The 129111-nt window shown below is 38.2% G+C and overlaps 1 protein-coding gene and 1 pseudogene across 1 annotated transcript; one reads left to right on the top strand and one right to left on the bottom strand.

The window, feature by feature from the left end:
- The first annotated feature begins 12572 nt into the window (after positions 1-12572).
- On the top strand, positions 12573-94235 carry LOC120635682. The gene is made up of 27 exons (XM_039906780.1): positions 12573-12720; positions 34965-35056; positions 37322-37378; positions 38718-38864; positions 40191-40272; positions 43168-43289; positions 47390-47562; positions 57935-58041; positions 59640-59820; positions 63012-63214; positions 64021-64100; positions 65755-65867; positions 67654-67811; positions 68499-68592; positions 69023-69129; positions 71775-71912; positions 74335-74438; positions 76145-76370; positions 78287-78372; positions 79374-79471; positions 81911-82049; positions 87379-87568; positions 88555-88681; positions 90975-91132; positions 92237-92323; positions 93221-93329; positions 94045-94235. The coding sequence occupies exons 2-27, from the start codon at positions 34993-34995 to the stop codon at positions 94180-94182; spliced, it is 3288 nt and encodes a 1095-aa protein (XP_039762714.1). The 5' UTR covers positions 12573-12720; positions 34965-34992; the 3' UTR covers positions 94183-94235.
- A 9394-nt stretch (positions 94236-103629) lies between these two features.
- On the bottom strand, positions 103630-128234 carry LOC120635577 (annotated as a pseudogene).
- Between the last annotated feature and the right edge of the window lie 877 nt (positions 128235-129111).

The following is a 129111-nucleotide window of genomic DNA, read 5'->3' as shown; positions in this document are numbered from 1 at the left end:
AGTACGGCTTTCGTCGAAATAGATCGACGGGGGATCTTTTAGTGTATGCCACTCACATCTGGGGCGAGGCCATTGACAAACATGGTGAAGCGCTAGCCGTTTCCCTTGACGTGTCAAAGGCTTTTGACCGGGTCTGGCATGAAGGCCTTTTAAATAGGTTACCTAGCTACGGGATACCCACTAGTCTCATCAACTGGATATCTGATTTCCTGAGTGGTCGATCTTTTCGAGTTGTCTTAGATGGCTCCTCGTCAGATCAAATGGCAATCAATGCCGGTGTCCCTCAGGGGTCTGTTCTCTCCGCTACACTTTTTCTGCTTCACATTAATGATCTGTTGAAACCCGGTATCTTTGGGTACGCAGATGATAGCACTGTAACGGAGAGATATATGCCCGGTCCCCGTGCTAGTGGTGCTGAAATTTTAGGACACAGAGAGGCTTTGGTGGAACGCATTAATCTGACCTTAAATGAGGTGTCGGATTGGGGAGACGCCAATTTGGTCAAATTTAATGCTACCAAAACGCAAGCGTGTTTATTTACTACCAAACGGAGTCCATTTCCCCTGACTCCGACTTTCCGAGGTATATCTTTGCCTATTACCGACAGTCTAGAGCTTCTAGGTGTCAATATTTCATCCAACCTCAACTTTGGACAATACATCGAATCCAGGGCAAAAACAGCTGGCAAGAAACTTGGCATCCTCAATAAGGTCAAGCGGTACTTCACGCCTGAACAGCTTCTTACCTTGTACCAAGCTCAAGTTCGATCGTGCATGGAGTACTGTTCCCATTTATGGGATGGCTCTGCCAAGTATCAGCTTGATGCCCTGGATTCGGTTGATCGCCGTGCTAGAAGGCTCATCGGTGACCTAGCCAATAAAAAACTTAAGAGTTTGGAACATCGTCGCAAGGTTGCCTGCCTTTCGGTATTCTATAGGATATATTTCGGAGAGCGTGCTCAAGAACTATTTGATCTAGTTCCCCCCTCGCCTTTTTACCATCGAACCGCGAGGCACCGGAAGGATCTGCATCCCTACGTGGTCGATATACCGCGGACGCGTACGAAGCGCTTCGCATCTTCGTTTCTAATTCGCACCGCTAGGATCTGGAATGCTCTTCCAGCTTCCATTTTCCCCAGTTCTTACAACATTAGTACCTTCAAATCAAGAGTGAATAGGCATCTTCTAGGCAAGCGCGCTCCACCTTAGGCTGCATCATCGCTTACCATCAGGTGTGATTGCAGTCAAGCGCTCGTCTATAAATATAAAAAAAAAAAAAAAAAAAAATCAACTGTCCAAATATTTTGACCAAAATTAAATTTACTGTTCCGCGTAAAAATGCGCGCCTCGGTAACTTCAAACCGTTCGTTGGCAAGTTGTATAGAACTAATTTAGGCGCTCACAGTATCCTGGCTAGGATTTGCCGAGAGCACAACAAGCTATTCCAAGCTACTCGTGCCGACATCCACTCATGTTCTCTTCAGCAATACAAAACAATTCTGCAACAATATATTAGTACAGCTAGTAGATAATTGCCTCGTACATTTCTGTTTTGTTTTAATTTAAGTTATGTTTTTGTTTCCTGTTTTTAACTTCATTACAACAATAATATTATTGTAAACTTGCGAACCCGCACTTGTGTGTTTGTTTTTTTCAAATACGCATGCCGGTTTGCCAGTAATTGGGTTTACACTACAACTTTATGTTTCTCAATTTTGTAGTTCCTAAGCTTGTTTCAGTGTATAATCTGTTGGTGAACTTAATAAATAAATAAATAAAAAATAAATATATAAAATTTGAACTTATTGAGAGACATCTCAAAAGATTTCATTCGTTAATCTATATATATATAAATGAATCCCTATATCACTTGGTCACGCATCACACGTGAACGGCTGGACCGATTTCACTTTTTTTTTTTGTTGTCTTTGTTATTGTCAGGAGAAGGTTCTTATGACAGAAAAAAATTAAAAACTTGCGCGGAAAATTAGAAAAAATTTGGAAAATCCAAAAGTGCACGCCTCATAATCTCATTTTTTTCACAATAAAATTGAATTTTTTTTAACTGAAACTTTCAATGCTCATTACAAATTTTTTTTTTCATATTAATTATTATTCGTTTTTTGTAAACAAGACACGGGAATGTCATAATGATTGCACATTGAAAGTTACAATTAATATTAGCTAGAATAATTACATGGAAATTTAACGACAGTGAATTGAACGCTCATATTAACTAAGAAATTATGTCGTGTGTTACTTTAGATAATTAAAAAAAAATTATTCCGATACGATCATTTTTTCGACCAATTTTGATGCCACATACACCCGTCCATACACGGACGTCCAGAAAAGATGGTTTAATGTTATTATTTACTATGTTAAACAAAGGCGTTGAGGCGTGCAATTTAAGAATTTCTTATTTAAGAAAACTTAACAACCGTATAATATTATTTTTAATCTAACTTTAGCTTCGGACAATATAAACTTTTTTAATGTAACATTATGACATTTGACTGTAATTGACAGAATGCGTGCTGCAAATATCATAAGAGGATGTAAAAAAAACTGAATATCGTATAAAACACATGCTTCGATCGAAGTTATTTTATTCATAGAAAATACATGTAAAATAATTATCTTATTTAATATGGAGTTTTTCTTTTCTATTTCTTCTTCACAAATAACATCAAGTCGCAAGGCATTTGGGACAACAATCGAATGTATGCGTACCATCCTACTTAAAAATGCGAAAGTTTGTATGGATGGATGTATTTATGTATGTATATATCAACTATAATAATGACAAATTTCTAACTCAGTATACATCGTAAAATAATAGTAGGTCCGTAGCTAGGATGCGATGTTTATTATGTTAGCATCAGATCTATTCTATTTTGACGGCCGATTGGCGCAGAGGGCAGCGACCCTGCTTTCTGAGCCGAGGCCGTGGGTTCGATTCCCACTACTGGGCAATGTTTGTGTGATGAACATGAATGTTTTTCAGTGTCTGGATGTTTATCTATATGTTATAAGTATTTATGTATATTATTCATATAATTATTCATCAGTCATCTTAGTACCCATAACACAAGTAACGCTTACTTTGGGGCTAGATGGCGATGTGTGTATTGTCGTAGTATATATTTTTTTTTTATTCTTGTTTCTCGATTGAATCATACGCGGACGAAGTCGCGAGGGTCCGCTAGTTTGTTATAATATAATATACGATTGCCCTTGAATGAATTAGCAATTTTATATAGCCTAGTAAACTGCACGACGAGGTTATTTTTGCTTATAATATTTATATTGTTACAGTCTATGTATGTATGTGAGTACCTTTTCTATGAAAAGACCGATTTGCTTTCAAATCTTTCATATCTCCGCAATGCGCAGTTATAAATTATTTTACGAATTCCTTTTTAATCAACTGAGTGGTCGGAATGCAATCAAGGGAAGACCGCGTATGACTCGTGCAAATATATACTGCGAATAGCAAATCGTTATTACTTACGTTTAGGAAATCAAAGTCAAAAGAGTATACAAATATGCCTTTAGACCTCGTTGGTCTAGGCCTGTATGCCCACCGAGGAGTGCCACGAGTGCGGCTGCGCTGTGGACACGGCGCAACATACGCTTGCCGATTGCCCGAGCTGGGCGGTGCAGCGGGCCGCACTCGTGGCGGTAGTGGGACAAGACCTCTCCCTGCCGGCTGTGGTCAGGGCCATGGCCGACAGTGAGACGTCTTGGGATGCGATAGTCTCGTTCTGCGAAGACGCGATGACGCAGAAGGAGGCAGCGGAGCGGCTGAGAGAGGATGCCGTGGACTCCCAGCCGATCCGCCGCAGGAGAGTCGGGCGCAGGCGGCTTGCACAAGACCGCCGCCTGCCCCCATAAGGAGGACCTCCGGGCGATAGATGCGGGGACATTTACCGCCCGTGGGAGATAGGTCCTCGTGCTGGAAGGCGCACTCTGTGTTCTAAGTGCGCCTTTGGCGAATGAGGGGGCACGAAATGCCCCCGGAGAAGGGTCCGCCGTAGCGGACGCCGCTGGCTGGGTCGCGGTCGTGTGCGAAAGCGTTCCCGGTAACCCAGTCACCAGGCGAAGTGTTTGAACACCGTGGGGTTTAGTCGGTAAGAGTCCGACATAACCATTGCACCTCCCCGGGTGTGTTGGTATCCATGAGGATTCCCCACGTAATAAAAAAAAAAAAAAAAAAAAAAGGCCTGTATGCCCTAATATCGAATTCGGTTTTTATTTACACGTCGTGTCGCATGTAAAAGTAAAAATGTAAAGAGCAAAAGCTCTTAGTGATGCAATGAACAAAATACTTATCTACTTAACTTTAAATGCTATAATGTATTTGTGACTATAGCGATTCATTTTAGTTTATAAATGATTTATATTCATAAATAACGTTACCTGTTGCAAGAGGTTGATCGCACACTGTCCCAAAAAATTATGTTCTTTTATTTTTATTATTATTCCACTACAGGTTGGACCTTGACTGCAATCACCTGGTGGAAAGTTATGATGCAGTCTAAAATTGTAGTGGGCTAACCTGTTAGCAACCTGTTACCTGTTGACATCGCACCGGAACACTAAATCGCTTAGCGACAAGTCTTTGACCTTTGTCGGTAGGATGGTAACTTTATTATGAAAATTAAGCTTAACTTGCTATACTCCGCGAACAGCAGGAGTCCCTCCATATTTAAAATCTGTACGGTGTAATTTATAATTTCTTCAATCCGTATACTCCACACCAAACAGATCCCTGGCAATGTACCCTCTACGCACGTTTCGCTCCGAAACCGGAGCATCCTCAGGAGATGTTGATTTTACAATGAATAATTGTTAAGCCAGTCAAGAAATCTAAATACATTCAACAACATTAATCAAAATAAAATAAGATTAAAAGAAAACAATTATAAATAAAATAAATAATAAATAAATAAATATACTACGACAATACACACATCGCCACTTAGCCCCAAAGTAAGCGTAGCTTGTGTTATCAGCATATTTATCAGTCATCTTAGTACCCATAAGGGTACTAAGATGACTAAAGATGATAAATATTTTTATAAATTATATATACATAAATACTTAGAAAATACATATAAACACCCAGACACTGAAAAACACTTATGCTCATCACACAAACATTTTCCAGTTGTAGGAAATAGGAATCGAACCCACGGCCTTGGACTCAGAAAGCAGGGTCGCTGCCCACTGCGCCAGTCGGCCGTCAAAAGGGATACATGCAATGTGCTATAACTTGTCACAATATGTTATACTTTTACTGTTTGAGTGAATAACTATGTTTTAAAAGATATATGGGTCACAGTCTCACAGATGAGGATAATAAAAAAAAAGATAAAGGAACCCGAGGACATTAAAAAAAACGCTTTTCTCAAGAGAATAAAAGCAAATGTGTATTACAGAGTCACTAGAACATTGCGTTGGAAATCAAAATGCAGGGCTTCAACATTAAAAGCGAAGCCTTAAGAGCGCGTCTCTATTTTATCTTTTATGAAGTGGAAACCGCGTCGAGCGTTTTCAGTAGGGAAAAATCTTATGGATTTATGAAAATTTAGCAAACTCCGCGAAAAGCAGGAGAATCTGTATCGTGTTATAATTTCTTCAATCTTTATACTCCACACCGAACAGATTTTCGGCAATGTCCTCAAGTTTTTTTTTAATTTTTAAGCTATTGCGTGTGGAGACCGAATCCAGAAATTCAAATGTTGTTTTTTTGGGTTTTGTTATTAATTACTTTGTCAACCACATCTTGCTCAGTAAAATAAATTCTTTAATAAATAATAATAATAATAAAATCTTTTATTTGGGATAAAAACAACACATAGCAATTAACATATAAGGTACGAGTTACACAAATAAAAAATAAAAAAATAAAGTTATCATAAACAAATTAAACTTTTTAAAAATAAAAGAAAGGATCTTAAAATTAGGTTACAAAATAAATATGCTAAAAACAAACAAATATAGTTCCCTGTTGGCAGTGACATATCTGTGGTGTTGTTCCTCCCAAACAGAGTATCGCCTCAGCGTTATGCAGCGCTGATTTTCAGGCGACCTCTCTCGACATCCCGGACCGGTCAAGAACTGCTATTTTGGTGGCAAGTGTATGCACTCTGTGTCTACTAAATAATTTGGTTAACTTATTTGTCACTATGCAAAGCGTTACTAAGGCTTGCTCCAAGACATCAGACTTCCCAATTCCTCTTGTCGTCTCCTTTTTGCTTATTCAGCAATATCTTTTTAAGTTTGGACTTAAAGGAAAATACTGAAGTCAGGTTTTGTACCGGTGGGGGGATTATGTTCCATATCTTGGAAGAAGCAAGCCTAAAACTGCCACGGAAAGCGGCAGTCCTATGTATCATATGTGCAGCAAGATGCATGACCGAAGGAAACCTGTCATGAATAGGAAAACTAAATATTCGCCAGACCGCTTCAGAGCTACTGATGTAACGTCCCGCCTGATACTTCGTCACCTCATTAAACTTCTGAACGGTAAACGATGCTTCGTCATATCCTTTATTTACATACTTACAGATGTATTTTATGGATTTTACAGAGTTAAAACTCTGAACATTAATACGAGTCCCAAAGGTATGGGATAGAACGGCACTATCCATCGGTTGTCGATTTCAATTCCGTAAAGTTTGAAAGTTTTTTCTCTCCTGTTTGAGTTTCTTTTAAAAATATCTTGGGGTATTTTTTTGTACACCATACAGAGTAAATTCCAATTGAAAGATCCACATGGACCGTGAACCATGGTTGTCTTGATAACTTGATAAAAGTCTGGATTTATATGTGGATCAGGTAACTCGGCGCAAATAATTTGGTTTAGACTCTGGTCTCATTTTCTCTTCTAACCATAATAAAATATGAACATGAGGGAGTCCACGTTTTTGCCATTCTATGGTGGTGACTGCGACTGCGACAGCACCTGCAACTGCGACTGCGACAGCAACAGAGACCGCGAGCGCGACCGCGACAGCGACAGCGACTGCGACTGCGACTGCGAGAGCGACAGCAACACCGACAGCGACAGCGACAGCGACAGTGACTGCGAACGCGACAGCGACAGCGACAGCGACAGCGACAGCGACAGCGACAGCGACCGCGACCGCGACCGCGACCGCGACCGCGACAGCAACTGCAACTGCGACTGCGACAGCGTCAGCGACCATGACCGCGACTGCGACAGCGACGATGATAGCGACCGCTACCGCGACCGCGACCGCGCATGCATTCGATAGTTGCCCCATATGCCTTGCGACTTGCTGTTATCCGTGAGGAGTCCTTGATCTCCGACAATATTTATCAGATCTTCATTAAAATTAGACATTACATGCTAGGTAGTACCCACTGTCAAATAAAAAAAGAATTATTAAAAGCGGTGCAAATTTAACGGAGCTATGAAGTAAAATTGATAAAACATTTCATCCCATATTGTTAATCGGGATAAAAGTAGCCTGTATGTTGACCCGGGATATCAGCTTTTTTATTTTTCATTTTTAAATTTTTCATTTATGTTCCGCTCCTATAGGACGTAGCGTGATGTTATTATAGCATAAAGCCACAGAATTAAGAACATCCAGAAACCGTGCTCACGACTAATATTGAAGCATCAAAAACGGAGTGGTTTTTGGACTTTCAAAGTCAAAGTCAAATCAAAAATTATCTTTATTTAAGTAAATAATAAATAAATATACTACGACAATACACACACCGCCATCTAGTCCCAAAGTAAGCGTTGCTTGTGTTATGGGTACTAAGATAACTGATGAATATTTTTCTAAATAATATATTTATATATATTATTTAGAAAAATACTTAAAATATACATATAAACACCCAGACACTGGAAAACATTCATGTTCATCACACAAACATTTGCCAGTTGTGGGAATCGAACCCACGGCCTTCGACTCAGAAAGCAGGGTCGCTGCCCACTGCGCCAATCGACCGTCAAAGTAGAACCATAGATGGCACTTTTGATGCGTACATTACATGAGTAACGACATTCGTCAACTTGAGTGCAGTGTAGTAGCAGTGTTTCTCGAACAGGCAGTTGAAATAAAAATATTTTACCTCTAATGTTCTAAACTTTGACCATACAATGATAAAAAAAACGTGTAAGCCGTCACGGGACGGTTAGCCTGGCAGATGTGAAACATCGAATTTTTTTTCTGTACGTTACCTATTACAGACAAATAAAAAACAATACAACCAAATGGATAACCACTACTTTTTGTAAGTCGGTTAATAAGGACGGTTTTATAACAACATTCATTTTATGCATTTTATGAAATACAAAAACTCAACCATACAGCGTGGCGATGCGTCGCCACGGCCTGTGTCGCCACGCCAAAAATCAGGTTTACCCTGCGCTATAGATATTTCACCTCAAAACATCTGCCATATGCTTGGTCTGTTCGCTTCTTCGAGCCCTAGGGTTCAAACTATTCCTGGCAGAGCCCCATTCCGAGGCTCGCCGACAAGCCCGCGTTACGCTGTTAAAATCATTAGGGTTAATCGCGCTACACACAATCCGAAAAAAAAAAAAAAAAGGCCTGTGTCGCCACGCCAAAAATCAGGTTTACCCTGCGCTATAGATATTTCACCTCAAAACATCTGCCATATGCTTGGTCTGTTCGCTTCTTCGAGCCCTAGGGTTCAAACTATTCCTGGCAGAGCCCCATTCCGAGGCTCGCCAACAAGCCCGCGTTACGCTGTTAAAATCATTAGGGTTAATCGCGCTACACACAATCCGAAAAAAAAAAAAAAGGCCTGTGTCGCCACGCCAAAAATCAGGTTTACCCTGCGTTATAGATATTTCACATCAAAACATCTGCCATATGCTTGGTCTGTCAATTATTACTAGAAAAACAGCAATTGTGGGCTTATATATGCTACGGAACCCTTCGAAGCGCTCTATATTTTTACCTCAGCCAAAAAGAGCAAAACAATAGCAGTTATGACAAAGCCTGCTTATTCGAAGTTCCGACCTATCCTCGTATCCAGCAAAGTAGACGACATACCAACAACCAGTGAGATGGTATTGCTTCTAGAGACGGAAAAAATGACCACAGGTTTTGAATAGAATAGAACTATTACAAAATAGGACATAATAGAACAGAACAGAATAGAATAGATTAAGAAACAAGAACAAAAATTATTCTTTATAAACATCTCCTGAGGATGCTCCGGAGCGAAACGTGCGTAGAGGGTCATTACCAAAGAATTATTTGGTGTGGAGTTTAAGGATTGAAGAAATTATAAATTACACCGTACAGATTCTCCTGCTTTTCGCATGTATAGCAAATTAAGCTTAATTTTCATAATATATCGTGGATTTCCGCAGAGTAATACCTGCTGCTATCCAATACTATGACAATACACACATCGCCATCTAGTGTTTTGGGTACTAAGATAACTGATGAATAATTTTATGGATAATATACCTATTTAAATATCTCTAATATATATAGATAAACACCCAGACACTGAAAAAAATTCATGTTCATCACACAAACATTGCCCAGAAGTGGGAATCGAACCCACGGTCTTGGGCTCAGAAAGCAAGGTGGCTCCCCACTGCGCCAATCGGCCGTCAAATATAAATGTATGGTAGAGAATAAGATAGAATACATTACATATTTTGTTTAAATACATTGATATATCAAGTTCTTCTAAAGTTTGTGTTATAGTAATTTATAAAGTTGAGTAAATAACCAAACTTTTGATAACTATGTCCAATGTCTTCGAACAACTCATATGCCAGTTATGATTTATGACTCCGAAACCTGGTCGCTAACGACGGGTTTTACAAGAAGGCACGGGGTCTCTGCGGGCGATGGAGAGAGCTATTCTCGGTTATCTTTACATGATCAAATCAGTAAGTTAAGTAATTAAAATAAAACTTGCTTCAACGGTAAAGGAAAACATCGGTTGTTCAAAACAATGTTTTTCAGTGTCTGGGTGTTAATATGTATATTCTAAGTATGTATGTATATTATTCATAAAAATATTCATCAGTCATCTTAGTACCTATACCACAAGCTACGCTTACTTTGGGGCTAGATGGCGATGTGTGTATTGTCGTTGTATATTTATTTATTTAAAATATTTTATTGTTTGAGTAAAAGCAACCACGAAAAATTTAAAAGTATATCTGTGGTCCATAAGAAACTTCACATCTTTTACTAAGCTCATTTTGATACTAAGCTTTAAAAACACGATGATGTTCTTTAAGCTCCAGCTTCATACATATTTTGTATTACAAAAAAACACAAACCCAAAAACAAACAAAAGTGAAGTTTTAGAACTCAAATTAAACCAAGGCTAAGTCCTTTCTGCAGCTTACGTAATTTATTTTCAAATTAAATATATTTATTTGCATGTAATCTTGTTAATATTTAGGTATATTGTATTTTTTAGTAGTTATCATTAATTGTATTTGATCTAAACCACATTATAAGATCATTTCCTCAAGCCCTGGGGATGTTATCCTTTTTTTACATCATATATTAATGTTTGTAATCACAACTTCTGGTACGTAAATAATAAATAAATAAACGAATGCTTCTAATGAAATAGAGTATTTATTTTAGCCTGCACCTATATTTATTTATTTATTTATTTATTTATTTATTTATTAGCTTTTCAAGGGAAACAAACAGTATAACTACACATAAAAGTAATGCCGTATTTTTGTATCACATAGACCAATGAAGTTTCCACAACTTATACTTACTTATATAACTATATATTTATTATTTAATATATTTGTGCCAAAATAAAATGTCCTTTGCGTCAGATGTACTCGATATGAAACGGTGGGCTGCAAAAATATTAGGGTTGCGTCTCTAGAGGTTGAAGATACTCACTGTGACAACATATTATCGCCGCACTGTCCGTGTGCCGGTACACAGCATCCCTACATTCTAAGCAAGCCCCTACTGCTCCAGTTACTGGAGGGGTAGAGAAAACTACTGCGAACAATTTTCCGTGCGGCCCCTACCACAGACACCAAAACATTTTTTTCCAAGCATGCTTCGAAATTTGAGCATTATTTTGACAACCTTCTTCGAGCAAAACCGAAATTGTCGTACTGAGTTGTTGTGGTCGGCATAAGTTGGACGAAAATCCATATCAGTTGTGGTTTGACGGCCAAAACCAGCCAGTAAAGACAGCCAGAAATCTGTCGTTTTTCAAAAATGGAACGATCTTTTGCCATGGCAACTGAGGAGGTAACTTATTAAAGGTTTAATTTAAATTTCGAAGTGCCTTGCAAATAGAATGCTGTTTAATGAAAAAAAAAACTTTTTCTTTGATCATATATTTAGGTATTTGACAAAATGAGTCCAGGTCAAGACATGTTTTGAAAAGTACAATACAAACTCTGGACACAACCAGGCATTGATGAACCTACGTATGTAAATGTGTGCCTCTTAATTTGGATGCTTTAATTACCTGGTAGTAAGAAATTTTTTTTTTTTAGTTTTTTCCCGTATAAAAAAGGCAAAGGATAGGAATATTAACGCACAGCCATAGTAAATAATTATGTAGTTTGAGTTTGTAGTGGACCACTACAAACTCAAACTAGGTACATAATTATTATACACATTTATATACTACAATAAATCATTGTTCCTAGTAGAGCACTTATCTTAAGTAGGTGTAATTTATAGGCACTTATAAAAAACTGTAAAATCTTTCAGTTTGTAGTGACACCACGCACCGGTTCGGAAGGCAGATCTACCGAGGAGAAGCACCAAGAAACTCAGCAGTTTCTCATATTAACATTTCACAATTCAGTGGTCAGTACCTTTTGGTAAGTTGGTATACTCTTAGAGAAATAAATGTGGCTGCTATCAAACAACCTTGTCTATGCTTTAAAACCCTGCTTTCCATGATGAAGGACGCCTGTGCAAACTTCCAAAGTTTATTAACGTTCCGTGGCTGAGCAGAGGTCTTCTCACTTATACGAGATACGGTTTTAGAGCATAAAATGCAGATTGATAGGTTTGATAGCGTTAACCAACGCTTTAGAATAGAATAGAATTTTATTGTTTAATTTTTACACATAGAAAGGCAGTTGACAAGGCCCAGAGCATACAATTATATTATTAAAAAATAATACAAAAAAAAAAGTTATGCTTTTTTAATTTAAGCAATTTACCTCTATTTGGTTTAAATTGTTACTTATAATTATTATTGTTTACCTTGAATTTAATAATTTAAATTTAATTTTTTAACCTGTGCCATTATTGTCTGTGTCGGTGTCCTTATTCAACTAAAAAAAAAAACATTATCATAACGGTGAAGGAAAACATAGTGAGGATATTCTAAAACAAATAGTAATGCCTTGAAACCCTGATTACGAGAGGGTTCAACACACCCACATATAAATAATCATCCCTCTCACTCGCCGCGCTACCCATCTCTTTCTCACCCCCTAACTACCATATAGCCGTTTCACCCGCACTGTTCTCGTGAAATCGATCGTCCAGACACATTTCCCTGTCTACCATCGTGCGAAGTAAACGCGAATATTTTCTCGAATAACGCGCAATTTACGTGTTTAATACGACGTGTTTACAGAAATTGGTGTTCTAATAACTTCATTCATACAAAAAAAAGTGTTACCCGAGAGTGTGTGGTGATTTTTTTGTGTGTTTCTGATAAGGTGAGTTATTTTATTTTTTTAACTATACAGATAACAATAAATAAAGCGAATGGTTGCGTTAAAATAATCAACAAAACATGAAAATAAATCAATATTCTTAACTCTGAATAGAGCCAAATCATTATTTGGTCAAATCTTCGCATACAAATCGATTAATTCTGTGCAAAGCTACAGGCTACGTTAGGTCATTTCTTAAGAAAAACAAAACAAGTTATCCCGTCAAATCACGAGATATTTGATTACTTTAAAGGGTTTCTATTGTCATACTTGTTTAAATTATGCTTAGAATTGCACTAGTAACTAAATCAAAGAGGATATAAACACTACGATAAAGGTACAATATATTTTACCCTTACAAGAGATGAGAGTGCCAATTATGATTTGCTGAAATATTCGCATAAAGAATCGATTATTTTCGAGCAAAGCCACAGATAAGTAACAACGTTGTTAGTTACTAAGAAAACATAAAACAAGGTTTACTTTTATGTCGCGTGGTACAGAAGGTTTTGTTTATTTTATAGTGCTTATCCTAATATTTGTATATGCACTAACAATTGTATTAAATCAAAGAATATACAAACACTACCATATAGAAAAAGTAACCGACAATATGTTTTAACATTAAGAGAGATTTACCCTTTAGAGTGCCAATAATAATTTGTCCAAATATACGCATTTTATTCATTTCGTGCAAAGCCACAGATAAGTGACAGCGTTTTTAGTTTCTTAAAAAAATAAAACATTTTTTTCTAAATTTCATGTTTTACATACAAATCCTTAATGTTATAAGAATTACAATAAAGCAAAGAGCATATAAACACCACGAAACAGATAAAAGCAGCCCACATTTTTTACGCTTACAAGAGTGCCTAATTTGCTTAAATCATCGCATGAAAATCGATTAATTACGTGGCAAAGATAAACACTTATGCCCGTTTTCAGTAACGACTATAGATATCGCCTTAATAATAAGGCATTCGATTTAGACAATGCCTAGGTTTAGTGAAAACGGGCATTACTTAGTTATATACAAGTAAAGTATTACGAAAGGTTTTGTGTGTTATATTGTTATAGTGTTTATGTTATCCTAATTGTATATAAGCACTAGAATTGTACTTGTGAATCAAAGAGTATACAAACACTTCGATATAGAAAAACCAGCCAAGTACGAGTCGGACCTGCGCTTAAAGGGTTCCGTATCATCATTAACGGCAAAAAAATAATGGCTGTTAAATTGGAGCCCTCCTTCAAATATTTATTTTATTATGTTTCTTAGGATTTGTTATTATAGCGTCAACAGAATTACTCCATGTGTGAAAATTTCAGCTGTTTAACTATTGCGGTTCATGAGATACAGCTTGGTGACAGTCGGACAGACAAGCGGAGTCTTAGTAATACGATCCCGTTTTCATCATCATCATCATATTAACCCATTTTCCGACCCACTACAGGGCACGGGTCTCCTCCCACAATGAGAAGGGGTTAAGGCCGTAGCCCACCACGCTAGCCCAGTGCGGATTTGTGGACTCCAAACACCTTTGAGAACTTTATGGAGAACTCTCAGGCATGCAGGTTTCCTCACGATGTTTTCCTTCACCGTTGAAGCAAGTAATTTTTTTACTCAAAATGCACATAACTAAAAGCGTGCCGGGATTTGAACTCGGCCCCTCAAAACTGAAGTCGAGCTCCTAACCACTGTGCTATAACAGCTTTTCGTTCTTGCGCCTCAAAACCGGACCTTTTGGTAACCCTAAAAATAATTTTCGTTCCAAATTTAATTTAAGAGTTAATTTTGATTCCTAATCAAATTTATTTATTCTTAAAAATATTGGTTTTATAAATATAACCTAAAATAAACGAAATAAAATCTAAAACGTCCGCAGCGAGGCACAGTTCCTAAGATACTGGCAGCTTTGCATTGGCATTTTGATTGGTGGCAAGAAATAAGATGGTAGAGCGATCAAAACTGTTAGGAATAAGGCAGTTATATTTACCACAACCTTATGTATGCACAGGATATGCAGATAAAATAAAATGAATAAAATCTATACTTATAATAAAACTGTAACTGAAAGATTTCTGTACATTTAATATATTTTGAATTTTTTTACCGCGGGATGCTTTATAATCGATACTGAGTCCAAAACAGATTTTTACTTTTGTCTGTTTGTCTGTCTGTCTGTCTGTCCGGGCATCACGTGAAAACTACTGAACGGATTCAAATAAAATTTGGTATAGTGGTAGTTGATATTCCGGGTCAACATATAGGTTACTTTTTATCCCGATAAACAATAAGTTTCCTCCGGGAAATAAGATGAAAACTTTTATCAATTTCACTTAATATCTCTGTTAAATTTGCACCGACTTTAATCATTCTTTTTTTATTTGAAAGTGTATACTATCAAGCGTGTATGGTATTATTTTAATGAGGATCTGGTAAATTTTGTCGGAGATAAAGAACGTAACTCTTCACAAATAACTGTCAGTCGCAAGGCGTATGGGACATCGATCGAATGCATGCGTTCCATCCTAATTCCTACTATATTAACTAAATATGTATAATATTTTATTGAATATTAATTTGAATAAATAATAAATAATCACCCACACACATGCACGCACACACACACAAACTACACACACACACACACACACGCATGCTCGCACACACACATAAACACACACACTTTTGTACGTATTAAATACGGGCACAGCACATATGGGAAGACACTGACCCCCAAGACACGGGATATCCTAGTTTGGGGGTCCAGGGTAATTTTAGAAAAAACATTGTACTTCTAAGCAAATAAAAACTTTTTATTATTATTATTATTATTATTATTATAAATGCGAAAGTTTGTGGGGATGCATGTATGGATTGATGTATATATGTACTTACTAACTCAGTATAGCACGTAAAATAATAGTAAGTAGTAAAATAATAGCTAGGCACCATGATTATGATGTTAGCATCAGATCTATTCTAGCTTTTCGATGGACTAATACGCGGGGGCCGCTGGTCTCTAATAAGAGTTTTAAAAAACTTAAGGATAGGTATTCTCAGAGTTATGAAAAGCCTACCCTTAAATATTTATAGCTCGTACGGGGGATTTTCTTCGTTTTATATCATCTGCATATCCTTTGGCATAACCTCTATGCACGCCACTGCTTAATCGGTGTCTACGCGACATCTTACCGGAACGTTAAATAATAATGAAAGAAAGAAAGATAATACATTTATTCATTTATTCATGTCATGTGTTACAAATCTTATAATAATACAAACTGTTGCCCGCAACTTCGTCTGCGTTTGATTTTGTTTTTTGATGTGGCATTAAATTTAGTTGTAGATCTAAAAAAAAATTAAGTATTTAGTATCGCTAAACCTTAAATGAGGTTTGCTGCTGTCCGCTGAGGAGTTCTGTCCTCTATCTCCAACCACAATTTGGGCAAAATTAAACACATATTATAACCTCTATAGTACAAAAATAATTATTTAAATCGGTTATAATTTGTCGGAGTTATGGTGTAAAATCGTCAAACTATCATCCCGTCTCCTAAAGGAACCGAGCTTAATGTCGGGATAAAAAGTATCCTATATTGCTTCTAACACTTCCAAGAATATGTGTACAAAGTTACATGAGGATCGGTTAAGTAGTTTTTGCGAGAAAGCGTAACAAACAAACTTACATTGACATTTATAATATTAAGTAGGGATAGGGATAGTAACATAGTAACAACATAGTAACAATGTCTGTGTGTAACACCAGACAGAAAGGGTGTACAGCTCAGCATTTGCTATGCATTTTAGGTACATGCATGCCGCTGATTTTCAGCTAAGACCCAAGTGACAAAAGTGAAATCGCATAGCGGCATGTTTTTGTCGGTAGGGTAGCAACTAGCCAGAGATATTTCAGAAATTATAAATTCCCAAAAATGAATTTTCAATTCCCGGCAGGGAGAACTTGGGAATTTATAATTTTAAAATTGTCTCTGGTCTGGTTCCGTACCGACAAAGACGTGCCGCTAAGCGATTTAGTGTTCCGGTGCGATGTCGCGTAGAAACCGATTAGGGTATGACTACCATACTCCCTAACAGGTTAGCCCGCTACCATCTTAGACTGCATCACCAGTTACCATCAGGTGACATTGCAGTTAGCCCTACTTGTAGTGAAAAAGAAACAAAAATTAAAAAAAAAAAAACCTAGTTAGAATGAATGAAAGTAATAGTACTTTATTATTTTCTCATATACACCGCGCGTAGCCGGGGCGGATAGCTAGTGTATTGTAGAAAAGATAATATGCTGTCAAATTATTCTAATAAAATAAATTTGTAGACAATACACACATCGCCATCTAGCCCCAAAGTTCGAGCAGCTTGTGTTATGGGTACTAAGATGACTGACGAATATTTTTATGAATAATATACAGAAAATCTCATAATATATATATATATAAAGTAATACTAATCCTCGTAATTTTAAGAAAAAACGGAAATCACGTATGATCATTTTTATACACAACACGGTAAACTGGCAATAATGTTCTGTAGTTAACGTACCTAGATTTAATACTCTGTTAGCATATATTACAAACCTGGGTGGTTTTCTGATGCTAGCTATAAGTATTTTTTTGTAAATAGATAAATAAATAAAAACACCCAGACACTGAAAAAGATTTATGTTCATCAGACAAACATTTTCCAGTCGTGAATCGAACACACGACCTTGGACTCAGAAAACAGGGTCGCTGCCCAATGCGCCAATCAGCCGTCTATATTATAAAACGTTTACTACTTTTCTTGCTAGAATCTGCATTTTCAGAGTCCGAACACTCGACCTTGAGGTTTCCAAGTAGCTTTTGTTTCGCCGCTTGATAATATACCGCTTGATATACCTTTTTTGCAAAATTCCCTTTATCTTACAACCTACCAATGATTATTATAGTCGTAAAAAAGTAATAGGCCCGTTTTCACATTTGTCATCGCGACGTAACTAGTTATGGAACCATAAGACTCGGTACTCGATACACACGATAAATCAATTCAAGTTTGTATCAGTACTTGTTTGATATGATGTAAAGTGTTCGTTCGTTCAAAGTATTCCTTTAAATAAGTAAATAATGTACTTAAGTATATAATGTAATTAAGTATATAATGTACTTAAGTACATAACGTATTTAAGTAAATAATTTACTTAAGTAAATAATGTATTTAAGTAAATAATGTTCTTAAGTAAATAATGTACTTAAGAATATAATGAATTGAAGTATATAATGTACTTAAGTAAATAATGTATTTAAGTAAATAATGTACTTAAGTACATAATGTATTTAAGTCAATAATGTACTTAGTAAATAATGTACTTAAGTACATAACGTATTTAAGTAAATAATGTTCTTAAGTAAATAATGTACTTAAGAATATAATGAACTGAAGTATATAATGAATTGAAGTATATAATGTACTAAAGTAAATAATGTATTTAAGTAAATAATGTACTTAAGTACATAATGTATTTAAGTCAATAATGCACTTAAGTAAATAATGTACTTAAGTATATAATGTATTTAAGTATATAAAGTAAATAAGTAAATAATGTACTTAAGTAAATAATGGACTAAAGTAAATAATGGACTTAAGTAAATAATGTATTTAAGTAAATAATGTACTTAAGTATATAATGTATTTAAGTATATAATGTACTTAAGTAAATAATGTACTTAAGTATATAATGTATTTAAGTATATAATGTACTTGAGTATATAATGTACTTAAGTAAATAATGTAATACGTATATAATGTACTAATGTATTTAAGTATATAATGTACTTAAGCATATAATGAACTTAAGTAAATAATGTACTTAAGTATATAATGTATTTAAGTATATAAAGTAAATAAGTAAATAATGTACTTAAGTAAATAATGGACTAAAGTAAATAATGTACTTAAGTAAATAATGGACTTAAGTAAATAATGTATTTAAGTAAATAATGTACTTAAGTATATAATGTATTTAAGTATATAATGTACTTAAGTAAATAATGTACTTAAGTATATAATCTACTTAAGTATATAATGTACTTAAGTAAATAATGGACTTAAGTAAATAATATTCTTACGTAAATAATATTCTTACGTAAATAATGTAATAATGTATTTAAGTATATAAAGTAAATAATGTACTTAAGTATATGATGTATTTAAGTATATTATATACTTAAGTAAATAATGTACTTAAGTATAGAATGTACTTAAGTATATAATGTACTTAAGTAAATAATGTACTTAAGTAAATAATGTATTTAAGTATATAATGTACTTAAGTACATAACGTACTTAAGTAAATAATTTACTTCAGTATATAATGTATTTAAGTATATAATGTACTTAAGTATATAAGTATTTAAGTATATAATGTACTTAAGTACATAACGTATTTAAGTAAATAATGTACTAAAGTAAATAATGTACTTAAGTATATAATGTACTTAAGTAAATAATGTACTTAAGTATATAATGTACTAATGTATTTAAGTATATAATGTACTTAAGCATATAATGAACTTAAGTAAATAATGTACTTAAGTATATAATGTATTTAAGTATATAAAGTAAATAAGTAAATAATGTACTTAAGTAAATAATGGACTAAAGTAAATAATGTACTTAAGTAAATAATGGACTTAAGTAAATAATGTATTTAAGTAAATAATGTACTTAAGTATATAATGTATTTAAGTATATAATGTACTTAAGTAAATAATGTACTTAAGTATATAATGTACTTAAGTATATAATGTACTTAAGTAAATAATGGACTTAAGTAAATAATATTCTTACGTAAATAATGTAATAATGTATTTAAGTAAATAATATACTTAAGTATATAATGTACTTAATTAAATAATGTACTTAAGTAAATAATGTTATAAAGTAAATAACGTATTTAAGTAAATAATTTACTTCAGTATATAATGTATTTAAGTATATAATGTACTTAAGTATATAAGTATTTAAGTATATAATGTACTTAAGTACATAACGTATTTAAGTAAATAATGTACTTAAGTAAATAATGTTATAAAGTAAATAATGTACTTAAGTAAATAAGGTTTTTAAGTAAATAATGTACTTAAGTGAATAATGTACTTAAGTAAATAATGTACTTAAGTATATAATGTATTTGAGTATATAATGTACTTAAGTATATAATGTACTTAAGTAAATAATGTACTTAAGTTTATAATGTATTTAAGTAAATAATGTACTAAAGTAAATAATGTATTTAAGTAAATAATGTACTTAAGTAAATAATGTATTTAAGTATATAATGTACTTAAGTACATAACGTATTTAAGTAAATAATGTACTTAAGTAAATAATGAATTTAAGTAAATAATGTTATAAAGTAAATATTGTACTTAAGTAAATAAGGTTTTTAAGTAAATAATGTACTTAAGTGAATAATATTCTTACGTAAATAATGTAATAATGTATTTAAGTAAATAATATACTTAAGTATATAATGTACTTAATTAAATAATGTACTTAAGTAAATAATGTTATAAAGTAAATAACGTATTTAAGTAAATAATTTACTTCAGTATATAATTTACTTCAGTATATAATGTATTTAAGTATATAATGTACTTAAGTATATAAGTATTTAAGTATATAATGTACTTAAGTACATAACGTATTTAAGTAAATAATGTACTTAAGTAAATAATGTTATAAAGTAAATAATGTACTTAAGTAAATAAGGTTTTTAAGTAAATAATGTACTTAAGTGAATAATGTACTTAAGTAAATAATGTACTTAAGTATATAATGTATTTGAGTATATAATGTACTTAAGTATATAATGTACTTAAGTAAATAATGTACTTAAGTTTATAATGTATTTAAGTAAATAATGTACTAAAGTAAATAATGTATTTAAGTAAATAATGTACTTAAGTAAATAATGTATTTAAGTATATAATGTACTTAAGTAAATAATGTACTTAAGTATATAATGTACTTAAGTATATAATGTACTTAAGTAAATAATGGACTTAAGTAAATAATATTCTTACGTAAATAATGTAATAATGTATTTAAGTAAATAATGTACTTAAGTATATAATGTACTTAATTTAATTATGTACTTAATTAAATAATGTTATAAAGTAAATAACGTATTTAAGTAAATAATTTACTTCAGTATATAATGTATTTAAGTATATAATGTACTTAAGTATATAAGTATTTAAGTATATAATGTACTTAAGTACATAACGTATTTAAGTAAATAATGTACTTAAGTAAATAATGAATTTAAGTAAATAATGTTATAAAGTAAATAATGTACTTAAGTAAATAAGGTTTTTAAGTAAATAATGTACTTAAGTGAATAATGTACTTAAGTATATAATGTATTTGAGTATATAATGTACTTAAGTATATAATGTACTTAAGTAAATAATGTACTTAAGTTTATAATGTATTTAAGTAAATAATGTACTAAAGTAAATAATGTATTTAAGTAAATAATGTACTTAAGTAAATAATGTATTTAAGTATATAATGTACTTAAGTACATAACGTATTTAAGTAAATAATGTACTTTAGTATATAATGTATTTAAGATTCTGCACGTACCCTTAACTAAAACTAAGAATAGATTTAATTACTTTATAATCCGTGTCTCTCGCCTTCTTAATTCTGTTTACAATGACCCCGAAATTGACTTATTTTATGGTAATATGAATAGTGTACGTCGCAACTTAGTAGATAAACTGTTGCATGCTAGGTAAACTTAACACTTTGTTTTAGTTTGCTGCGTTTTTGCTGGGTTCTATCAGGTACCCTTGTTTATATAAGACTTATCTGTGGAAACCTGTTATTAGTTTTAAGTCAATCAATCTGTTAACTAGTTAGTATCTACAACTGTTGGTTTTCCAATTAAAGAAAAAATAAATAAAATAAAATAATGTTCTTAAGTATATAAGTATTTAAGAATATAATGTACTTAAGTATATAATGTACTTAAGTAAATAATGGACTAAAGTAAATAATGTACGTAAGTAAATAATGTATTTAAGTAAATAATGGACTGAAGTAAATAATGTACTTAAGCATATAATGAACTTAAGTAAATAATGTACTTAAGTATATAATATACTAAAGTAATTATTGTACTTAAGTATATAATGTATTTAAGTATATAAGTAAATAAGTAAATTATTGTACTTGAGTAAATAATGTTATAAAGTAAATAATGTACTTAAGTGAATAATCTACTTAAGTTAATAATGTACTTAAGTATTTAAGTATATAATGTACTTTAGTTTATAAGGTACTTAAGTAAATATTGGACTAAAGTAAATAATGTACGTAAGTAAATAATGTACTTAAGTATATAATGTACAAATGTATTTAAGTATATAATGTATTTAAGTACATAACGTATTTAAGTTAATAATGTTCTTAAGTAAATAATGTACTTAAGTTTATAATGTACCTAAGTATATAATGGACTTAAGTAAATAATGTACTTAAGTAAATAACGTACTTAAGTTTATAATGTATTTAAGTATATAATGTACTTAAGTATATAATGTATTTTAGTATATAATGTACTTAAGTAAATAATGTACTTAAGTATATAATGTACTTAAGTAAATAATGTAACTAAGTAAATAATGTATTTAAGTATATAATGTACTTAGGTAAATAATGTATTTAAGTACATAATGTACTTAAGTTTATAATGTACTTAAGTATATAATGTACTTAAGTAAATAATGTACTTAAGTAAATAATGTACTTAAGTTTATAATGTATTTAAGTATATAATGTAATTAAGTAAATAATGTATTTTAGTATATAATGTATTTAAGTATATAATATACTTAAGTATATAATGTACATAAGTATATAATGTACTTAAGTATATAATGTATTTAAGTATATAATGTAGTTAAGTAAATAATGTACTTAAGTAAATAATGTACTTGAGTAAATAATGTTATAAAGTAAATAATGTACTTAAGTTAATAAGGTTTTTAAGTAAATAACGTACTTAAGTGAATAATCTACTTAAGTTAATAATGTACTTAAGTATATAATGTATTTGAGTATATAATGTACTTAAGTATATAACGTACTTAAGTAAATAATGTACTTAAGTATATAATGTACTTAAGTACATAACGTATTTAAGTAAATAATGTACTTAAGTATATAATGTACTTAAGTATATAATGCACTTAAGTATATAATGTACTTAAGTATATAATGTATTTAAGTATATAATGTACTTAAGTAAATAATGTAATTAAGTAAATTATGTATTTAAGTATATAATGTACTTAAGTAAATAATGTATTTAAGTACATAATGTATTAAAGTATATAAGGAAACAAGTAAATAATGTACTTAAGTATATAATGTAATTAAAGTAAATTTGTAAATTTTAGTAGTGGGTGGGTATTGTGATATAACGGGTGCATTTTCGATACAAGTCAGTCAACTCAGATTAACGTCGAACCGAGCCGAGGTCTGAGCCCTCGCAGGAGGCACGGATGTCGTCGAGCCCTAGGGCTCTTCTCATGGCGAGCTCTCCCGCTCGCCCCACTCCCCCGGTGACGTCGTAGCAACCCATCAGGTGGTTCTGGGCAAGTGTCCATCCAAAAATCGAAAATCGATACACGTCAGTCCTACATGGACTCCAACGATGCAGTGCTAAGATACCTCCTGGTGTCTTGGTCGTTTATCACTTAAAAATAACATAAGAAGGTAAATAATAATAATACTAGCGTATTAACTAGCGTACCCAGCCCGCTTCGCCGGGCTAGATATAGCTTTATTTTATTTAAAAAATAAACTTACATCATTAAATTTTTAACTTAAGTCTCAAAATATATAAAATCATTTATTTAGTGGGTAAATAATTAAACATTTGATTAATAAGCAATGTTCATGACATGGAATTGGTGGGTATTTTGATATATATAGAAAGAAAGAAAGAAAAACTTTATTTGGATATACACACACTAGAATTAAAATACAACTTAATAGTCTACACAACAATTATAGGAACGGTGTGATCCCAAAATGGGATCTCTTCACTTAGCATGTTTGCAGTGCCTGTTAAGACACAGCGCTGATCTTCCGTGAAGCCAGACGTGACGTTTGGACGGTAGGCACTGTCAGAGCGACGCTTAAAAACTATGTATAATATATAATTAAAAAATAAGAAGTGTAATAATAAATAAAAAATAATATAAAAGATTTGTATACATATATAATATTTTGTTACGATCGAACCGATAAAAAAAAATAAAAATTAGAATAATAAAAAATAAAAATAAAAATAATAAACACACTTAGGTACCCTTGTTCAAATGTTTTGTTGTTGGATAAGATATTCTCTTAATTTCTTTTTAAAAGAGAGTTTAGACATGCTAATATCTCTTAATGGCGGAGGTAGGTCGTTCCAACATTTAGTAGCCGCGAATTTAAAACTACCACGAAAAGCAGCCTTAAAATGTCGCGGCATATATATACGACTGCATTATCGATATACTCCAGGGCCCCGATTTCTGACGTCATCCGGACGTGGATCCTTACCACGGTCACGGGGGCGATCGGACTAAACAATGATTAGTCCAAAAGTCCACCAACAGTCAGATTAACGTCGAACCGAGCCGAGGTCCGAGTCCTCGCAGGAGGCACCCTCGGGTCGACGTCTCCCACTTCCCCCCGATGTCGTCGAGCCCTGGGGCTCTTCTCATGGCGAGCTTTCGCGCTCGCCCCACTCCCCCGGTGACGCCGTAGCAACCCCTCAGGTGGTTAGCGGCAAGTGTCCTTCCGAAAAAAAAAATGAAAAAAGATGAAATTGATATACTCCAGTCCTACATGGACAGTGGACTGGAGCGATGTAAAGATAACTCCCGGTGTCGTAGTTGTTTATCATAAACTTTGATCTTATTGAGAGACATCTCAGAGATTTCATTTTGGAAATCTATATATATATAATGAAAATGGTCTTCGTTTGAGGCTCAATCACGCCTAAACCACTGATCGTATCGACATGAAACTACCACCATTCGATGCGAAATTTTTCCTAGATGGTTTATGGCTATCTATTTATTGAATTCCAACATTCCTTCATTTTTTTATTGCTGTTTTACTTTTATGAACATTTATCCCGCTAATAAAAACAAAAGATAAGCATTTTCTCTTGATTCTTTTGTTTTCATGGATTTCAACAGAGTGTATTAAACGGATTATGGTTTTTTACATTCAGCTAAGAATCTACTCACGGTAGTGGAGAACGGCTGGACCAATTGGGCTTTTTTTTTATCTTCAGAATTGTCAGGGGAAAGTTTTGTATGTAAGAAAGTTTTAAAAAAGCCCGATAAAAAGTTAAAAATTTCGATGATAATCGAAGAATTCCCATCTATATAGTCACTCACCACGAAATCTCGGGAACCATAAGACTTAGAAACGTGAAACTTGGTAGGAATATTACTTTTGCTATGTAGAGGTCAGCTATAAATAGATTTTAAGAAATTCATTCCCCAAAGGGGATTGCGGGGGCGTTAACAATGAACAATTCCCGTTTTTAAACTATAGCTTCAAATTTAGTAGGAATCTTCTGTAAGAGGTGTAGAAATAGGCTATGAACGAATTTTACGATAGCTCACCCCACAGGGGGTTGCGGGGGTGGGTATTATATATTTTTAATTTTCCAGCTAAAGCTCCTACAAGCTCCAAATTTTGTAGGAATTTTCTATAAGTGATGTAAAAATGATTTATGAACAAATTTTACGATATCCCACCCCAAAGAAGATTGCGGGGGCGTTAACAATGAAAATTTTCAATTTCCAAGCGATAGCTCCTATAGACTCCAAATTTAGTGAGAGTGTTCTATATGTAATACAAAAATGATCTTCGAGCGGATTTTACAATGAATCACCTCCAATAAGGTTCGCGGGGGTGGGTGTTAACAATAAAAAATTTCAATTTCGAAATATAGCTTCTAAAAATTCTAAATATGGTAGGAATCTTTTATTATTCACATAAAGAACATTTCAAAATGGATTTCAATAAAATCTACTTCCGACAGGAATTGCGGGGGTGGGTGTTAAAATCTAAAATTTTTATTTCTAACCTGTACTTCTACAGACTCCAAATTTGGTGGGGATCTTCGTGTATGTAGGGATATTCGTGTATTTCCTTACAACAATCGTCTTTTTGGCAGCGGAGAAAATGTCATTGAGAGGTTTCAAAAACTTAACTTTACATGTAGCTATCCAATCAACGGACTAAGAATTTTACATTCATTTTACTTTTGCAGACTACATAACCGACGAATTCTTTTATTGCGGGATCGCGGAAATGTAACAGATTAAAATGAATGCATTTTCCAAGCACATGAGATGTGGAAAAGAAATTTAGTTACTTATTCCAATAGAATTCATAAAAAACATGCACAATTAATTTTCTATAAAAAATTGATGTCACGGAGAAAATTTTAGTTAACAGAAAATTCGTCGCACTTGAACCTAGACAGATTTCAACTTCACATATGAGACTTGCAATGACTTTAACTTAAACTTTCAATGCTCATTTCAATTTTTTTTCTTAATGTCAATTATTATTAATTTTTGGAAGAAAGGCACGGAAATGTTATAATGATTGCACATTGAAAGTTACAATGAATATTAGTCAGAAAAATCACCTGGATGAAAGATACAGGCTAAATCGATGGAATTTGGAATATGAGTAAGTCTAAACAATATCGATGCTCACAGTTCTATCCGCGGGGCCTATTTATGTTCATACAAAAATAAAAAAAAAGGAGAATAATAAAAATATGAAAAAAATAAATAAAAATGAAACATAAAATGTAATTTATTTCCTTTTTCAATTCGCCCAGCGAAGCGGGCTGGAAACGGCTAGTTCGTTATAAAATAATATACAATTGCCCTTGAATTAATAAACACTTTTATATAGCCTAGTAAACTGCACAACAAGTTTATTTTTGCTCCCAATATTTATATTGTTACAGTACATTTTCTTTTTAAATTTTGTTGTATAACCAACCACATCACATCATCACATCACATTATTTATTTATATTTTTTTTATTTATTAATAATATAAATGTCAATGTGAGTTTGTTTGTTACGCTTTCACGCAAAAACTACTCAACCGATCCTCATGAAACTTTGTACACATATTCTTGGAAGTGTTAGAAGTAATATAGGAAACTTTTTATCCCGACATTAAGCTCGTTTCCTTTGGGAGAGGGGATGAAAGTGTTTGACGATTTTACACCATATCTCCGACAAATAATAACCGATTTAAATAATATTTTTTTTACTATAGAGGTTATAATATGTGTCTAATTTTGCCCAAACTGTGGTTGGAGATAGAGGACAGAACTCCTTAGCGGACAGCAGCGAACCCCTCATTTAAGGTTTAGCGATACTGAATACTTTAATTTTTTTTAGTACTACAACTAAATTGAATGCCACATCAAAAAACTAAATCAAACGCTGACAAAGTCGCGGGCAACAGCTAGTAATATATAACTAACGGGGGATAAGTAAATATTCCTCTTCAATATGACGTCCTGAGTCCTGCCCATTTACATAGCAGCCGTGTTGATACAAATCAACATGTACTAAGTATTTCACATCTTCCTGGCGGCGAGGTCCTGAAACGTTTTCCGTTCGAAAATTGACAATATCCGGTTGAACTGAGGGATTGATATTGCAATTACTGAACGAGAAGAGTTTTAGGTTCGTTCTGAAATCTCTCGATATAGTTGACTTTTAAATATAATTTGCTATATTTCGCGAAAAGCAGGAGAATCTGTATGGTGTAATTTATAATGTTGACTGTTGTTGATGTTGGACTTCACAATGAACAATTATTCATTGTTAAGTCAACATCTCCTGAGGATGCTCCGGTTTCGGAGCGGAACGTGCGTAGGGGGTACATTGCCGAAGATCTGTAGGGTGTGGAGTATAAGGATTGAAGAAATTGTAAATTACACCATACAATTTCTCCTGCTTTTCGAGAATAGCAAATTAGGCTTAATTATCATAGTATGTTATGGATTTCCGCAAAGTAACGCCTGCTTCCATCCGACTTTTAAATTATTTTTAGTACTTAAATAAAATTCAAAGTCAAAAACGCCTTTATTCAAGTAGGCCCATAGATGGCACTTATGATGCGTACATTATATAAGAATTACAGGGTAGTGAGATGATGCAGATAACCGTATTCGTAAACTTAAAACTAAAGTTACGAGTGTTCCAAACGCGTCCTGGTCTAAGAAGAAGCCCACAACAAACTTAGCAGAGTGTTTTTTTGTTATCACCATCTCACATGCAGTGGCGTGCACAGGGTCTTCGGCCAGGGTATGCATAAAGCAGATATATAGCGTTAAATAGAAATATTTCCCTCCAATACGAGCTATATAAAATAATTTGGGTACGCAGTGCTTTTGTGCATGTATGAAATGCACGCCACTGCTCACATGGTCATTGTAAATTATTAGAAGAGCAACCTGGTTAGAGCAATAATCATCGTTTTAACCTATTACCGGCCCACTACAGGGCACGGGTCTCCTCCCACAATGAGAAGGGTGTAGGCCGTAGTCCACCACGCTGGCTATGTATGTATTGGTGGGCTTCAAACGACTCTGAGGGCACTATGGAGAACTCTCAGGCATGTAGGTTTCCTCACGATGTTTTACAAAATGTACTCAATAACAAATTGACAATTTAATAAATAAATATACTACGACAATACACACATCGCCATCTAGTCCCAAAGCAAGCGTAGCTTGTGTTATGGGTACAAAGATAACTGACGAATAAATTTATAAATAATATACCTACATAAATACTTATAACATATAGATGAACACCCAGTAACTAACAACATTCATGTCCATCACACAAACATTGTCCAGTTGTGGGAATCGAACCCACGGCCTTGGACTCAGAAAGCAGGGTCGCTCTGCCAATCGGCCGTCAAATAACAATCACAATCATGGAAATCTCATAACAGTGTCATTATTAATATGCAGTCGGAACAAAACGGTAGAAGAAAGAAGTCTAAATAAATATGGCTAAAAATAATATAACCTGAATTAACCGACCCTAATTCACTTCCATAGATACAGAAAGATAGATAAAAAAAACAAAAAGTTCTCACCAGCCTATCTCCTCTTCACATAAAGCTAAAAACGCACTCCAATGTACGTAAGTGCTCATACTCTTTAGTCTATGCCTTTTTATAAAAGAGCAAGCAAAGAAAACATGCGTTCATCTGGAAATAGGGGTGTCACACTGTGACCCCTATTCACATTTATTACTGTGCGTTATCGTAGAGGCGTTTGGAACCCTCGTAGCTTTATTGTTAAGATGCCTGTCTTATGCAAGCTGTCCCTCGGGACTTTGTCCTCATTAAACTTATAAGTTCTAAATAAATAGCAGAAGAAACTCATATAAGGAGTTTCTTCCGCTATTTTACTTAGCATCATCATATCGACCCATTACTGGCCATTCAAATTCAAATTCAAAATTCATTTATTTCAAGTAGAGCTAGTTTATAAGCACTTTAGAAACGTCAAGTCAGTCTGTTTGTAGTGACTTTACCTCCGGTTCGGAATGTAGATTCCACTGAGAAGAGCCGGCTAGAAACTCAGCGGATTAGTGGAGTTCACACGACTTTGAGAATATGATGGAGAACTCTCAAGCATGTTGGTTTCCTTACGATGTTTTCCTTTACCGTTGAAGCTATTAAGATATAATGGATAGAAGCAGGCGTTATATATAATCTGTATGGTGCAATTTATAATTTATTCAATCCTTAGATTCTCCTACCTTTCGCGGAGTATTATCGCATTTTTGATTCATTCATTTTGGATTTTGATTTAGCTTAATTTTCATAATATATCATGGAATTCCGAAAAGTTAAGCCTGCTTCTATCCAATATATTTTAACACGCACATATATTTTTCTTAAGTTGAAAATTTACGGTCTTTCATAAATAAAATTTCATCCCCAGTATAACCTCCTACATCATCATCAAACAATATCAATTCTAGTATTATAATATAACACGCAAAACCTTTTGTAATATTCGTTTCATTTTCTTAGGTACTGTATATGTAATGCCCGTTTTCACTAAACATAACTCGTTTTATTTTCTTAGCTAATATCTAAGTAATGCCCGTTTTCACTAAACCAATGCTTGAAATTTAGGTGATGCCTACCATTAGACAAAAATCTTCACCAACTCTTAGGTAATAACCATTGGTGAACAGTTTATATACGCTTAGACATCTCTACTATATGATTCAGAGTTCTAAACAGCTCCTGTGTGACGAAGGACTGTTGCCACTGCCTCATGCATGACTCAAGGAAAGAGCATAGGGTTACATCGACCCAAGGGCGGATCCAGCTTTGGCGCCAGGAGGGGGTCACATTGTCGTAGTCAAGTCGAGAACTTATAATTTAATTTTGATGACAATAGATGGAAGTAAAAATTAGGTATTTAATTAATGTACCTAAGTACTGTACTTAAAATTTTTTATTCTTTATCGTACACTTGAAAAACTTAACCTAAATAACTTGCACATATACACGTACAAAGACGTAAAGGTAGAAAGAGCTATTTAAGTTCTTTAACTATGTTATGATATGATGAAGTTTAGTCGTTCCGATGCCGATTGAGGTTAAGTCTAGCTAGACGTTACGTAGTCGAGAGAATTAAAATTTTCGTTGCGTTCATTCTCACGTTTGCCACCATACAAAGTTATTATATTATATTAAATTAATAAAGTATTGAAGGTTTGTAGTTAAATAAAATCTGTATGGTGACGAAATATATAAATAAAATCATTATGTTCAATTAGTGGTCCACCTAAGTCCTGGAACCAGCTCAGGGGGGGCGGGGGGTCATGACCCCCATGCCCCCCCCCCCTGGATCCGCCGTTGCATCGACCTTATACAACCGAATGACTTCCATGAGCCACGAATGAGGCACCGAATCACAGGCCTTCTTGTAATCAATCCAAGCAGCCGTGAGGTTTTGTCTGTTTCGCCGAACCTGCTGGCAAATAGCAGTATCAATGATGAGGAGTTCCTTTGTACCACGAGACCTTACATTCATATTATTAGCCAAAATATTATTTGCATTGATATGCATCGTTATTTTTGATGTCAAAATGGATGTAAGTAGCTTATAGATGGTGGGTAAGCATGTAATCGGTCGGTAGTTTTTAGGGTCCGTGTTATTTTATACTAGCTGTTGCCCGCGACTTCGTCTGCGTCTGATTTTGTTTTTGATGTGACATTAAATTTAGTTGTAGTTTGTAAAAAGCTGAGACAAAACGTCAATAATACTTATTTATACAATACTGCTTTAAGCGATGGTAGTAAGTTGCAGTGCGGTCAGTGTTTGACGTCAAAACAAACTATTAAGTTTTATAATATAACATGGTGTAGATACACAATCTACACTGTTGCCACTCAACACATGAGTGTTGAGTACGCAGTCAAAGGTGAGTGCTAAGAGTGCGAGGTCTCGGCTCCCCACGCGGAGGTGCGAACGCGGTAAAGCATAATAACGTCATAACGTATTACACGCGCGGGGTCTTTGATCTTTTCAACTTAATGTGTGCTGAGAAGAAGGAAGAAGACGTAGTATATTTAATATAACTGGTATTTTTATGTGCATTTTAAAATATTTTAAAATTAATGTACGTGGTTTTATTACCTAACTTGTGCAATATTTTTTAATTAGCATTTAGATACCAATATAAAACGTTACATAAGGTATAGTAGTTTTGATAATGCGGTTAGGAATATTCCCAATAAAATCTTTTTCTTCTTTTGTTAAAACGTAAGGCCGGCCACCCGTTCTCATTCGTAAATTTCATTATCTTGCCTACGCGTTGTCTTTTTTTGTGGGAATGTCGTAAAAAGTTTGTAAATGAAATGGGGCTTATATTTCATCTAGACATTATTAATGAATCAATGAATAAACTTGATTGTCCACCTCAAAAAAAAAATAACAGAAAATAAGAATAAATAGATCAAGTAAGATAAAGGCCATAGTTTTGCGTCCTTATCCCATAGCGATCTCTTCCAGGCAACCAAAGTCTTAAAAGTACATAGATATATATTATAATATTAACGAGACAGAGTTATCTTTGAACAAATTGGATTACTTCGATGTACTGTTTATTTCTCATATAAAAAATGTTATAATTTTATTACTGTTTTAACCTACACTTGGAGGAATTATCGATATTTATAAATTTGGAGAGCATACAAAAATTTCGGAACTGACATGATTTAAAACTGGCCAATTAAGCTACGGCTCTCCTACTGTCTATGCCGAAATTAGTATATGCCTTTTACACCAGTCTTATAGCGACTGTAGCGCCATCTAGTAGGAAACATTGCAGTGTCGATCTACTCATCGACATCGACGCTAGGATTATTGGAGGTTAGGTACTCCTTAAGAATCGATTTTCATATATAAGGCGCCCGGTATGAGAAAAATGTGAGGATTAAAATCTACTGATGAATGACCTCGTTACGTCTTCGCTTTGCGACGTTGCATGCCCGGCAACTGTGATGCGCAAACATGCAACGTCGCTTTCGTTTAATCAATTTAATTTAGTTAGTATTGCGCAAAAAAATGATTGAAAACATTTTTTATCACAGAGAAAAAACATTGTGTAGAAACAAATGCTTAGACTCACCACGCTGCTGTGAATTTGAGAGCGTAGGGAATAATTAGTATTATATCGTATTATTGAAACTTACAAACAAACATAACGACGGAATACTTATTTAGTGTTTTGTTACTTAATAGGTGCATACATTATATTTCCCTTATACATTGTATATATACTGAACCGATGCTTTCAGTTGAAGTGTGAAAAAACACTCTATAAAGGTGTCGTATTTTGACATTATTCCACCGTTACTTAAAAGCACCATAAACTCGTCACCTTTATTATATTAGTAAAAGTATATGTGTCTCTAATTTCTGCCACTCAACATGCGTGTTGAGTGCGCAGTCAAAGGTGAGTGAGTCTAAGAGTGCGAGGTCTCGGCACCCCGCGTGGTGGCGCGAACGTGGTAAAGCATAATGACGTCATTACATATTACACGCCACGCTGGGCCTTTGATCTTTTTAATTTAAAGGGCTGCGTTGGTAAAGCAAAACATTTTTTCCGATGTGGAATAAATAAGAAAATTTTCTTTAAGCATATTAATATGATTATTTTATTTCATTTAAATAATTTAAACATTAGAAGTGAGAATAAACTTACAGTGCAATATACTAGGATACCTAAAATTCATAATTCGTTTAAAGGAAATTGCATACAATTCTAAAATAAACTACCCATTGACACCTTGGAGATGTGTCATAAAAAGTTCAAAGTTTGTATTAAACGTTAGATTATAGAAAAGTCCTATTATAGTATGAAGGACCTAGTAATCGATAAAAAAGCTTGGGTGTGAATTATTGCTCTAACCATGTTGCTCTTCTAATAATTTTAAATGACAATGTGAGATGGTGATAACAAAAAAAAACACACGGCTTAGTTTGTTGTGCTGTTCTTCTTAGACCAGGACGCGCTCGGAACCCTCGTAGCTTTAGTTTTTAGTTTAGGAATATGGTTATCGCCATCATCTCACTACCGCGTAATTCTCATGTAATGTACGCATCAAAAGTGCCACCTTTGGGCCTATTTGAGTAAAGATTCTTTTTTCATACTTCTTAAATCATTAGATAAATACAATATTTTAGCGATTATTTGTTTAATGCAAATTATATATGGATCTAAGTAACAAAATTAAAAACTTTGTTTTAAATAAACTTATGTGGATGGGACTTTAGATTCGTCTAACTTTTGAACACGGTTTGACAACCCTACGTGATTACGCGTTTTTTTTTTTACCAACTGACTAAAAGGTTTTGGGTTCGAAGCCCTTTGCAGTCTAGACAGCGAAGTAACGGAGTCCACGGACAGTATGTTTTTTTATTCTACTACAAGTTAGTCCTTGACCGCAATCTCACCTGTAGGTAAGTGATAATGGTGTCTGGGATGGTAACGGCCTAACCTGCTAGGAGTGTGGTCTTTAAAGTAAACAAATACCCCTAGTTTTTTTTTTTAAGTTATACTTCTTTGGAATCGTTGTGATTTCAAACTCGATGAAACGAAAAAATAAGTCCATAGAGACACAAACACTCAAATGAATAGGATTCAGCCGGCGAGGGAATGAGATAGAAAAATTACACATTTTGTTTCCTATTTAAGTTACATAAAGAAACAAACACATAAATGTATAGGACAGAGTGAGATAGAAAACATATACATTTTTTCATGTCACGGCCGATTGGCGCAGTTTGCAGCACCCTGCTCTCTGAGTACATGGCCGTGGGTTCGATTCCCACAACTGGAAAATGTTTGTGTGATGAGTATGAATGTGTGGGTGTTTATGTATATATTCTAAGTATTTATGTATATTATTCTTAAACATATTCATCAGTCATCTTAGTACCCATAACACAAGCTACGCTTACTTTGGGGCTAGGTGGCGATGTGTGTAGTATATTTATTTACTATTTTTTTACTTATTCTTGTTACCATGGAAACGAAATAATAAACATTACATTTATCCTAATATTTAGATACTCTACATCCACCTCAATCTCTCGTAGGCTACTTTTAAGAAGTTACACTTACGCCGTGTGTGAATAAATTGCACAGGATTTTTTTTTTTTTTAATTGTTAATAATCATTTATTTCAAGAAGGCCTAAATATAATTCCAATTAGAAAACACATACTCTAGTAGGTTTCTACACGACATCGTACCGGTGAATATTTATATGAATAATATACATAAATACTTATAATATACAGATAAACACCCTGACACTGAAAAACATTCATGTTCATCACACAAGCATGTTCCAGTTGTGGGCCATGGACTCAGAAAGCATGGTCGCTACCCACTGCGCCAGTCGGCCGTCAAAAGATGGCATGAAATGGAAAAAAATCGACTTCTTTGTTAGACATACAACAATTCTAGGTTAGGCAGTGCTTTTGTGCTTGTTTGAAGTGCACGCCACTGCTTGTAGTGGGTCGGCAATGGGTTGATACGATGATGATGATATATCACCCTTCCTCTTGTCCACAGAGTGCAGTCGGCATGCCGTGGTCGTGAGATGGACGGTATTCAGATGGAGCCCGTCGGCAAATATAAAGCCGACCGTAACGGATCCGCCAAGGGTAAGGCATTCGTCCAGAAATCAGTTCTCTTACTATCATCGCTTAAAGCCGTTTTATTTTGATAATGTTTCTGAATCGTCAACCTTCATTTTAGGTCAAGGTTTTCTTTTATTTCATCTAGTTCCCCCTCGCCTTTTTACCATCGTACCGCTGGGCACCGTAAGGATCTGCATCCCTACGTGGTCGAAATACCGCGGACGCGTACGAAGCGCTGCGCATCTTCGTTTCTGATCCGCACCGCTAGGATCTGGAATGTTCCAGCTTCCATTTTCCCCAGTGCCTACAATATGAGTGCCTTCAAATCAAGAGTGAATAGGCATCTTCTAGGCAAGCGCGCTCCACCTTAGGCTACATCGCTCACCATCTATACTCGTCTATAAACATAAAAAAACAAATATATATTTAACTACAAGTTAGCCATGACAGCTGTAGCGGTATAACCCATTAGGTTAGGCTCGGTTCTAATATATAAACCAGCCGTGATTAGGGCCATAGTAGGAAGTGACAGGTCGTGGGAAGCAGTGGTCGCCTTCTGTAAGGATGTAATGGTGCAGAATGAGTTGGCTGAGCGGTTGAGAGAGAACGACGGAGACTCTAATTCGCTCCGCCGCAGAAGCCGCACAACCGACGTCTGCCCCCTTGAGAAGGACCTCCGGGTGATAGATACGGGGATTCTGTCGCTCGGAGTTAAGTCCTCGAGTTGAAAGGATACCCCGTTTTCCTGGTGTGCCTTCGACGGTGTTTATTGGTAACCGATGTTTTACAGAGGAGTGCCTGCCTCGGTAGGCACCGCTAGCTGGGTTGCGGTTCTGTGTGTAAGTGTTCCCATGACCCAGTCACCAGGCGATGGGGTTTTGTCGGTAAGAGTCCGGCATAATCATTGTGTAGTGATATCCATGAGGATTTCCCCACGAGAAAATAAAATGGGTTATAATATATAACCTGCAAGGTTTAAGCAGTGGTCTCCTTCTGTGAGGATGTGATGATGCAGAAGGAGTTGGCCGAGCAGTTGAGACTGTAATCCGCTCCGCCGCAGAAGAATCGAGCGTAGACAGCTGGCGCACAACCGACGTCGAATCTGACTTCTATTTTGAAGATACGTTGAATAACCACAAAAATATTAGTTTTAAATCTATAGAAGAGGAATTTATTGTCCACCAATCCGCACTGGGCCAGAGTGTCCACCACTCTACGGCCTTAGCCCCTTCTCATTGTGGGAGGAAATCCGTGCTCTGTAGTGGGCCGGTAATGAGTTGATGTGATGATATATGCCGTGGCAGATCAGACAGTTGTCCCCCCTCATCTACCACGGGTGTCGTACGAGGCGACTTAGGGGAATATAACGTAGAGCGGACAGCAACTAGTGCGATCACCAAACCCGTCTGCACACCGTGGTACGGTGGTGGTGACGGGCAAACCCTCCCGCAAGAGATGCCTTTGTTTGTTTGTTTGAAGTCTTTATCGCACACACACATTTAATATAGAAGAAAATTAGAGAATAAAATAGAGCGTGCAAAGGCGGTCTTATCACTAAAGCGATCACTTCCAGACAACTTTTAACGTTAGGAAAAAACGAAGGAGCGGGTAGGTGCAGTGCATATATACAAAATAATTATAATAAACTACTTACTCATAAATTCTAACTTACCTTTTGGACTGTTATAGGTATGACATAGAAGCAGGCGTTACTTTTCGGAAACCCATGATATATTATGAAAATTAAGCTTAATTAATTGTAGTATTACTATGTATATAATTAGCATAATTTGGGTATTGCACTATCCCGTTTTCTGTATTATGTTTCTTCAACCAAAGGTTGAAGGAAAGGAGATAAGAGGAGATCGCTTCAAGAGATAAGGCCGCCTTTGTGCAAATGTATATTATTTTTTATTGTTAACCTGGCTTTCTATTTGTATGTGCAATAAAGACTTTTTCTTCTTCTTAATTTGCTACACTCCGCGAACAGCAGAAGAATCTGTATGGTTTGATGGTTGAAATTTCTTCAATCCTTATACTCCACACCAAACAGATCTTCGGCAATGTACCCTCTACATGTTGACTTTCCAATAAATAATCATAATCAACATCTCCTGAGGATGCTCCGGTTTTGGAGCGAAACGTGCGTAGATACATATTCTCCTGCTTTTCGCGGAGTATAGCAAATTAAGCTTAATTTTCATAACTGGGTTAGGCTATTGATGAGATATAGGTTTTGACCTCGAGTTTGATGGGAAAAGTGCTTTAATTCTAACCGTTTTCTTACAGCGGCCGCGTGGCGCAACATGGTAGACCAGGATCTGGATGACGTAGCATTTTTGGCAGGTAAGACACTTGACCAATCTGGCCCATTCTTCTATAATTCTGGCCCTTTTAACCATTGGGGAGGTCAGTGGCGTGCATATAGGGTATGCACAGGGTATGCAGGTGATAAAAAATGAAGAAAATCTACTGCACTAGTTTATATAAAACTTAAGGATAGAGTAAGAGTAAGTATTAATAGCTCGTACTGGAGGATTACTTGATCTTATATCATCTGCATACACTGTGTATACTCTCTATGCACGCCATATGGTGGGAGAGGGAGGTGCTATAGGAAGATGACGCGATGACATCGTCCTGGGGTCCGAAACCCGGCCTTGCGAATGCTGTACCGCGGGACATTTGTGGTGACGATAACGTATGCTGCGGAATGCTGTCTATCCTCACCCACGGCCCAGAGGTCTTCTCTTTTCTTGTAACGAAGGCGTATCCCTCGCTCGCAGGCGTTCTGCCTGCTTATTCGTGCTGTAAGATCGACGAGGCACGCCAGTCCGTGCCAAGTAAGCCCTTGACTGCAATCCCACCTGGTAAGTGATGATACAGTCTAAGATGGTAGCGGGCTAACTTGTTAGGAAGTGACACCGCACCGGAACACTAAATCTCTTAGCGGCACGTATTGGTCGGTAGGGTGGTAACAAGCCACAGCTAAGGCCTCCCACCACACCAGACCAGAGAAAATTCAGAAATAAATTCCCAAATTCTCAGCGCTCACCGTTACGCCAGGGAGGTCGTCAAACAAATTTGAGCAGGCACGTGCGAGAAATCGGGGCAGAGATTATTGATCTCTGCCCCGATGTGTGGATGTGGCAGGAGCGGTTGTTCTTAGATGTCTGAGGTGAGGAGTTGATGGCATTATTTCCCGTACGTATCCGGTAGACTCAGAGCCACTTGGGTCGTACAAGACCATGGGACAATCGCCTGTATGGAATGTCGTTATGTAAGGTCCAGAGTGCGAATGCGGGTATGAGTGTGTAGAGAGGCACCACTTACAATGGTCTCCAAGGACGTACGCGTACGAAGACACAGGGCTTGTCACCCTGCTAAAGGTTGTTCTGTTTATACGCGATGGTTAGCCATCGACTTGACAGGTGAGTAGTCTACTTGTACCGTCAATTGTGTCTATACAGTAAAAAACCCAGCTAAGTTTCTTGTGGGCATCTTCTTAGACCAGAGTACGTTTGAAACTTCCGTAGCTTCAGTTTTAAGTTTACTTATGTACTTGTTATCGCCATCACCTCACTACCTCACTTCCTCACGCATGAGCTATGGGTCTATTTGACTAAAGAAAGATTTGACTTTACAAATAAGTATCAAATCCCATTAGACACGTTGTGTTCTTCAGACACAGACAAGGCCCGCGAGGCGCGAGAGCTCGGCGACGCGCCAGTCGCGGTGTGTTCGCAGCGACGCGCGATCTGTCTCGCTGTTCTGGTCCTCGCTGCGATGTTTTCAACCGCGCTGCTGATTGTGTACGCTACCCCACAACCGGGTGAGTATCTAGAATATGTTAAATAAGCTTCAAAGGTTACTATTAGGTGATAGACGACGCGACTGTCGCGGTTTTTGGTACGACATGGTGGTAGTATGTTAACAAAGTAATGCGATATGAATCGCCGCCCTTTATTACACCGCGATGTTTTCGACCGCGCAGCTCATTGTCTACGCTACCCCACAACCTGGTTGGTGTCCAAACCATATACTAGTTCCATTGGATCCCACTAAACGACTTACTTTGCGATATGCATCGCCGCGTTTCATTATTCTGCGATGCTTATATCTGCAAGATATGTACGCTACTCCATAATTAGTCTTAACTCTTAAACTAGCTCCATTGGTTAAGACTATTGCGACAACGCGACTGACGCGGTCGGTATGTTAACAAACTTGTGCAGTATGCATCGCTGCGCTTTAATATACTGCTATGCTTCAATCTACTTAATAGCCACTATCAAGTTAGTATCTTAAGGCACTAAAAGACTGACAACAACGCGACTGTTGCGGTTGGTATTAATAAAGTTATGGGCTTTATACTGCGATGACTTCTGAGTATTCAATGCGTGTTGATATCAAATTAAATGAGTTTATTCGCTGAACATGACCTTTCGTAGGGTCTTATTATAACTAGCTGACCCGTGCGACTTCGTTGCACCAATAACCGATTACCGGAAAACACAAATAAAATGACCTCGCCCCCGAAACCCCATGTATACTAAATTTCATGAAAATCGTTGGAGCCGATTCCGAGATTCCAATTATATATATATCTTAATATATATAAATCTCTTGTCACGATGTTTGTCCGCGATGGACTCCTAATCTACTTAACCGATTTTAAATTATATTGGCACACCGTGAGCAGTCTGTTCCAACTTAAGAGATAGGATAGTTTAGATTTTTAATTATAGTCGCAATTTTATTTTATTGCAAATTATTTTTCTATAATTAATTGACAGTCACATGTTATATATATATAATACTACTATACTAATTTAAGGCTTAGCGATATTGAATGCTTTAAAAACAAAATCAAACGCAGACGAAGTCGCGGGCAACAGCTAGTATATATATATATATATATACAAGAATTGCTCGTTTAAAGATATAATATAAGATTCCTTCACATTCTACTATTAAGCATGCGAAATTTAAAGTCCACCAAAAGAAAAATCATTATGTTAAAAGTTTATATGAGAAAATGTCACGATGGAGTCATTGGAAGCGTCAGTCCTCGGCCATTGAAATGGAATACCAAAGAATCAAGCAAATCGGCCTTGAATTATCTGTACCACTAATGAAGATGTGTTTCTTTGTTCAGAATGCCCTTGCGCTGCCGAAGCTGACCTTTTGCCCGGTCAACCTCCTACAGGTTCGGAAGAGAACGCTACGGCGTCTAACAAGTGAGTATCATCATCGTCATCAACCCAATGCCGGCCCACTACAGGGTACGGGTAACCTCTCAAAATGAGAAAGGCCGTTGTCCTTCACGTTGGCCAAGTACGGATTGGTAGACTAAGATTTTATGAAAATTAAGCTTAATTTGCCATACTTCGCGGAGAGCAGGAGAATCTGTATGGTGTAATTTATAATTTCTTCAATCCTTATACTCCACACCAAACAGATCTTCGGCAATGTACCATCTACGCACGTTTCGCTCCGAAACCGGAACTCAACAATTATTAACAATAAACTTTTATTTCCTAACAATTATACATTATAAAGTCAACATCTCCTGAGGATGCTGCGGTTCCGGAGCGAAACGTGCTTAATTTTCACTTAATTTTCACAATATATTTTGTGTAACTCGTAACTTATATGTTAATTGCTAAGTGTTGTTTTTATCCCAAATAAAAGATTTTATTTTATTATTATTATTATTATATCATGGATTTCGGCAAAGTAACGCGTGATTCTATCCAATATTTACACTGCCTTGCGAGTTTAGGCATGCAGGTTTCCTCACGATGTTTCATTCCTAGAAATATCCGAAAAAACCGCGTCCTCCATGCACGAAGCCTCCCGCCCTTTTTCTAATGTTTTTTTTTATTGGCGCAGTTTGCAGCGACCCTGCTTTCTGAGTCCAAGGCCGTGGATTCGAATCCCACAACTGGAAAATGTTTGTGTGATGAGCATGAATGTTTTTCAGTGTCTGGGTGTTTATATCTATATATATATATAATGAAAATGGTCTTCGTTTGAGGCTCAATCACGCCTAAACCACTGATCGTATCGACATGAAACTACCACCATTCGATGCGAAATTTTTCCTAGATGGTTTATGGCTATCTATTTTTTGAATTCCAACATTCCTTCATTTTTTTATTGCTGTTTTACTTTTATGAACATTTATCCCGCTAATAAAAACAAAAGATAAGCATTTTCTCTTGGTTCTTTTGTTTTCATGGATTTCAACAGAGTGTATTAAACGGATTATGGTTTTTTACATTTAGCTGAGAATCTACTCACGGTAGTGGAGAACGGCTGGACCAATTGGGCTTTTTTTTATCTTCAGAATTGTCAGGAGAAAGTTTTGTATGTAAGAAAATTTTAAAAAAGCCCGATAAAAAGTTAAAAATTTCGATGATAATCGAAGAATTCCCATCACCACGAAATCTCGGGAACCATAAGACTTAGAAATGTGAAACTTGGTAGGAATATTACTTTTGCTATGTAAAGGTCAGCTATGAATAGATTTTAAGAAATTCATTCCCCAAAGGGGATTGCGGGGGCGTTAACAATGAACAATTCCCGTTTTTAAACTATAGTTCCTATAGACTTCAAATTTGGTAGGAATCTTCTGTAAGAGGTGTAGAAATAGGCTATGAACGAATTTTACGATAGCTCACCCCACAGGGGGTTGCGGGGGTGGGTATTAACAATTAATATTTTTAATTTTCCAGCTAAAGCTCCTACAAGCTCCAAATTTTGTAGGAATTTTCTATAAGTGATGTAAAAATGATTTATGAACAAATTTTACGATATCCCACCCCAAAGAAGATTGCGGGGGCGTTAACAATGAAAATTTTCAATTTCCAAGCGATAGCTCCTATAGACTCCAAATTTAGTGAGAGTGTTCTATATGTAATATAAAAATGATCTTCGAGCAGATTTTACAATGAATCACCTCCAATAAGGTTCGCGGGGGTGGGTGTTAACAATAAAAAATTTCAATTTCGAAATATAGCTTCTAAAAATTCTAAATATGGTAGGAATCTTTTATTATTCACATAAAGAACATCTCAAAATGGATTTCAATAAAGTCTACTTCCGACAGGAATTGCGGTGGTGGGTGTTAAAATCTAAAATTTTTATTTCTAACCTGTAACTTCTACAGACTCCAAATTTGGTGGGGATCTTCGTGTATGTAGGGATATTCGTGTATTTCCTTACAACAATCGTCTTTTTGGCAGCGGAGAAAAAGTCATTGAGAGGTTTCAAAAACTTAACTTTACATGTAGCTATCCAATCAACGGACTAAGAATTTTACATTCATTTTACTTTTGCAGACTACATAACCGACGAATTCTTTTATTGCGGGATCGCGGAAATGTAACAGATTAAAATGAATGCATTTTCCAAGCACATGAGATGTGGAAAAGAAATTTAGTTACTTATTCCAATAGAATTCATAAAAAACATGCACAATTAATTTTCTATAAAAATTGATGTCACGGAGAAAATTTTAGTTAACAGAAAATTCGTCGCACTTGAACCTAGACAGATTTCAACTTCACATATGAGACTTGCAATGACTTTAACTTAAACTTTCAATGCTCATTTCAAATTTTTTTCTTCATGTCAATTATTATTATATTTTGGAAGAAAGGCACGGAAATGTTATAATGATTGCACATTGAAAGTTACAATGAATATTAGTGAGAAAAATCACCTGGATGAAAGATACAGGCTAAATCGATGGAATTTGGAATTTGAGTAAGTCTAAACAATATCGATGCTTGCAGTTCTATCCGCGGGGCCTATTTATGTTCATACAAAAATAAAAAAAAGGAGAATAATAAAATTATGAAAAAAATAAATAAAAATTAAACATAAAATGTAATTTATTTCCTTTTTCAATTCGCCCAGCGAAGCGGGCTGGAAACGGCTAGTGTATCTATATTCTAAGTATTAATGTATGTTATTCATAAAAATATTCATCAGTCATCTTAGTTACCCATAACACAAGCTCCGCTTACTTTGGGGCTAGATGGCGATGTGTGTATTGCCGTAGTATATTTATTTATTTAGTGATATATTATTTATATGCTTATTCTTATTCTGTCCGAAATTACCAGAGAGCGTATAGCAAGCAACGGAATGGTGTTTCCGTGGCGTGGGGCAAGGCTGCCGACCTTCCTGATTCCAAAGCACTATAGTCTGTGGCTGCACCCAAACTTGACTACTGGCGAGCTTAGAGGTAAGTATTTATGAAATAAGAATGTATTTTAACTCCTTTGCGACTTCGCGCGAAATAAATGAATTTTGAATTTGTAATTTTTAATGTGAAACTTTTTTTCGTCTCAGACGTTTTCGACTGTGTGTTGCATGTCGCGTGACGGTCGGCCGCGGAGTAGGGATAAAGTGACAGGTGCTTGTCAGAGCAGCCAATACGGCGGCGCCTATAGTTCGCATCAGCTGACCGTGTAGTGTATAAACTATCACTCATTTGTGCCAGTGCTCCATGAAATATTGGTTACATTTATAAATTGTGATACTCATGAAGATGGAAATAATAATAGAATGATTGAAAATAATTGAAAAAAGGGTCAAAATGACTTAACGTTTATAAAATATTGTTTTCAGTTTTCTAACATGTGTATATCATCTAAGACAAAGTCAAATATTTCCTTATGCAAATATGCACACAGATGGCACTTTTGATAACTTGTAAGGAGCGGAAAAGACATAGTTAGTCTTTCTGTTGAACGCACTGTAGAACTATCTTGTGTGGAGCTGGAGCGATTTATAATAGTGTGTGTATATCGTCCCCCCTCAGGTGATTTTAGCCTTTTTGAGGATGTAATGGAAGATGTGCTTAAGCGATTGTCTGTATCCACAAAAAAAGCAATAGTATGCGGGGATTTTAATGTTGATATTTTACTTAGTAATGCAACTACGACTCGGTTGCTAAACTTATTTCAATGTTTTAATTTAAATTATGCTTTTAGTGAACCTACTAGAATCACAGCAACCTCAGCATCATGTTTAGATAATATTTTTCTCAACTGTGATATCTTAGGTAAATCGATAATAACCAACTTAAGATCAGATCATTGTGGCCAACAAATTACTGTTTTGAATAATGTAAACAAAGATGAACATATCGTCAAGTGTAGGCTGATAACTAAGAGCAAATTGACGCGATTCAAAGGTGAAATATCATCCAAAATTCCTGCCCTTGTCTTTAAGAACGGTCATCCTGACAGCATTTATGGTACGCTCTTTAATATTATAGAAAATGAATTTAACAAAATATTCAATTTCAAACATATAGATTTCAATAAAAAAATAAAGTTTAGCGATTGGGCAACTATTGGCATATACAAAAGTAGAGATAATTTGTATGAGCTCTATAGTGAAAAACAATATAACCATACTCCAGCTTTCCTACAACACGTAAAAATGTACTCTAAAACGTTTAAGAACGTTTGCTTTCATGCTAAGTCGCTATACTTTAAGGATCAAATCATAAAATCGGATAACAAAGTACAAACATCCTGGAAAATTGTTAATAATGAAACTGGGAAAGCTAAATCTCGCAACGTAAACTTTGAATTAATTATTAATGATAATAAAGTTACCGCTGACAGTGAGGTTGCAAGTACCTTTGAAAACTTTTTTCAGCGTTAATGAGTGCAACGTTTTATTTAATTTTAAACATATATCTGCATATGATATAATAAAGAATTTTAAGTTGTTGAAACAGAAAAAAACCGGTGATTTATGGGGTATGTCTGTAATGGTAATATCTAACATTATAGACGTTATTGCCCCTTACTTAGCCATACTTTTTAATGAATGTTTTGATAGAGGTACTTTTCCAAATTTAATGAAACATAGTAAACTATACCTCTATTTAAATCTGGCAATAAAAACGACATTAACAATTACAGACCCATTTCAATCTTACCAGCTCTTAGTAAGGTCTTTGAAAAAATTATATTAAATCAACTTTTGAATCACTTCAATGTAAATAACTTACTACATCCGGAGCAGTACGGTTTTACTAAAGGTCGTAGCACCACGGATGCAGGCGCTAAACTTTTAAAACATGTGTACGATGCCTGGGAACGTTCGCAGAATGCCATTGGTGTTTTTTGTGATCTATCCAAAGCATTCGATTGTGTTGATCATAAAACCTTGCTTCTTAAACTAGCCCATTATGGTATCAAAAATGTTGCACTAAATTTGGTTGCCTCTTATCTCAGTGACAGAACCCAAAGGGTTTGCATAAAAAACATTAAGTCGCAGGGGTCAGCTACGTCAATGGGTGTCCCACAGGGTTCAATCTTGGGTCCCTTTCTATTTTTGGTGTATATAAATGATCTACCACACCATGTCAGTGAAACCTGTGACATTGTACTGTTTGCAGATGATACATCTCTAATTTTTAAAACTTATAGAGGTAGAGACAACTCTGACGATGTAAGCCGTGCTATGTCGCATGTGTCGCACTGGTTTACTGTCAATAATTTACTTTTAAATGCAAAAAAAACTAAGTGTGTGGAATTTATTTTACCAAATGTAAAGAAAGTTAATAAAAATATTGGAGAAATAAATGGAGATAAATGGAGTTATAAATGGAGAATCACTAAAAATGGAAGATTCCACAGTTTTTCTGGGCATGACCTTGGATTGTAAGCTTCACTGGGGTACCCATATAGATACACCAGCAGGTAAACTAAGCTCGGCTGCCTACGCCGTCAGGAAAATTAGGCAGATTACTGACGTAGAAACAGCAAGACTAGTTTACTTCGCGTACTTTCATAGTGTGATGTCTTACGGGATCTTATTATGGGGCAAAGCTGCTGATATTGAAACTATAATCATATTGCAGAAAAGAGCTGTACGGTCAATATATAAACTTAAATCACGTGAATCCCTCCGTGAAAAATTTAAAGAAATTGGTATACTTACGGTAGCCTCAGAATACATTTATAACAATATAGTATTTGTAAGACAACATATTAGTCTTTATAAACAAAAAGTGGATATAAACAGTCGACTTACAAGAAATGGTAATAAATTAGTGACATCTGCATATCGTCTGCGAAAGGTGCAGAAGTCATTTGTGGCATTGAGTATACGCTTTTATAATATGATTCCTAAGGTAATTTTGGACCTACCAATGCATAAGTTTAAAGAATGTGTTAAAACACATTTATTACAGCGAGGTTATTATACAATTGATGAGTTTCTTAATGACAAGGTTGCTTGGAAGCATCCGGCTCCGCTTTCATCTCTCACAAGATAGAAAAATGAATGTTAAAATATAAAATGTAAATTTTTGATGTTGGAAAAGAGCAACTGCTGAGTTTCTTGCCGGCTTCTTCTCGGTAGAATCTGCCTTCCGAACCGGTGGTAGAGTCACTACACACGGACAGACTTGACGTTTCAAAAGTGCTTGTATTAGGCCTACTTGAAATAAATGAATTTTGAATTTTGAATTTTGAATTTTGATGCGTACATTACATGTAAAATATGACATAGAAGTGAGTTGATGGCGATAACTAAGTTCGTCTACTTATAAATAAAGCTACGAGGGTTCCAAACGCGCCCTGGTCTAAGAAGAAGCCCGCGACAAACTTAGCCGGTTGTTATTGTTTATTGTTATCACCATCTCACATTGTCATTTTAAACTATTAAAGAAGCAACCTGGTTAGAGCAATTATTTAATCTAAATAATTGTTAAGTGTATGTCGTACTCTAAGATACAGAGTTCAATAAAAATTTAAGTTGGAGACCTAGTTTACCTTTACCTTTCCCACATCATTCTGTTAGGATTTAAATTGAACTAGCGTTATAGTTTCCACTTGTTTGTTATTTTTTTTTAATTTAATCTTATTTTTGAACGAGACGATCGGTTGTCATTCTCCGATTGGTTAACGCCGGTAGACGCATAACGGCGCGAACCAATCAAATTGATTGGATCCTACCTGGACGGCTGTGTGCTTTGGCGGGAGATTGGGGTTTTTCTTCTTGGCAGGTAGGATCGTTCTTTTTAGGGTCAGAGTTTACACCAATAAGTTCATATTGTCATAGTTTATAAAGTGAATTAATAAAATTATATTTGTATGGTATGATTATTTGCATCTTTTCGGGGTTTCATCGCTATCCTACTACAGTTCTTATAACTCTTAATGGAATATTATTCCGAAATTTTTTAGTTAAATGTCTTTAATCTGAAACTTTCACTTTTATCACAATATCCACATAAAACCACAGAATCCTATTTTACCATTGATTTATGGCGCGGTCAAATTCTTCGGTGCGCTGTCACGATGTTTTCTCCTTCAGGTGAGGTCTCAATAGACTTCAAAGTGGACCGTGACACCATCTTCGTGGTGCTCAATGTGCGGGACATGAACGTCACCGAGCGCGCTCTGTTCAAGACGGGGGGGTCTCTGGGACCCAAGGTCGTGAAGACCTTGGACTACCTACCAGCGGACCAGACTTACATTGAGTTTAAGGTAACATGTGCATTCTATAATTAAACTTGATTTGCTATATCTACTCCGCGAAAAGCAGGAGAATCTGTGTGGTGTAATTTAAAATTTCTTTAATCCTTGTACTCCACACCGAACGGATCTACGGCAATGTAACCTCTACGCACGTTTCGCTCCTAAACCGGAGCATCCTCAGGAGATGTGTCTTAACAATGAATAGTTGTTGTGTTGACTTGACAATTATTCATTGTTAAGTCGATGGTCCTTTGTTCCGGAGGAATGAGCCTCCACTCCTCCGCCAGTCTCATACCTGGACGGTGCTTGTTTCCGGAGGAATGAGCCTCCACTCCTCATCCAGTCTCATACCTGGATGGTCCATGGTTCCAAAGGTATAAGCCTCCACTCTTCCACCAGTCTCATACCTGGACGCTCCATAGTTTCGGAGGAATGAGCCTTCACTCTTCCGCCAGTCTTATACCTGGACGGTCCTTGCTTCCGGAGGAATGAGCCTCCACTCCTCCGCCAGTCTCATACCTGGACGGTCCTTGCTTCCGGAGGAATGAGCCTCCACTCCTCCGCCAGTCTCATACCTGGACGGTCCTTGCTTCTGGAGGAATGAGCCTCTACTCCTCCGCCAGTCTCATACCTGGACGCTCCATGGTTCCGGAGGAATGAGCCTTCACTCTTCCGCCAGTCTTATCCCTGGACGGTCCTTGCTTCCGGAAGAATGAGCCTCCACTCCTCAGCCAGTCTCATACCTGGACGGTCCTTGCTTCCGGAGGAATGAGCCTCCACTCCTCCGCCAGTCTCATACCTGGACGCTCCATGGTTCCGGAGGAATGAGCCTTCACTCTTCCGCCAGTCTTATCCCTGGACGGTCCTTGCTTCCGGAGGAATGAGCCTCCACTCCTCAGCCAGTCTCATACCTGGACGGTCCTTGCTTCCGGAGGAATGAGCCTCCACTCCTCCGCCAGTCTCATACCTGGACGCTCCATGGTTCCGGAGGAATGAGCCTTCACTCTTCCGCCAGTCTTATACCCGGACGGTCCTTGCTTCCGGAGGAATGAGCCTCCATTCCTCGGCCAGTCTCATACCTGGACGATCCATGGTTCCCGAGATATAAGCCTCCACTCCTCCGCCAGTCTCATACCTGGCCGTGCTTGTTTCCGGAGGAATGAGCCTCCACTCCTCACCCAGTCTCATACCTGGATGGTCCATGGTTCCAAAGGTATAAGCCTCCACTCTGCCACCAGTCTCATACTTAGACGCTCCATGGTTCCGGAGGAATGAGCCTTCACTCTTCCACCAGTCTCATACCTGGACGCTCCAAGGTTCCGGAGGAATGAGCCTTCACTCTTCCGCCAGTCTTATACCTGGACGGTCCTTGCTTCCGGAGGAATGAGCCTCCACTCCTCCGCCAGTCTCATACCTGGACGCTCCATGGTTCCGGAGGAATGAGCCTTCACTCTTCCGCCAGTCTTATACCTGGACGGTCCTTGATTCCGGAGGAATGAGCCTCCACTCCTCAGCCAGTCTCATACCTGGACGGTCCTTGCTTCCGGAGGAATGAGCCTCCACTCCTCATCCAGTCTCATACCTGGATGGTCCATGGTTCCAAAGGTATAAGCCTCCACTCTTCCACCAGTCTCATACCTGGACGCTCCATGGTTCCGGAGGAATGAGCCTTCACTCTTCCGCCAGTCTTATACCTGGACGATCCTTGCTTCCGGAGGAATGAGCCTCCACTCCTCCGCCAGTCTCATACCTGGACGGTCCTTGCTTCCGGAGGAATGAGCCTCTACTCCTCCGCCAGTCTCATACCTGGACGCTCCATGGTTCCGGAGGAATGAGCCTTCACTCTTCCGCCAGTCTTATCCCTGGACGGTCCCTGCTTCCGGAGGAATGAGCCTCCACTCCTCAGCCAGTCTCATACCTGGACGGTCCTTTCTTCCGGAGGAATGAGCCTCCACTCCTCCGCCAGTCTCACACCTGGACGCTCCATGGTTCCAGAGGAATGAGCCTTCACTCTTCCGCCAGTCTTATACCTGGACGGTCCTTGCTTCCGGAGGAATGAGCCTCCATTCCTCGGCCAGTCTCATACCTGGACGATCCATGGTTCCCCAGATATAAGCCTCCACTCCTCCGCCAGTCTCATACCTGGCCGTGCTTGTTTCCGGAGGAATGAGCCTCCACTCCTCATCCAGTCTCATACCTGGATGGTCCATGGTTCCAAAGGTATAAGCCTCCACTCTTCCACCAGTCTCATACTTAGACGCTCCACGGTTTCGGAGGAATGAGCCTTCACTCTTCCACCAGTCTCATACCTGGACGCTCCAAGGTTCCGGAGGAATGAGCCTTCACTCTTCCGCCAGTCTTATACCTGGACGGTCCTTGCTTCCGGAGGAATGAGCCTCCACTCCTCCGCCAGTCTCATACCTGGACGCTCCATGGTTCCGGAGGAATGAGCCTTCACTCTTCCGCCAGTCTTATACCTGGACGGTCCTTGCTTCCGGAGGAATGAGCCTCAACTCCTCATCCAGTCTCATACCTGGATGGTCCATGGTTCCAAAGGTATAAGCCTCCACTCTTCCACCAGTCTCATACCTGGACGCTCCATGGTTCCGGAGGAATGAGCCTTCACTCTTCCGCCAGTCTTATACCTGGACGATCCTTGCTTCCGGAGGAATGAGCCTCCACTCCTCCGCCATTCTCATACCTGGACGGTCCTTGCTTCCGGAGGAATGAGCCTCTACTCCTCCGCCAGTCTCATACCTGGACGCTCCATGGTTCCGGAGGAATGAGCCTTCACTCTTCCGCCAGTCTTATCCCTCCACTCCTCGGCCAGTCTCATACCTGGACGATCCATGGTTCCCGAGATATAAGCCTCCACTCCTCCGCCAGTCTCATACCTGGCCGGTGCTTGTTTCCGGAGGAATGAGCCTCCACTCCTCATCCAGTCTCATACCTGGATGGTCCATGGTTCCAAAGATATAAGCCTCCACTCTTCCACCAGTCTCATACCTAGACGCTCCATGGTTCCGGAGGAATGAGCCTTCACTCTTCCGCCAGTCTTATACCTGGATGGTCCTTGCTTCCGGAGGAATGAGCCTCCACTCCTCCGCCAGTCTTATCCCTGGACGGTCCTTGCTTCCGGAGGAATGAGCCTCCACTCCTCAGCCAGTCTCATACCTGGACGCTCCATGGTTCCGGAGGAATGAGCCTCCACTCCTCCGCCAGTCTCATACCTGGCCGGTGCTTGTTTCCGGAGGAATGAGCCTCCACTCCTCATCCAGTCTCATACTTGGATGGTCCATGGTTCCAAAGGTATAAGCCTCCACTCTTCCACCAGTCTCATACCTGGACGCTCCATGGTTTCGGAGGAATGAGCCTCCACTCCTCCGCCAGTCTCATACCTGGACGCTCCATGGTTCCGGAGGAATGAGCCTTCACTCTTCCGCCAGTCTTATACCTGGACGGTCCTTGCTTCCGGAGGAATGAGCCTCTACTCCTCAGCCAGTCTCATACCTGGACGGTCCTTGCTTCCGGAGCAATGAGCCTCAACTCCTCATCCAGTCTCATACCTGGATGGTCCATGGTTCCAAAGGTATAAGCCTCCACTCTTCCACCAGTCTCATACCTGGACGCTCCATGGTTCCGGAGGAATGAGCCTTCACTCTTCCGCCAGTCTTATACCTGGACGATCCTTGCTTCTGGAGGAATGAGCCTCCACTCCTCCGCCATTCTCATACCTGGACGGTCCTTGCTTCCGGAGGAATGAGCCTCTACTCCTCCGCCAGTCTCATACCTGGACGCTCCATGGTTCCGGAGGTATGAGCCTTCACTCTTCCGCCAGTCTTATCCCTCCACTCCTCGGCCAGTCTCATACCTGGACGATCCATGGTTCCCGAGATATAAGCCTCCACTCCTCCGCCAGTCTCATACCTGGCCGGTGCTTGTTTCCGGAGGAATGAGCCTCCACTCCTCATCCAGTCTCATACCTGGATGGTCCATGGTTCCAAAGATATAAGCCTCCACTCTTCCACCAGTCTCATACCTAGACGCTCCATGGTTCCGGAGGAATGAGCCTTCACTCTTCCGCCAGTCTTATACCTGGATGGTCCTTGCTTCCGGAGGAATGAGCCTCCACTCCTCCGCCAGTCTTATCCCTGGACGGTCCTTGCTTCCGGAGGAATGAGCCTCCACTCCTCAGCCAGTCTCATACCTGGACGCTCCATGGTTCCGGAGGAATGAGCCTCCACTCCTCCGCCAGTCTCATACCTGGCCGGTGCTTGTTTCCGGAAGAATGAGCCTCCACTCCTCATCCAGTCTCATACTTGGATGTTCCATGGTTCCAAAGGTATAAGCCTCCACTCTTCCACCAGTCTCATACCTGGACGCTCCATGGTTTCGGAGGAATGAGCCTTCACTCTTCCACCAGTCTCATACCTGGACGCTCCATGGTTCCGGAGGAATGAGCCTTCACTCTTCCGCCAGTCTTATACCTGGACGGTCCTTGCTTCCGGAGGAATGAGCCTCCACTCCTCCGCCAGTCTCATACCTGGATGGTCCATGGTTCCAAAGGTATAAGCCTCCACTCTTCCACCAGTCTCATACCTAGACGCTCCATGGTTCCGGAGGAATGAGCCTTCACTCTTCCGCCAGTCTTATACCTGGATGGTCCTTGCTTCCGGAGGAATGAGCCTCCACTCCTCCGCCAGTCTTATCCTTGGACGGTCCTTGCTTCCGGAGGAATGAGCCTCCACTCCTCGGCCAGTCTCATACCTGGACGATCCATGGTTCCCGAGATATAAGCCTCCACTCCTCCGCCAGTCTCATACCTGGCCGGTGCTTGTTTCCGGAGGAATGAGCCTCCACTCCTCATCCAGTCTCATACCTGGATGGTCCATGGTTCCAAAGGTATAAGCCTCCACTCTTCCACCAGTCTCATACCTAGACGCTCCATGGTTCCGGAGGAATGAGCCTTCACTCTTCCGCCAGTCTTATACCTGGATGGTCCTTGCTTCCGGAGAAATGAGCCTCCACTCCTCCGCCAGTCTTATCCCTGGACGGTCCTTGCTTCCGGAGGAATGAGCCTCCACTCCTCAGCCAGTCTCATACCTGGACGGTCCTTGCTTCCGGAGGAATGAGCCTCCACTCCTCCGCCAGTCTCATACCTGGACGCTCCATGGTTCCGGAGGAATGAGCCTTCACTCTTCCGCCAGTCTTATACCTGGACGGTCCTTGCTTCCGGAGGAATGAGCCTCCACTCCTCGGACAGTCTCATACCTGGACGATCCATGGTTCCCGAGATATAAGCCTCCACTCCTCCGCCAGTCTCATACCTGGCCGGTGCTTGTTTCCGGAGGAATGAGCCTCCACTCCTCATCCAGTCTCATACCTGGATGGTCCATGGTTCCAAAGGTATAAGCCTCCACTCTTCCACCGGTCTCATACCTGGACGCTCCATGGTTTCGGAGGAATGAGCCTTCACTCTTCCACCAGTCTCATACCTGGACGCTCCATGGTTCCGGAGGAATGAGCCTTCACTCTTCCGCCAGTCTTATACCTGGACGGTCCTTGCTTCCGGAGGAATGAGCCTCCACTCCTCCGCCAGTCTCATACCTGGACGATCCATGGTTCCCGAGATATAAGCCTTCACTCTTCCGCCAGTCTTATCCCTGGACGGTCCTTGCTTCCGGAGGAATGAGCCTCCACTCCTCGGCCAGTCTCATACCTGGACGATCCATGGTTCCCGAGATATAAGCCTCCACTCCTCCGCCAGTCTCATACCTGGCCGGTGCTTGTTTCCGGAGGAATGAGCCTCCACTCCTCATCCAGTCTCATACCTGGATGGTCCATGGTTCCAAAGGTTTAAGCCTCCACTCTTCCACCAGTCTCATACCTGGACGCTCCATGGTTCCGGAGGAATGAGCCTTCACTCTTCCGCCAGTCTTATACCTGGACGGTCCTTGCTTCCGGAGGAATGAGCCTGCACTCATCCGCCAGTCTTATACCTGGACGGTCCTTGCTTCCGGAGGAATGAGCCTCCACTCCTCCGCCAGTCTCATACCTGGACGCTCCATGGTTCCGGAGGAATGAGCCTTCACTCTTCCGCCAGTCTTATACCTGGACGGTCCTTGCTTCCGGAGGAATGAGCCTCCACTCCTCGGACAGTCTCATACCTGGACGATCCATGGTTCCCGAGATATAAGCCTCCACTCCTCCGCCAGTCTCATACCTGGCCGGTGCTTGTTTCCGGAGGAATGAGCCTCCACTCCTCATCCAGTCTCATACCTGGATGGTCCATGGTTCCAAAAGTATAAACCTCCACTCTTCCACCAGTCTCATACCTGGACGCTCCATGGTTCCGGAGGAATGAGCCTTCACTCTTCCGCTAGTCTTATACCTGGACGGTCCTTGCTTACGGAGGAATGAGCCTGCACTCATCCGCCAGTCTTATACCTGGACGGTCCTTGCTTCCGGAGGAATGAGCCTCCACTCCTCCGCCAGTCTCATACCTGGACGCTCCATGGTTGCGGAGGAATGAGCCTTCACTCTTCCGCCAGTCTTATACCTGGACAGTCCTTGCTTCCGGAGGAATGAGCCTTCACTCCTCCGCCAGTCTCATACCTAGACAGTCCTTGCTTCCGGAGGAATGAGCCTCCACTCCTCCGCCAGTCTCATACCTGGACGCTCCATGGTTCCGGAGGAATGAGCCATCACTCTTCCGCCAGTCTTATACCTGGACGGTCCTTGCTTCCGGAGGAATGAGCCTCCACTCCTCGGCCAGTCTCATACCTGGACGATCCATGGTTCCCGAGATATAAGCCTCCACTCCTCCGCCAGTCTCATACCTGGCCGGTGCTTGTTTCCGGAGGAATGAGCCTCCACTCCTCCGCCAGTCTCATACCTGGCCGGTGCTTGTTTCCGGAGGAATGAGCCTCCACTCCTCATCCAGTCTCATACCTGGATGGTCCATGGTTCCAAAGGTATAAGCCTCCACTCCTCAGCCAGTCTCATACTTGGACGGTCCTTGCTTCCGGAGGAATGAGCCTCCACTCCTCCGCCAGTCTCATACCTGGACGCTCCATAGTTCCGGAGGTATGAGCCTCCACTCCTCATCCAGTCTCATACCTGGATGGTCCATGGTTCCAAAGGTATAAGCCTCCACTCTTCCACCAGTCTCATACCTGGACGCTCCATGGTTCCGGAGGAATGAGCCTTCACTCTTCCGCCAGTCTTATACCTGGACGGTCCTTGCTTCCGGAGGATAGAGCCTGCACTCATCCGCCAGTCTTATACCTGGACGGTCCTTGCTTCCGGAGGAATGAGCCTCCACTCCTCGGACAGTCTCATACCTGGACGATCCATGGTTCCCGAGATATAAGCCTCCACTCCTCCGCCAGTCTCATACCTGGCCGGTGCTTGTTTCCGGAGGAATGAGCCTCCACTCCTCATCCAGTCTCATACCTGGATGGTCCATGGTTCCAAAGGTATAAGCCTCCACTCTTCCACCGGTCTCATACCTGGACGCTCCATGGTTTCGGAGGAATGAGCCTTCACTCTTCCACCAGTTTCATACCTGGACGCTCCATGGTTCCGGAGGAATGAGCCTTCACTCTTCCGCCAGTCTTATACCTGGACGGTCCTTGCTTCCGGAGGAATGAGCCTCCACTCCTCCGCCAGTCTCATACCTGGACGCTCCATGGTTGCGGAGGAATGAGCCTTCACTCTTCCGCCAGTCTTATACCTGGACAGTCCTTGCTTCCGGAGGAATGAGCCTTCACTCCTCCGCCAGTCTCATACCTAGACAGTCCTTGCTTCCGGAGGAATGAGCCTCCACTCCTCCGCCAGTCTCATACCTGGACGCTCCATGGTTCCCGAGATATAAGCCTCCACTCCTCCGCCAGTCTCATACCTGGCCGGTGCTTGTTTCCGGAGGAATGAGCCTCCACTCCTCCGCCAGTCTCATACCTGGATGGTCCATGGTTCCAAAGGTATAAGCCTCCACTCCTCAGCCAGTCTCATACTTGGACGGTCCTTGCTTCCGGAGGAATGAGCCTCCACTCCTCCGCCAGTCTCATACCTGGACGCTCCATAGTTCCGGAGGAATGAGCCTCCACTCCTCATCCAGTCGCATACCTGGATGGTCCATGGTTCCAAAGGTATAAGCCTCCACTCTTCCACCAGTCTCATACCTGGACGCTCCATGGTTCCGGAGGAATGAGCCTTCACTCTTCCGCCAGTCTTATACCTGGACGGTCCTTGCTTCCGGAGGAATGAGCCTGCACTCATCCGCCAGTCTTATACCTGGACGGTCCTTGCTTCCGGAGGAATGAGCCTTCACTCCTCCGCCAGTCTTATACCTGGACGGTCCTTGCTTCCGGAGGAATGAGCCTCCACTCCTCCGCCAGTCTCATACCTGGCCGGTGCTTGTTTCCGGAGGAATGAGCCTCCACTCCTCCGCCAGTCTCATACCTGGATGGTCCATGGTTCCAAAGGTATAAGCCTCCACTCCTCAGCCAGTCTCATACTTGGACGGTCCTTGCTTCCGGAGGAATGAGCCTCCACTCCTCCGCCAGTCTCATACCTGGACGCTCCATAGTTCCGGAGGAATGAGCCTCCACTCCTCATCCAGTCTCATACCTGGATGGTCCATGGTTCCAAAGGTATAAGCCTCCACTCTTCCACCAGTCTCATACCTGGACGCTCCATGGTTCCGGAGGAATGAGCCTTCACTCTTCCGCCAGTCTTATACCTGGACGGTCCTTGCTTCCGGAGGAATGAGCCTGCACTCATCCGCCAGTCTTATACCTGGACGGTCCTTGCTTCCGGAGGAATGAGCCTCCACTCCTCCGCCAGTCTCATACCTGGACGCTCCATGGTTCCGGAGAAATGAGCCTTCACTCTCCCGCCAGTCTTATACCTGGACAGTCCTTGCTTCCGGAGGAATGAGCCTCCACTCCTCCGCCAGTCTCATACCTGGACGGTCCTTGCTTCCGGAGGAATGAGCCTCCACTCTTCCGCCAGTCTTATACCTGGACGGTCCTTGCTTCCGGAGGAATGAGTCTCCACTCCTCGGCCAGTCTCATACCTGGACGGTCCATGGCTCCAGATGTATGAGCCTCCACTCCTCCGCCAGTCTCATACTTGGACGGTCCATGGCTCCGGAGGAATGAGCCTTCACTCTCCTGCCAGTCTTATACCTGGACAGTCCTTGCTTCCGGAGGAATGAGCCTCCACTCCTCCGCCAGTCTCATACCTGGACGGTCCTTGCTTCCGGAGGAATGAGCCTCCACTCCTCCGCCAGTCTCATACTTGGACGGTCCATGGCTCCGGAGGAATGAGCCTTCACTCTCCCGCCAGTCTTATACCTGGACAGTCCTTGCTTCCGGAGGAATGAGCCTCCACTCCTCCGCCAGTCTCATACCTGGACGGTCCTTGCTTCCGGAGGAATGAGCCTCCACTCCTCCGCCAGTCTCATACCTGGACGCTCCATGGTTCCGGAGAAATGAGCCTTCACTCTCCCGCCAGTCTTATACCTGGACAGTCCTTGCTTCCGGAGGAATGAGCCTCCACTCCTCCGCCAGTCTCATACCTGGACGGTCCTTGCTTCCGGAGGAATGAGCCTCCACTCTTCCGCCAGTCTTATACCTGGACGGTCCTTGCTTTCGGAGGAATGAGTCTCCACTCCTCGGCCAGTCTCATACCTGGACGGTCCATGGCTCCAGATGTATGAGCCTCCACTCCTCCGCCAGTCTCATACTTGGACGGTCCATGGCTCCGGAGGAATGAGCCTTCACTCTCCCGCCAGTCTTATACCTGGACAGTCCTTGATTCCGGAGGAATGAGCCTCCACTCCTCCGCCAGTCTCATACCTGGACGGTCCTTGCTTTCGGAGGAATGAGCCTCCACTCCTCCGCCAGTCTCATACTTGGACGGTCCATGGCTCCGGAGGAATGAGCCTTCACTCTCCCGCCAGTCTTATACCTGGACAGTCCTTGCTTCCGGAGGAATGAGCCTCCACTCCTCCGCCAGTCTCATACCTGGACGGTCCTTGCTTCCGGAGGAATGAGCCTCCACTCCTCCGCCAGTCTCATACCTGGACGCTCCATGGTTCCGGAGGAATGAGCCTTCACTCTTCCGCCAGTCTTATACCTGGACGGTCCTTCCTTCCGAAGGAATGAGCCTCCACTCCTCGGCCAGTCTCATACCTCGACGGTCCATGGCTCCAGATGTATGAGCCTCCACTCCTCCGCCAGTCTCATACTTGGACGGTCCATGGCTCCGGATGTATGAGCCTCCACTCCTCCGCCAGTCTCATACCTGGACTGGTCCTCATTGAAGGAATTTATTATTTTGTAAGAACGCTACTCACCCGATGAAACGTTTCCAGGAGAAGTTACGTCGCAAGTATAACTACACCCTCAGTCTGCGCTTCATCACGAAGTTGGACCGGAGCGACAAACAGAGAGGCTTCTTCTTAGCCGGCACGCATCGACAGTGAGTTATTTTTTTTTATTTTGTTTACAATTGTATGGAATATTTGTTGGAAATTAAAGTGAAACTGTGAAGTAAGAAAGAATGCACGCGCCACTAACCTGGCGATGCAGGATTCTCCTATTTGGGGTAGGTACCCGCTCCTGGCTACATACGTCTCATCGGCGTTTTTACGTAAGTTGGCAGTGATTGGCTTCTTCTCGGTAGAATCTGCCTTCCGAACCGGTGGTAGAGTCACTACACACGGACAGACTTGACGTTTCAAAAGTGCTTGTATTAGGCCTACTTGAAATAAATGAATTTTGAATTTTGAATTTTGAATTTTTGATAATACAAGATAGAGGATGATTTGAAAATGTAGAAAAGAGGGCTTTTCGTGCAATATATAAAACTAGCTGACTCACGAAACTTCGTCTGCACCGAATCTACGAACATTTGATATCTTTAGAAAATATCGTTATGTTTCAGCCAATTTACAGAAATCCAAAGTAAAATACAAAAACCATCCATCCATACTTTCATCCATCCATACTCAAAAACTTTCGCATTTATAATGTCAGTAGGATGGTACGCATGCATTCGATCGTTGTACCATATGCCTTGCGACTTGCTAGTATCTGTGAAGAGTCCTTTATCTCCGACAATATTCAATAGATCTTCAATAAAATTAGATAAAACATGCTTGTTAGTATACACTTTCAAATAAAAAAGAATTATAAAAATCGGTTATAATTTAAGGGAGCCAAAATTAAATAAAAATCTGTTTTCGACTCAGTATCGATTATAAAGCATCCCCCGATCAAAATTTTCAAAATATATTAAATTAGAGAACTCTTTTAGTTACAGTTTTATTATAAGTAAGATGAGCCGAACAGAGTCTTTAAAAGATAAATTTAAAGAAGCCAAAATTATGACGGTGTATACATACATATTTGAAATTAAATTTATGTTAACAAAATTTTAAAAGAAAGTGGACTGTAACAATATTAATATGAGAAGTAAAAATAAACTTGTAGTGCAGTTTACTAGTATGCATACAATTAGTTATTCATTTAAGGGTAATCTTCTATATCTATACTTATAATAAAACTGTAACTGGAAGATTTCTGTACATTTAATATATTACCTTAATATTTAATTTTATTTGTTGTACCACCTAGTTATTTCTTATAACATTTTCTTGTATGCCTTTGGTTGCCTGGAAGAGATCGCTATTTAGCGATAAGGCCGCCAAATTGTACGTTCTACCTTATTGTGCTGTTGTATTTGTATCTCTGTAAATTTTCTCTGTGGTGTACAATAAAAGTGTATTCATTCATACAATCATTCATACCTTATATACTTAACGTGCGGCTTCCGTAGGCAAGCACATTATTCACACTTATTGAAATAAATTAAACTAGACTTATAACCTGTACCTAAACGACGATCTTACATAATACTTATGCGGTAGCTACATAGTTTTTAAGTAAAAACAAGTTTTGATTTTACAGTACGTGTGGACATAAAATTATATATGAGCAATGGAATCGGTAAACTGCAGCGTATTCCGGTCGCTTGTTCTAAATTATACATAAAATAAATAGATTAAACATTTCCAGCCGCTGCGCAGTGTCCCGTTTCTGGCTCACGCACGCCAGGTCGGCGTTTCCGTGCTTGGATGAACCGCATCTGCGAGCCACCTTCAAGCTGACGGTCGTGAGGGACAGGTTCCACGTGTCCCTCACCAATATGCCCATCGTGGCTACCGAGGAAGCTGGCTTCTACTTGGGGCATAGACTGGTATGTCAGATATTATGAAAATTAAGCTTAATTTGCTATACACTTTTGATGCGCACAAGAATTACACGGTAGTGAGATGATGGCGATAACCATATTCGTAAACTTAAAACTAAATCTACGAGGGTTCCAAACGCGTCCTGGTCTAAGAAGAAGCCCACAACAAACTTAGCCGGGTGTTTTTTTTTTCATCATCATCACCATCTCACAATGTCATTTTAAATTATTAGAAGAGCAACCTGGTTAGAGCAATAATTTACACCCAAGCTTTTTTATCGATTACGTAGTCCTTTATACTATAATAGGACTTTTCTATAAGCTTACGTACAGAATTAACAAGTGATCTATTTGACCGTTTTCTATTCACGTCGACTTTCTGCGCACACAAAATAAGCAATTCATTTAAAGGAAATTGTGTACAATTTTACAATAAATTACCGGTTGATATCTTGGGGATGTCACTAAAGTTCAAAGTTTGTATTAAGTGAAAGCTTATAGAAAAGTCCTATTATAGTATAAAGGATTACGTAAACGATAAAAAAGCTTGGGTGTAAACAATTGCTCTAACCAGGTTGCTTCTTAAATATTTTCTAATGACAATGTGAGATGGTGATAACAAAAAGAACACCCGGCTAATTTTGTTGTGGGCTTCTTCTTAGACCAGGGCACGATTTGAACCCTCGTAGCTTTAGTTTTAAGTGTACGGTGTAGTTATCGCCATCACTACTCACTGCTATGTACACATTTTGTATATAATAACGCATCAAAAGTGCCATCTATGTGCCTATTTGAATAAAGAAATATTTGACTTTGACTTTGACTTTGGCAATGGTTTGATATGATGATGATCAAGAGAGAACATTAGAAAGAACCTTTACCCATGCATCATGCGAATTCTATCGCGTAGATAGTTACTCATTAAGTCTAGAGCTACACCCTGAATTCCATAGTCCGAGCCGATGTCAGAGTCCTCGCAGGAGGCACCCTCGGGTCGACGTCTCCCACCTTCCCCCGATGTCGTCGAGCCCTGGGGCTCTTCTCATGGCGAGCTCTCGCGCCCAACTCCCCCGGTGAAGCCGTACCAACCCCTCAGGTGGTTATCGGCAAATGTCCTTCCGAAAAATGAACTAAATCGAATCGAATTTTTCACTAAACGATTATTCATTGTAAAGTCAACATCTCCCGAGGATGCAAGTTTCATTGCCGGTACATTGCCGAAGATCTGTTTGCTGTTAATGGAATTGGGGCTATTCTTACCAAGTCGCGCATCATTAGGCTTCCATAGAGTACAGCTTTATGTGTGTGTGTGCTCGTCCGGGGAAAAACTTCCGCCATGCTTATTTCTGGCGGTCTGAAGGGCGTGGTTGCCGGTATGATAACAGGCTTAACACTTCAGTTGCGTGCATTCCATACACACACAAATGCACTGCCTACCCAAAAAAAATTTATATGAGTCGCTTATGAGGAGGGTTTTTCAATTTCAAGCCATATTCCCTGCTTTATGCCTATCCCGGTCAGAAATTCTCTGCACGCCAATTGTAACGAATCTACCCTACTTCACTAAATAAATAATATTTTTAAAGCGCACCTAATTCCGAGAGAAAATCGCACCTCATAATTTCATTTCGTAACCAAATTCGATCAAACCTGGCTCAATAATTAAGTTTGGAGACGTACTAAAACATGGCATTATAAAATAAATACATTTTATAATAATAATAATAATAAAAATTTATTTCAGGCATAGCCCATATACTGTGCACTTAACAGTTTTTAAAAATAACATAAAAAGAAGCACTAATTAAATTAACAATAATAATAATAATAATAATAAAAATAATTAAAATTAATAAAATACTAATAATTAAACACGAAATAAATATTAAAATAAATAAATATAATGTTAGTAACAAAAAAAAACCACTATCCTATGTTAGACAAACTTATATCCTAAACTATACCGGCCCAACATTTTAACAGTTTAATTTTTCATATATGCTTTAGGCCCGCCTCGCCCTGTCACTACTATAAGGGGCGATGCGGGCGATTGTGTCTATATGAAATGTAGTGCGGATGAAGTATAAGAAGGCAAGATAAAATATGTACTACTGATAATTTGAACTTTTAAAGAAGTGGAATATGGAAATTACGATTTAGGAATAAATCGTTTTTCTCTTTACGCGGTGCTGTGAACGGAGTGTTATTTGAAATAATGCAACGGAGCGATACTTTTATAACTGAGTTAGAGTACTGCATCGCACAGTGATGAATGAATGAATGAATGAATACACTTTTATTGTACACCAAAGAAAAAAAAGTAGTTACAAAGATATAAATACATATCAAGAGAGTACAATTTGGTGGCCTTATCGCTACATAGCGATTTCTTCCAGGCAACCAATGGCGTAAAAGGAAAAAACATAAAACTGAACTCCTCCTAAACGGCTGGAGCGATTTGAATGAATTTTTTGGTATGCGTTTGGGTGGCACCCTGGATGGTTTAGATTCACAAATCGGCCCCACAGATGGCGCTGGGGTCCGCTTGTATAAATATATAACATATAACATCCTCAATTTGTATGAAATACATAAATAATTCAAATGACACACTTAAAATGATTCGCTTCAGCGATGTTCGGCTGAAAGAGACAAATAATGATCCTTCACTAGTTTCTTGAAGGTCCCAATCGATTGTGCCTCACGGATATCTAACGGCAAGGCGTTCCATATTTTAATAGCCTGCACCGTAAATGATCCGTTGAACAAGGAGGATTTGTGACCAGGCACCTTCAAGATTAACTTCCTCGTAAAACGAAGTTCGTCTGGGAGTCCTACAAATTGAAACCTCTCTTTCAGGTGCTATGACTTGATGCAATTACATTGTAAACCGTCTATGATTCCATAACGTGGTGAACAAAATATGATTCTAATCTGTTGTTTTATGTTAGGCTGGGTTTTAGACCTGTGGCATACTAGTCCCTGCAGTGAGCCTCGCCCTGCCTTGACGTCTAACGTGCAGATACCCAAAGTAGGAACCAGTTGGTTTAGTTACACAATGCTCAGTTTGACGGACACAGGGCGGCATGTTGCGTGACGTGTACCTTGCATGCCCTGCGAAGTTTTTCATGGTTTTCCATTTACCGCCTGAACTTGCCAAGTGATAGAAGCTTGGCTGAAGCTAAAAGCTCTTCCAGCTCCAAGACGAGTTCGCCGTGTCACCGCCCATGGCGCCACACATGATGGCGCTGGCGGTCTGCAGACTGCAGAGGAGGGCCGTGCCCCCCCTCCCCTCCCCCCACAACGCCTCGGAGCCGACCGAGTCACCAGACGACCTCCCATTGCCGCCGCCTGAAGTCAGCCTGTACAGTGACCAGCAGGTTATACTGGATGAGTCCGGGTAAGTGTAAATTGTATCATGCCTCAGACCGAGGCATGCAGTGGCTTGCACTCCATACATGCACAAAAGCACTGCATACCCTAATATTGGTATATAACTCGTATAGGATGAGAATTTATGCCGTTTTATGCAATTTTCCTGGTGTATGCATACCCTGGTAAGAAACCCAGTGCACGCCACTGGAGGCATGCGTATTGGATATTGGATAGAAGCAGGCGTACGAAAGGTGACGAAATCCGTAATATATTATGAAAATTGAGCTTAATTTGCTATACTCCGCGAACAGCAGGAGAATCTGTATGGTGTAATTTATTATTTCTTCAATCCTTATACTCCACACCAAACAGATCTTCGGCAATGCACCCTCTGAATCTGAAAATAATGCGAGGCATGCGTGCCTCAGAGCGAGGCATGTATGCTAATTTGTTTGTCCGCAAGGTGCAGACGCTTAAAACTTACTTGCAAATTAAGGCGTGAGTGCCCCGTATATGCTTCACAAGGTTCAACATAATGTAAACAACCGATACGCATTGATACTTGTGAAGCGCTTTCCATCAGATGATGTTGCGGTGAAGACCTAACTTGTAGAATAAATCAAATGAGTCTAACAGAGTATTGTGAAGAATCCTTTACTAACTCACACTCAAGACATATATTATATAAACATGTTATATTGTAAAACAGTCCGTATGTATGCCATGCCTCAGTCGAGGCATGCTTGCCTCAGGTCGAGGCATGTGTCCCATAAATTAAGATTATATTTTCAACCTTACAGTTAATGTCACTCAACTATTGCATTGTTCCAGGCCGTTGCTGGAATGGGTCCAGAAGACAATCCAGTTGTTCGGCTACGAGCTGAATACGTCGTATCCTTTGCCTAAATTCGGTAAGTGACATATATTATGCAATATAGTCTGTGCACAAGCTAGAAGAGTTCTTTCTCTGTCACACCATCGCTTACAAAAGACAAGGATGGAAAACTGCATTAAACAAGATAGAAATTAAAAAAAACCGGTGTCAAAAATACCAACGGAAAAGTTTTTTTTTTTTTTAATCTTTTGTTTTAAATTTAGCTTCCATTAAACTCAAAACTAAAACTACGAGGGTTCCGAACGCGACCTGGTCTAAGAAGAAGCCCAAAACAAACTTAGCCGGGTGTTTACCTTATCACATTGTTATTTAAAATTATTAGAAGAGCAACATGGTTAGAGCAATAATTTACACCCAATCGATTACGTAGTCCTTTATACTATAATAGGACTTTTCTATAAGCTTACGTTTAATACAAACTTTGAACTTTTTAAGAGACATATCCAAGATGTCAATTGGTAGTTTATTGTAGAATTATAGCAATTTCCTTTAAACGAATTATGAATTTTATGTAACCTAGTATATTGCACTGTAAGTTTATTCTTACTTCTAATGTTAAAATTATTGCAGTCACATTTTTACTTAAATTTAGAAATGTTTTTATGAAAATACATTAAATTTTCAAATATGTAGTGACAATACACTGTAATTATTTTGAAATCTTTATAATTTATCTCTCAATGAATTTCTCGGACCCGTTTTATATGTCGCACGTTCACACACTTACACATACACACTCGCACGTACACTTAACATAATCGCACACACACTCATGTTTTACTCGCATGTCAGAAAAAAAAAATGTATTATATAAATAAATTGAAATAAAAATGTGTTTTGTAATGGAATAGCGAGATCTTCTGGCACAGGTTTTAAATTTCATATGACATAATGCTGTGAAAGTAACGGAAATAGACTGCATGTCCGTTATGTGACGTATCTTCTTTACTGCATAGGCGTCAGAACTAAGCATGTTCGATAAATTATTCCCCTATTGAATTTTAGCATTTATTGATTGTTGTCTGTTAGCCTCGTCCAAGCGGGTCCTTCGTCAGCTATAATGTCAATAGATAGTGGTAGAGTACACACAGACAGACTTGACGTTTCAAAAGTGCTTAAATTCTCTTCAGTACTCATTGAAATAAATGAATTTTGAATTTTTGACGTGACAACGTCTTATAATTCGATGGAGCCGGCTGCACGCACGAAAAAACATGACATATGCGGCGTTACCTCGCTCTGAGGCGTTCCATTTAAGGCTTGAAGTGCAAGCGAGAGCGCGGAACGAGCAACAAAGAGGCGGAAGAGTCGGCCTCCGCGTTCGACATCTGTCTCTCTCGTACTTGAGTGAGCGATGCGTCCGCGTGGACAGCTTCTTTACAATAATACATTCACATGTTTTCGGCAAGGATGAAGTGCAGTGAAAAGTGAATGTGGTGTCAATTGTTTATAGCAACGATAATATCTATCAAACAAATAAAATTAAAATTTTCTTTTGAAAAATGCAACCATTCCATCAGTATTTTCTTACGACGTTGTCACGTTCAACTATCGTCAGTAAGCCGACTTTACAGACAACAAATTTTTTTTTTGAATTTTTAAATACCAGGGCTGGCTTGTAATGGAATAAAAAAGCCTCAAAATCCGTAAAAAAATCCCCAATTTTCTAGATATCGTGGTGGTGGAAGGTGGTAACCAGTACTCGGAAGGGTGGGGGCTGATCACATTAGCGCCATCTATGTTGACCGATACCAAGGTCATTGCGAGGCTGTTGGCCCAACAGGTAAGCAAATTAGGCATTCTTCTCATTATTACCCTAGCTTAAGAAATGGGTCCAAAAAGAAATGAAAAATGCCCTTAAAGTACATGTCCTTTTCCATAGCATAGGTGATATGCATACCAAATGTCAAAGCTGTCTGCCCGCCCGTAAAAAATCTTTAACATTTACTTAAGGTATCGGAATGTAAGGTAAATGCGTGCCAAATTTCATCCAAATCCGTTCAGCCGTTTTTGCGTGATTGTATAACAAACATTCACATTTTCACATTTATAATATTAGTAGGATACTTTATAATATCGCATTTATAATATTAGTAGGATAGTTGGATTATACTAGCTTCTGCCCGCCACTTCGTCTGTGTGGACTTCAGAATTTGTTCTAAAGCTTCGCTCGTTAACAATTTTTAATCCCACCGCGGGAACTATTTGAGAGATCGGTATAGAAAGTGCATCTCCTTTGCCATAGCATAGGTGACTTGCATACCAAATGTCAAAGCTGTTTGCGGCTTAGCTCGTAAAAAACTTAACAATTTTTCCCCGGGAACTACTTAAGGAATCGGGATAAAAGGTAGCCTATGTTCTTTTCCATGTCAAAGGCTACATGTATGCCAAATTTCATCCAAATCCGTTCAGCCGTTTTTTGCGTGATTGTGACACCACACTTTCACATATAGAATATTATTTTAACGATTATAAACCTCTAATCTAGTTTGCGTACACACCACGATAATGTTTTGGGATTTGTCGATAGTTCGACCCAGTTGCATGGATCCAGTCCCGTCGTCCGTTAGTCCCGTTGTTATATATAGATAAAAACAATCCTTGATGCGGATTTATATATCTTGCTACAATTTCAGCTCGATGGGTGCAGAACTTTTAGAGTTTTTGAAGCGTACACAAACCAACATAACATTTTTATATATAAAGAAAATATATATATATAGATATACATATATATATATATATAAATATCTTTATATATATATTTCTTGTGTGCGTGTGTATGTCACTGAACTCCTAAACGGCTGGACCGATTTGAATGCATTTTTTGGTATGCGTTTGTGTGGCACCCTGGTTGGTTTAGATTCACAAATCAGCCCGACAGATGGCGCTGGGATCCTCTAGTATATTATATATTAGTATTTTTTTTGTATCTTTAAAACCATCGCATATAAAAAGGGCAACTCTCGAAACACCCCCCAATAAATAAAAAAAGGGTGTGTCAGCTCCTACGCACGACTGGAGTTTACACCTTAAGTACGATTGTCGAAACATACACAAAAAGAGTTTATTTAGCTGAATAAAGATTATTACCATATGAAAGGGTAAATAAAAAATTCTGTGCAATTATTCACACAAGGCGGAAGTGTAACTTCTCAAAAGTAGCCTACGAGAGATTGAGGTGGATGTAGAGTATCAGAACTATTAGGATAAATGTAATGTTTATTATTTATTTTCCATGGTAACTAGAATAGGAAAAAAAATGTATAACGTTTTCTATCTCACTCTGTCCCATATATTTATGTGTTTGCTTCTTTACCCAGATAATATTCGGTTTCCTTGGTAACTTAAATAGGAAAAATAAGTTAATTGAACGAAAGCGACGTTGCATGTTCGCGCATCACAGTTGCCGGGCATGCAACGTCGCAAAGCGAAAACGTAACGGTCATTCATCAGTAGATTTTACTCCACACATTATTCTCATACCGGGCGCCTTATATATGAAAATCGATTCTTAAGGAGTAAACTCCAATAAAAATACTGTACTAAAGCGAGTTCTTGTATGGCAGTGGTTCGGAGGCCTGGTCTCCCCTCGCTGGTGGAGCGCCCAGTGGCTGCTGGAGGCCCTGACCTCCGTGCTGGGAGAGAGGGCCCCCGCGCTGGGCGGGGCTCCGGCCGAGAGAGAGACGGACGCCTTGCTTCTGGACCACGTGCTACCTGCGCTGAGGTGATATACTCAGCTTTTTTTTTTATTCCACTATAACTGTTAGCCCTAGAATGCATTATAAACTGGTAAGTGCAGTCTAAGATGGTAGCGGGCTAACCTGTTAGGGAGTATGGTAGTCATACCCCTAATCGGTTTTATATGACACCGCTCCGGAACACTAAATCGCTTAGCGGCATGTTTTTGTCGGTAAGGTGCTAAAAAGCCTTTTATTATTCCTCGATTGAAAATGTAAACAAAAAAAAACGCAAGTGACGCATCGCCACGCTATAAAATGGAATATAAGTACTATGCGTAGTTGAGTTGTCGCAACTTCAAATTTTTTTTTTTTTTTTTTTTAATTTGAATTTTTTTTTTTTTTAAAAGTGTAATAAACAGTAATTTTTTTGGAACAAATTTGTAATGCTTTATCACGCTTCATTTTATTCGTGTCGTAATCTATATCGTGTTTTATGGATATAACATAAAAAAAACAGTTTCAACGTTTCACATCTGCCAGGCGTCCCGTGACGGCTCACCAGTGGCGTGCACAGAGTTTTTAACCAGGGTATGCATAAAGAAGGTAGTTGCCATAAAACGGAAACATCCTTTGCACTCATGAGTTTCTCAAAAATTTTAGGGTGTGCAGTGCTTTTGCGCATATATGAAGTGCACGCCACTGCGGCTCACAATTTTTTTTTTTTTTTTCAGATTAGATTCCAGTAACTCTGTGCGTGCGGTGGCATCGCCTCGGCTCGAAAGAGCTGACATAGAGTCGGCAGCTGATGAACTGTCTTTACATAAGGTAAGCGTCATTTAACTGTATGAACCTTCATCGTTATAATTTAAGGTCCACAGCAATTTTTTTATTATTTTTTTTTGTAACTATAAATAAAATATAATAAATAAATATACTACGACAATACACACATCGCCATCTAGCCCCAAAGTAAGCGTAGCTTGTGTTATGGGTACTGAGATGACTGATGAATATTTTTATGAATATAATACACCCAAATACTTATAATATACAGATAAACAGCTCATTCAGCAGCAGAATATTCTAAGTATTAATGTATATTATTCATAAAATATTCATCAGGCATCTTGGTACCCATAACACAAGCTACGCTTACTTTGGGGCTAGGTGGCTAGGTGTTTATTGTCGTAGTATATTTATTTATTTATTTATTTAGATGTTATAGACGACCTAAGTGACGTTAGATACTATACAGGGTGCAGCAATAGTGAGCATGGCGATCGAGGCTGCCGGGCAGGAGGCGGGTCGCGCCGCTCTCGCGCGTTTGTTGCGCGACCATCGCTCGGCGAGCGCTGACGCCAGGTGTGTAGCTCGCTTTAGTTCATAAGTCATTAGGGGGCGTTCATAAAATACGTGAGATATTTAAGGGGAGGGGGGGGGGAGGTGGTCCATCAAAATATAACGAAGTTTTAAAAGAAAATGGACTGTAACAATATTAATATTAGAAGCAAAAATAAACTCGTTGTGCAGTTTACTAGGCTACACAAAATTGCAAATTCATTCAAGGACAATTGTATATTAGTTTATAACAAATTACCAAATGAAATCTTTGAGATGTCTCTCAATAAGTTCAAAGTTTATATAAAACGTAAGCTTACAGAAAAATCCTATTATAACATTAAGGATTATTAAAGCTTGGGTGTGAATTGCTCTAGCTTCATAGCTTAATATAAATTTACTGGGAGATGGTGATAACAAAAAAAAATACCCGGCTAAGTTGGTTGTGGGCTCTTAGACCAGGGCGCGTTTGGAACTCGTAGCTTTAGGTTTAAGTTGGCGAACGAAGTTATCACCATCCCCTTACAATTATGTAAACATGTATGTATGAACGCTTCATAAGTGCCTGTGATAGGCCTACATGAATAAAGAAATTTGGAATAATTAGTAATTTATGGACCCCTTATAAACTTAAGTTTTATATTGTCATAGACTATAAAAATTCAAAATTCATTTATTTTAAGTAGGCCTAATATAAACACTTTTGAAACGTCAAGTCTGTCTGTTTGTAGTGATTCTACCACCGGTTTGGCAGATTCCACCGAGAAGAGCCGGCAAGAAACTCAGCAGTTGCTCTTTTCCAACATCAACAATTTACATTTAAATATGTATTTATTTATTTTTTTAAATAATTGTTTTATAAATAAAACCTATTTAAAACTAAATAAAATCTAAAACATCCTCGAAACCACCGCAGCGAGACACAGTTCCTAAGATGCTGGCAGCATTGCCCCTTTGGATGGCCAAACTAATTCGTTGGCCAAAGTAACTGCCCGCTCTAGGATCACCGGTAGACTCGATAACCCTTTTCGATAACTCTTTGAAAAGGGCTCTTGCCTCCGGACCCCACGGTCCCAAAGTCTCTACTCCAAAAGGCACAAAAATGAAGCTGCTATCCAGGTTTTCATATTTACATTTTAACATTCATTTTTCTATCTTGTGAGAGATGAAAGCGGAGCCGGATGCTTCCAAGCAACCTTGTCATTATATATATAATATTGTTGGTATATATATATACCTAATGAATAAATTCAGAAAAACATTGTGTGTTGGAATTAAGCATAAATCAAATATTTAAAAATTTCAAATTCAAAATTCATTAATTTCAAGTAGGCCTAATTTATAAGCACTTTTGAAACGTCAAGTCAGTCTGTTTGTAGTGACTCTACCACCGGTTAACGCAGACTATTGCACCAAAGACTTGTATTTTTGGTATGCGCCAACAAATATATACTTCTTTGATCACCGAGGCTATATTTATTAATTTAATAGTATTTGCCAGTTTTTTACCAAAAAATATTTAAAAAAGTACCTCTATTTGCGTGTGTATGTCAAATGCACTACGCAGTTTTTGTCATGTTTTTTTTTTTAGTTGATTTATTGTATGTTTTATGGATAGTTAAAAAAAATAGCATTCTACATTTCTTCTTTATTATAAATGTAAATGAGCCTCATGAAACTTTGTACACATATTCTTGGAAGTGTTAGAAGTGATATAGGATACTTTTTATCCCGACATTAAGCTCGGTTCCTTTGGGAAAGGAGATGAAAGTGCTTTGATATTTTTCACCATAACTCCGAAAAATTATAACCGATTTAAATAATTATTTTTGTGCTATAGAGGTTAGAATATGTGTTTAATTTTGCCCAAACTGTGATTGGAGATAGAGGACAGAACTCCTCAGCGGACAACCCATCATTGAAGGCTTAGCGATACTGAAAACTTTAATTGTTTTAGAACTGCAACTAAATTTAATGCCACATGAAAAAACAAAATCAAACGCAGACGAAGTCGCGCGCAACAGCTAGTATTCTTAAGGAATCACCCTGTAAAATATTAAACCGAAAGAAGCATATTTAGTTTTCGATACAAATGAATTTAAAACAATCTAAGTGTTTATTGACAACCCTATTGATGATAAAAGACCGACACGCGCATAGTACCTACGCTGCGAGACGCGTACCTAATAAAGTGACAGGAGTCACATGATATTAATTTTGCATGCGATGGACGACGAATTAGGAATGTGTAAATTGTATACCTTTTGTTAAATTTTTACTGTTAATTTGTTATGTTTATGTGGTGTACAATAAAAGTGTATTCATTCATTCATTCATTCATTCATTCATTCATTCATTCATTCAATGTGTCAGATTTCTTTCAGTCTTAACTATGGCAGTGCTTTACTCAAAAACTATTAGGTTTTCGGTTTCACAGATAAGTCTCAGAGACAGTGCATAATGTATATCTAAAGCCTGTGACGTATTATTTCGGTTTTCATTAACCCGTTGTATATATGTCTCCTTATGATATCTTCATTCACCGTTTAAGAAAGTGATATTTTGATTGCTCAAAACGAGTTTCGAACTTGGCTACCAGGAACTGAAGCAGAAGTCTTTACCGCAGGGCTATCACCGATTCAATATTTAGGTTTTTTTTTTTTTATCAGAGATCTCTGGCGCGCCCTCCAACACGACGGCACGGACGAGGCTCCAGCCCACGCGTGGGACGGCTGGTGCGAGCGGCCGGGCTACCCACTGCTCTGCGCTAGGATATCCGCGACAGACGTTGTTCTGAAGCAAGAGCGGTAAGTTTAGGCAGTGGCGTGCACCTCACAGATGCACAAAAATAAATAAATAAATATACGACAATACACACACCGCCATCTAGCCCCAAAGTAAGCGTAGCTTGTGTTATGGGAACTAAGATAGCTGAGGAATATTTTTATGAATAATATACATAAATACTTAGAATATACATATAACCACCCAGACACTGACAAACATACATGCTCATCACACAAACGTTTTCCAGTTGTGGGAATCGAACCCACGGCCCTAGGCTCAGAAAGCAGGGTTGCTGCAAACTGCGCCAATCGACCGTCAAAGAAAAGCACTGCCTACTATTACATTTTTGTATAACTCATCTATCTACTCATTTGTTGGAAACGCCATAGGTTTTTACATTTGGGTCTAGATGGCGCTGTAGTAATTAGTAAAAAATCTTATCTTATAGTGTGTATTGTCGTAGTATATTTATTGTTATTATTATTACTCTATCATTTATTCTTTTTTTTAAATTATCAACAATGCTTACAAAAACTAAAAACACTATTAAAAATTTATAAGAAAACAAACTTTTGAATGCCCAAGCAACCGGCGGTCAGGGCTCCAGAGTGAGGAACCTCCTCACAATACGCGCCGTTTCAAGGACTACTGCCTTCTGCATCCGACCCTTGATCCAACAACCAAGCGAAAGCTTCGTAAGATTTCGGTCGTTATTATTATTGTTTGGAAGTGTTTGTATTTCTCAGCTCTTGGCTGGTTTCAACTGCATTTACGGGCCTTAACCAAGTAAATGCAGGATGTGGTGTGTTTTTATACTGTATTTTTATGTTAAACCTATGCTTTTGTCAACCTGCAAAAACTTTCTTACTATTCTACATGTATTTAAAATTGCAGCTTTCTGCAAACAGATGTAGAGAGATTCTTCTAGACCTAATATTTTTGAGCTGTGTAGAAGGTTATTGGGAATAACCCCTGTAGTAGAGATAACGATAGGTACCACATACACTTTGGCTTGTTTCCAGATTCTCGTAATTTCTTCTTTAAGTTCAGTTATTATTATTTTGAAAGAAAGAAAGAAAAATCGTATTTATTGTCACACATTTGTGTAAAATTTTACATTTGTGAAATGAAATAATTGTTAAAGTATAAAAATTAAAAAAAAAAAGTGTGACAAAGGAGCTGGCTCAGTATAGCTGCAAACTAAAACGCGCAGCACTGGTTTTCAGCCAGCCCCATTATTTTCGTCGTCACTGAATCCTCGCGACTAAACAATAACAAAAGAATCATGAAAAAGATCAATAACATAGAATATAATATATAAAAATTATTATTACGGTGCCTCGCGGTTCGACGGTAGTAATGAAATAGTTCAAACAAACTAAAAAAACACGCTTGGTATAAAAAACTAAACTAATTTCTTTCTTTTAGTTTATTCATAATAGCGATTTTTTTTAGTTTTTCTTGATCTATTATTTTTATTAGAGCAAAATTAATCGGTAACCCATCCACCATTAAAGAGAAAAATATATTTTTTTTTATTCAGTGTGCCCGTCTCTCGAAATGCAAGTTCTAATTATTATTTAAAACAGGCCATTAAAAAGTAATAGCTAACGCCCTCTACCATCTAGTAGCTTAATGTTTTCTGTGGAATTTGTTAGGTACGCCAACGCCATAGGTTTTTTACATTTGGGTCTAGATGGCGCTGTAGTAATTAGTAAAAAAATCTTATTTTTTATAGTGAAAATTGGAATAATCTTTTCAGATTAGTGTATTGTCATCGGTCTTCGATATGTCTACAAAGTATGGAGGGTAGAGGTAAGGAGAGTCATCTGTGTATATGAAAAAGTGTCGTCAAAATGTATTAAATTAGGATGGCGCCACATTTGCATCAGGGTAACTCTTAAAAGAAGCGCCAAATATAAATATCGTTAGAGTAGGATTGAAAAACAAACAAGGAAGTAAGGTTATATTTACCACAATATTTTGTACAACGTAAGTTGTTGAAATTCTCTATAATTAACTACTTTAGTCGATAATGACATAAAAATTTTTAACTCGGCATACTTCAATTCATCTACGATTGCTACATTCATACCATACCCTGTGCATCCACCAGCGCCATTGTGGAGGATTTTTGAACTGTTATTTAGCGCATTCACTGGACACTTTTTCAACTTTTCTCCCATATAAGATGACTCTCCTTACCTCTACCCTCCATACTACAAAGTTTGAAAGAAATCTGACCGTTTAAAGTGGGTCAAAATCGCGCCCAAAGAAGTCGGTTACAAACGAACATACAAGTGAAGATAATATAAAGCGTGTAAAAAGGCGAGGGGTGAACTAGACTTTCCAGTTTTTAAGGATAATGAAGTGATTGATTTAGCTTAGGTTATTTTGCCAAGCTACACCGGCATTCTGGTTGGAAGGAACATTCTGTTGCAGATTCGTGATGTCTGCGGATCCCCCCGACCCCGAACCCCCAATGATGAACCACCTTCTCACCGTGGAACTGCGCTCAGAGTTGGATGAACTGTTTTATGAACCGGGTATTATGTCAATATCTATCCCTTTACTTACTTTATTACTTACCTACTAATATTGTTTTTACTGTTTATATTGTCTAATACTGTTCTAAATTAGTTTTTCTAGCTGTTTGCAGCAGCCTTATGTACCCAACGGATTTGCATGCTATGTTCGCATCGAGAAGGCACAATTGTATACACATGCCAAAGGTCCTATAGTTTATATTAGAGTAAGCAGTTGATTGTCAGTTTTGCGAACTAAATAAAAAAAAAAAAATATATTTTATAAATGTCAATGTAAGTTTGTTTGTTACGCTTTCACGCAAAAACTACTTAACCGATCCTCATGAAACTTTGTACACATACTCTTGGAAGTGTTAGAAGTTATATTGGATACTTTTTGTTCCGATATATCTATCTCCAACCACATTCAACAGATTTGCACAAAGTTTTGGCGAAATTAAACACATGTTATAACCTCTTTAGTACAAAAATAATTATTTAAATCGGTTATAATTTGTCGGAGTTAGGGTGAAAAATAGTCAAACACTCATCCCCTCTCCCAAAGGAACCGAGCTTAATATCGGGACAAAAAGTATCCTATATTACTTCTAACACTTTCAAGAATATGTGTACAAAGTTTCATGAGGATCGGTTCAGTAGTTTTTGCGTGAAAGCGTAACAAACAAACTTACATTCACATTTATAATATTAGTAGGGATACTAGCTGTCCCGGCGAACTTCGTACCGCGGATCTTTTTTTTTTTTTTTGATTAATGTTATATTTTAATACTTAGTATCCTATTCCGCGGTCTAAGAGGAATCCAAAAAATGAAATATCAAATCTTTATATATATATTTCTTGTGTGCGTGTGTACGTCACTGAACTCTTCCTAAACGGCTGGACCGATTTGAATGAATTTTTTGGTATGCGTTTGGGTGGCACCCTGGATGGTTTAGATTCACAAATCAGCCCGGCAGATGGCGCTGGGGTCCGCTAGTAATAATATAACATAATATCAAAAATTGGTCCAGCCGTTCTTGAGTTATAAATTGTGTAACTAACACAGCTTTCTTCTATGTATATAGAGTCTTCATTCTATGTTATATATATATACCCATAAGCCAAAAACCCGTGCTGCGCTTTTTAGTATGCAGGTTTACTGAGCTACCTCCTTTTTTTTAATACTTTAACAAAGTTATGACAAAAATGTAACATTTTACACAAATGTGTGACAATAAAGACGATTTTGTTTTTCCTGTCATATGAAAGGCTAAGGTCTGACTGACTGACTGACTGACTCCCGTGTTCCATTCCGAGGGTTAAATGGGGTATAAAAGTATGTATAGAATCCTTCATTTATCAATTAATTCCATGAAACTTTGATTTTTTACTGACTTCAAAAAGGAGGAGGTTCTCAATTCGTCGGAATCTTTTTTTTTTTACGCTTGACCGGATTTGAAAAATTTTTTTTTGGCTTGCATGGCGTATGCCCCGAGAAAAGAGGGAAAATAACAAAAAATTTAAATCGGAGCAACTTTTAAGTATTCAATATAAAAATAAGTATTAAATTTTGTCGAAATGGAACTTAAAGTAACAATTTTTAGTTCCTTGGCGTACCTATGTTTAATTTTAAAAAAAATATTTTCTCACTGTCCTTGTACATTCTAAACTTTTTAAACCAAGTCGTAAATAGTAAAATGAAGCTAGAATAAAATATTCCCTGCAGAGAACTTCACAGAAGTAATGGAAGAGGACGTCAATGCTACCACCACAACGACCGCTCCCACCACGACCACCAAGCGCCCCACGGTCAAAAGCACAAAACCACCACCCGCGCCCAAATGGGTAATACCAGTGACATTCTCCGTCGGGCCGCTGGAGAATGGAGAAGAAGTCTTGAACATGACGAAAGCGTTGTTAAACTCATCAGACGACACACAGAAAGTTACCTGGCACGTAATCTTTTAAATTACATTATTTTAGTCATAATATTTCATTTGACGACCGACTGGCGTAGCGATTCAAAGGCCGTGGGTTCGAGTCCCACAACTTTAAAATTTTGGTGTGACAAACATGAATGTTTTTCAGTGTCTGGCTGTTTATCTGTATATTATAAGTATTTATGTGTATTATTCATGAAAATATTCATCAGTCATCTTAGTGCCCATAACACAAGCTACGCTTACTTTGGGGCTAGATGGCGATTTGTTAAGATAGTATATTTGATAAGAATATTTATTTATTTATAGCTCTTATTTGCGTACAATTCTTTAGCGGGAGCGGGACAGAACGTTTGTCAAAAAAAGTAAAAAAAGTCAAAAATTTGCAGTTCAACATTTGCGACTCTTAAAGTCAGTGAAATTAAATCCATTTTACTTTGACGATAAAGAGTTTGATACTCGAAAACGACGTCTCGATTGCGAGCGCGCAAATCTTGTATTAAGGCGACAGAACGTTTGTTAAACAAAAATCTGAAGTTCAAGATTTGCGACTTTAAGTCAAGTCTCATTAGGTCCACTTTACTTTGACGATACAGAGTTTGATACTCGAAAACGACGTCTCGATTGCGAGCGCGCAAATCTTGTATTAAGGCGACAGAACGTTTGTTAAACAAAAATCTGAAGTTCAGGATTTGCGACTTTAAGGCAAGTCTCATTAGGTACATACATATGATGAATTCCTCAATGACAAGGTAGATTGGAAGCAGCCAGCCTCGCTCTCATCTCCCGCAAGATAGAAAAATGATTGTAAATGTTGATGTTGAAAAAGAGCAACTACTGAGTTTCTCGGCTTCTTCTCGGTAGAATCTGCTTTCCGAACCGGTGGTAGAGTCACTGCAAACATACATACTTGACGTTTCAAAAGTACTTATAAAGTAGGCCTACTTGAAATAAATGAATTTGAATTTGAATTTGGTACATTTTACTTCGACGATACAGAGTTCCATACTCGAAAACGACTCGGCGATTTCGAGCAAGCAAATATTGTACGAAGGCTACATACGCATGACCGACAGCTTTACGTGCTCTTGGGGGCAAAATTCAAAAATTCAAAATTCATTTATTTCAAGTAGGCCTGATATAAACACTTTTGAATCGTCTAGTCTGTCTGTTCGTAGTGACTCTACCATCGGTTCGGAAAGCAGATTCTACCGAGAAAAAGCATATATTACGTTTTATTATATTTGTGTAATCTAGTTCAAGTATTAGTATGTTTTTTTTTTCAAACTATGCACAACCTGCATTCTGTTTTCCTTGTCCTAAGGTTGCCTGGCAGAGATCGCTACTAAGCGATAAGGCCGCCTTTTGTATCCTGCTTCTGTCTGTGATTTTTTTTTATTCTCCTGTATTATTTTGTGTGCAAATAAAGAGTATAAATAAAAAAAAAATAATTGGCTGTCTGTAAAGTCGGCTTACTGACGATAGTTGAACGTGACAACGTCGTAAGAAAATACTGATGGAATGGTTGCATTTCTCAAAAGAAAATTTTAATTTTATTTGTTTGATAGATATTATCGTTGCTATAAACAATTGACACCACATTAACTTTTCACTGCACTTCATCCTTGCCGAAAACATGTAAATGTATTATTGTATAGAAGCTGTCCACGCGGACGCATCGCTCACTCAAGTAGGAGAGAGACAGACGTCGAACGCGGAGGCCAGGCAGGTGTGCCTCTTTGTCGCTCGTTCCGCGCTCTCGCTTGCACTTCAAGCCTTGAATGGAACGCCTCAGAGCGAGGTAACGCCGCATACGTCATTGTTTTTCGTGCGTGCAGCCGGCTCCATCGAATTATAAGACGTTGTCACGTCAAAAATGACGCATTTACCATTTTTTTCTTTAATTTTAAACCCTTTGTTGTATTTAGGTACGACATAGTGCACCCAAATGACACCAAAACCTCGAGATGGTCAGAAAACGTCACGTACCTTGTATGGATGAATGATACTGAAAGTAAGTATTTTTCTAATTATTATCATCTAAATACTATTATATATCTATATAGATAACGCTTACGCTTTCACGCAAAAACTACTTAACCGATCCTTATGAAACTTTGTACACATATTCTTGGAAGTGTTAGAAATAATATAGGATACTTTTATCCTGACATTAAGCTCGGTTCCTTTGGGAGGGGAGATGAAAGTGTTTGACGATTTTACACAAACTCCGACAAATTATAACCGATTTAAATAATTATTATTGTACTATGGAGGTTATAATATGTGTTTAATTCAGCCCAAACTTTGTGTAGATCTGAATGTGGTTGGAGATATAGGACAGAACCCCTCATTTAAGGCTTACCGATACTAAATACTTTAATTTTTTATAGAACTACAACTAAATTGAATGCCACGTCAAAAAACAAAATCGAACGCAGACGAAGTCGTAGCACCAAGTTATTTTGGCTGGCGCAGTGGGCAGCGACCCTGCTTTCTGAGTCCAAGGCCGTGGGTTCGATTCCCACAACTGGAAAATGTTTGTGTGATGAGCATAAGTGTTTTTCAGTGTCTGGGTGTTTATATGTATTTTCTAAGTATTTATTTATATATAATTCCTAAAAATATTCATCAGTCATCTTAGTACCCATAACACAAGCTACGCTTACTTTGGGGCTAGGTGGCGATGTGTGTATTGTCTTAGTATATTTATTTATTTATTTTATTTATTTATAAACATTAGTTAGCTCTAAGGTTTCACAGTGTACACTTTCAATTGTCAAGGTCTGCGGGCTCATTCCGGTGATTGGTAAATTTAATCAGGTTGCCTTTAAAAGATCACTTTTAGTGATAAGGCCGCCTTTGCACCCTAGCACTAAGTGCTATTACTGTTTTCCTTGTATTTTTCCTATTGTGTTGTGTTGCAATAAAGTTTTTCTATTCTATTCTATTCTATTAATTATACTATTCATGAAGATGATCACATTAACAATTCTCATTAAATTTGATTACCAGTGGTCATCCCGGAGCTGGGCAAACACAAGTGGGTGCGATACAACGTTGGGGCGCGGGGCCTGTACCGGGTCGCGCCACAGGACCGTAAATTAGGCGAGGTCAGTACACCAGTCCTATCCGACATCCCAACCATAGTTGCGGCTTCTTTTTACACATCCAACCTTAGCGCTCTCAACCAGAGGAGGCCTAAATAAATAAATACTACGACAATACACACATCGCCATCTAGACCCAAAGTAAGCGTAGCTTGTGTTATGGGTACCAAGATGCCTGATGAATAGTTTTATGAATGTCTAACGCACCCAGCCCGCTTCGCCGGGCTAGATTTTGCTTTATTTTATTTAAAAAATAAACTTACTTTTTAATTTAAGTCTCATAATATATTAAATCATTTATTTCTCTCCGTATTCATTCTCTTCTATTCTCTTCTCGAGCGGGTGAAGATCATTATCTACACCCATATTCTATTGTTGGGTGTACCCAACAATAGAATATCATCATAGTAAATAAAAGCTGTATTGAGTGCTCCGATCGTTACCAAACTTTACAGGATTACTCGCCAGGTCAATCCGGAGATTCCCTGAAAGTTTCATTGAAATCGGTCCAGCCGTTTCGGAGCCTATACGGGACATACCCACATACATAATAGATAGATAGATATACATAAAAACTTTGAATATACATATAAACACCCAGACACTGAAAGACATTCACGCTCATCACACAAACATTTTCCAGTTGTGGGAATCGAACCCCCGGCCTTGGACTCAGAAGGCAGGGTCGCTGCAAACTGCGCCAATCGGCCGTCAAAGGCCTAAACATATCCTTTACGACCCTGAAGATCAGATTACTACTGACAATGCTTCATATCTACACACAATCACCTCTGCACAGCGTCTTCGCCGGCGAAGACGAGGTCCCCGACTTCTGACGTCATCCGGACGTAGGCTCCCACCACTGCCTCGGAGTCGTGCGGACTAATCACCGTCCGTAACCCTTTCACTCCAATCGTGCTCCCACCCCGGCCTCGGAGGCGTGCTAACTTATCACCGTCCAAAACCCTTTCACTCCAATCGTACCCTGAGCCTAGGTTCGGCTTCACATGAGGCGCCCTTAGGCTGACGATCCCTTCGCTCCTTCGAGCCCTAGGACTCAAACTCTTCCCAGCAGAGCCCCATTCCGAGGCACGCCAAAAAACTCGCGTTACGCTGGTAAAATCATTGGGGTTAAGTCAAAAATGTGAGTGTACTTATGTACACACATTGGTAATACTTTTCTTTTTTATTTAAAATAAAAACACATACACTTATTTCGGCATCGGCGGTAGAAGAGCCGTAGCTTAGTGGTCAAAACGCTCAGGCCGCGATTGCGGGAGAGTCGCAGATTCACATCCTGACGGTTGCGTAATATTAAAAAAACAATTTAAAGTTAATATTTCCCCCAATTGTAGGTAAAAACACTTATAAATTTATTTGAAATTGAATCCTCATTCAGCCACACAGCAGCCGCGCACGTCTCACTCCACAACCGCGGAACGCTGCTAGCTCACAAACTTTTTCCAATTTTCAATTTTTATCGTAGACGTTCAGAACATCAGGGGTAAAATAATTACTGTCAACTGCTAAATGGTATGAAGTGACGTTTCGAGAAACAACTCTAAAGTGCAGCGGTTTTTGATGCTTCAATATCAGTCGTGTACACGGCTTCTGCACGTTCTTAGTTCTGTGACCTACAACTCTAAAGTGGAGCGGTTTTTGATGCTTCAATATCAGTCGTGTACACGGCTTCTGCACGTTCTTAGTTCTGTGACCTACAACTCTAAAGTGGAGCGGTTTTTGATGCTTCAATATCAGTCGTGTACACGGCTTCTGCACGTTCTTAGTTCTGTGACCTACAACTCTAAAGTGGAGCGGTTTTTGATGCTTCAATATCAGTCGTGTACACGGCTTCTGTACGTTCTTAGTTATGTGACCTATTTTAATTACAACTCTAAAGTGGAGCGGTTTTTGATGCTTCAATATCAGTCGTGTACACGGCTTCTGCACGTTCTTAGTTCTGTGACCTACAACTCTAAAGTGGAGCGGTTTTTGATGCTTCAATATCAGTCGTGTACACGGCTTCTGTACGTTCTTAGTTATGTGACCTATTTTAATTACAACTCTAAAGTGGAGCGGTTTTTGATGCTTCAATATCAGTCGTGTACACGGCTTCTGTACGTTCTTAGTTCTGTGACCTATTTTAACTACAACTCTAAAGTGGAGCGGTTTTTGATGCTTCAATATCAGTCGTGTACACGGCTTCTGTACGTTCTTAGTTCTGTGACCTATTTTAATTACAACTCTAAAGTGGAGCGGTTTTTGATGCTTCAATATCAGTCGTGTACACGGCTTCTGTTCGTTCTTAGTTCTGTGACCTATTTTAATTACAACTCTAAAGTGGAGCGGTTTTTGATGCTTCAATATCAGTCGTGTACACGGCTTCTGTTCGTTCTTAGTTCTGTGACCTATTTTAATTTAAAAAAAAAAAAAAATTCAAAGTCCGCAGAGGAAGCCGCGCAGAGAGCGGCGGCGCTGTACGAGAGCGGCGCGCCAGCGGAGAGAGCTTTGCTCTTGGACGACGCTTTCGTGTTGAGTCGCGCCGGTCGACTTCCCGCCAGCAGAGCCATCGCAGCCGCGGGTGAGACTTGGATTCATGCTAAAATTAATGTCTTCTGAAAATGATTTTTTAAAATTTATTTAACACACAAAACATAAACACTTATGTTTCTATATATATAAAAGAGAAAGTGTGTGGGTATGTTCCGTATAGGCTCCGAAACGGCTGGACCGATTTTAATGAAACTTTCAGAGAATCTCCGGATTGACCTGGCGAGTAATCCTGTTAAGTTTGGTACCGATCGGAGCTCCTATTTTTGAAATGTCAAACTGTCAAATACAGCTTTTATTTACTATGATGATATTCTATTGTTGGGTGTACATGGGTGTAGATAATGATCTTCACACGCTCGAGAAGAGAATAGATGATTTAATATGTTATGAGACTTCAATTAAAAATTTAATTATGTAAGTTTATTGTTTAAATAAAATAAAGCAAAATCTAGCCCGGCGAAGCGGGCTGGGTACGCTAGTATATTATAAATTTGAAATGCATATAAAAAATTTCGGAACCGACAGGATTTGAACCTGCGACTCTCTGGCAATCGCGACGCTACAGCCGCTATAAGACTGATGTGAAAGGCATATACTAATTTCGGCATCGATGGTAGGAGAGCCGAAGCATAATTGGAAAAAGCGCTCAGGCCGCGATAGCCAGAGAGTCGCAGGTTTAAATCCTGTCGGTTCCGAAATTTTTTGTATGCATTTCAAATTTAAAAAAATTGATAATTCCTCTGAGTGTAGGTAGGAAAACTAATAAAAATTATGTTTTTGTTTTATGTAAATTAAGTTGTAGCTCTAAACAAAAATCAAGTATTCAGTATCGCCTTGAATGAGGGGTTTGTCCTCTATCTCCAACCACAGTTTGGGCAAAATTAAACACTTATTATAACTTCTATAGTTTGAACAAACCGTCCATAAAAAAGAAGAAAAAAAATATTATAATTTGTCGGAGTTATGGTGTAAAATCGTCAAACACTCGTCCCCTCTTCCAAATGAACCGAGCTGGATAAAAAGTATCCTATATTACTTCTAAAACTTCCAAGAATATGTGTACAAAGTTTCATGAGGATCGGTTAAGTAGTTTTTGCGTGAAAGCGTAACAAACAAACTTACATTGACATTTATAATATTAGTAGGGATAGGGATAGTATGGAGGGTAGAGGTAAGGAGAGTCATCTTATATGGGAGAAAAGTTGAAAAAGTGTCCAGTGTATGCGCTAAATAACAGTTCAAAAATCCTCCACAATGGCGCTGGTGGATGCACAGGGTATGGTATGAATGTAGCAATCGTAGATGAATTGAAGTATGCCGAGTTAAAAAATGTAATGTCATTATCGACTAAAGTAGTTAATTATTGAGAATTTCAACAACTTACGTTGTACAAAATATTGTGGTAAATATAACCTTACTTCCTTGTTTATTTTTCAAGCCTACTCTAACAATATTTATATTTGGCGCTTCTTTTAAGAGTTACCCTGATGCAAATGTGGCGCCATCCTAATTTAATAAATTTTGACGACACTTTTTCATATACACAGATGACTCTCCTTACCTCTACCCTCCATAAGGGATAGGGATATACATATTTAAGGAATAGACTATATACTATAATATGACATAGATAAGAAATGGTTTTCCAAACGCTTCTTGAATAAATTTAGGGAATGAGCCTGACGTATGTCAGCAGGCAGGAAAGTGAAAGTGAAAGTGTAAATTCACTTTATTGTACACCTAACAGAAATTAAATTATAAACAAAAACACAATAAAACACATGCTCAATGGGCGGCCTTATCGCTAAAAAGCGATCTCTGCCAGGTAACCCAATCAAGGAAAGGAGAAAAAAAAAAAAAAAAAAACACGATTTAGGTTAGGTTGTACACAAGTTTTTAACAAATTAAAAATAAATATATAGAATTCCAGAGTGTGACACAATTAACCGTAAAAGAGTTACTATAGTATAGTTGTATAAATGATTACTGTCGATATTATAATTTATATATTTTTGCGTTCAAATTGCAGTTGTAATTTCTTTTTTAATGTTTTCCTTTTATATGTTTTTATTTCATATAATATGATTGTAATTTGCACACCAAATTAATGGTAATACACTGTTTCAACAACAAAAGCTAAATTTGTAACATCTGATTATCTATGTGTATTTATGTAATAAATGTAATTATTATTGTAACATTACAATAAAACGCAATATTGACCCGCTAACACTAGATGGCGTTAGTTGTAGTTGCGTGAAATGTAAATCGCGCTAAAGAGATTTTTTCCAACTAGTACAAGACGGTGCCGCGGCCAACTTTTGTCATTACCCCATGGTCATCGTCCAGGACGTTGTGTCTGCGTCTGCGGTCGACATGATCGAGGCCAACATTTTCTTTGCAAAGGCAAAGGTCTTCCTCAACCAGCCTATAAGGAACACTCTAGCCTCCTTATAATAGGGGACTATCCAAAAGGCAATCCGATAATGGGTAGCACATAGAGCTACATTCCCCGCGACCTACCGACGACGGTCTAACTGGCCCAATTCGCCGACGATACCCCGCTCTCTTTGCGACCAATCCCAAAAAGAGCAACATAGCAAGTCGACTCCAACAGGCGCTGCACCTGCTGGGCAAGTGGTTCCGCCTCTGGAGGATCGAGGTTAACCCCGAGAAGAGCGCAGCGGTGCTCTTCACGGTAAACCCCGCAGAGGTGACCCTCTACTTGCGTCCCATACCCTGGCAAGACAAGGCCAAATACCTGGGAGTAACGTTCGATCATAGAATGAGCTTCACCGCACACATTCGCAAGGCCCGCAACAAGGCTGCGTATGTGATGGGTCGTCTCTATCCGATGATTTGCCGCAAAGCAAATTATCCCTCCGTCACAAGGTAACCTTGTATAAAACGTGCATACGTCCCATTATGACATACCCCAGCGTCGTATTCGCCCATCGCCCTCACAGCTCCTACAAGAGCTTTCAAGTCCTGCAGAACAAGTTTATGCGTATGACCACGGACAGTCCGTGGTTCATGCGCAACATAGACCTCCACCGAGACCTCGATCTTCCCACCATAGCCCAGTACATGAAATCATTATCAAAGACCTACTTTGAAAATGCAGTCCGACACTCCAACCCCCTAGTGGTCGAGGCGTCCACCTATACCCCGTCCCCGACGTCGAGCCAAAGCGGCGACGTCCGAAGCATGTCCTTGACGACCCTGACGATAAAATATCTACCGACAACGTGTCCCATCAACACACACACACGCAACAAACACAGCGTCTTCGCCGGCGAAGACGAGGGCCCCGATTTCTGACGTCATCCGGACGTGGATCCTTACCACGGTCACGGGGGCGTTCGGACTAAACAATGATTAGTCCAAAAGTCCACCAACAGTCAGATTTACGTCGAACCGAGCCGAGGTCCGAGTCCTCGCAGGAGGCACCCTCGGGTCGACGTCTCTGTACTCTCCCACCCGATGTCGTCGAGCCCTGGGGCTCTTCTCATGGCGAGCTTTCGCGCTCGCCCCACTCCCCCGGTGACGCCGTAGCAACCCCTCAGGTGGTTATCGGCAAGTGTCCATCCGAAAATCGAAAACCTTTGTCATTCACTAGCGGTACCTGTTTGCGTTGCTTCAGCAAACGCTTTATCTCGGAGACACTTGCCGGACGCTGTAGTAGAGATGGGCTTAAACGTCAAAAATTAAGATAATACTGCTAAATGCTAATGCCAATAATAATTAACAGTAACAATAATCAGTTATTTTTAGCAACTGTTTAATTTATCGGACAGATTGTTACACAATTAATTCTCATTTCCTTCATACTTTTATTGTAGTAGTAATGAAGATCAGTGTTTATTAAACACTAATTAAATATAAGATTTTCAATTTCAACAGTTAGCAGTTAGTTAAATCAACTCGACTAAATAACAATCTGACTGAACAGTGAACAGAAAATTAACAGTTTGCACTTTGCAGTTGCTAAGTTGAAAACAATTCAATAGAGAGAGACGGAACGAACATCATTGTCATCGCGTCTTTTCTTTCCTTTGTTTCGTCGTCCTGCGCTGCGGCCTGCAGTAGTGGGATAAAGGGAGACAAATATATATACGTCCGTGTCACCGCGCAGAATACATGTACACTGCTCCGCTGCCATTATTTTTATCTGTGTTCGTAAGAGTTGTGACTTGTGACTAATAGATTTAACAACTATCTCAGAATTTATTTAACAGGTGTTGACACTAAAAAAAATTAGCAGCGTTAATTTAGCAGCTTATTAATTTTAGACCCATCTCTACTGCTTCCAGCTTTTGCTTCCATGCGTGGGACTTTAGCCAGGGACACTGTTCTAGACTGTCAAGTATTTATAAGTGAACTCTCAATATAACTTTGTTCTTCACACTTGTCTTATAATTCCGTCGCCCCGCACATTTTGCCCCGTCACGTAGAATTGGTTACATTATTATATTATTACTAGCTGTTGCCCGCGACTTCGTCTGCGTTTGATTTTGTTTTTAAAGTATTCAGTATCGCTAAGCTTTAAATGAGTATAGTAGTATATATATATAACATGTGACTGCCAATTAATTATAGACAAATAATTTGCAATAAAATAAAATTGCGACTATAATTAAAGATCTAAGCTATCCTATCTCTTAAGTTGGACCAGACTGCTCACGGTGTACCAATTTAATTTTAAATCGGTTAAGTAGTTTAGGAGTCCATTGCGGACAAACATCGTGACAGGAGATTTATATATATTAAGATTATTCGAGATTTACTCTCAACATGATAAGTACCTAAAAAAATCAAACTAAAATACTCAAAGGAATGCCATGAATTATTCACATATTGTAAATTATTGCCAGTGCAGAGCAAAGTTACGTTAGCTGTACTTAAGGAAGAATTTGGTAATATACAACATCTTAGACGTAAAGGGCGAGATGGTAATTTTCGGAAACTGCCTAGTTATAAAAAGTTTATTCTACCGAAAACACATAATGTGTACGGAAGAAGGAATTATAAATACATATTACCCAAAATATTTGAAGATCTCCCACCTGCTTTGCAATGTGTAAATGGAAAAAAACATATATTTTTAAGAAATTGTAAAAGACATTTTTTAGCTAATAGTTCAAAAATGCCACTGTTTGATTAAGATTGTTTAAATATTTTTACATTAAGATTAAGTAGTTGAATGAATTTTTTTTTAAGATATACACTTGCGAACCTGCCATCCCCACCATAAACGCATAGTTTCTAAGGGGATGGATAATTATGTTGGAAAAATATTTGTAACTTTTTATTTTGAACAATAAATTAAAAATTAAAAAAAAAAACTTGTCGGCCAGCGCACTTGACGGCGGAGCGGCACTGGGCGGTGTGGCGCGTGGTGGTGGGCCACCTGTCGCGCTGGCGGGAGCTGTTGCGGGTGGCGGCGGCGGCACCACGCCTGCAAGCGCTGCTGGCCACATTGCCGCCCCGACTGCCGCTGTACAGCGCCCAGGACCTTCTCGAGGCCTCCATCAGCGAGGACCAGATGTAAGTGTGCGACTTCAGCTGCACTTTCGGGCAGTGGCGTGCACTTCATACATGCACAAAAGCATTGCCTACCCTAAAATTTTTACATCACTCATAAATGCAATGACTTTTCCCTCTTTACTACTGGAAAATGTTTGCGTGACGAGCGTGAATATTTCTCAGTGTCTGGGTGTTTATATGTATATTCTAAGTATTTATGTGTATTATTCATAAAAATATTCGTCAGTCATCTTAGTACCCATAACACAAGGCTAAGCTTACTTTGGGGCTAGATGGCGGTGTGTGTATTGTTGTAGTATATTTGTTTATTGAATTTTAAAATGTAAAATGTAAATTGTTGATGTCGGAAAAGAGCAACTGCTGAGTTTCTTGCCGGCTTCTTCTTGGTAGATTCTGCCTTCCGAACATGTGGTTCCAAGTTCTTGTAAGTAGACTGATAGCTGGGAGAACCGATGCTGTGAGGCATCCCACTTCTGCATCATTTGATTCTCAATCGATTTCAATTAGAGTTAATTCTCAAAAGTTTAACTCTAATAAGGTCTTCTTATAAAGATTTTACACTTTTTTTGAAGTTATACTTCTTTTGGCGTGATCTTGATGCGCGCGCACACCGTCACAAAAAAACCGACACCATGAATTTAGCCATAGTCAACCTTTTAGTTTTTCCGAAAAAGGTTTGACAGTTGACTTTCAATAATTCAAACAATACCTTTTTTCTATTGCTAGCGTCGTTGTTTCTACAAACATAAAATAAGGCGTAAAATACAATTTTTAAATAAACTTTATTTAACTAGAAAGTGCGTAATAAACTTTCAATGTATGAAATATCTTTTTTCTATAGTTAGTGTAGTTTTTCTAAAAACGTAGAATGAGGCGAAAGGTAAAATTTTTGAAAAGATTTCTATTTTGTTACGCCAATGAAGTATAACTTCTAAAGCGTGTACATATGTACACACACGTTTTTTTTTTCATATGCCTGTTCCCAGGTGGCTCAGTGGCGCACTCCTCACCGCCGGCGTGGAGTGGGGTAACGACAACGTGACGGAGCAGGCTTTGGAGCTATTTGATGCGTGGTTCAACGAGAATAGCAGCATCCCCGAGATATACCAAGAGGTACAGCCCAAAAACAAGGGTTTTATAAGTTTCACGTGTCTGTGTGTGCGTGTGCGTATGTCTGTCTGTGGCATCGTAGCTCTCGAACAGAAGTCTTTAATAGGATACCAGATAAAAATTTATTTAGGATAAAACTGAAGACTTGGCTTGTCGAGAAGTCTTTCTACAGTTATAATGAATTCTTGAAAAGTAAAATATTGTGAAGATTGACTTTACTTATTTGTTATTATAGAATAATATTGTAATGAATTCATATACATTTGCATGAGATAACTTATTATTTAACTAGCTGTTGCCCGCGACTTCGTCTGCGTTTGATTTTGAAATAATTTAAGGTATTCAGTATCGCTAAGCCTTAAATGAGGGGTTTGCTGCTGTCCGCTGAGTAGTTCTGTCCTCTATCTCCAACCACAGTTTGGGCAAAATTAAACACATATTATAACCTCTATAGTACAAAAATAATTATTGAAATCGGTTATAATTTGTCGTAGTTATGGTGTAAAATCGTCAAACACTCATCCCCTCACCCAAAGGAACCGAGCTTAACGTCGGGATAAAAAGTATATTATTACTTCTAGCACTTCCAAGAATATGTGTACAATGTTTCATGAGGATCGGTTAAGTAGTTTTTGCGTGAAAGCGTAACAAACAAACTTACATTCACATTTATAATATTAGTAGGGATAGTTACTATGTGACGTATAATATTAATATTTATAAATAAATGAGTATTGATGAACCAATTTTAATTTGGTTTTTTTTCTGTTAGAAAAGCGAATAAGTCGTGAGTGTTTTTACTTATGTTTGACGGTAGGTACAAGATGGACGCCGCAACAAAATGGCAGATTACATATTTTTTGAAGTTCCACTTCTTTTGGCGCGTTAGGAAAAATGATGAGAGTAAATTGTTACGATGTGCGCACCGTCACATAAAACCGACGCTCTGAAGTTAGCTATAAGGTTTGACAGTGTACACTTTCAATTGTCTAAGTCTGCGGGCTCATTCCGGTGATTTAAATGATCCAATAGTACAAAAATCTTAAGTTTTAATGTTAAGTGAAACTTGGTGGTCCGATAATTAGATAACAAGATAATGTGTTATGATAAAACTTTCAGTGTATTTAATAGCTTTTTTCTATTGTTAATTAATTTATGCACTAGATAGATTTTGAAAAGATTTTTATTTCGTTACGCCAAAGAATTATAACTTCTAACGCGTGTACATAAGTACGCGCACGTTTTTTTTTTAGAACTCTCTCAATATGGATAACATATGACAGGCCTTGGCTAGTAAAATACTATATACAGAGATAATAAATTTCGGATCCAAGATGGCCGCCACAACGTAATGGCGAATTACATTTTTTTTTCACAATAACCTTAACAATATTTGACGGCCCAGTGGCGCAACGGGCAGCGAGGGCAATTTTATGTTCCAAAGATTTCTCGTTATTTATGAAACTCTAAACTATAACAAACACATATACTCACATTCAAACCTGCATTTACACTACACACAAACACACACGTTATAATTAAATAATATCATTTTCATTGGATAATAATCATTACTTTATTAATTAATGGCTAAATACAATTTATTAGTTAAAGCAATGATTGTATTGCCTGCGCATGGGTACACGCGCATTGTTTTCAGGCCGCGTGTAATATCGTAGTATATTTATGTATTTAAAAAAAAATATCGCTATCAAATGAAAGGGCTTGACTGGTAGAATAATGCAGTGTACATTATTCTACTAGTCAATGAAAGTTGTTGTTTTTTTTTATTTTCAGGCCGCGTGTAATATCGTAGTATATTTATGTATTTAAAAAAAAATATCGCTATCAAATGAAAGGGCTTGACTGGTAGAATAATGCAGTGTACATTATTCTACTAGTCAATGAAAGTTGTTGTTTTTTTATATTTTCAGGCCGCGTGTAATATCGTAGTTTATTTATGTATTTAAAAAAAATATCGCTATCAAAAGAAAGGGCTTGACGGGTAGAATAATGCAGTGTACATTATTCTACTAGTCATTGAAAGTTGTTGTTTTTTTATATTTTCAGGCCGCGTGTAATATCGTAGTATATTTATGTATTTAAAAAAAATATCGCTATCAAATGAAAGGGCTTGACGGGTAGAATAATGCAGTGTACATTATTCTACTAGTCATCAATAGTTGTGTATTTAAAAAATATATCGCTATCAAATGAAAGCGCTTGACTGATAGAATAATGCAGTGTACATTAGTCTACTAGTCGTTGAAAGTTATTGTTTTTTTTTTGTTGTCAGGCCGCGTTCACGGCTGGCGTGCGCAAGCACGGCGAGGAGGCTTGGCTGGCGTGCTGGCGCGTGCTGCTATTGTCGCACGCGGCGCCGCGCCCGCTGTACTCGCACTCCGCGTTGCTGGCCGCGCTCGCGTCCCCCGCCGACGACTGGCTGCTGTACAGGTACTCAACACCATCATCAAAGCTCTCGTACGGGAGCTATGGTGATACGCTCGACCGTAACAATAGGAAGATCTTCATCCAAGCGGGTAATCGTGCTCGGGGACCGAGCTCCGAACATTCTCTGAAGTCTTCCTCGGAGTCCCAGGTTTGGGGCTCGGGGGGAACCGCTCAGGGCGATGGCCCTTTTCGGTGATAGTCAACGCCGTCTGCGACTACAGACGGGTCACTAGGTGGGACCGTTGGGTCCGTGGAGTCGAGTCCGGGGAAAAGTCGCGGCAGCGCGATCAAGCCTGCGTTATGACGCGGCGATCAGCGGTGTTGCGGCGACTTGGATTGTCTCCGAACATTCATTTATGGAAGTTGTATATAGGCATTCTTCGTGAACACTTCGCTAGTGCGATGCAGGATTTTTGTAGTGCCTGGAAGGGCCTTGGCTCGGTCAAGCATATTTCTCCATTTGAGGAGCTCCCAGAACTCTCATATCCCTCTCAACTCCATCACTCCCCCTACCCCTAGGTCGTATTCGGCCTCTAACTTAAGCGTAACTTGTGTTATGGGTACTAAGATAGCTGATGAATATTTTTAAATGAATATAATACACATAAATACTCATAATATACAAATAAACACCCAGACACAGAAAAACGTTTATGTTCATCACACAAACATTTTCCAGGTTGTGGGAATGTAAATTTTTACAATGCGCGCGCACACCGCCACAAAAAACCGACACCATGAAGTCTAGTAGCTATAGTCAGCTTTTTAGTTTTTCTAAAAAAGGTTTGACAGTTGACTTTCAATAATTCAAAATTGTTAGTGTCGTTCTTTCTACAAACGTAACGTAATAAGGCGAAAGATAAAATTTTTGAAAAGATCTTTATCTTGTTACGCCAAAGAAGTATAACTTCTAACGCGTGTATAACGTGCTTCTAGTACAAACACGTAATATAAGTACACACACGTTTTTTTTTTTTTAAGTAGTCTAATATAAGCACTTTTGGAACGACACGTATGTCTGTTTTTAGTGACTATACATTGTAGGACGCGTTCTTTGCATGCTCTGTGAAGTTAACCAAACCAACAAAAAAATGTCCGTTTGTAAAGGTTCGCGTACACGGTGCTGTCAAGCGAGGCGCAGCGCGGTCGAGAGTGGAAGATGTGGGTGACCGCCTTATGCGCGGGAGTGTGCAGGTACCATTTTTTAAATACCACGTCGAATTAGTTTTGATACTTGAGGAAAATTAATTTAAATTTATCAATTAAATTATAACGTCTAACACACCGGGACTGAAGTGTATCGATAATGCATTCTTATTTTTTATATCTTGAGCATTATAAACATTGGTTGTTAATCAAATATAATTTTAATTGTCTCTTGAAAACTATTTATTAATTAAATAATAATAAATATTTGGCTAACAGTAAGTTAATGGTATCCAAAGTTTAATAAATGGCCTACTTTATAAAATTACTGTAACCCAAATCAAATTAAAGAAGCTGCGATAACCGAGTAGTCAGGACCTTTCGTATTTTTGACTATTCGAAGTCATGTGCATTTTAAGAAAAGATATTTAACATCGTGTGGACGCATGTTCGCCTGGTAGTTCGCTATGGTGTGATTTCCATCAAACCACACTTGGCCAGCGTGGTGGACTACGGCCCTGCTCCAGCTGACAGGAGTCCCGTGTCTCATTACTTCCACCGCTGGACATCCACTGATGGACATAGGTTTTTTTTTAATGTTTATATACGAGCGCTTGACTGCAATCACACCGGATGGTAAGCGATGATGCAGCTAAGGTGGAGCGCGCTTGCCTAGAAGATGCCTATTCACTCTTGATTTGAAGGTATTTTGTAGATAGTTTCAAAATCCACGATCCCAGGCCGCTTGTCTCGAGCGGCTGCCAGCGACTCGCTTGATGTCGTTTGTCCACCTTCACCGCCATTCCAGCACCTTGGGACCCCAACGTCCTGCGGTTCTCCGAGCGCACATAGCTAGGAGAACCGAAGGACGTCGGTATTATGCCACTTCAGCTATATTGCGTTACAGTGGGAGGGTAATATGAAATTGATTTTGTCATAAACAAGATGGCGTGGTGCTGCTGGTATTTGGCGGATATTGCATATGGCGCCGCTGCCGCCATCGGCATTACAGGCTGCCGCCAGGTGCCTCCATCAGCCGGGAGATTACTATAGGGTAAGTATTTCATCTATACTAATAAAATAACTTAATTTTTGAAATGCGCGTAGCGTAGGTACTATGCGCGTGTCGGTCTTTCATCTTCAATAGGGTTGTAATAACTAAATACTTAGCATGTTCTAAGAATAAGCAAGCAATGAAATAATAGCAAGGTAATTGCGACGATTTGTTTTTTTTGCATTAGTGCGACACATGCGACATAACACGGTTTACATCGTCAGAGTTATCTTTACTCCTATCAGTCCTAGAGATGTATCATCTGCAAACAATACAATGTCGCATGTTCCACTGATATGGTACGGTAGATCATTTATATACACTAAAAATAGAAAGGGACCCAAAATCGAGCCTTGTGGGACACCCATTGAGGTATTTGAACCCTGAGACCTTGTATCATTTACGCAAACCCTTTGGGTTCTATTGCTGAGATAAGAGGCAACCAAATTTAGTGCAACGTTTTGGATACCATAGTGGCTTAGCTTAAGAAGCAAGGTTTTATGATCAACACAACATCGTGAGGAAACTTGCACGCCGAGAGTTCTCCATAATGTTCTCAACGGCGTTTGAAGTCTATCAATACGCACTGGGCCAGTATGGTGGACTACGGCCTTAACCCCTTCTCATTGTGGGAGGAACCCGTGCCCTGTATAGTGGACCGGTAAAGGGCTGAGATGATGATGATTATGAATAATACAAAAATTCTCATCCACAGTTTAAAGAGCTATTTGGAGACCAGAAAGGAGCTTTGCTAGCGTTGGACACCATCTCACTCAACGCCGCGTGGGTCTCCCGCGCTGATGCTGACTTACTAGCGTACTTCAACTCTGTGAACAAGAAGAATGACGACTAAGAAAGTTGATTAGCATACTCCATTATTAGCATGCGAAATCCAAATTAGCATTTGTCGAATTGAACGCCTTTCGATACATTCATTGGCAAACAAGACAAATCGAAGCAACGTTTTTCTTGTGTTATGAATTTATACAAACGTATTAATTATAGCACATAATTATAAAGCATTTTACAAATAAAACTGTACAACTAGCACACCGACATTTTGCAAACCCGGCGTTTGACAAAGACCATCTTTAATATCAATCGACGATCTAAAACTTGGGCAATAATAATACCATGCAAAAGTACATACTTAAGTGAACGATTTCGATATAAATTTATAAAAAAAATGTATACGTATGTAACAGTGGTGTAATTGATTGGTTTGACAAATTATGTTACTTTTGCATAATGCCCCAAGTTAAAATGTCTAAGATCGATAAATGATGACGCGGGATTCTCATAAGTTGTGTAAATGGAACAGATCATTCTGTAAACGACAAATGATAACACAAACGCTGTACTTTACTCAAAAAGACTGTTTGACGGGTTTGCTGATAAATGAATCGATTTGTTGAATTCCGTTTGTTAATCACACTGTATCGTGTAGCCATATACCGCGTAGCATGAGCGTAGTGAATTAAATGGTTTAATTTAATTTTCATATGAAAATCAACATAATCATGTTTCAACGCATACAACAAATAGCAAGTAACATGCTAAGACACATGAATTCGCATGCTAATAAAATTAACAAGAAAAAGCGAAAATTACCTTCGCCAGTGAATAACTAAAAAAAAAATTATAAAAGCCAGATGTCATTTTACTTTTTAACTGACTTCTAAAAAGTGGAGACTACAAACAATATCTGTGTAATTTTTTTTTCTACTTTATTCTAGTAAAATATTTTTCTTTGTTTTATTAAATTTCAGATAACGGTCTAGCCTTATTTAAAATGGTCGAGTTAAATAACTTCTCCTTTTCGAAGTTGGTTGAGAACTTCTACCCCTATCCTGTATGTCACGTTTATATGCGTGATATGCATCAAGACAGATCCGTAAAATTTCTGTTAGAGGAAAATTACTCGCCATTGTAGATACTAATGTGTTCAGGTTAGAATCTCATAGAATCGAGGCTCTTTTTTTTGGATAGCTGTCTAACCCTAATGAGTTCAACAGCATATGAGGTTTGTTTTGCGAAGAATCGCGGCTCAGCTGTACTTAGGTGCATGCCACACTGAAATTACGTGACGTACTTGCGGCTGGGACATGTTAATTTTTTTTCAAATTTCAAACAAAATTCATATTATTTAAACGTAACAAATAGAGTGGAGATAACCACTGCTCGACACCCGCGTGTTTGTTACGTTTTGTCTTGTTTCAATGTAATTAAATGTGAATTTGTATGAAAAACCGGTAACATGTCCGAGCCACGTCTGTGCCACGTTATTTCAGTGAGGCTTAAAGTGAGTGCCCTTCGGTTAAATATTTGATTTACCATGTTTTATATTTCATTTTAATTTATTACTAGTTCATAAGTATACTCTTCTGTATAACACATTTAAGTGTCATATTGTAAATTTTGTTCTAATTCATTTCAAGTTATTTTGTTGACACTTAAATCACTTTCAAATAACGTGTATTTAAGTAAGGTCATTTATTCATATTAATTTAGAAATACTCAGTGCGCCAAACAAATAGAATATAGTTAATTGATCTTCTTCCCATGACGAAAGATGAAACTGAAGTGGTCCATTCACCTTTTATGACACGGACTCCTTATAAATCTTTAAATTAACCGAATTCGGGGCTAAAAGTATTGCTATCCTTTACTACGTCTAACATTGTGAAAGGGATAGTGCTATTTTAGTTTTGTTTCGAATTATATGTAGGTACGCATACCTACACCAGAATTAGCACCAAGTTGAATAGAATTAGCAACGTGGTGAATAGCATTAGCACTATGGTGCTCTATGATCGATTTAATTATGTATTATCTTAAGAATAACTAAACATGCTAATTTAAAATTAATCTCTCACGACGCATTAAAAGTCACGATAATGGCCTGCTGTAAAACTTCGTTTTACAAGACAGTACTTTTCAAGTTTACGTGTACATCTGCGGAGTGCCTGGTATGACTTTTTATATCCATTCGATGGCGCGATAGATGGCGCTATATCGATTCAATACAAATCGTAGATAGGCACAGTGTACTTTAACTGTCGCAAACGATTGTTCTGTTGATTTAATAATACAGATTTGTTTTTTTTTTGGAAGTCACAAAAACCGACACCATGAAGTTAGCTATAGTCAACATTTTAGTTTTTCTAAAAAAGGTTTGACTGTTGACCGTCAATAATTCAAACAATACCTTTTTCTATTGTTATTTTGCAAACGTAGAATAAGGCGAAAGATAAAATTTATGAAAAGATTTTTATCTTTTATAAGTATAACTTCTAACACGTTTTTTCAATTAAAAAAACACAATGGAATATGATTTTATAGTGCATGTAACAGATAACTTAAAAAAAAATTGGTCACAACCTAGCGGCGTCTACTGGTTAGTACGGGGTATTGCGCGCTGGGGGGCGCTAGGAGGGGCGCTGGTAATGCTGTGGTTAGGGCACGCACAAAGGAGATTATCTTCTAAACTTAGTTATTCTTAAGATATTAGGCATGATTAAAACTGCCATTAAATATCGTGAATCTGTAAACTGATCTCATTCTATAAATGTAGCGTTAATAATTTTGTTTTCGCGTTTAATTAAATAAAAATAACGAAAATTATTATATCTATCACCTTTCTAAACTTTGCCTTAAAATGCCTTTGAACAGGCACGTGTCAGGGGCGAAGTTTTTGAACATATTGTCAACCTTAATTTAAAAAAAAAATCAATACCTAAGTGCATCGTGTACGAGCACCAGAGGCAATGGCGTATGTGTTTTGTTTTTGCTATGAGATCCATAGACAAAGTTTCAAAAGGTAACAAGCTCTCATTGGCTCGCTCGCTTCACTTTTCGCGAATTTGGTCACCAAACCGAACATGTGTTTAGGAGCTTCGCCTCGATAATACTAATAGAATAGCTTGTTATTGTCTTGAATTGAATTATATATAAGTATATATCACAGTTAATCATGCACACACGTAAATATTTATAACTGCATATCATTAAAATAATCATCAATATCATCATCGTCATCATCATTTTAATTTAAATGGTACTTTGTAGGGATATACTAACTCCACAGTCTAGCTTTCTGCCCAGGGGCTCCTTGAGATTTTCTTTATGTCGTCTGTCCATCTAGTCGAGGTTTACCAACGCTTGTATTTATGGTGCGAGGTCACCATTACAATTTCTCAAACCGTCCTTGGTGATAGGCTTATCAGGCCTATGTGTCCCGCCCTTGCCATGTGTAGTAATAACTCCCACCACATAAACCCTAACTTTCATTTCCGTATCCATAAAATTGTCATTTGACCACGAAACGAATTCGTTGGTTCATGACCAACAGTTTATTTTAACCATCTCTACGAACACCTCTTGCTGTTAACCCCAACCCCCCTTCGAACCATTCTTTAGAGTACCACGAACACTTCTTCAGCAAGTTCTTGGTAATCCCTTAATCCACCCACTTTTCTAACCATCACTATTCGAAAAATCAGATCTAACCATCAAAAAAATGACAAATAACTATCCATTTTTTATACAACTATGGCGGTGACGATATCTGAACTTAGCTAGATGGGTTCAAATGACTCATATGAAGGGCGCGTAATGCTTTTTCCTTACGTGACGATTGATACTAGTCAACTCCTACCGCTTGCAGTTTTAAGGAACTTCGTTCCAAAAAGCAAAAGATTTCTCTTGTTTAATTCTACCAAAGAGCTAGACTATTGGATAAAGAACCATGTTCATCATTATTCTTATTAAGTCATAAAGCTTGATATATAGTTTAGCAACCATTGATATTTATAATAATTAATAATAATATATTTTTGCATAAAATAATAATAAATTGTAAATTTCCGTAATAAAAAAAAACACGGCAATATTTCGTGTGAAGTGAAATTCTAGTCAGTTTAGATTGGAGTGCTACTATTCTTTTTGTCTAAGAGTATGTTAAATATAAATTTAGATAAACTTTTAAACCATGGCTTGAAAATAATTAATGAAATTTATATAAATAATTTATTAATAACCTTTGGTCAGAGCAAATTGATTTTGACCTATTAAAACAGATAAAGCGAACTTTTGTGTTCAAAAAAAAGTACCCGATTTTCAAGCCCTGGTTTAAATAAGGTGCTTAGGCAATGCGAAAAAAATTACTTTTAAACATCATTTATATTTAATGTATATGTACTTGTAAAGACATCATTGATGATCAAGGATTTCAATCGTAGATAATTATAACTTTTTAAATTATTTATACAATAATATTTGAAATTGAAACAAGCCCACAGATAAACTAGTTCTTAATATAATCTTCTGTTTTTTTTTTTTTTCTGACATAGATTCTTTACACTCGAAGCTGCTTTTCGTTTTGCGCTAAAATAAAGATTCTTCGAGATTCATAACAGCTCAGTAATTGCAAAAAAAATAGATAAAGCGAGTTACTTAGTTATTTTGATCCAAATCTACGATTTAAATCTTTGCTGGAGGCAATTCAGATTTTCAGGCTTCGATAAGTTGATTATTAATAAAAAAAATTGTAATCATTTAAATTAATAATATAAATTAACTTTTTAGTTCTTAGTACCAATAGGTGTACGCTAATTCCTCTTGAACTTATAAATTATACAAAATACTTAATTATTTGGGTCTTTGCAATCATGTTTGATTAAAATAGGCGCTAGACATAATTTAGTATTCTTTATTTATATCTTCATGGATATCTTTAGGTGGATTTTTAACAATTAGTGTAAAAAATCTCGTGTTGTAGTAGAAACGTCTAGAAAAAGAAATTTTTGTATATTTTTATATAATCGGTGGAACTTTTATATCGAAATTTTTCTAAAGTTGACTTTTAAATATATTCCGACCAGTACATAGTGAAATATAGTGAAAAGTATCAAAATCGGTTGTGCGCTCTATAGCTGATTGGTGTTGATACACTAAAAAGTAAATTATACAAAAATGGTAGCTTTCGGAAAAGTATTTAGGTAATGGTAGGATTTTAAAGTTAATAATGTACTGCACACGTTCGCAGTCACGTACGTTGAGAAGTATTCATTTAAATTGGATTAAGTGCATGATTTAAATGTTAACGAAACATTTTCTCATAGTAAAAGTTGCGAAATGAATTTGTTTGATCGTTCCGTGTTAGCGCAGGCATCTATTCCGTCACAATATATCTTAGTGTTTATTAGTTTTTTTTTATATTTTAAATATGATTGTAAATTAGTCTTAAGACCCTGTAAAGATTTTGTATGTGCTTTTGTAATAAACTTTCCTGATGTATTTTGGATTTCTTTTTCTTATACCTTTAATTGTGCCATTGTGACGGCAGATCAGAATATACTGGTCACCCTTCCGCCTTCGTACGAGGTGATGATGGAGAATTGACAGGAATATTCTATGAGCTGCTACTATCACATAATGCGATCACCAACCCGTCTATCAAATGCACACCAGGCGTCTGGCCTGTAATCAAGCAGTGGACGGCTTAAGGCTATTTTATAAAATGTACAATAAAATAATCTCATTTATAAGCTAACAAATGAAAGTACAAAATTTTAAATTAAAATTAGTAAAACATGAAACTAGCATTCACTGACCTCAAGTTTTACCACTGCAACCATGCGCGCCTCAAAGTATGATGAACGGACAAAGTATAATATTAGAGGTCATTCGTTTAACTTTAATCTATGGTTTGAACCCACTGCAGTTATAAATAATGTCAATTGTGATATTTGTCAGAAAAAAAAGTATAATTGTCATTGTTTCACTGCGCCATAGACTGGGAATTAATTTCTTCGTAAAATTATCAGTAAATATTAAATTCCAAAATGTTCGCAATCAGGAGTCTACTTAGAACTAACACTCAATTCGCTAAAAATGCTGTCCAGCAGAGAAACATGAGCGCCTTTGCTGTACCAGCAAGGAATAAGATTTCTAAAGGGGTATGTATTGATTTCATATTTCGATTTTTATTTATTTTAATTGTAGATAATTATAAGGAAAACGTTATTTTACTGGATAGAAGCTGGTATTCAGTGTATAAATAATATTTGGAGAGCTGAAATGAGCCGATTTATTATTACGTAATTTACATTATGAGGTTATCTTTTAGTTTTGTTATCTTTCCAAGGGGATTTTAGTTTTTGTTGCTTATCGCGACTTATGACTATCGTGCTTGTTTCTGCTCCAAATAGAGCTTAGTCGCTGCAGGGGATCAAATGAGTGGTCGTTGTGTGGGCATCACATAATCGGCGGATTTGTCTTCCCTTGTGTGTTAAAAAACCGACAAAACGATGGAATGTGTTCGAAAAAATCCTAATTCAAAATCGTTTTATTCAAATAGGCTTACTCTAGCACCTTTGAAAAGACAGGTCAGTCTGTTTTTAGTTACTATCACTGGTTCAGAAGGCAGATTCTGCAGAGAAGGCGGGCAATTTTTATTTTACAGTTCAAAATTTTTTTTTTCTTTTGAGAAACGAAAGTGGCGCTGTTTGGTTAAAAAAGCAACCTTGTCATTAAAAAAATCATCAATTGTATAGTACACTCACTATAATATGTGTTGTTTACATAATGTTATAACTAATACATTAGTAGATCCAAAATTACCTTGGGTATCATATTATAAAAGCACACACTACTATTTCTTGCCGGGAGCCCTACCATTGCCAGAGGAGTGATCTGTCCTATACATACTGGCATATTTACCCTAGGGCGAAAAAGCCCATGGCCCAGCATTGCAGCAATGGGGCAAGCAGAAATATGAATTAATGTACTGTCTATCACGGAAAAATGCACAGTTCCTATGTAAGCTGTTACACCTCTCTAAGCATGAAAGCTTTCACATTAATAACATTGGTGGGGATATAGGGATACGTATATTATATCAGTAATAAAAATCACTTAGGACAACACACAGATCAACAAACAGATCCTCAGCAATGTACCCTCTATGCAGAGGGAGTATGATTGGTGTGGAGTATACGGAGTGAAGAAATTATAAATTACACCATACAGATTCTCCTGCTGTTCGCTGAGTATAGCAAATTAACTTAATTTTCATAATATACTAAGTATTTATGTATATTATTCATAAAAATATTCATCAGTCATCTTAGTACCCATAGCACAAGCTACGCTTACTTTGGGGCTAGATGGCGATGTGTGTATTGTCGTAGTATATTTATTATGTCCAGCATGTACTGGTGGAATGTAGCAGATACAATTTGGAGCGACTAGATTTTATGCGGCGGTACAACATCAACAGATTTGACGAGGGTGCTCTAACGAGCCTTCTCTCTCAACCGACCACAGATGGTTTCAGGTCTGTTGTTGAGATATTTTTGTGTAGGCAGCAATAACAGATTGTATCTGTTACATTTCTCTTATAGTATGTATTAATAAAATAATTAAGTTTTTTGTTACCTAGTTACTTAAGGGATCATTGCGCTGGCATATCCATGTTGGATAAAAGTCCCAAATAAATAAAGATTAAAAAAAAAAAAAATATTTATATAACTCTGAAAAGTTAGAACCTCCGGAACCGGGTTGGTTGGTAATCATCATCAATATCCTGTCCCCGTCCACAGCCTCTTAAAACCTCTTTAAAGGCCTCTTATGACGGGAGGGTTTGTTGAGGTTGGCAATTGCAGTATATGGTAGTAGTAGCAGAGAGGATGCTCCTGCCATGCTACATTATATTCAACAAAAACAGGTGGTGACAACTGTGTTCCGATCTGCCATCACCACATGGCACCTTTGCAGCGTTATTATTATATAATAGACTAAGCAGCTTTCGCTAATGCGTCTATATCATTTCTTGTGCTCTTTTCTTTTTGATTTTATTCAGTTATTCTTAAACTGATTCAGTGATTCTGCAGTCACTACATCTTCAGGCGGAGCATTCCACATTTATATAACTCTATTGCTGATAAACTGCTTGGAAGGATTAGACGATGCCTGCTGAAATTCAAGTTTGAGACCATAGCCCCTTAATCTGGGGTTACTCTTTTTTGAAAATATTTCCTAAAAATTTTGAATGTAATACTTATTTAATATTTCATAAGTTTCAATGAGATCACCTCTTTCTGGGCTACTTTTGAGGGTGCTGAGTCCCAGGTTTGCAAGCCTTTGCTCATATGAAAGATTTCTCAATTCTCTTGGCAGTTTAGTGGCTTGTCTTTGAACCTTTTCAAGCATTTCTATATCCTTAACAAAATAGGGACTCCAGACCTGAAAAGCGTTCTCCAACAAATGTCTTACATATGTCTTATATATCTGTATGAAGGTTTTCTTAATAATATTAAAAATCTATTACTATCTTAAAATCTCTATCTTCATTCCAGGAGGTGATCTTCCTAGCTGGTATGATGGTGACTGGTTGGCTGGCCATCCCCACCTGGGTCCTGTTGCACATGAAACAGTACCGCGAGAAGGCTTAAACCTGTTAAGAAGACTAACTCCCTTACTAATAAACATTGTCATACGGTTGGTATGGTCACACAATGTTTTGTCTGCTTCTGTTAAATGCAGACTCACTGATGACAGAAAGAGAGAAATCATTGTAACGCCAGCTGTACAATGTTTATTAGTAGGGTTTCTAATAATATTGTATGTAGCAATTTGTTTTAAGTAAAGGTTAAATTATGTTGTAAAGTATTGTGTTTTATTGTACTCCTAGACATTTATGTTAAATAAGCTTTGAGCTATCATTTGTGGTAAACTTTATAATAGTTGCTAAATGCTTTTCTCTTTATAAGTCCACCATCCCATTGCTGCTCTTTTGCGGCTTGGCGGGCTCAACCTTCGTATATTACACGTCAGTGTTAATAACAGACTGTTAATGGTTATATACTTATTATTTATTAAACTCTTTATTTTTATACCACAACATTAACATATATAAAATATAACAAAAACAGAAACATATCGAAAGAAGTAGAAGTACAAAAGCCGGCCTTATCGCTTAATAGCGATCTCTGCCAGGCAACCTTTGAATTAGGAAAAATAAAGAAGAGGAGAATAGACTGCTGGTGGTACAAATATTAAAATACATACATGCGAATAACTACATGCTAATACATAAACTAGTGTACACAATTAGATAAAAAGATATACATATATATCAATTAAAAAAAAATTAAACGAATCAAGTTTAAAATTTTTATTTTAGAAATATTCTTTGCAGGTGCTGAGAAGCATAAAATAATAGCACTATTTTTATTTAGTTTTACTTAATGGCATTATGTTAACTACATAATTCTTAAAAATATTTACAATTTTACGATCAGTAATTTATGATTTTGGCTCAAAACCACAGAGTATAAATAACGCTGATAATTAAAAATGGCGACGTCTTAACAAACATGGCGGCGCTGCGTATTGGCGCGCATTCTCTCTCCAGCCACTCATAATCCTCCATTAACTTGCGCTCTTTTAAAATCGGACCTAACACTGCTAACACGCGAGCGTGGTAGTTGTTAAGGTATTTGATCTGAAAAAAAAACAGTATAAGGATTGAAGAAATTATAAATTACACCAGACATTCTCTTGCTTTTCGCGGAGTATAGCAAATTAAGCTTAATTTTCATAGTATGTATTATATATTTTCGTAGTATCTATATATATAAAAGAGAAAGTGTGTGGGTATGTTCCGTATAAGCTCTGAAACGGCTGGACCGATTTCAATGAAACTTTCAGGGAATCTCCGGATTGATCTGGCGAGTAATCCTGTTAAGTTTGGTGACGATCGGAGCACTCCTATTTTTGAACTGTCAAATACAGCTTTTATTTACTATGATGATATTCTATTGTTGGGTGTACATGGGTGTAGATAATGATCTTCACCCGCTCGAGAAGAGAATAGAAGAGAATGAATACGGAGAGAAATAAATGATTTAATATATTATGAGATTGAAATTAAAAATTTAATGATTTAAGTTTATTGTTTAAATAAAATAAAGCAAAATCTAGCCCGGCGAAGCGGGCTGGGTACGCCAGTATTTAATAAACAGAGCTTTACAAACTAACTATAAGAGTAGTTACCTCATCGTCGTTGAGTAGTTTGACGTCGAGACACGCAGTTTGATAGGGGGCCAACGATATAGTGCTGAAACCCACCGCGCCTCTGCCATTGAAATCACCCACCATGCCGTCCGCCTGTATTTTTTTTTTTATAAATGAATACAAGCAAGCTTTGTTTGTATCGAAGAGATCACTATATAGCGATAAGGCTGCCAAATTGTACCCTCTACCTTATAGTGATATTGTATCGGTATCTCTGTTTTCTCTGTGGTGTACAACAAAAGTGTATTCATTCATTCAAGCTGGTCACCTGCTGACACCGCCTCCCATTTTAGTAGTAGAAAAGCTTTTTGTGAGAGAGGTCGTCCGGGGGAGTACTATCGCCATGTTTATTTACATTATGCCGCCAAGCCAGCATAAAGTATTGTTGCAATGCTGTGTTCCGCAGGGTGATTACGTATCTCGCGACAGCAATGCGACAGGCGTAAATCTTGCAATCACTGCTGTCAAACGTCACTTTTGTTTATTTACTGTATGGAAAAGTGATGTTTGACAGCAGTGATTTGAAGATTTACGCCTGTCGCATTGCTGTCGCGAGATACGTAATCACGGTCTGCGGCACGTCCTTGTCACATGCCACAGGAACTCATCGGAACCAGGTAGGATAGGCGGGTGTGTACTTCGACACCTAAAGGCTGGAATGCGGCGTCAGGCAAGGTGGACTCTGCTCTCCCAAGCTTTTCAGCCTGTACGCGAATGAGCTGATCGTGGCACTTAGCAGCATGCGGGATGCTCCATTGATGATCAACTGATTAATAACATAAGTTATGCTGATGATATGGTGCTGCCGAGTCCCTCGGTGTGCGCGCTGGCAGATCTTTTTTGTGTGTGTGAAACCTATGCTAAAAAGCACGGACTTGGGTACAATACAAAAAAAAGCACGCTGGCATCTATTCTCCTAGTTAGGTGCCACCTGTCAGAATATACAGAGCTTAACTGGGTATTCAAGTTCACCTGGGACACATTGTAACAGAGTATCTAAAAGATGATTGTGTCATTGATAGGGAGCGAAGGGCGTTGGCGATCTGGGGGATTATTATTATTATTATTCGCAGATTTGCTCACTGTACAAAAGGGGTGAAGGTAACGTTGTTCAAGTCTTTTTGTCAGTGTTTCTATACCTGCATTCTGTGGGTTAATTATACCCAAAGGTCTCTGATCGCGCTTCGAGTCCAATATAATAATATCTTGAGGATAATTCTGGGATTGCCTCGATACTGTAGTGCGTTACGTATGGCTACGTATACGTTGATGGCTTCTTCGCAATTATTAGGAAAAATATCGCGTCCCTAAAACGTAGGATCGTGAGTAGCTCCAATATTGTTCTGAAAGTTTTAGATGACATGCAGGATGGTGTATTTAAAGCGCACCGGATGTCAACTTTAGTATCTAGTAACATTAATTATATTAACTAATATAGATATTAAGTTTATTGTGAATTACTTACACATGGACCTTTGTAGTCTGAAATAAATGCAATACAATACAATTTATCGGTAGGGTGGTAACTAGATTGTGTACACATACTTTGGGTTGTAGCTTAGAACGAAACTTGTTATTACTTATATTTAGATATATATGGACCTCAAATGTGTTGCCGACATTAGAGACACTTCATCATCATCTATCCATCCATTACCGTCCCACTACAGGGCACGGGTCTCCTCCCACAATGAGAAGGGTTTAAGGCCGTAGTCCATGACGCTGGCCCAGTACGGAATGGTGGACTCCACATGCAGTTGAGAACATTATAACTAGTGTTGCCCAAATGCAAGAACAAGACGAGACTTAGCCAGTCTTGGTCTTGGTCTTGCGCCAATACACCTGGTCTTGGTCTTGGTCTTGGTCTTGCGCTCCCAGTCTTGGTCTTGGTCTTGGTCTTGCAGCAAGAGTCTTGCAAGTCTTGCAATTACCTATTAGTCTATTACTATTTATTAAAGTTTACTTTAAATCTTAGAAAAACGTATTAGAATTGGAACATTGTGAGCTTGAATTAACATAGCCATAGTAAAGATCAAGCAGATTAATAAGAAGAAGAAGATTTGATAAGAAATTCGAAAAATCAACTGACCTATATGTCGTTTTCCATGGAAGTAACTGTTTCTTAATAAACATACCTACTACTAAATATTACCTACTTGTACAGACGCGACCCGTGAATAAAATATATGTAAAGAATTAGTGCCAATCACTATTCTTTACATATAAGTGAATGTTTTGGCGTGCATCTATACTAATATTATAAAGCTGAAGAGTTCGTTTGTATGTTTGATGACAGAAGTTTTAAAATAAATAAATAAATCCTGAACGTCACTATACCTCCAAAGTTACTATTCCTCGTGGACGAAGTCGCGGGCACAGCTAGTAAATACTTACTCTCATCATCTCTCTCAGAGATATTCGAACACTTTTTTGCTATTTTTTCTTGTAAAAACTTAAGAAATATAATGACTAAATGTACAATAATAGTACCTAAGTAATTAGTTTAAAACCATATAAGTAATCAATATTATAATTACTTACTAGAATGAATTATTATGACATCTACTACCTATCCTCACCATTTTATCCTAATCATAATACTACTTGCGTGATCAGTATAATGTATTCATTTTCATTCTAAGCACTCTGAAACTTATTTATTCTTTGGAACACCTGTAGGTACTCTTAAAATTCGAAATTATTTTGCATGAATAGTGTCAAATGTTATGATTTCGGCGCGGCGGCAACGATTGTTTTAGATTTCAAAAGAAGCCGCCGGCGCGTGTATCATAACCATGTACTTCCGAAAAGCGGCAAATTTCTTTGAGAAGTAAGTACAAAACCTTTGATGCCGCATTATCAAAGTGCCGATGGTTAAAACATAACTATGCATGCACTCAGTTTGATTTTAATAGATATTTTTTTATTCGCTATGTTTATGGTATTAGTCGTAATGCGCATAGGTCCAGTTTTTCATATTCTTTGATATAGTTTTTTGCGTCTCATAGAATTCCTAAGCGTACCTACCTACCTATACACCGAACTGTTACACCTAACTACTCCGTGAAATAGCGCTAAGTCCTAGCTGCAAGACGCAAGAGTCTTGCAGGCTATGTCTTGTTCTTGCTCAAGTCTTGCACGGTCAGTCTTGGTCTTGGTCTTGCTAAAAATACGCGGTCTTGTTCTTGGTCTTGGTCTTGCAAAAACGCAAGAACAAGACCAAGACTGCAAGACCAAGACTGAATTTGGGCAACACTAATTATAACGTACACTCAGGCATGCAGATTTCCACGATGTTTTGCTTCACCGTTGAAGCTAGTGACATTTTAGTCGTAATTAAAAACAAGCTTGGCCAGGCGACTGGGGGAAAAATCGCTTGCTCAGAGGCGTGTTAAGTTTGGTGGTCACCGGTCTAAACCATTCTCATTCTGAGAGGAAACCGGTGCGATGTTGAGGAGTCGGTAATGAGTTGTTGAGGTAAGTAAGCACTTACATATATATGATCAGCGTATCTGTTCATCTCGATGACTTCTACGAGGTCCTCGTGACGTATCCCATACTCTCCCACTTCGTAATAACCAGGCTCTGTAAGAAGAATCAAAGGCAATTATTTTTGACATATCTGCGAATTAATATATGTATGAAATGTGTAGGTACTTATGTGCACGCGTTAGAAGTTATACTTCTTTGGCGTAACACAATAAAAGTCTTTTTAAAATTTTTATCGTACGCCTTATTGTAAGTTTGTAGAAAAAACGACACTAACAATAGAAAAAAACGTGTGTGTACTTATGTACACGCGTTAGAAGTTATACTTATTTGGCGTAACAAGATAAAAATCTTTAATTTTATCTTTCGCCGTATTCTAAGTTTGTAGAAAAACGACACTAACAAAATGGAATATGACTAGAAAAATGGATTTACATTGAAAGTTTTATCCTAATGCTTTATCTAGTTAAATAAAGTGTATTTAAATATCACTAAAAAAAATTCTAAATAATTAAAGAAATGGATATAATAAACATAATTAAATTGGCATTCCCAATTTAATTATGTTTATTAATATAATAGACTCATTAAATCCAAATTCAAATTCAAAATTTCTTTCAAGGACAACAAAGTTTCGCTCAACATTAAAATTTGAAATTTTTGTGCAATCGAATCAATTAAATCAACGGAATGACATGAACTTTGACAATTGAAAGTGTACACTGTCAAACCCTAAGCTAACTTCACGGTGTCGGTTTTATGTGACGGTGTGCGCATCGCACAAATTTACCCTGACCATTTTTCCCTAACACGTCAAAAGAACGTTTAAAAACTGGACTGACGTGTGAGAGGTGTGTCTCACCGTTGCTAAATATCATCCCCGGCACGATGCCCGGGTCGCCCGACATCAGAGCGGCGCCAATCCCGGACGGGCCCTCGTGCACGTTGAGGAAGTGCCCCACGCCGTGACCCGTGCCGTGCGCGTAGTTGAGCCCCACGTCCCACAGAGCTTTGCGCGCGAGCGTCTCTAGTATGTTGCCCTGGTACAATGCGCATGACAGTAAAAAAGAATCACTAATTTATTGTATTAAAAAAAAAAAAAAAAAAAAAACCTATATATATATTTATATTCCTAGTGGTATTATTATTTATCTCCGATAGTTTTTTTTTTTTTTTTTTTAAATTAATTTAATCGAAAATTGATAGCCCATTGGGCAGCAGCTCGACTTCACTTTCGGAGGGCCGAAATGGAATCACGCATCTCTAACTTTTCTAAGTTATGTGCGTTTTAAGTAACTAAAACGTTTTAAGTAAAAAAAATAAAACTTGGCAGTGAAGAAAAACATCGTGAGGAAACCTGCATGCATGAGAATCCTCCATAATGTTCTCAAGTCCACCAATCCGCACTGGGCCAGCATTGTGGACTGCGGCCTGAACCCTTCTCATTCTGGGCGGAGACCCGTGCCTTGTAGTGGGCCGGTATAGGGTAAACAAATGATGATAAACCACTGATTTTTATTTATATTCATAATTTTTTTAATTCATTTAATCGAACAAATACAAAAAGTTTTACATGTTCAATTTAAAAGATGTAAAACATAAACTCTTATGAGTTGAGATAAAACTGCAAAATCTAATCTACAATGACAGGTGGAACGCCAAATGGTAATCCGCCATTTTGTGATGGCGGCCATCTTGGAGTGATTTTCATCAAACATAGCAAAAAATAAAACAAAAGGAGATAGATTTTATGAACTCACAGTGGTTCCCCTGGGGAATACGGCAGTCCCCAGCAATATTTGCCCCTTCAGCACCCTAGTGAAGGCAAGACGTTGTGCTGGCGTTGGGGACGACGACATGTGGCGAGTACGGGTGATGTCGGTGGTGCCGTCCCTGGGGACAAGAACAGAGTTAAAAACGGGGTCAATATATGGGGGTGTAGAAAATGAATCGTCAGAAGACAGTTGTCACCACCCTCTGCCCTCTGACTAAAATAATATAACGGAGAGCGGGCAGCAGAATTCTCAGTGCTACTAGAGGCCCGGGTTGCTCGAGATGAAAGCGGTGCCAATCCCGGACGGACAAATGCAAAATTCAATCAATTTCAAGTAGGCTTATATAAGCACCTTTGTAAGGTCAAGTCTGTCTGTGTGTATTGACTCTATCACCGGTTCGGAAAGCAGATTCTACCGAGGAGAAGCCGGCAAGAAACTCAGCAGTTGCTCATTCCAACATCATCAATTTACATTTTACATTTTAACATTCATTTTTCTATCTTGTGAGATATGAAAGCGGAGCTGGATGCTTCCAAGCAACCTTGTCAATAAGAAATTCATCAATATAGTAACCTCGCTGTAATAAATGTCCTTTAACATATTCTTTATTCTTATGCATTGGTGGGTCCAAAATTACCCGTGCACGTTGAGGAAGTGCCCCACGCCGTGACCTATGCCGTGCGCGTAGTTGAGCCCCACGTTCCACAGAGCCTTGTGCGCGAGCGTCTCTTATATGTTGCCCTGGTACAATGTGCATCATGACAGTAACAAAAAGTCGCTAAAATATTATATTAATTTAATGATATATGATATATCATAAAAAACTGAAGCGGTGATATCCCAGTTGGTAGGACTTCGGCTTCGAAGGGCCGAGTTCGTATCCCAACACACCTCTAACCTTTTTCCTTTAGGGTCAATGGGTAAAGAAAATTAATCTTCAAAATACAGTTGTCACCATACCTCTTCCCGCGGTTGTTGTACGAAGCGACTAAGGTTTATTTTGAAATATGATTATGACTCACATATACTGCCCTCCGGAGTCTACCAGCAACATGTCATCTTCACGAATGACCCTCTGCGTTCCCTCTTTTGAGGGCTTGTAATGAATGATGGCGCCATTTTCCCCCGCGCCGGCTATCGTAGCGAACGACGGACCCTTGTACAGTTCTTCCTCGCTGGCAAATAAAAACCCAAGTAGGGCGAGTTCATACTAATATGCTACGACAATACACACATCGCAATCTAGCCCCAAAGTAAGCGTTAGCTTGTGTTATAGGTACTAAGATTACTGAATAATATACATAAATACTTAAAAAAATCATATAAACACCCAGACACTGGAAAACAATCATGTTCATCACACAAACATTTTCCAGTTGTGGGAATCGAAACCGCGGCCTTACACTCAGAAAGCAGGGTCGCTGCCCACTGCGCCAATCGGCCGTCAAATAATCTATGTTTTCATGGATCACGGCAAAATAATCATGTCTATAATTGTACGGGAGTAACCCTTTAATTTTAATTTTTTGATTTTTTGAAGTTACCCTTTAATTTTTTGAAGTTATACTTCTTTTGGCGCGATGGAGAAAAATTATGAGAGTGAATTTTTACGATGCGCGCGCACACCGACACCTGAATTCTACATCGTGAAGTTAGTTCTATGTGGCATGAAAATCGTTAAATATGTTCAAGTTGTATAGTCTAGTATTTTTATATTTAGAACACGTGTTTCGTAACAGTACAAACAGTGTGAATAAATAAATATTATTACGTTAATAAAACCTTTTTTATTTAAATAAATTCGTTTTCATTTTAATATTTATCGTTAATATCACTACTGCATTTTAGTTATTTTTTTTCCATAAGCCAAAGAAGTATAACTTCTAACGCGTGTACATAAGTACATACACTTTTTTTTTTATATCAATATTTTGGAAAACAAACACGCGATTATGAACTTTACGGTCCTATTATTAAGGTTCTCGGCAACAATACCTTCGTAGATCGTCTAGTTTATCCACGACGTTTATTTCCGTGACGCTGCGTCCCGCCGCAACCTCCTCGTGCACCCAGCGCAGGAATCTCACAACTGCGACGCCATCTTTGATGTGCGCCGATCTAAAACCCTGCGTAATTTATCTTATTTCATGCCGGTATTATTTAAGTCAAAGTCAAAAATATCTTTATTCAAGTAGGCCTTAGGCCCATAGGTGGCACTTTTGATGCGTACATAAGAATTACACGGTAGTGAGATGATGGCGATAACCACATTCGTAAACTTAAAGCTACGAGGGTTCCAAACGCGTCCTGGTCTAAGAAGAAGCCCACAACAAACTTAGCCGGGTGTTTTTTTTGTTATCACCATCTCACAATGTCATTTAAAATTATTAGAAGAGCAACCTGGTTAGAGCAATAATTTACACCCAAGCTTTTTTATCGATTACGTAGTCCTTAATACTATAATAGGACTTTTCTATAAGCTTACGTTTAATACAAACTTTGAACTTTTTAAGAGACATCTTCAAGATGTCAATTGGTAGTTTATTGTAGAATTGTATGCAATTTCCTTTAAACGAATTATGAATTTTGTGTAAAAGTATATTGCACTGTAAGTTTATTCTTACTTCTAATGTTTAAATTATTTATTATCGTATTAGACTGCATTATAACTTATCACAAGGTGTGGTTGTTAAAAATATATGTGGGGCATAACGCCGCAATAGATAGGCATGTTTGACTATGGCTGCTTTAGACACGCTGTTGATAGAGTCCCCTCACTGTGACGTATTTTGCTGATAAATGGGCTGACCGTATAAGTCAGATCCTACATTGTTTGTGAGTTTTTGTACATTTTCTAATCATCAAATTTATTTCATGCTATATCGTGTTGCATTTAATTGGTCAAACATTCCAATTTGTATTCAAATTCAAAATTCATTTATTTCAAGTAAGCCTTTTAATTTTTTATAATTCGTTTAATAGTAATATCAACAATTATTGCACGGCGCACTGATCGATTAAATTAAACAATTTTTTTTTTATCTATCATTTATTATTTTTCTTTTTTTTTTTTAATTATTAACAATGCTTAAGAATAAATTAAAAACACTATTAAAAATTTATAAAAAAAAAAAACTTCCACCCTCCGCTTGCGGGGCTTTTGAATGCCCAAGCAACCGGTGGTCAGGGCTCCAGAGTGAGAAACCTCCTCACAATACGCGCCGTTTCAAGGACTACTGCCTTCTGTATCCGACCCTTGATCCAACCAAGCGAAAGCTTCTTGAGATGTTGGTCGAAGCGACCATTGACTGAAACGACTATCGGAACAACAACGGTCGACTCAACATTCCACATGGCGGTAATCTCGTGAGCAAGGTCCAAGTATTTAGATACTTTTTCCTTTTCAGCTTTCACCAGATTATCGTCATGTGGAATAGTTATGTCAACAATTATTGCACGGCGCACTGATCGATCGACTAGCACTATATCAGGTCTATTAGCTGTAATATACCTGTCAGTGATAATCGTTCGATCCCAGTAGAGCAAATATTATTATCATTATAATGCATTTCAGTACTACATTACAACCCCGCTATGCCGATTGTAATAACGCACTTTACATGTAGATACCAACCAGGCCTTATAATAAAGCATTGTTGAACGAGTGTTGTAAAAAATATTTACCTGTAGTTCAACGTTGTTTTTAACGCATTTCAGTAGCGCCACCGGTGATACGGTTGACATAGTTTTTATATCGTTGCCATTCTGAAATAAAATAAATAAATAAATAAATATACTACGACAATACACACATCGCCACCTAGACCCAAAGTATGGAGGGTAGAGGTAAGGAGAGTCATCTGTGTATATGAAAAAGTGTCGTCAAAATGTATTAAATTAGGATGGCGCCACATTTGCATCAGGGTAACTCTTAAAAGAAGCGCCAAATATAAATATCGTTAGAGTAGGCTTGAAAAATAAACAAGGAAGTAAGGTTATATTTACCACAATATTTTGTACAACGTAAGTTGTTGAAATTCTCAATAATTAACTACTTTAGTCGATAATGACATTAAATTTTTTAACTCTGCATACTTCAATTCATCTACGATTGCTACATTCATACCATACCCTGTGCATCCACCAGCGCCATTGTGGAGGATTTTTGAACTGTTATTTAGCGCATACAACTGGACACTTTTTCAACTTTTCTCCCATATAAGATGACTCTCCTTACCTCTACCCTCCATACCCCAAAGTAAGCGTAGCTTGTGTTATGGGTACTAAGATGACTGATGAATATTTTTATGAATTATATATACATAAATACTTAGAAAATACATATAAACACCCAGACACTGAAAAACACTTAATGCTCATCACACAAACATTTTTGTCAGTTGTGGGAATCGAACCCACGGCCTTGGACTCAGAAAGCAGGGTCGCTGCCCACTGCGCCAGTCGGCCGTCTAAATAGAAGGAATATCATAGCATCGTCATCAAACCATTGCCGGCCCACAGCGCACGGGTTTTCTCTCAGAAACTCGACAACAAAAGGGTACATTCAAGACATTCTGCTACGACAAGTATGGAACTTTAAGAATTTCAGCCGAATAAGTAATATTTTGCTTCATATAACTCAGGGGGTTTCAAATTTTATTAAGCCAGCCCATACCAGCCCAGCCGCTAAGGTAATTGTTAATTACGCAGAAAGGCGCAAAAAATAAAACTAATAGTTAAACCCGAATGAGCAATAATTTTTACAATTTAAATTTAACATGAGTCGATAACGTTCGACGCAAGCATTCCATCGCCCCAGAATAAAATAGCATTGTTGGTATCCTAAAAAAAAATTTTTTGTTTTTTTATTTTCGTTCTGGTCCGCGTTCTTGGAGCTTTTTTTTTTTACAAATCCTTGTTTAACTGGTATAAAAAGTACCCTCTACGTATAAAGCTTAACACTTAACTTGCAGAACGTGGTCCTTGCATGCGCTGCGAACTGTTGCTCTGTTCACGGGCGATAATTTCCCTCTGACCATCAGTGCATGTTAAAACAAATTCCCAATTTGCCTCTGCCGGGAGTCGAACCCGGAACCTCCTATTTAAATTCACAGCGCTCGCCGTTGCGCCAGGGAGGTCGTCGAAACTTCCATGCCAAAAATAAGGTGGCAAAACAAAACGCACTAGGGCTAAAAATATAATTTTACGCACGGTGCACAGTCACAAAAAGTACCACTTTTTTCCTTTAAATACCGAAAAAACGTAAAAAAAACTTTACTTACCGCTTCTACCGCCAAATAAATGGCTTGACTACCGTCACGCGATAGCCAAATTGTACTGCCTGTCTGCATCTCTGTCTGAAACAATAAGGTTTTAAGGTGCAATATTGCATACAATTCTACAATAAACTACCAGTGTGGTGGCAGTGGGTGTGGGTCTGGCGGTGGGTGAGGCAAAGGGAAATGCTGTGGCAGTGGGTGTCAGTGTGGCAGTGGGTGTCAGCACGGCAGTGGAAGAGGCTTTGGCAGTGGGTGTGGGTGTGGCGTTGGTTGTGCCAGTAGGAGTGCATGTAAGAGCGACAGACTGTGGGTGAATAAGTGGAGAAGAAGAGAAGACGTGTAAAATACGATATCATAGACAGAACAAAAAAAAAATTGGTGCTTTTTGTTGTTTTGACTGTAATGTGTATCGTCTTGCACTTGGTTTATCTCATTCTGTTCTTCTACAAAAGAAATATTAAATCTATTTATACTTAGTTTGTTTGTGTGCGGTAATAAACACTTACTGTCATGTCCCGTAAACACTGAAATATCTCGCTGTAAGGTCGAATATCAACATGAGTCCCTTCTGAATCCAAATGCTCTTGAATGTTCGACGCAAGCATTCCATCGCCCCAAAATAAAATCACATTGTTGGCTTCCTAAAAAAGAAACATTTTTGTTTTGTTTTTTTTTTGTACTAGGTACTGGCTGTTGCCCGCGGTCAAAGTCCGCGTTTATTACGGTATTTTTTTTTAAATCCCGTGGGAACCGTTTGTTGTACTGGGATAAAAAGTAACTTGTGTTACTCTGCGTCACTTTAACTAACTTTCTTTTTTTTTATTCTACTACAAGTTAGCCCCTAACTGCAATATCGCCAGGTGCAGTTTAATATGGTAGCTGGAAGCGGGCAAACCTGTTAGGGAGTATGGTAGTCATACCCCTAATCGGTTCGCACCGGAACACTAAATCGCTTAGCGGTACATCTTTGTCGGTAGGGTGGTAACTAGCCACGGCCAAAGCCTGTCACTAGACCAGACCAGAGAAAATTACAAATTCCCAATTTTCCCCTGCCGGGAGTCGAACCCGAGACCTCCTATTTAAATTCACAGCGCTCACCGTTGCGCCAGTGCGGTCGTCGAAAACTCTATGCCAAAAATAAGGAGGCCAAACAAAAAGCACTAGGGCCGAAAATATAACTTTACGCACGATGCACAGTCACAAAAAGTACCACTTTTCAAAAAATTCAAAATTCAAAATTCATTTATTTCAAGTAGGCCTAATACAAGCACTTTTGAAACGTCAAGTCTGTCCGTGTGTAGTGACTCTACCACCGGCTCGGAAGGCAGATTCTACCGAGAAGAAGCCGGCAAGAAACTCAGCAGTTGCTCTTTTCCAACATCAAAAATTTACATTTTATATTTTAACATTCATTTTTCTATCTTGTGAGAGATGAAAGCGGAGCCGGATGCTTCCAAGCAACCTTGTCATTAAGAAACTCATCAATTGTATAATAACCTCGCTGTAATAAATGTGTTTTAACACATTCTTCAAACTTATGCATTGGCAGGTCCAAAATCACCTTAGGAATCATATTATAAAAGCGTATACGCAATCCCACAAATGACTCCTGTACCTTACGCAGACGATATGCAGATGTCACTAATTTATGACCATTTCTTGTAAGTCGACTGTTTTTGAACAAGTGTGTTAAAAAAAACATTTTTTGAAATTATTTACATATATTCTCGCATAGAGTGAAAAATGGATAGGGACATAAATTTTTATGGCTTGTTAAGTCATACCGTATCAGCTCTTATGACGAGGTAGGCGAAAAACACTGGATTGTAAGGAATATCGGTGCCTCGAAGATTAAGAGTATCTGGAAATAAATATTTAATTTAATCTAGTTTATAAGCCTTTTTAATAACATACTATATAAGAAAGATATATCTTATATCTTTCTTATATAAGAAAGATATATCTTATATCTTTAAACGAGCAATTCTTGTATACTTCTCGCTAATAGAGGTTTTGGGAGCTTAAAATGACGGCTCCTGGCTATTACTCTCACTTATAGAGTTTTCTCACTTGTCCAGTTCTCACTTACCCAGGTTTGACTGTATATATAATTGAAAATTGGAATGAAATTGATTGAATTTGATGAAATTTAGTATACAGGGGGTTTCGGGGGCGATAAATCGATCTAGCTAGAATTTATTTTTAGAAAATGTCATTTTATTCGTGTTTTATCGATAAAATATATATATAGGTATACATATATGTAATTGGAATCTCGGAATCGGCTTCATGACATTTAGTATACAGGGGGTTTCGGGGGCGATAAATTGCGATTAATAGCTACGATTCATTTATATTGGACACACGACTATTTTATTAAGTCGACTCATTCGCGGACAAATCGTGTGCGTCCGCTAGTGTACACTTTTACTCGTAATAATAAATTTATAGCCGTCACCAGAAGAGACTGGAGACAATTCAAACATTATTATCTCTGGTTAGTTTATGTTTGAATTGCCTGTCTGTCTTGAAATTCCCTAATTACGTCTGCGGGGTTTGTTTTTGTATTTTTTTTTATTTCGCTCCAAGTTAGCCCTTGATTGCATTCTCACCTGAGGCTAACCTGTTAAGGGGAATGGCAGTTATATAATACCCCTAATAGGTTTTTACTCGACGTCGTACTGGAACGCTAAATCTAAGCTAAGTCTTTGTCGGTAGGGTGGTTACTAGCCACGGCCGACCAGACCAGAGCAGAGAAAATTCAGATTCAATTTCGGGGGGGGGGGGGGGGGGGGGGAGTTTATTATAACTCCCAAATTGCCCCTGCCGGAGATCGAAACCGCGACCAGTGGCGTGCACAGGGTTTTAGAAAAATTCTCCATATGTGTCATTCACACAGGGTATGCAGTGCTTTTGCGCTTGTATGAAGATCACTCCACTGACGGGACCTTCCACTTAAGACCACAGCGCACGACTGCGCTAAAGAGGTTGTATGTGTTCGGCTGTTTCGGCAAGCCTGTTTTTTTACCGCTATCATTTTCCACTTTAAGGAATCGAACCTTGGCCTCAGAAAGCAGGGTCGCTGCCCACTGCGCTAATCGGCCGTCAAATATATGTGACGTCATTCTGCGTTCCTCCTGTCACGGCGAAACGCTAGATTTTGCAGTTTTGTTTATTGAAAATAAAAGTTCGGTTTTAAAATTACTCACAAGCGATATCGTCCAATGCGGTCAATACTAGTGCCGCGGCATTACGTGCCCGGGTTTGCCCGAGGAGCTCCGATATTTTATATCTCGACTCTCTGCCTGAAAAATAGAAACAATAGCTTGAAATCCTCATTTTCCTTCCCTGTATTATGTGTTTGTGTCAAATAATTTATGTCCATTTCTTTGGCGACCCTACTTGTGATAAATAATTTATCGAACAAGCGTAGTTCAGCTGACTATGCGGTAAAGAAGATACGCCATATGACCGACGTAGAAACTGCTAGGCTGGATTCGGCGCTGCCTTGTCCAAAATTTGAGTTACAAGAATGATTGGTAATTTTTATAAGTGTTTTTACCTACACTTGGAAGAATTATCAATTTTATAAATTTAAAATGCATATAAATTTTTTTTTCCCTGGAATCCTGTCGGTTCCGAAAATTTTTATATGCATTTTAAATTTATAAAATTGATAATTCCTCCAAGTGTAGGTAAAAACACTAATAAAAATTATAAAAATATAAAAAAGCAATGTGTCATCTCTTGTTTCAAACGTGTCTCATTGTAATATGGACCTTTGAACAAGTAGATCGAAACTGCAACGTTTCCTACTAGATGACGCTACAGTCGCTATAAGACTGATGTGAAAGGCATATACTAATTTCGGCATCGACGGTTTGGAGAGCCGTAGCTTAATTGGTGAAAGCGCTCAGGCCGCGATTGCCTTAGAGTCGTAGGTTCATATCCTGTCGGTTCCGAAAATTTTTATATGCATTTTAAATTTATAAAAATGATTGGTAACTTTTTTTTTCTTTTTTATCCCACTACAAGTTAGCCCTTGACTGCAATCTCAGCTAGTGGTTAGCGATGTTGCTAGTCTTAGATGTAGCGGGCTAACCTGTAAGGGATGGGGATAATTACAAGGTTGCCTGGAAGCAAGCCGCTCCGCTTTCATCTCACACAAGATAGAACAAAGATTGTTAAATTGTAAAATTATGTTGGAAAAGAGCAACTGCTGAGTAACCCTTCCTTTTCTTTTGTAATATTATAATTACAGCGAGGTTATTATACAATTGATGAATTTCTTAATGACAAGGTTGCTCGGAAGCATCCGGCTCCGCTTTCATCTCTCACAAGATAGAAAAATGAATTTTAAAATGTAAAATGTAAATTGTTGATATTGGAAAAGAGCAACTGCTGAGTTTCTTGCCGGCTTCTTCCCGGTAGAATCTGCCTCCCGAACCGGTGGTAGAGTCACTACAAACAGACAGACTTGACGTTTCAAAATGCTTATATTAGGCCTACTTGAAATAAAATGAATTTTACCAGTGCTAGTTATAAATACTTAAGCGTAGGCTTTTTATAACTCTTACAATGCCTATCCTTAAGTTTTTTATAACTCGTACTGGATTTTCTTTACTTTATATAATCTGCGTACTCTCTGCATATTCTCTATGCATGCCACTGCCCACTGGGCCCGTAGTCATACCCCTAATCGGTTTCTACGTCTTTGTCGGTAGCGTGGTAACTAGCCAGAGGTAAGCCGCCAGACCAAAACCTGTAGGAGAAGATCAATGAAATAAAAGTATCAACTTACCAGTGTAGTTGGCGTTAAGGGGAAGCAAGGGCTCGTTGGGGCGGGCAGGTGGCGCATCCCCTAAGTTAACCCGGGCCTGATCCACAACGTTATCAGTCACAGGGAGTACAGTCACGTTGCTTTGCAGTAAGGCGTTCTGAAAAAGCCAAGTTGAAGCGATCTAACCAGCTATATTACATGGGGGGTGTCAAGTTTTTAGGGAAGCAGAAGGGGGGAAGGCTAAACTAACTCTATTTAATGTGGTGGGCGCAAGGGGGTGAGGGTTTTTGTGAATTTCTCTCTTAAATACGAGGGAGAGAGATAATATGTCCATTTTGATCTTAATTTTTACCACGATTGGGAGATACTGGGGCGGGGGGAGTCTAGGGGTGCCTCACTCGATCTCACGTGGGGAAGCAGGGAGTTGGGGGTCCAGGCGAACTTCACTCTTTACTATACGGGGTAGTAAAAGCATGATTCTTCGTTTACTAATGCGAGACCACCTTTCCAGCACCATGGCACCCCGTGGTTTCTCTGTCATTTGTGGCCCCCCCCCCCCCCCTAGGTAAATTTGAGCCAGTGTGATGGACTACGGCTTAAACCCCTTCTAATTGTGGAGGGAGACTAGTGCCTTGTAGTGGGTCTGTAATGGGTTGATATGATGACGATGACACTTTTGATTATATTCTTTAAGAACACTTACCTCTAAAGGAGTCCATGCGGAGCGCGTAAAGGTAGTGGGATCGATTCCCACCACGGAGTCTTGGGGCATATTCCGCACCAACCAGTCTTGTAGCGATAAATCAGTTCCTGCAACAGATTCACAACAAGCATACAACATGTAGTAGTGGAGCGAGCGGTTGGCATTCGGTACAGGTTCAGGACCTTAGTGGTACAGGTTTTGGTGTTACAATACTTATTGTGATTTGCGACTCTTATTGCCCTATTGCCACTTCAACTTGGCGACTTAAATTATTTTTGGCCGTTAGCGTGGTGGACTACGGCCCTAGGATTACCTTCTCGTGGTGGAAGTGACCCGTGCCCTGTAGTTGGGCGGCAGTGGCGTGCACAGGGTTCCTTACCAGGGTATGCATACAGCAGGTCAATTGCATGAAAATGGTAAAAAATCTCCTTATATACGAGTTATATATAAATTTCAGGGTAAGCAGTGCTTTTGTACATATATGAAGTGCACGCCACTGTTGGGCGGTGATGGGTCGATATGAATATAATGATTCCAGCTCGAGAATTGTTGGTTACCGATGGTAATCGCAAATAGGTGCAATCGGAAGTGCAGAACTTGCGACCCTAAGCTTAGTTACATTAGGCCCATTTTACATTGACTGTGAGGAATTTAATATGCGATCCCACTTCACGCCTGCGAGCGAGCAATTTGGTTCGTGACGCGTCCTACCTTATTAAAATTCAAAATTCATTTTTTTCAAGTAGGCCTAATTATAAGCACTTTTGAAACGTCACGTCTGTCTGTGTGTAGTGACTCTACCACCGGTTCGGAAGGCAGATTCTACCGAGAAGAGCCGGCAAGAAACTCAGCAGTTGCTCTTTTTCAACATCAACAATTTACATCTTACATTTTAACATTCATTTTTCTATCTTGTGAGAGATGAAAGCGGAGGATGCTTCCAAGCAACCTTGTCATTAAGAAATTCATCAATTGTATAGTAACCTCGCTGTAATATATGTGTTTTAACATATTCTTTAAACTTATGCATTGGCAGGTCCAAAATCACCTTAGAAATCATATTATAAAAGCGTATACTCAATCCCACAAATGACTTCTGTACCTTTCGCAGACGATATGCAGATGACACTAATTATTCATGACCAGTTCTTGTAAGTCGACTGTTTATGTCCACTTTTTATTTACAAATACTATATTATTATAAATATATTGTGAAGCTATATTAAGTATGCCTATTTCTTTAAACTTCTCACGGAGGGATTCGCGTGATTTAAGTTTATATATTGACCGTACAGCTCATCATTCATCGTTTAATTCATTTTTGTTTTGTTTTGTCTCCAAATAATTAATTAAGTTAAATTTTTTATTGTAATTTAGCTTTAAATATTTATACTTTAAAAGGTTATTATCTGACTATCAGGTAATATTATATTATTTATTACTGACTAATAATTAATTGTAAATAATTTATAAGAATGACTTTTTTACATTTTAATGCATGCTGTGATAACCTGTAAATAGTTGAACATTTACTATGTGACTCATTCCAAAAAAAAAAAGAAGCAAGTTTTAATGTATCTACTGTTGGTTATCCTTTATAAATAAATAAATAAATACAGCTCTTGTCTCATCAGAGTCCACACAGTAGCGTCCACTTCGATCTCGAACTGCGTGAATTATCGCCCGTCAGTCCACACCAGCGCGTGGTGGTGGGTCACCAGGGCGGTGCCTGACGAGTCAACAGGCCCGAGAGTCACTCGCGACGCGTCCTACCTTGTCTCATCAGAGTCCACACAGTCGTGTCCACTTCGATCTCGAACTGCGTGAAGTATCGCCCGTCAGTCCACACCAGCGCGTGGTGGTGGGTCACCAGGGCGGTACCTGACGAGCCTGACAGACCTGACAGCCACTCGAGACGCGCGTCCGATGGCGCTATGTATTGTGACTGAAAATATAAACTGAACCTGTAATAACACTTGAATTTAAACAGCTTTTAAAAAGAATTCAGTCAAATGACTTATCTTCAATGGCGTGCATAGAGGGTATGCACTGGGTATGCCGAGGATATATGTATCATAAATAATACTTTTAAAATAACTAAAAAACACGCTTTTTATAGAAAACCGAACTAAAAAAAGAAAATAAATTTTAATAAATTTAAATAAGAAAATTGTTAAAAATTTCAATAAATATAAATTAATAATAGTGTAAATAAAAAAAAAAATTTTTTTTCATACATACATACAGGTGAAGCTAATATAAAGCGTGTAAAATGAAGAAAATCTCCATTACAAGTTATAAATACTCAAGGGTAGGCTTTTTATAACTCTTACAATGCCTATACTATAAATGTTTTCTGGGTGTTTATCGACCGTTTGAACCTTATGAAAAACTCATTAAAATGTTTTTGAAAGCCTAATAAAAGCAGGAGATTCGGTGTTTCTTATCATTTCTTCAATCTTTATACTCCACACCAAACAGATCTTCCGAAATGTAATCTCTACTCGCGTTTCGCTCTGACACCGGAACATCCTCAGGAGACATTGACCTTACAATAAACACTTGCTAAGATTATAACTTACATTGTGGGCATCAGCGGTGGGCACAACAAAAGCATCGACACCTATGTTATCCATCACCTCTCTGACCGCTGCGAGCCTCTGCTGACTTGTCTGTCTATCGAGCATAACTCCTGGCGATCCAGCTGGGGGAAACAGAACTCCATCTTAACACACTTGTTGCGTAAATGCCGCTCTTGCAGTATATTTAAAACAACACGTTTGTGTTCGCCCGCACTCGCAGAACGCCGGAAAAACACGCTCAGCATGTTTGGCCGCATCCTTGTAGGCACATGCGTTACGTAGTTTTAAAACGCAAACGTCTGTGTTTTCCGCAGCCAACGTGTTAATTAAAAAAGATAAGGGCTCATTCAATGTGTTCAAAACTAAATTAGCTTCTTATATTTATTAAGTAATACCAATAAATTTAAAGACGAATACATTGAATGAGTATAGATATATATGATAATAGTAAAATTGAATTTAGTTTAGTCTAATGGCGAAAGTGTATTTATTATAGAAAATTAAGTTTCCTATGTAAGTGACTTAGGTCTTTTTATGGGAATAAATGTCTTTAAGCCTAAACCTAAAAGTGGGGGTAGGTAAGAGGGTAAGGATAAAAGGTGATAGCCTAGTGGAAAAAGATTTTAGCCGAATGGAGAAGGGATAAAAGATAATAGGTAATAGTGTCCCGCGTTAGATCGCCTATTCCACGTACTCCATCGGAGCTTAATGCACTGCTGACAGAGTGTCACCTCACTGTGACATATTTGCGGATCCTCGGAACACGGTTGTAAACCTCTGCCGTCAGAACTGCAAGAAATGTAATTGCACTATGTTAATACACGCTTTATATTAGCTTCACTTGTATGTTTGTTTGTAACCGACTTCTTTGGGCGCGATTTTGACCCAATTTAAACGGACAGATTTCTTTCAAACTTTGTAGACATATCGAGGACCGATGACAATACACTAATCTGAAAAGATTATTCCAATTCTCACTATAAAAAATAAGATTTTTTACAAATTACTACAGCGCCATCTAGACCCAAATGTAAAAAACCTATGGCGTTCGCGTACCTAACAAATTCCACAGAAAACATTAAGCTACTAGATGGTAGAGGGCGTTAGCTATTACTTTTTAATGGCCTATTTTAAATAATAATTAGAACTTGCATTTCGAGAGACGGGCACACTGAATAAAAAAAATAATTTTATCTCTTTAATGGTGGATGGGTTACCGATTAATTTTGCTCTAATAAAAATAATAGATCAAGAAAAACTAAAAAAAATCGCTATTATGAATAAACTAAAAGAAAGAAATTAGTTTAGTTTTTTATACCAAGCGTGTTTTTTTAGTTTGTTTGAACTATTTAATTATTTTTAACTTAACTTGGTTGTGTAAGAACTATTTTTTTTTTCAATTAGAAATGTATATGACGGTAGGAGGGCCGTAGCTTAATTGGAGAAAGTGCTCAGGCCGCGATTGTCAGAGAGTCGCAGGTTCAAATCCTGTCGGTTCCGAAAATTTTAAAATGCATTTTAAATTTAAGAAAATTTATAATTCCTCCAAGCGTAGGTAAAATAATTATATAAAAAAAAGAACTATTATGTCATATTTATGATTTCTTTTCTTTCTTTTGTTATCTTATCAATTGGTCTAGTTCAATTTACTTTGTATCAAATTAGTGTAATTGTTGTAAACCGTACTGATTGAATTAAAAAAAAAAATAGTCAACGATAAAATGTGATAGTCTAGTGGATAAGGGAAAAAGGTGATAGCCAAGTGGGTAAGGGATAAAGGTGGACAGCCTATTGGGTAAGGGATAAAGTAGATATTTTATAAGTAGGTGTTTATAATTGGACGTTCTTACCATAAATAGGTGTATTTGATTCACCGTAGTCAACATATTCGTAACTTGCTGGTACATGAGCATATACTACGTTATATGTTGCTTGTCTGTAAAAAAAAGCAAAACGAGTACCATTATCAATTCACTATTTAATGTCCTGAATCATAGATTAAAGAATTTTATTCACACAATGCATTTAAATAGGTTAGAGGGATATAAAACTGTTACATTACGGGTTGGAGGGCTTTGGAGAGTATGTACACATGTTTTCTTAGCAAAATATTAAAAAAAAAACTCCGGGCGGGTACTAATTCAATTAATAAAAATACAAAAAAAAAAAAAAAAAATCATTTTATTTTATGTATACCCATATACAAAATTTAACACAAAATAAATATACATATAAGACAGATTTTAAAAATAATATTTTGATTTGATTTTAAAATTAATATACTTATTGAACGACTTTTATACTGACGCGAGAATCAATAATCGGACCTCGTGGAGGCTCGTGGAGGCTCGTGGTCGGCAGGTCTGCATGTTTACTTTTAGTGGCTATTCTGCCTCCCATACCATAGCTACATAAAAAATCATCGAATTTATATTTTTATGTAGATACGTTATTTTCTGCAAAGTTAAGTAAAATAAGAGAGAGGTGGTAGCCAAGTCGGTAAGATCTCGGAGGGTCGAAATCGGATCCCAGCACGCGAGAGAATACCTCTAACTTTTCAATGTTAACGGTGAAGGAAAACATCGCGAGGAAAACTGCCTGAGAGTTCTCCGTAATGTTCTCAAAGGTGTTTGGAGTCCACCAATCCGCACTGGGCCAGCGTAGTGGGCCAGCGGTGAGACCTGTGTCATGTAGTGGACCGGTAACGTAACATAAAATTATTCATAATACATTAGACTCTCCTGAATTGTTCAATCAAATTAAAGTAAACGTCCCGCGCCGTATTCCCAGACACCATTTGCAAAATATTTTCTAACCGCATTTTTTTAAAAGTAATCTACGCAGATTCGCTCCAATTAATCGTCTAGTAACTAGTTACAACAACCTGGCCGACCCTGACATTGATATCTTTCACGATACCCTAGACAGTTTTAGTATGAAAAAAAAAATCAAAAATAATCTTAATTATAAATTGTAATTTTAGTTTAATATTACTAATCAATCTATTATAATAGCCTAATTCGTATTTCTAATATTATTATTTTTATAATCTTTAGTTAAATACTTATTTAAGTTTTTAAATTGTGACCGGAGATTACGACGATAATGCTGTGTACACCTACCACCACCACTTGATTGTTGTAAAGGCACTAGACAGAATTTGTAATTCTAACACATAATTTGTTTTTTTATGAATGTAGTTACTATTAATTGCTGGTGCGTCTTATGAATAAACAAATAAATAAATTATGATAACTGGAATTGCCTAATATTTTTTTTTGGGAATTGCCTTATATTTGACGGCCGAACTGCGCCAGTTTGCAGCAACCCTGCTTTCTGAGCCCAGGGCCGTGGGTTCGATTCCCACAACTGGAAAATGTTTGTGTGATGAGCATGAATGTTTGTCAGTGTCTGGGTGTTTATATGTACATATTTTCTAAGTATTTATGTATATTATTCATAAAAATATTCATCAGTCGTCTTAGTACCCATAACACAAGCTACGCTTACTTTGGGGTTAGATGGCGGTGTGTGTATTGTCGTAGTATATATTTTTTTTTTTTAGGAGTTATGATTGTTGGATCAAGAAGGTGGGGTACCTATTTGTAAGTGGAAAACGATGGCTGTTGACAGAGCAACATTTCGCAGGACATGCAAGGAGCACGTCCTGCAACACGCCGCATGTGTCCACCAACCTGAGACGTACTTCCCCGGTCAGAACCTCTATAACTAAGTTGGTTAGCAAGATCGGCTACAGATCCCGAAGTCCAGAATTTGATTCCGTAACAAAACAGTTGTAAGGGTTTTTCTGTACAAATTCAAAATTCAAATTCAAAATTTCTTTATTCACTCACAGGCACTTATGAAGCGTTCATACATATATGTTTACATTATGGAGGGTAGAGGTAAGGAGAGTCATCTTATATGGGAGAAAAGTTGAAAAAGTGTCCAGTTGTTGCGCTAAATAACAGTTGAAAAATCCTCCACAATGGCGCTGGTGGATGCACAGGGTATGGTATGAATGTAGCAATCGTAGATGAATTGAAGTATGCCGAGTTAAAAAATTTAATGTCATTATCGACTAAAGTAGTTAATTATTGAGAATTTCAACAACTTACGTTGTACAAAATATTGTGGTAAATATAACCTTACTTCCTTGTTTATTTTTCAAGCCTACTCTAACAATATTTATATTTGGCGCTTCTTTTAACAGTTACCCTGATGCAAATGTGGCGCCATCCTAATTTAATACATTTTGACGACACTTTTTCATATACACAGATGACTCTCCTTACCTCTACCCTCCATAGTTTACATAATTGTATGGGGATGGTGATAACTTCGTTCGCCAACTTAATCTAAAGCTACGAGTTTTTTGTTTTCAACATCTCACAGTAAATTTATATTAAGCTATGAAGCTAGAGCAATTCACACCCAAGCTTTTTCATCGTTTAAGTAATCCTTAATATTATAGTAGGATTTTTCTGTAAGCTTACGTCTTATATAGATTTTGAATACAATTTTTTGCAATTTTGTGTAGCCTAGTAAACTGCACACTTACACTACAGTATAGAAATTACCAATATCTAAGGTCACGGTTATAATCACTCACATGTAACAGTAATTTAAAGCCCACCAACCCGAATTGGAGCAGCATGGTGTGTCTTTGCTCATGGATAAAGTTATATTAATTGAAGCCGTGATAGTCTAGTGATTAGGACTTCGGCTTCACTTTCGTTGGACCGAGTTCGAATCCCGGCACGCACCTGTAACTTTTCAATGTTATTTGCATTGTCACTTTTTTTTGGCGTGGTGGAAAAGCTTTATGGCTACCTCCGACCTTTGGGTAGGACGGAGGTTATGTGGGACTCCCCCCCTCTAAAGGGGGTATACCACCACAGCATGGCCGTCTTGTTGGCTTTGTTAGACGCCCGGGTAACCCGTTAAATACCTCCCGGACGAATAAAAAATCACTCGCTTTAACGGCGAAGGAAAACATCGCGAGGAAACCTGCATGCCTGAGAGTTCTCCATAACGTTCTCGAGGAGGAAATCCACCAACCCACTCTTGGCCAGTGTGGTGGACTACGGCCCAAACCCTTCTCATTGCAGGAGACCTGTGCCATGTAGTGTGTCGGAAATGGGTTGATATGATGGTGAATTTTAAAAATAAAATGTACTTACATTAAATAAAAAAGTAACAGAACGCGCGCGGACATTTCGTATCAATCGAAAATAAGATTAAATTTATTATGTGATTTTATCGCTGAATCTTATCGTTATAACATTGTATTGTTTTGATAACAGCGGCATACGCACCTAATACGTAATAAAAAAATTACAAAAGAAAAATCGACTTCTGAAATTAATGTTATACCAAACCTAAATACTCGTATGTGCTAAAGACGGCCGACTGGCGCAGTGGGCAGCGACCCTGCTGAGTCCTAGGCCGTGGGTTCGATTCCCACAACTGGAAAATGTTTGTGTGATGAACACGATTGTTTTTCAGTGTCTGGGTGTTTATCTGTATATTATAAGTATTTATGTGTTTTATATTCGTAAAAAAATATTCTTACTTTGGGGCTAGATGGCGATGTGTGTATTGTCGTAGTATATTTATTTATTTACTTCAAACGCCACGTGGTCTTTGGATCTTATTACAAAAGACCTATGTCCAGTAGCGGACGTCAACCGGTTGATACGATGACTATATTCCAATATCTGAAGACTAGTCGTTCAGACGTAGTCGCGGGCATCAGCTAGTTAAATACGGATAAAGATAAAACTATTACGACCCATAAAGATGAGATAAAATAAATAAACTTTAACACTTATCAAATGGTAATTAAATAGATAATATATTTTATTAAGGTTTCCAATTTATATATGTCATCATGTCCATGGAGTCCATGGCTCGGCTTAAATCTTTCGTTATCGTCACGTCACTTCTACAGCAATTCCTACATCAAGGGTGGTCAGAAGCGAAGCCAATTAAAGACTTTGTAGCATTAAGCTGAATGTTAATATACTTTAATAATAATATAATCTTTATTAAACAAAACACAAGAAATCATAAACAAAAAGTCGATATAAAAA

This window comes from Pararge aegeria, chromosome 27 (genome assembly GCF_905163445.1).
Source record: "Pararge aegeria chromosome 27, ilParAegt1.1, whole genome shotgun sequence".
NCBI classification, from domain to species: domain Eukaryota; kingdom Metazoa; phylum Arthropoda; class Insecta; order Lepidoptera; family Nymphalidae; genus Pararge; species Pararge aegeria.
This window is presented reverse-complemented; position numbering and strand designations above follow the sequence as displayed.

Bases quoted from the DNA above. Each gene is read 5' to 3' on its own strand.
- LOC120635682 (XM_039906780.1), top strand. From the start codon at position 34,993: ATGGACGGTATTCAGATGGAGCCCGTCGGCAAATATAAAGCCGACCGT. The intron at 68,593-69,022 runs GTAAGCGTCATT...GATACTATACAG, and splicing joins ATGAACTGTCTTTACATAAG to GGTGCAGCAATAGTGAGCAT. The intron at 91,133-92,236 runs GTACTCAACACC...CCGTTTGTAAAG, and splicing joins GACGACTGGCTGCTGTACAG to GTTCGCGTACACGGTGCTGT.